Source organism: Periplaneta americana, chromosome 10 (assembly GCF_040183065.1).
Source record: "Periplaneta americana isolate PAMFEO1 chromosome 10, P.americana_PAMFEO1_priV1, whole genome shotgun sequence".
Taxonomy (NCBI): domain Eukaryota; kingdom Metazoa; phylum Arthropoda; class Insecta; order Blattodea; family Blattidae; genus Periplaneta; species Periplaneta americana.
In genome coordinates, this window is record NC_091126.1 from 183,189,399 (window position 1) to 183,311,294 (window position 121,896).

General features: G+C 35.4%; 2 protein-coding genes and 1 long non-coding RNA gene across 22 annotated transcripts in view; 1 reads left to right on the forward strand and 2 right to left on the reverse strand.

The window, feature by feature from the left end:
* Positions 1–39,760, reverse strand: part of mon2 (Mon2 homolog, regulator of endosome-to-Golgi trafficking) — a 272,572-nt gene extending 232,812 nt beyond the window's left edge. For 10 of the 17 annotated variants that reach the window (XR_011334645.1, XR_011334644.1, XR_011334643.1 and 7 more), the window contains exons 1-5: positions 39,400–39,759; positions 25,380–25,511; positions 16,020–16,202; positions 12,681–12,920; positions 939–1,064 (exon numbers count right to left, since the gene is read on the reverse strand). Coding sequence is in view for 9 of the 17 variants with exons in the window: in XM_069838580.1 (XP_069694681.1) it covers positions 939–1,064; positions 12,681–12,920; positions 16,020–16,202; positions 25,380–25,511; positions 39,400–39,519 (801 nt within the window). In the remaining 8 variants the exon portion in view is untranslated. Of the gene's footprint in view, positions 1–938; positions 1,065–12,680; positions 12,921–16,019; positions 16,203–25,379; positions 25,512–39,399 lie in introns of all 17 variants that reach the window. The other 7 variants (XR_011334650.1, XR_011334648.1, XR_011334647.1 and 4 more) reach the window with 1 other exon arrangement.
* A 14,287-nt stretch (positions 39,761–54,047) lies between these two features.
* LOC138708242 (uncharacterized) lies at positions 54,048–57,588 on the forward strand. The gene is made up of 2 exons (XR_011334651.1): positions 54,048–54,435; positions 57,464–57,588. It is a non-coding gene; the product is annotated as an uncharacterized lncRNA (long non-coding RNA).
* Positions 57,589–61,275: 3,687 nt separating this feature from the next.
* LOC138708243 (adiponectin receptor protein-like) lies at positions 61,276–121,492 on the reverse strand. 4 transcript variants are annotated; one of them, XM_069838590.1, is made up of 9 exons: positions 121,295–121,492; positions 120,830–120,927; positions 99,381–99,500; positions 93,250–93,394; positions 84,272–84,542; positions 78,278–78,458; positions 73,060–73,247; positions 65,710–65,903; positions 61,276–61,784 (listed from the first exon to the last, which is right to left on the reverse strand). In XM_069838590.1, exons 3-9 carry the CDS (start codon positions 99,473–99,475, stop codon positions 61,647–61,649), a joined length of 1,212 nt encoding a protein of 403 aa, XP_069694691.1. In that variant the 5' UTR covers positions 99,476–99,500; positions 120,830–120,927; positions 121,295–121,492; the 3' UTR covers positions 61,276–61,646. The 4 variants fall into 4 exon arrangements, with proteins under 4 accessions (XP_069694691.1, XP_069694690.1, XP_069694692.1 ...); XM_069838589.1 differs by having other exon boundaries at positions 120,830–121,199; XM_069838591.1 differs by having other exon boundaries at positions 121,291–121,492.
* Positions 121,493–121,896: the final 404 nt, after the last annotated feature.

Below are 121,896 nucleotides of genomic sequence, written 5' to 3' on the forward strand. Positions count from 1 at the left end.
AATAAAAATTATCATCATCATCATCATTATTATTATTATTATTATTATTATAGAAGATTCACCAACACTGTTAGAAGGCACATCAGTATCAACCACAATGTTTGATATACTTTGTCCAACTTTTCTTTTATCTTTAAAATATCTGAAATGCTCCTCTGACCCTTAGTTTTAAGTTTTTCTAATGGATGTATATTAGATACGTGATTTTCGAGTTTGTCACGTCTACCCTGCCATCCATAATATGCACAGTTGACACGTTGTTTGCTTCTAAGTGTTGAAATAATAAATCAGTTTCAGTTCACTAAACCACTTCGATATTCACGAATAGAAAAAACCACTTAAAATAACATCCCAGTATGATTGTTATAACTTTCTACATTACACACAGAAGTAATTGGACTAAACATGTTGCAGCATAATTGGCTTTTTCCCAGGTCAGTGTTGCAATATTCATGTTGAATAAGGAACATTTCCTCAGGATTGCTTTGATTTCCCTCAAATCTTTTTTTTAATTGGTTATTTTACGATGCTTTATCAACTGCTGTGGGTATTCAGCATCTGAGTGTGATGAAGTTGATAATGCTAGCGAGGTGAGTCCAGGGTCCAGCGCCGAAAAGTTACCCAGCATTTGCTCTTAATGGGTTGAAGGAAAACCCTGGAGAAAACCTCAACCAGGTAACTTGTCCCAACCAAGATTTGAACCCGGGCCTGCTAGTTTCACAATCAAACATGCTATCCACTACCCACAGTCGAAGACCCTCCGAAACTCGTTTGCGATTTGGACATATTTTGCACCTCTGTTCAGGACTTAATTTCGAGTAACTATTCCTAACAATATTACAAAGAGGCAACAAGAAACATAAGAAAATTTTAAATTAAAATGTGGCATAGCTAAATACACATCTTAATCTCTAGTAGAATTCATAAAGTACAATTACCTGAAAGAAAACTGATGAAAAGTTTGTAAGCACTGACTCCAATAATTCAAGACCAAATGTTCTCGTCATCTCTGTCATGCCTATCAACCAATATGGCTGATCAGCATTTACAAGTTGTACTAAGTCCTGTAGATAAATTATGCATAATATTAATTTCACGTTCATTTAAAACAAATATAAACAAGAGTACAGGGGAATTAATAACAAAATAATAAAACATAATATGGTAGTATAATACATAAGTTACACCAAATAAAATTATCCTTGACATGGGGAACTATTAATAATGAAATTCCACAAGGGTAAATTATTTTAGGTCCCTTACTTTTTCTAGTGTTCATAAACGATGTAGGTCATCACATATTATTTGCAGATGACACGAGTATAGTAATTACAGCCAGTAACTCCAACGTATTCCAATTTTCAACAGAGGCAATTATACTCAAAATACATGATTGGTTCTCAGCCAATAAATTAGTATTAAATTGTAACAAAACTAACATAGTCCAATTTAAATCTTTCCCAAATTCACTTCGCAAATTTCAAAAGCAATAATTAACAACAGATCCCTAATAGAAACAACAACAGTCAAATTTCTTGGCTCACAAATTGATAATATGAAAATTGGAAAAATCATAGTAAGGAAATTACGCCCAAACTAAATTCAGCATGGTTTGCTATTAGACTTATGCAAGAGGTAGCAAATATAAATATTCTAAAAAAACACATTTACATACTTCTGCTCGGAAATGAGTTTTGGAATAATATTCTGGGGAATTTCTACAGATAGTAACAGTATATTCCTACTACAAAAAAGAATAATTCGAAAAACAGTAGGTGTAAAATCTAGGGAATCATGTACGACCATTTAAAAAAAAATTACAAATAATACCCATGGTTTATCAATATATGTTTTCATTAATAAATTCCCTCATATGTAATCGTGAAAACTTCGTTACTAATTCAACAGTTCATAGCATAAATACTCGTCAAAAAATTACTTTCATACTCCATCGGCATATCTATTGTGCTATCAAAAAGGAATACATTATACAACAGTAAAAATTTGTAATAGCCTCCCTATAGATATAAAAAATCAAACTCAAAACATAAGATTGTTTAGGGCCAAATTAAAGTACCTAATTTCTCTTGCCTTCTATTCTGTAGGTAAATTTATGACATTCAACAACACTGCATGAATATTTGTCTTGTATTAAATATCAATACTAATCCCTTGTGTTGCACTAGTACATTGCAAAACTCTTCTATATACAGGGTGTTTCCGAGGTGGTGTTAAAAACTTTCAGGGATGATGGTGAAGGGCACATGTATCAATTTGAGATATGGAACCATGGTCCAGAAATGACTGAGTCGAAAGTTATAAGCAAAATTAATTGTGTGGAAATGGAATTGTAATTTGGCACCACATGCCCTCCTGCCTTTAACCTCTGGTACAGTCGTGGAAAGATGGTATGGGCCGGATGTCTCCTACGTGGGTACTTGGCCTGATACACTGTGAGCTTGTCTACTATTCCCATTGACTCATCCGTATTCCAAAATCAGGTCTGCTTATTCCGCTCACGTGTACTCCTCCATTTCACTAAGACTGATCGACTGGACACTGCAACCTGTACACATACACTGCTGTCTACAGACTTGCATATCAGGACCGACCATGTCAGTTACACATTACGCTATCTGCATTGCTTCGGTGTAGTTTCCTGTTCCCACCCCTAAAACAGCGCGGTGAATGGGATACTGTAAGCAGACAATGTAAACAACATCAGATGAATACAGTATGTGTAAGATCTACAGATAAATACACTTTCACAGATAAAGGTGTACACAGGAATAAAATTATTTCATTTCCACACAACTATTTTTGCTTGTAACTTTCGACTCTGTCATTTCCAGACCAGGGTTCCTGATCTCAAATTGATACATGAGCCCTTCGCCATCATCCCTGAAAGTTTGTAACACCACCTCGGAAACACCCTGTATATTTCAACTAGACTGTGACTATCATTATTAAGACTTTGTATAGTATTATTAAGATTCTTTTGACATGTTCCATATTCTAGCTGTGAAGCAATGTACAAATACCATAGAATGTAAATAAATACAATAAAATAGAATGTAACGTCAAAATTCAACTTCGAGCAACAATTGAACACTAATTTTATTGAGAGATCTCTATCGTGCCTCAAGGATTCTTTTACATACCATAAACATAAACTTTGTGACAACCACCACTTTTAGGTCTCATTTCAACACTGAGTTCACTGTTGTGCTCATTTATCGCATTTACATGTTCTCCAAGTAGTGTTTCTACCTAACAGAAAACAGGTGTGAATTTATTATCTCATAGTACTATTATTAACACGTATTTCCTGCAGAACTGATTAATTTCAGAAAAGATATTCAATTCTAATTTTCGTGTTGAACAGATAAGCGAAACTTAATGGTATATCTCTGTCTCATGCATTTATACAGTTATACCAACATTCGACATTTAGTAGAGAATTTACAAATGTACAATTATTCTTCCTCACTTGACGATATGTGTCAGAGGAAGAACAATTGTTTGTATGCATCTGAAGTCTATTGTAATATGTAGCTAGTCAGCGATGTATGCAATGGAAGGGGAAAGGAGCTGGCCACCTTACCCCATTATCTCCTGGCCTAGTTGGCTCATAAGTGGTGCCTTTTTGATATCACTTGTGAGGTTCAGACCTGTCTTCAGACAGTTGACTAAAGAACAATTATCCTTCCTCAAGATTTTTTTCAGTTCATTTTGAAGATGTCAATAAAAAAATAAAAGAATTCCAAAAAAATAAGTATAGTAATACGTTTCCAATTTAACAAAACAGGTAACACACTGTGGTACATCTCCTGTCCCGTCAACTTTTTCTAGGCATGATGTATCACCATTTATTTAACCTGGGTCCTCCCTGTCCAAATCCACAGGGTGATGATGCTTACTGACTTCTGCACACATGTCCCCGGCTGTGGGACAGAGGCTGCCTTAGTGCAGAGACTGGCTCACCTCGGATCTTAAAGTCTTAAGTCAAATTCAATACACACACTTTAGACTAACGTGCAAAAAACGTACTCGCAGGAGTTAAGAATACAATATAGATTAACAACATCATTCATGTATATTGCAAAACGAGAGTGTATATCTTCATCGCAGTAAAAATGTCCTCAAATAAGAACTGAGATTTAAATACCGATGACAGAAAAATTTAAATTCTGGCATCAAAAGTTTAAAAGTCACTGGCAGCATGGTTCATACTGTATTCATACAGACAATGCAACATAAAATGAACAGAAATTTATGTCTCCTCGTTAAAATAAGACTGTCGCAAAGTTACCCCAAAACATCAGGTAAAATTGTGACAGATTATAATTATGATTACGTCTTCTGTATAAGAGGGCAGCCGGGTAGCTCAGTTGGTAGAGCAGCTGGCTAAGGACTAGAAGGTTCGAGGTTTGATCCCGGGTGGTGACGGGATTTTCTCATTGCCAAACTTCCAGTACGGCCCTGAGGTTCACTCTCCCTCCTATAAAATTGAGTACCGGGTCTTTCCTGGTGGTAAAAAGGTGGTCAGAACGTGATGCTGACCACATCACCTCATTCTAGTGCTGAGGTCATGGAAAGCATGGGGCTTTACTTCCATGCCCCCTAAGTGCCTTCATGGAGTGTGATGGGGATACCTTTACCTTTTACCTTCTGAATAAGATCAAATTGATTATTTGTTTCACATATGAAAACAGGATATATTAGACCTTAAATAAATAAAGCAAAGAGAATCTTAAACCAAACAGTATGTCTCAGTTGCTTAGAAAATCTTAAAAATTGGCACAAAGTTGTCCCTTTTTAAGTACCGCAAATCACATATTTCCACCATAAGTGTTCAATGTTTTCTTCTTCTTTTTCTTCAAGGTAAGGTGAGAAAACTAGAATTATTTCCACTTCTCTTCGTTTCTGTTTAGAGGAAAAAATATTACACCTGTTTTTATCTGCTAAGAATTTGCAGCAAGTGTACACCTAAATATTTACAAAAATAAAAGTTATCACTGTGCAGCAAAATAAAAAACACTAATGGCCAAGTGCACCAACCTCGATTAATTTCGACCATTCTGTAAAGACTACTAAAGTTTCAATCAATCAAACTCCTGTATCTCCTCATGAGGAGCATAGGATCTTCACAAAGTGCCTCCATCGAATCCTATTTGTAGCCAACTTCTTCACTTTGCTCCATGTTTTCTCCTCCCTAGCAATTTCCTCCAAAACTGTTCTCTTCCATGTATTTTTCGGCCTTCCTCTTGTTCTACTACCCTGGGGGTTCCAATCCAAAGCCATTCTTTCTACTGCTCCATCTTCTTTCCTGATTGTGTGCCCTATCCAATTCCACTTTCGTCTTTTGATTTGTATTGTGATTTCTTTCTGATTTGTTATCTTCCATAGTTCTGAGTTTGTGATTATATCTGGCCATCTAATTTTTAAAATTCTTCGTAAACATCTATTAACAAATTTAATGTTTGCAGTTTATTTTGTATAATTTTACTCGTTTCCCATGTCTCACAGCCATATAATAAGACTGATTTCACATTACAGTTAAAGATTTTAATTTTTGTAGATCTAGATATAATATAAGATTTCCATATTGGGTACAATTGGACAAATGTACTATTTGCATTTTTTATTCGGTTCTTTACATCCTCAAAGGCTCCATCATTCTTTCAATTCTACTAAAGTTTACTGGTATTAAAACAGCTTACAGGGTGCACCAAACTTAATGATTAGGGACCTACTATGTTACTGGCATTAGCTGGCAATCGAACTTAACCTCTCAATCTACTGATTTCGCCACTGAATGTAAAACTGAATGCATCTCAGTCATTCCATCTGTCAATTGTTTGACTCGCAATACGAAAGCTTTGATACTGATTTGAAATGGAGCCAAATTTTTCGAAATATGAAGTGGAATTAAGGTTGGTTCACAATAAACTAGGAATGAAAACGACAACAGGAACAGAAATAATGTTAAAATAAATGTATTTAAATGTGAGCATTCACAATAGTTAATTGTTTCTGTTCTCATTCTCGTTGTTTCTGCTCCCAGTTTATTGTAAACGAGCTCTAAGTTGGTAGAGAGTTTATGTAAATACAAAGACGTAATTTCCCTAACAAATATTGAGTTTGATTACTTATTAAAACAATGTGGGATGGTATGCAGTGTATGATTATTTTCGTCTTCAACTTCCCTGCAGTATGTCTGCTACATAAGCCTATCTTTTGTAGAAATAAAATTCAAACTAATTGCATTTTTTCAAACACATTTAATAATACTTTAATTATCTGTAACGTAAAAATAATGTAATTGGTTACATCAAACTATTACATTAGTATTTCATTTCTGTATACATAGAAATCTCATTTTATGGAGCAGGTAGGTTATGTCATAGTCTAGTATATACAGTCACGAAGCTTAATACTTACTAAATATGCAAACGTAAACAGTTGAAATATGCATCCATAGATAGTTGCTCACCACCAGGATTGCTACTATCGCCTCATCACAGACTCTTTCCCTAGCAGACCATAAAATGTATTGTACTTTCGATATCATGTTCTTTTGAAAAAATTAACACCTTCCTTCCACTATTTAAATATGAAATACATAAGGTTTATATATTATTTTCATAAAATATATATTATATTCTATAAACTCACCTTCCTTGATCTTTCGGAAGGATAACTCTAACCTATTTTTCTTACAATTTATAGTACTACAAACGTCTCCTTGTCCCGTATTATTTTTCAAATTATTGTATTTTAGCCATTTACAGTTATTACAACCGATAACGAAATTTTCACAAAAATGCGAAATACGGCACAGTCAATGCTTTTTCGATCTAGACCAGGCCGTAATGTTTGTTCGGGTTTTCTATTTCAGTGTATGGAGCTCAGTGAAATATTATAACTTTATTGCTTATCACTGCTAAGCTTTATTTAGTGTAATGTGTTATAAGTTCCGTTTACTTCTTGTTGCATAATATGTTGCAGAAATAATTAAAAAACTGTGTTATTTTAATGTGAAGAGAATTTTACATGTTAACATAATCTGTTCGCGTCAACATTTCAAGTTTAGAATGGAAGCTATTTTGAGGTTTAATAAAAGAGAATTTATATTGGGATTTCAATTTAGCACATCTACCTTCCTTAAATTTTCATGTGAATGACAAGGCATTGGAGATCACTAAATTTAGACAGAAAGGGGCAACTGGTACAGTAAACATAACCTATAATTTCAACATATCTAAATATCTGTGCGGTGCAATTGAAAATTATTGAATCGTGCATAAATGAATGTACAAGAATTTCGCAATATTTAATCGAAATAAAGGCAGGTATTACACATACGAACAACGTAATTTTCACACCATAAATAATATTACATCTTAACTCGCAAGTAAATTATGTGTGAAGTGTCTCATAATCATTGTTTTAAATTTTATTAATGGAATTACACTACATTTTACAGAAACATATGCTACTGTTTATGTATTCCAACTAATTTATATGGTTGAAACGCCGCCCTTCGTGATCGGGTTAAGTGAGTTACATGGTCTGCCTTACAGCCAGAATTAGATCACGATGGCTGTGGTTCCTAGTACTCACAGCGCTCCAAGCGGCTAGCAACTATCGCGAGATTTGCGAAAAATCAACCCAAGCTTCGTGACTGTATATAGTAGACTGTGGTTATGTTTGCTAATCAGCTGAGGTAGTTTTTATAAGTTGTGCTCGAAGCAGGCAGCAGTAGTGACTGTGTCATGTTGTGAAGTAGGGTGTTCCAATTCAAACCTCAGCATGCTTGAAGGAAAAGTAATTCACATTCCTTTAACCAAAGATATTGAAGTGAAAATGAACAAGTATGTGCTAATAAATAGTAAGTTTAATTCAGAATAAAATATTTTATTTATGCACCAATTTGTTTATGTAGCAGACAACTTATATAGATATCAGCAGCTTAGATAATGATTGTACATGTGAAGGTGACTGGAAAATTAAACAATCATTTTTGTCTTTAAGGGCGGATTTCGGTCCAAATAAAATTTTCTAACATTATTAAAAATAAAATAATAAAAACAAGGCATAATGGAGAGACTGATATAACAATAGTAGTTGTACATTTTTTGTTCTTGTGTTTCTTTGAATGTCCTAATTTTATTTAATCACGTTGGTCTTCATTTTGATCTAGATATCTAAATACAGCATTTCAGTTTCAAAATTATCATTGCTGAATATTTCCGCCATCTTGTACTCTTTCAAAGTATTGACATATTGATTTATTGATATAGTTCACAAGTACAAAACTTAATAATATAACAAAAGATCTATAAACAAATGTAGTTCTACATACTAAATATACAATTTCCTAGACTCATTATTTTATTGCAAATCTCAATAATTTATTGGTTCAAACTTGCACTTACGTCTGGTTTTAGTGCATGTTTAAACCAATCGTGATAACCATTAAGACATTAAACCTTATTTTATCTGCTCCTTTTCACAATTTAATTGTAATTATTTAGGTCTTACTTTAATAATAACTTATTATTCCAATTAGGTGATCAGATGTCGACATATTGTAAGTCATGAACCTGAATTAGCTGACTCAATACATTCTACATGTAGGTTGTCTTTATTTCTTACAATATTTCCTTATCAGCAGAAACGTTTGCGTAACTTCAATGAAGACTACCGCATACCTGCTTAAAAACAAACTTGACAAGTTGCTTACATAATCAACCTCAATTTAGTTTCATTATTGTGTCGCATGTACTCATTATCAATTCATTACTATTATAATGCCTACTAAATTTATTATAAATGCATTATTATTGAAATTAAAACATATTAGTAAAGCAATTTATAAAGTCAAAATTATCTTCTGAACCTTTACTAAATAATATAGCTATCTGAATACATTAATAACTGCCTTAATTCTCTATTTTCAATTTTTATTATTTTAAAATCTTGACGTAATTCTATCTTATATTCAAAACCTGTCTGCTTATCTAATTTAATTAATAATAAGTGTTTCTAATTTTAGGAAAATTTAGTCTTTGCTGATGCCCATCTCTTAGTAGGTAGTTTCGTTCAGTATCTATAGTTTTGATTGAATCTACTTTATATCTGATAGAGTTTCTATTTGTCAATTTACCTCTTAATAACTGTTCGTCACCTTCTCCTACTCCATCGGTCGGTAACGCACAGTTCCTCCATATTGTAGCACTTCCTCTCGCGCACCCCGGACTACCAATGGCATGTGGCATTCTTATAAATTGATCTTCACTTTCGCTGACTTTGCCGGTTGATCCACAATCGCTTCTCCTTGTTGAGTTTTCACTTGCGTGCCTCAGCCTACCCTCACTGGTCGTTCTCTCAGTCTGTGCCTCAGTTCCCCAAACAGCATCTACACTGGTTCCAGCATCTTCTTCCATACTAGGTTTTCCTTCTTCACTCTTCTTTCTTCTAAAGGGGTCTGTGAAAACAGTGTTCTCTAGTTTACTTAGGTATGCTCTAATATCATTCACTCCCGTAAGCTCACCAATTCTTCTATTTGTTATTTCTGATTTCTTCTGCCCACTTGATGAGTTACTATTCTTATTAGTCCTCTCTACGCTTCTAGACTTCCTGTTTCGTGATGCACTTCTTCTGTTTACGTGTGGTGTAGATGATGCTCTATTTCCACAAGTCTCTATTTCCTTATTTCTGTTCTTGTTACCGCAACTGAATAAATCCTCAATGTTTTGATTATTTAAGGACTCTACGTTAACTATGTTTCCGTTTATCTTCATTTTATCTTTTACTAAAGTTGCCCTAAATCCTTTCCCTCGAGCTTCTTTTAATATTGGAATTAACTTCTTTCGTTTCTCTCCAATTTCTTTTGCAAAGTCATTTTGTATGAATATATTTGTGCCTTTGAGTTGATGCGTATTGGCAATGATGTGTTCTTTGATAAAGTAACTGTTCAATTTCACAATAATTGGTCTTTTATTTCCCTTACCTACTCTATACGCGTTATTTATCGCACTTATGTCCAAGTTTAGACTGAAATACTTAGTTAATAATTCTAACACCACGTAACCAGTATCAATTCCTTTTTCATGATTGCACTCTTCAACACCATAAATTATAATGTTATTAATTCTACTATCATCTTCCCATTTTTTAACTATAGATTTTAACATCACCTGCTCTTGAATAACCTCCTTTAACTTCTTTTCCACTTCAGTGTACCTGTTTACTAATGTATCTATATCACTTGCTACTTTGTTTAGTAGAACACTTGTCTTTAGTCTGTCTTCTCTCGTTTCTTTCATATAGTCTATCCATTCTCTTTGAAACACTTCATCACTGAAGACTCTTCCTTCTGTATCTCCAGGACCAGGGTTTAACTCTACATTTCCAATAATCAGTAGAACTGATAAAACAGCCGCGGCCACAAATGCGTTGATTCTATCCGACACTATAGCATATTCACCTTTTGAACATCTGCAACACTGCCCTGCATTGAAGCATCCGATTCGCGCCCTGTAAGAATTTAGGTCGTCGCCCATACCTTCTTCACACGCTAACCTACTTGCATATGCTGCTTACTACACAACCGTTCTCTATGACTGCACTTTGTGAACTGTCTTTCAAAGTAATTAACTATTGTTAACTAGCTTAATTGTCCATTGATCACCAATTAAAGTTTACAGCTGTTAGGCAAAATTTTAACAATCATGATCATTGGTGCACCGTACTTGTGACTTAATAGGTACTATGTCAGCAGTTAATGGTTGTTAAAACTTAAACAATGTTGATGCACCTGGCCATAAGAATCGTCAATAGATCATAAATATTCGTGTTATCTGCTAGTGTTTTATTTAATGATGCTTTTCAATAACTTGGTTATGTAGCACCAAAATTCATCTTTTTAATCAATATCGTTGTTATTTAGTCAACTGTCCGAAGACAGGTTTGAACTTCATGAGGCATCACTCATAAGGCAACTAAGCCAGGAGTTAATGGGGTAGCATGGCCAGTTTCTTTCCCTCTCCACTGCATACATCGCTGACTAGTAACATATTACATTAATCATATTTCAGATTAATCATTATTAGCTCATCTTCATCACTTTTCAACATAGTCCCCCCCATGATCAATGCACATGTGCCAACGTTTCACTAATGCCTGTATTCCACGAGAAAAAAAAATATTCTGACTGAGAGCGTAAACTCTTTCGCCTCATCCTCATTGAGAAACTACTTGCCACCTTGTGCCTCCTTGGAGGGGTCCAAACACATGGTGCTAGGTTCGGTGAATTAGCAGGATGTGGTATACATAGGACTTGTGTGATCTTGCATTATCATGCTGCAAAAGCACACTGGAAGTGAGCGAACAGCGACATTTTGACCTGATTGCTGGTTTCAAATGGTTTTGAAACAGATCACAATATGATTTACTGTTAACATTGCGACTTCTGGGCATATAATCCTTCAGGATTGGACCTTTACAGTCCCAAAAGAGCGTGAGCATCACTTTGTTGGTTGACAGAGCTATATGGAATTTCTTTGGTTTGCTTTGTCTCTGACTGGAAGTAGTGGACCCAGCCTCATAACGCAATAGCAGTGTTTTACACACATCCATACAACGTTCTTTCAATTCAGGTGCGAGTTGCTTTGGTACCCACATTGTGAATGATGTGGCGAGCAGAGCCATGACTAATGTTAAATTCCACAACCACCTCGTCAACAGCTGCCTGCCGATTTTCTCAGATCACTCGATCCACTGCAGCAATAATGTCTGGCATATTCACAATGTGCGAACTGCATCAGTCAAAGTTGAAAGTTCACTTTTAAACTTGCTGAAGGGACATACAGGAATCCCTATACTGCCTCTTCATCCTCCAGTGAATGTCTGTTGGTTTCTCACCGTCACTACCCAAAAACCGGATAACTGCCCTCTGTTCCTCCCTCGTACATGTCTCCATCTTGCTGTAATCAGCCCTGCGCATTGCTACCCTCAGCAGGAGAGTAGGCCTATATATATATAGTACAAGTGTCTATTATAAAATTCGGATTTTTATTACAGTATTAAGGTTACCTTTTGATTCAGCCTTATATAATAGATAAATATTTGTTGTGTTTGCTATTGCATTATTTAATAATGCTCTTCAACAAATTGGTTATGTAGCAACAAAATTAAAGTTTTTAATCACTATTATCCCATCGATCATAAAGTAATGATTCTCAAAATAGTAACTCACGCTGATAAAAATTCATGAAACTACCGAGTTGGTTGATTTACGAAATTTTTGGGTTCTTTTCATTGCAACTAGTTTTTCAATATTTGGAACAATGGATCTCAGTCTCATAGTGCTATCGTACTGCAGTCAAATGTATGAATCCACTTCTGACCAAGTAACAGAGTCAACACCACTCATTAGTATCTATACAGCTCAGTATATTCTACTCGCTCTAGTAATAAGGATGCAGTTACTTGGGAGCTGTAATGACTTACCTGAATGCATTTATATACTGATCGCGGAGTAGCACTTTCTATCTGTAATTTTATTAGGCGGCTGCTCTCTATTACACCCTGTTAATCTGGGGTGGCATTTTTTGTGCACCCTGGATAAATTCAAATCATTTCCGGTGTCACAGAGTGTCCATATGCATTACCTGGAACATGAGGTATGCGTCTGCAGCACATGGCCTCAGTCCTTTGGGAGCAACATTGCTAGGAACTTTAAGTTCTTCTAGATTTACTTCCCTCTTCACAGATTCTTTGGTCTTAAAATACTCATCTTCAGCAACTACACGTTCAAAGACCAAAGATACCAACTGTCTCACTGTTGCTCCAGCTGTATTTATGGTAGTGGAATCTTTTGTAAAATGTAGTCTGAAGCAAAGCACCAAATTCTGCAACAAATATAAATCTATTTGTGAAATGTGAAAATCAATGAGGCCCGTTTAAATGTTAGTCCATTTACTTGAGTGCAAACATTACAACAACTCAATTGAATTTCAGAACACACAAGCTTTTCGACACATTATCAATCATAAACATATCTCCCCAAAACTCCAACAGCAAGCAAGAAGATAGCATGTGATCTCACTACAATTCAGAAGCTGATGAACACCACATGAAAACTAGCCGATGAAGGTACAATACACAGTGACATTTAAAAATTGTTTATTTCAATAATTTAACATATGTGTACTTATTAGTGATACATCATTGTTAAAAGTGTAAGGAGAAACACTTCCACTGTTAAAATGATATTTTCATTTTTAACACTTTTACTGCTGGGGTGCACCATTAGTCGAAAAGCTAGAGCACTGGCTTTTTCACGCTGTAACCCAGGTTCCAATCTCAGTGGGTCCAAGCAGAATTTGTGGTGGACAAAGAGATTCTTGGTGGTAAGTTTTCACAGGGTACTCCTGTTTCCAACAATGTTAGAATAATCATCAGCTTCATCATGCAGTGCTACATAATTGACAACAGAGACAAAACATTCACAGACAAGGTATCAATCTTGTGCCAAAATAAAATATTTTTCAATCCTTTCTACTATTTCAGTTTCTGAACAGCATACAGCTAAACACAGACCATGTCTGTGATAGATTTTTCTTTTTTTCTTTTATAGGTATAAATTATGTAATAGAGGCTATTACTTCTGATTGAGGTTCTGGCTGATATGTATATCTATTATCAGGCAGTACATCTCACTTGACGATGTGTGTCAAAGGAAGAACAAATGTTTGTATGCATCTGAAGTCTGATTAGTGAAATATGTAGCTAATCGGCGATGTATGCATTGGAGGGGGAAAGGAACTGGCCACCCTACCCCATTATTTCCTAGCCTAGTCGCCTCATGAGTGATGCCTTATTGGTGTTACAAGGTTCAAACGTCTTCAAATAGTTGACTAAACAACAGCAGAGGTTATTTCAGGGCCATAACCAGGGGAGTTCAGGGGTAGCTGAGCAACCCATAAATTTTTTCTTAACATGCTGAGCAACCCATAAATTTTTTCTTAACATGTTACATGCGTAATTTAACGTGCAGTACTAGGAGAATCTGAAAAAAGATTCAGCGATAATCAAGAGCTTAATTCAGATATTACTGCAGCAGAAGACTTGAAGGAAGAGAGAGAAAATGATGACAGTCTAGCACAATTGGGCATAAACATGCTACCTAAAGAAGAGTTGATGGTTGCAAAACGTTGTTTGGATAAGTTTAAGGGGGAAGAAGTTGATGTTCTTAAACAGTATGAGATAAAAGCTGTTTTTCCTTTAGTTTATGATTTTCTGGCTACATGTAGAATTTTTGGTTGCAGTACAGCTGTCTACGAAAACTCCTTTTCAGTCCTTACCAGGATTAACAAACAACAATGACAGAATATGAAACGTCAATGTGAAGCAAATTTAGTGTTTTTGGGCTTCGAAAAGAATGAAACAAAGTGTTTGAATATTTCTAAGTTTTTTAAACATTTTAACAATGAGAGGAACAGAAGACTACAGCTATTTTAGGTCCATTAAATTTCACTTCAATCCTTTCAAATGTCTTTTAAAATATTTAATGTTTCAGGTTTCACTATAGTTGATCTAATAATGAATAGTAGATAAATGTTAAATTAATAATCCATTTTATTTATGGTGTTTATTCAATTATATTCAATGTCAGCTCACGACCTACTTCAATTGCACCTCTAAGATGATCAGAGCAACCCCTATTGTGTTACAGCCCTGGGCTATTTGAAGGAAAAAAAATGGTAATTGGAACCACAAATTGGCTATAATTTCACATTTTGACGTAAGTCCATTAAAAAAAAGGGAATTGATGGTGCTTATTTGTCATTGCAGATTTTATAATATTGTAAATTTGTATACTAAACAACAATCTAATTTTTATTATCTCAACAATAATTCCTTTCTACAATTCACCTTAAACGCTCTCGTCAACAATAGGATTTTCACTCAACACAGTATTCGTTATAGCACTCCACTGACGGCAATGACAATTTACTTGGACTATTACGAACAACAATGAACTGTTAATCTTAACTAATATTTACAGAGCACTATTTACAAATCAGAACTATCAGTTCTCAGTTCACAGTTCTTCTAGCTCAGTCACTCGAGTTCACAGTATCTCGAACCACAGACCATCAGAGACAGTTCACTGTACTCGAACTCAGGTCCCTCCAACTGCGGTCCACTGCACTCGAACTCAGGCCTTCGGATGCTGACACAGTTGCGGACTCACACTCGAGCCGAACTCCGGTACACAAGACTGGCTTGCTTGCTCTGGCTTACTCACTGACTGGCTGACTAATCAACTGAAAACTGCTTCGCGTTCACTTGCGCGCGTAATTTATACTCACACCACAGTTTCTGGAAAGTACGACTTCTCGATATTTCGACGCGTGTGTCCATTCTCGAATCATCTCGCACGCTGCTGCTCCCCTCCTTCACCGCGCATAGCCATGACCCAGGAGGCCGATGCGTGCGCAATCTCCCCTCGCCGTGTTGACGTAATACACCCCCCCCCCGCCCTTCAGCATGAAGATGCTCCCCGTACCAGCGTTTCGTCTGCTGCGCGCCCTGTCGGACGCGTGTTCGAACCTCATTGCAACTGTCACAATATATTTTTACACTCCTCTTCCATAACAAATGTCACAATATTTCTACTATACAGAAAATACTTCTGTCAAAAGATTTCTATGATTTTATACTTTGCCCTGCATGCTGTATTTACAAAAGCAATATAACAGCACGTACTTACAAAATTAAGTGAATGTTCAGTTCACAATTATTTCTAAATAATTTATACTTTTCAAGCATTAAATATGAGTAGCATGGAATTTCATAAAAAAATAATAATAATAATTAGCCACATTTTAAGTAACACAAAATATTAAATTTTATGCTTGAAACATCATAACTTGCAAATGAGTTGCTGTTCTTTCTTTAAAACCAGAATAAAATAGAAAAGTGAGCAAGTAATCTTTACTTACTCTAGCAAGGGTGTCTCCATGAACCACTGTGTTTGTAGTAAGAAGTAGTGTAACACTCTGCAACACCTTCACTTCCTCAGTACCAGACTCCATGAGCATCCAAAGTGTATCAGTAATATAACGGGCTCCCTTCTGATCAACTGCTTGTTGCATCATTAATTTTTGTACCATTCCTAAACATATCTGCAGGAAAAAAATCGTTTTCAGAGTAATACCATATGTAATCACGTAACATCTCGCGCTTTTTATCAAAATTAGAAGGTGAAAAATCAAGAGGGGAAATTACACAATGGATATAAAATATCGAGAATGTATTTGGTCATTAATTACTTACTTACTGGCTTTTAAGGAACCAGGAGGTTCATTGCCGCCCTCACATAAGCCCGCCATTGGTCCCTATCCTGAGCAATATTAATCCAGTCTCTACCATCATATCCCACCTCCCTCAAATCCATTTTAATATTATCCTCCCATCTACGTCTCAGCCTCCCCAAAGGTCTTTTCCCCTCTGGCCTCCCAACTAACAATTATATGCATTTCTGGATTCGCCCATACGTTCTACATGCCCTGCCCATCTCAAACGTCTGGATTTAATGTTCCTAATTATATCAGGTGAAGGATGCAATGCGTGCAGCTCTGCGTTGTGTAACTTTCTCCATTCTCCTGTAACTTCAACCCTCTTAGCCCCAAATATTTTCCTAAGAATCTTATTCTCAAAAACCCTCAATCTCTGTTCCGCTCTCAAAGTGAGAGTCCAGGTTTCACAGCCATACAGAAGAACCGGTAATATAACTGTTTTATAAATTCTGACTTCCAGATTTTTTGACAGCAGACTAGATGACAAAAGCTTCTCAACCGAATAATAACACGCATTTCCCATATTTATTCTGCGTTTAATTTCCTCCCGAGTGTCATTTATATTTGTTACTGTTGCTCCAAGATATTTGAATTTTTCCACCTCTTCGAAGGATAAATCTCCAACTTTTACAGTTCCATTTCGTACAATATTCTGATCACGCGACATAATCATATACTTAGTCTTTTCGGAATTTACTTCCAACCCTATCTCTTTACTTGCTTCAAGTAGAATTTCCGCGTTTTCCCTAATCGTTTGTGGATTTTCTCCTAACATATTCACGTCATCCACATAGACAAGAAGCTGATGTAACCCGTTCAATTCCAGACCCTCTGTGTTATCCTGAACTTTCCTAATGGCATATTCTAGAGCGAAGTTAAAAAGTAAAGGTGATAGTGCATCTCCCTGCTTTAGCCCGCAGTGAATTGGAAGAGCATCAGATAGAAACTGGCCTATACGGACTCTGCTGTAAGTTTCACTAAGACACATTTTAATTAATCGAATTAGTTTCTTGGGAATACCAAATTCAATAAGAATATTATATAAAACTTCTCTCTTAACCAAGTCATACGCCTTTTTGAAATCTATGAATAACTGATGTACTGTACCCTTATACTCCCATTTTTTCTCGAATATCTGTCGAATATAAAAAATCTGATCAATAGTCGATCTATTACACCTAAAACCACACTGATGATCCCCAATAATTTCATCTACATATGGAGTTAATCTTCTCAAAAGGATATTCGACAAAATTTTGTACGACATCAACAAAAGTGATATTCCTCGAAAGTTACTACAGTTAGTCTTGTCCCCCTTCTTAAAAATAGGTACGATCATGGACTCCTTCCATTTTATTATACCTTTGCTGTGGTTGTGCCGGAGAATCAGTCCAATTCCGAGGCTTATTGTTAGGTTTCGTAACAAGCTGTTTTTTATGGTGATGGGTTGTTAGCCCTTCGCCCAACCCCCAAGCTGGAGGACCACCCCTTATCGGCTGTCCATGACTGCTTATTCAATATATTCGCAGCTACCCTCCATACCTGGAGGCCGTCTCCTCTATCCGCAACCAGAGGACGCGCCATGCCGTGGTGATAGGGACCCACAATACATGAGTATTGGTCATTAATAGCATTAACAATTAATGTAACAATCAAATTAAGGTTTGACACACGTGCATCCACACACATATATAAATTCATACAGGATGCAACGAAAAAATAGGCAAAACTTTAGGTATGAATTCCTCTTTATGTATAGAAGGAAAAATTATTATATCAACAATTCAACATGGGTCCAGAAATGCTTGGTTTCCAAATAGGGCTTGCAAATATGATCACAGTGTACATTTGTTTTCTGGGAATATTATGATGCATTCTGTTTACATTTGAACTGTTCAAAATGCCTGAATATAAGCCGCATCTCATCATTTCATCAAGATCCAAACATGCTTCGTCTCCAAGCTCGACCATTGCACTTCTTTCTGTGGAGGCACAAAGCTGGTGCATTCGATTCCTGTGGGTAGAGCAGATTCTCCAGTCTGCCAGAATTTGGGAGCATGTTCACATTTCGATGACACAACGAGCTGCAACCTGTATACAGCCACAGTACACCAGTTATTCAGAGATTTCAAAAAGGCACATGACTCGGTTAAGAGAGGAGTTTTATATAATATTCTTACTGAATTTGATATTTCCAAGAAATTAGTTTGAATAATTAAAATGTGTCTCAGTGAAATTTACAGCAGAGTCTGTATAGGCCAGTTTCTGTCTGACGCGTTTCCAATTCACTGCGGGCCAAGCAAGGAGATGCACTATCACCTTTACTTTTTAACTTTGCTCTTGAATATGCCACTAGGAAAGTCCAGGAGAAAAGAGATGGTTTGGAATTGAACAGATTACATCAGCTGCTTGTTTATGCGGATGACATCAATATGTTAGGAGAAAATCCACAAACATTATTGAAAACACGTAAATTTTCTTTTGAAGCATGTAATGTGATAGGTTTGGACGTAAACACCGAAAAATTAAACTATATGATTATGTCTCGTGACCAGAACATAGTATGAAATGGAAATATAAAATTTGGAAATTTATCTTCTGAGAAGGTGGAAATGACACTTGAGGCGAAATTAAACGCAGAATAAATATGGGAAATGACTGTTATTATTCGGCTGGGAAACTTTTATCATCCAGTCTGTTCTTGAAAAATCTGAAAGTTGGAATTTATAAAACAGTTATATCACCGGTTCTTTTGTATGGTTCTGAAATTTGGATTCTCACTATGAGAGAGGAACAGAGGTTAAGAGTGTTCGAGAATAAGGTGTTTAGGAAAATATTTGGGTCTAAGAGAGATGAAGTTACAGGAGAATGGATGAAGTTGCACAAACAGAACTGCACACATTGTATTCTTCACCTAACATAATGAGGAACATTAAATGCTGACGTTTGAGATGGGTAGGGCATGTAGCATGTATGGATGAATCTAGATATGCATATAGTGTTAGTTGGAAGACCTGAGGGAAAAATACCTTTGGGGAGGCCGAGGCATAGATGAGAGGATAATATTAAAATTGATTTGAGGAAGGTGGGATATGTTGGTAGGGATTGGATTAATCTTGTTCAGGATAGGGACTGATGGCGGGCTTATGTGAGGGTGGCAATGAACCTTATGATGCTCATATTTTCATGGAAATAAATATTTCCAGCACACTTTAGAGCATAAAAGTGGTTTTTTGCATATCATCTGTCTATTTGCGTCAGTTTCTCATAAACATCTAGTTGATTTGGAAGTCTATCTCTAAAATTCCTTATAAGAATTTCTGATACATTTTTAAAGTCAGAGAAAGAAGACATCAATCATATTCTGAAAGAAGTGAACTGTACCATGTTGTTTTATGAGGAGAATGGCATGATGAGTATTAAATAAGAGCAGTTTCAGAACAATACTGTTACACCTGGTTCAAATGAACTGCTTAGCTGCATGAAAAAAATTTGGATTGGAAGTCATCTTTAAAAATACGTCCCCTGGAGATGATACATAAATGAATACATAGACCCTAAACCAGTAGCGTGAAAACTCCCATATTTCAACAGCTTCTAGTGTTGCCAACCATTCAGTTTTTGTACAGAATGTTCAGTTTTCTGTCTGTTGTTCAGTTTAATAATTCGTCTGGGTGCGATTTGCATATATATATATTTTTTTTTTTACAAAATATTGTATTTATGTGACTTTGCCAGTATACAAGATTTTAAAGCTCTTTAAAAGTTACTCTTTCTTCTAAAATAATAAATTTTAAGTGAAAAATACCTATTCTCTTTGTTTACCTTTCTTTCTCTTCAGTAAGATTTGGATTTGACAATTGTTAGGACACTCGTGTTCGCACAGCCACCTTGAGTCCTTGCATATCGTCAGGAGAAGTTCCTACATAAGATAATTATGTTCAGTTCTGCTAGCTTGTAGTTGTATACAGTTTCCAGCTCTCACTGATATGAGTAAGGAAAGGCAAAATACTGGAAACACAGAAGACACTGACTCAAGTTAATCACACAAAATATATTTCATTCTGCAAATTTAAAGATGAATGGCTCAACCAAACAGAGTTTAAAGACTGGTTACTGAAATTCCTGAATGGAGTCAACTGGTCTTTGTGAACTTTATAAGATTACCTTGAGTGTAAAATTTTACAGCGTTAAGGCAATAAGGAAACACATTAAACTGACGATAGAGAAGACTCAATCCTCTTTTATATCCAGATTTTTAAACAGAAAAATAGCCCAGCTGATAGAAACGCCACCTTGGTGGACCTTGTTTTAACATAGCATGAAGTTAAGCATGGTCATAAAAGACTGTGGGAACAAAATCATTAAACACATCACTCCCGATTCTAAAATAGAGTTAACAAAATTTCACTGTGGAAGGACAAAGCCTGGGCCATTGCTGAAAATGTCCTTGCCACATTCTCTTCAGAGTTGGTAAAACCAACACTAACATGAAACAATGCTAACAATACCATCCCATTGCACCTTCTCATACTCATCCTCTTTCACAATAGCCCTGCCAAGACTCTGGAATTCGCTAACTGCTAGCATCAGGGACTGTCGAAATAAAATTGAATTCAAACGCAAACTTACTAGGCACCTGGTCAGTAATTGAGACTTGATCAGACATGGTTTCTTTTAAATGTTATCTTAATCTATCACAAAATATTTCAATATCCGGTATTTTCATCATTACACAATTTTGTTATTCTAGGTTTAATTTGTAATTCAGTAAATACAAAAAAATATATATATACATATTTATTCTTTCTTCTTAACTCCTATAATAAATTGTCTAGCTTTCATTAATCAGGTAATCTTTTCGTACTTTGATTTTTATTGTAATAAAATTGCAATTGTAAAATTAATGTTAATTGTAATTTTATTCTTCAAGTTGTGCTTGTAATCCCCTGGTAGATGACGGCCTTATCTCTATCAGGTTAAATAAATAAATACTAAATAAATAAAATAGTTCGTTCAATGGCTTCAAAATAATCAATTACAAAATAAGATAGTTTCTTATTGTGCCGATAATACATGGGTCAATTTTAGAGAGCACAAATCTTTCTTTTCATTTATTTTGAACAGTACAAATCTGTATATCAAGAATTAAAATCATCCCCCAACAATGGGAATATGGTGGCATGACACTGCAATGTTCACATAATACACAACGCTGCAAAGTGTGGCCTCAGACTACTTTCTAATGACATAGAAAGCTTTGTTGTGAAAGTGCATAGTGAATTTTCATCTATTGAAAAGAATGATCCGTGATCACTCACGTTATGAGGTTCTATCTAACATTTTTATACTTTCAGCTATAAATTCTTCATTTTTAATTTTGAATTGTTGTCCATTTAAAAATGCCTAGTTAAATTATTTGGCTTTGCTGTGGTGTGTTTGTCGAGTAGACGCAATGTTTGGGAGGAGAGAAAGGAGTGTGGGAAGCAACAGGCAATGCAGCAGCAAACCTGAAAATTGTCAAAGAAACTGATAAAAACACTAAATTTTGTCTTTAAGTATTAAATAGTTCATTACTGGTTAATATTAAGAAATTGCATACAGGTTTACTTCCACGATGAATCAACCTTTCAGCGTTTGATGGACAAAGCAATGTTTGTTCGTCGACGAAAGGGAGAAAATTTTGCTCTCGGATGCCTGGTTAACACAGTTAAACACCCAATATCAGTCATGATATGGTCTGTGATATCAGGCAAAGGTTCAGGACGACTCTACATTGTTCAGGGAACAATGAAACAAGATCAATATATCCAGGTATTGGAAAACAGGCTTATCCCTCAGCTGAACGAATGGTTCCCAAATGGGGAGAAATATATTTTTATGCAAGATGGTGCACCTTGACACACTGCTAGGAGAGTCAAAACGTTTCTGGCTTCCAAAAACATTCCACATTTGCCATGGTCAGGAAACTCACCGGACTTGAATCCCATTGAGAACGTCTGGAACCTCATAACAAGAGAGATGGCAAAAGAATTTATTACTATCAGAGTTCGACTTAGTGAAAGGCTGACACACGTTTGGAATCACAATGACAGGATCCAGGAAATAATACAGAAGTGTATTGTAAGGATCCCAAAGAGAATTGAAGCCGTAATTAAAGCCAAATGAGGTCGTACGAAATATTGAAATTTCTGTAAAAATGAGGTGTGGTTGGTTATTTATCAATATTTCTAGAATTAACATTGTTATAATTGTAATTTTACTTAGTATTGTTTAAAAATTAAATATGTAATGTGAATTATGCATAAGAAAGGAAACCAGAGTTCAAATGAGGAAGTAATATGTAAAGTACAGTAAAAATGTGAGTGATTATAATAATGTGGCCAGGTACTGTATGTTGAGAAAATGAAATAGCAAAACAACTTTTGAATTTTGCGAAGTTTGAGCAAAAATATAAATTTCTGAGAAAATATGCCTTATATTCTCCCATAGTAACTAGAGAAAACAAAATAACAAAAGATTATTATGTATATTAAGGATATTCTATTACGAATGTAACGAATAAATAGCATTAAGGCAATACTGCCTTCCATTGTATTTTTTTCTTCCCCATCCAAATCTTTCCTTTCCACCAATAGGCCTATTATTTTGTGTTTGATTTTCCAGTTAAGAAAAGTTGGCAAGACTAACTGCTTCTAACGTTACTGGAATATATCATTAGCTATTAAATCAGATGCTTTTGCTCAAAATGCAAAAGTATTTTTTTATACTTATTTCATGGACTCGTATATTTTTTTTTTTTAATTTCGGTATTTGTTGATTTCCCCATTGGTTATTAACTACTGCACTTCTTTAAAAAATGTGTAAGTCTTCAATGCATTTTATTTAACACTTCTGAAAACAGAGAAAGCATTAAAAATTATCTGTAATTGGAATTCCTTTTTTATATATAATATATTTAAACAAGCAGGGCATATAAGCATATTAAATTAATACAAAGAATTGTTGGAAAATAAAATTAAAACTAAAGGAAAGAAATGTGAAAATACAAATATCTCGAACCAAGGACCTCACACATACCTCCCAGTGATGCTGACCACAGTGATTCACTGTAAAATAAGTAGGTGACGGCATTAGCTTTATTTACAACTCTCCACTTCTCAGGTATTGTACTTAGATCAAAAGAGTAGAGTCCTACACCTTCATAATAATAGAATGGAGAAAGGGCAGAATGAGAGTAACAGAAAAAAAAACTTCATCTTTCTTCATCACAATTTCACTTTGGACTTTTTAGGATTTAAACTTAATTCACAGCTAATAAAATTGTGATTTGGATGTGAACTTAACAATATTCATCTTCCTTCCATCCTTATTTTTTTAACCCATTCTCAACAACATGCCACAAGGAACAAGGGTTATCCAACTTAAAATTAATATCAATTTAATATCGCATTTCTGAACGAAATCCAGATCAGAGGACAGTAGATATAAATTGTAATAAATATACAATTACTGTATATATGCTGGAGATGATACATGTTATTTCCCCCAATTCACATATGTGCAACTGCTCTGTGCACTGATGCACCCACTCTACATCCACGAGCGGGAAAGATAAAATGTATGCACTATACTTTAAATATTTTCAATATTAAAACTTGATAAAAATAAGTCAAATAATAAAAACAAAGCATCACACTCTTCAATCATTATAACGTTCAAAATCAATATACGATAAAATATTTCATGCGAATACAAGGGCATGTTCAGTCTGTCTTACAATGTATGAAACAGTGAAATATGAATTTTGGATTTTCAAAACTCAAGGACAAATACAAATTTGGTGTTTCAAGTTCTTATAATCTTCACAAAGTGCAGTTCTTGAAATGCCCTCATTTTTGTTTTGCCTCTCACATTACATTATTTAGCAAAAGGGGCTACAATACACTAAAGCCTCCTGTTTATGTTAACAAATATGGCTGTAGCTGCAGCCCTCCCAGCATTTCGTATAGTAAATTTACAACATGGAACAAACAGCTATACGTCATTGCTCTCAGCAAGACCTGACCTCGCGAACCTCAGATCCAATGGAAACTATGCATTCATAAAGATCCTCATTCCTTTTCAGAGCAACTTACAAGTGAATGGCTATAACAAGAGCAACAATGATAATTTCACCATGTCTGCAGGTGTTGAATACCTCAAACAATGGACATATTTGTTTTCTTCTCCGTATCATTCATCATTCTATCATATCATGCACCTTAATACTTTTAAATTGTTGGATATTATATCACGTTGGTCTCACAGTGCATTCAAATGTGTGTAGCCTTATTCTTAATACAAGTAAGAGTAGTAGTAATAATAATAATAATAATAATAATAATAATAATAATAATAATAATAATAATAATCTGGCGCGGATTTTTATTATCTAAAGGCTAAAAATGGTACTGAATATATCTCCTCACCCATCAGCTATGTCTAAGAATATGTAATATCTAAGACAAGTGCTTGGTCTGCCCTAATTTTGAATTAAAGTGTTTGCTAATGCAAGGCAGACCTATTTCAAATGCAGAGGTTGTTATCTCGGTAAATCACAAGTTTTGTTACCTGTGGGGATTAGCCTATTCTGTAATCTTCGTTTTGCTTATGATCACTGTTAAAGAATTAGTGAACAGATTTCAGAGTCAATGTTTAACAGACATTAACAGAGCACTCAATACAATGAAGATTCTAGCTGAGATAGAGGAAATGTTTATTTATCTTGAACTATACTATGTTGCAATACTAACTCAATACAAAATTTTAAGTCATAAAAATCCGATCCATAATGGTGGTGGTGGTGGTGGTGGTGGTGGTGGCAGCGGCTGTGGTGGTGGTGGTGGCGGCAGCAGTGGTGGTGATTGTGATAAAGCTGCGAGCACTTGTGGGTTGCAAAATTATGCCTCATTTATTTACTTGTATAGCTTTATTATAAAGGAATGAAATCAACAGACTTACCTTGACGATCTTTGGGTCTTTAGTTTCACAACCTTGTACTAATGGATAGAGAATTTGGTTGACTATGTAGAATACTGGTGTTTGCGGGTTTGCAGTAGCATTCCTGAGCTTCACTATACCTTCCTCACAAGACTGGAATAAATGACATTTAAAAAAAATCACATTTTCAAATTCTCCATAAATATAAAATTATGCCATATCTTATAACAAGAAATTAAAGCATATATGTTGGAAAATAAATCAATAGGAGTTCTCAATCAAATATGATTTAATGATAGTCTAAGATCTTCTACAAGCAAAGGCAATGAAGAAATTTTGTTGAATATTCAGCATTAGAAGCAACAAAAGAAAGCTTAGGTTCTAAGCCAATAAAAAATATAAAATGGTTAAAACATGAATGGATAAATTAAAACAAGTTATTGAGGACAAGAAGAAAGTTTACAAAATATATTATATGAACAAACTAAGGCATACAGTAATATCGGTATATTACAAAAAAATTAAGGCCCTGGTTAGAAAGGTTACAAAGGAAACACAATGAGAAGATTGGAAAAATGTTGAGAAATGATCACTGTTACCATAACATATATTCTGCAGGACCAAAAATTAATCTTTACGTAGATTCTTCACCCAACCGTGAATATTACTGTGAAATCCCAGCCACCAAGTCACTCAATTGAGTGCGCTCCTTGTATAATGGCAGTTGACTTAATATAATGTCAACATATATATCGAACTTGGAGTCAGGCCACAAAGAGAAAAACAATAGAGGAGAGGGATTCGATCCGGTGCTGTGGATTGAACTTTGGCATAGCTCAGTGGTTAGAGCAATTGGTACATAGAACCAAGGACCCAGGTTCGATCCTCGATGCCGGAGCGAATTTTTCTCCTCTAATAATCATTAATAATCATAAATAATACAGTTTAAGAATAATGTGCAGAAACAGACCAAACAAAGCATAGTAAATAATTTCAGGCAATGTGACCTGCGGATTATGAGCCAATAATAATCTCATCTCATTCCGTAACTACTTAACCTGACTCTGTTTATGCATGTTGTCAGAAAGATATACTGGCTGTGACCAACCTAAAAGGAATGTTTTTCACTAGAAACCGCCAGCCCTAGTTATTAATTTACACAAGAAATATTTCAAAGAGGAGTGAAATTGCTTGCAATTGCATTAAAATTCTATTCAAGTACATAGAAGACAAAATTAAGCCTAAGCTATATAGTGAACAATTCTTAGACGAGAAACAATGTCCATTCAGAAAGGGGCTATGTTTAACCAATGAGACAATTGCACCACAAAAAATCTGAGAAGATATTAAAGAATGAATTTACTGAATTACTGACATTACTTTTAGAATACAAGGTAAACAGAAAAAAGCTTCAAGACGAAAATGTCCTTCAAACACTTGTAAAAGCAATTCAATACTTTTGCAGATATTCGAATGAACAACTTTCGGATTGCTGGCCGATAGGTATATCTAATACTAGGCAGTACATCTCACTTGACGATATGCATCAGAGGAAGAAAAACTGTTTGAATACACCTGAAGCAGGAGTGGCACTAGAGGGGTGCGGGGGGGGGGGGGCTTGCGCACCTCTTCTGAAATTCCCGCACCCCCTTCAGCACTCCTTCTATATAACCCATAATGTAATCTTAGTATCGGTATTATGGACTGATGATGAATTAAATGTAATTTTAAGTTTAGAAACAGATTCCACCAAAGTTTATTTATTTTTATGCATCGTTAAAAGAGTGCTATATAAATTGAATTTGGCGTAGGTATTCTACTGACATTTATAATAAGTTAAACTACTATTGTACATTATCTACTAACTTATTTAAAATGTTTCGTTAAAAATTTGATGTGCTAATTCTTGCAGGTCTCATCTAAGACCACTCTAAATAATTAAGTGTAACTTCTAATTAAACAATAGATATTCAACATAAATTATATAATTTATAAACAGAGAATGAGAGTAGTTAAATGATAAAAAAATATCTTGCATTTTGCAGACTGCTGTTTTATCAAGTTTTGTTTCAAGTCTTCAGTACGTCAGCTGAAACATTTGCATGTTATAAAAATTTGCAGTTCAGCACATTGTTGCGACAACCGTATGTACACAGACAATTCGCAACAGTGTTAGTCAATACATATCAAAATTACTTTCAAGTCTCCTCTGTGGTTTTCAGTTCTGTGTGCCCAATCATATAATCAGTCTAATAGAATTAAATGTTCAGTGCAACAAAGTGAAGTAAATTTTCGATTATATACGCTCACTCTTTAGCAATTGCTTTCCGAAAAGAGAAATAATCTAATAAGCATAATTGAAATATGGAAAATGCAGTACCCATTCCAAATTCTTTTAGAGAACTGATATTTAAAAAAGAGAATGCTTAAGTCTCCCCTTATGAATGTGCTTTACAATGATTCGAGAATGATTTGGCTTAGAGTGATGTAAAAGAGTCGAGAGTTCATGAATTAGCATTCTCTTGTGACATTGCAGCAAATATTTCAGTTGAAATCCACTCCTTATCTTAAAAGTGCTCCCCAAAAGAGAATACAGTAATGGTTTTTTCAGACAGATTGGTACAAATTTTATGCTTGGCTGGAATATAGTGTAATGAAAGATACTGCTTATTATTTTGTTTGTCGATTTTTTCAACGTCCATCAGCAAGACTTGACGATCATTGGTGAAGAAAAATGGTTACACAAACTGGAAAGAAAGCCCTTTCCGCTGACTCTGGTCTCAGAAAACATGAAAACAGCGAAGCTTATAAGAAAAACTGTTTTAGATGGAAAGAATATACTCGTTGTAGACCGAAAGAACAAGAATGTCATTTGTTAGTGAAGCCCAAGCAAACCACGAAGCAAGAGACTAGAGCTTACATTGGTCACAACATTGGTACGCCTACACAGACATGCATAAGGAATGTGAACATACTAAATTTTAGGACAGCATCGAAGAAACAAATTAATAACGTTCAATTACACAAAACAAGAATGTTTACAATTACAGTTAACAAAAAACAAACAGGGTAATGCAAAAACATTAAGACTTTTAAAGCTGTATACTATTAAACAAAGCTTAAGATCTATATTAATACTATTAAATTAAATAATTAAACTAGAAAGGACAAATAATGATGTAAACAAGAAATACAATTATAAATAATAAGACAAAGGCTGTAATTCACACATCTAGTAACTTATTAATAATAAATTTCATTAGACAAAAAATATGTTTCTCACTTAATTTTGAATTTCGATAATGTTCGGCAATCCCTGATGTCACTAGGTAGAGAATTCCAAAGAAGAGGTAATGATACCATATAGGAGGATAAGTATAATGATGTTCTGTGATAAGTGATAGAAAGAAATGATTCATTCTGATTCCATACTGTTGTGAGAAACTGAAAATGTGCTGCTAGGTATCAGTAGCAGTAACAGCAGTTGCAGCAGCAGCTGTAGCAGTAGGAGCAGCAGCAGCAGTAGTAGTAGTAGTAGTAGCAGTAGGAGCAGCAGCAGTAGTAGTAGTAGCAGTAGCAGCAGTAGTAGTGGTGGTAGTGGTATTGGTGGCAGTAGTAGTAGTAGTAGTAGCAACAGCAGTAGTAGTGGTGGTAGTGGTATTGGTGGCAGTAGTAGTAGTAGCAGTAGCAGCAGTAGTAGTGGTGGTAGTGGTATTGGTGGCAGTAGTAGTAGTAGTAGTAGTAGCAGCAGCAGGAGCAGCAGCAGCAGTAGTACTAGTAGTAGTAGTAGTAGTAGTAGTAGCAGCAGCAGGAGCAGCAGCAGTAGTAGTAGTAGTAGTAGTAGTAGCAGTAGCAGCAGTAGTAGTGGTGGTAGTGGTATTGGTGGCAGCAGTAGTAGTAGTAGTAGTAGTAGTAGTAGTAGGAGCAGCAGCAGCAGTAGTAGTGATGGTAGTGGTATTGGTGGCAGTAGTAGTAGTAGTAGTAGTAGTAGTAGTAGTAGTAGTTGTAGTAGTAGTAGTAGTAGCAGTAGGAGCAGTAGCAGCAGTAGTAGTGGTGGTAGTGGTATTGGTGGCAGTAGTAGCAGTAGTAGTAGTAGTAGTAGTAGTAGTAGGAGCAGCAGCAGTAGTAGTAGTAGTAGCAGGAGCAGCAGCAGTAGTAGTAGTAGTAGTGGCAGTAGTAGTAGCAGCAGCAGCAGTAGTAGTGGCATGGCAGTAGTAGTAGTAGTAGTAGTAGTAGTAGTAGTGGCAGTAGTACTAGCAGCAGTACTAGTGGCATGGCAGTAGTAGTAGTAGTATTTTGCCTGGCAGAGTTAAGGCCATAAGACCTTCTCTTCCACTCAACCAGGTTTCAATAATATACATGAAATACAAAATTATGTGATAGATTACAAAACAACACAAAAGAAGATACATTAGAAATTACATAAAATATAGTAGAAAATTACAAATAGTCTAGATCATTTACATAATATAAGGACAAAATAAGATAAAGTAAAAAATTACACATAATCAAAATCAGTTACATAACATATGGGGAGGGAAAAAACACGCACGCACGCACGCGCACACACACGCACACACACACACACACACCCCACACACACAGAGGGGAATGAAATAGCAGATAGACTTGCAAAGCAAGCAGCAGCAGAAGACCGGGAAATCGTTTACAATAGAGTACCGAAAGAGGTTATTATAACACAGGAAAAAGAAAAAGGAATCGAAATGTGGCAGCAACAATGGACAGACTCAAGTAATTGAGCAATAAGTAAGGCTTACTTCCCATCAGTGAAGAATAGACTACGACAGAAAATTCCCTTCTTTCCAGAATTCACAACAATAGTAACTGGCCATGGAAAGCTGAGGGCATACCTTCACAGATTTAGACTTTCAGACAACCCGATGTGTCCATGTGGAGAAGAAGAAAAAACTGCAGATCACGTCGTATTCCAATGCAAGAAATTATATACAGAAAGAAAGGAAATGAGTAAAAAAATAAGAAACATTGGCGGAGATTGGCCTACGACTCATGACAAGCTAGTTAGCAAGTATTTGCAGATATTCGTCCGTTTCATCAGCTCGATAAACTTCAATGATCTACAATAATATGCCAACTAATCATGACAGATTGCAATTAAAATATTATATTATACGATATCATAGTATGTATGAAGATTATAGCTAAACACGTGTATATTATACTACGTTAGATACTGTAAACTTATGAATTGAAATTACAAAGCATGTAGTATTACTATGTAATGGGGCATGCAGTTAATAAAAAAAACACTCTCTCTCTCTCTCTCTTTTTTTTTCTTTTTTTATAAGACCTAAAATGCTGGAGATAAATTCGACGATTAATTCACTTGAGATATAGTATACAGTTAATATACTAATAGGAAAATACATGTGGGTTACAAGACATAAAATGTTGAATAGCAAAATCGTACTAAATGGCATACAGATACAAATGATTAACATATCAAGATAATAAAAAAGGAAAAGAAAAAAAGAGAGGAGAAAAAATAACAACTTGGTCATTTAAGACTATTTAGAAACTTCCGCGAGAGTCTAGTTCTGTTCAATAAAAACATTTCTAAGTAGAGTGTACTTAAAATATTTTAGACTCTGACTGCTCCTGATTTCCTGTGACAAGGAATTCCAGGAACGGGCTGTGCATATTGTGAAGGAAGCAAAGTAGAGAGATGTTTGATGATAAGGAATTGATAGAACAAGGTTATGCTGTGAACGTGTTTCACGATTGTGGTGGGATGCTAAAAGTGTGAAGCGAGGAACTAGGTAAAGAGGTGTGGAATTATTTAAAATCTGAGTGAATGAACTGAACGTCTCTCTCGTAAACGAAGCCAAGATAATTGTAAGAAATACTCGTAGACATGATCATAGCGACAGCTGTTAAAAATGAAATGGACACAAATATTATAATACGCTCAAGCCTCAATGACAATTCAACACTAAGGTCACTACACAAAATATTGTAATAGTCAAAGTAAGGCATCACCAGGGTCTGAATCAAGATCTGTTTCAGTCTAAAAGGAAAGAAATTTTTCAGTCCTTTCAGTGAATGCAAGATTGAGAAAGTTTTCTTACAGACATATTTTACCTGTGCATTCCAGCTGAGATTCGAGTCGAAATGGAAACCTATGCTTGTAATGATAGTACTGAATGGTATTATAATATTATTTAAAATCAATGGCAAAAGTGTATTAACGCTGGTGGAAGATAGTAATCTTTGATGTCCTAGTAGAATTACTTGCGTTTTCCCGGGATTAAGGTTTAGCCCGCATTTTCTAGCCCAGCTGCTGACTAACGTAAAATCATGATTTAATTTTGATAGGCTATCATTAAGTGAGTTTGGTCGTGAATGTATATATATCTGAAGATTATATGCATAGAGATGATGCTGACAATGTTTAAGGGCAGTAGAGATGTCGTTAATGTAAATAGCAAAAAGTAGAGGCCCTAGTACAGATCCTTGAGGAATTCCTGCCTTCACATCTCACCATGAAGAAAACCGATTATTGTGAGACACACATTGATGACGATTGCTAAGGTAAACACTCCATCCACATGATTGCCGTGTCTGAAAAATGCAACATTTTCAGCTTTGCAATAAGAATATCAATGTCAATAGTCTCAAATGCTCGAAAAAAGTCCAGTAGTGATAGTACAGTCCATAGCTTCATGAGCATCTTCAGTAATGTTAAGTAGGGCAGTAGAGGTGCTATGATTTGGTCTGAAACCAGACTGGAGTGGGTCAAGGAGATTATACGAGTCCAGGTAGTCAGTGAGCTGCCTGTGGAATATACGTTCTAGTACTTTAGATAATGTCGGAGGAATACTTATTGGTCTGTAGTCGGTAGGAGTGGTAGGCTGAGTGACTTTAGGGAGAGGTCGAACAAGAACATATTTCCATTGTACAGGGTAGGAGGATGTGATAAGAGAAACTGACATATGATAGTGGCAGACACAAACATTGTGACGTAAACTTATGAATAGTGCACATGAGGTCGTAATTCATAAAACTTGCTTAGCCCAACTCTTTCACTGCCCTTAGCATTTTCTTCTGCAAACAACTGAAAGGCTTCCTTTACAATAACAACCACGCATTTCTTCTGGAGAATAATATGTCACTTGCCTGTTTTTTGGCTCTTTGACAGACTTTGCATCACTTTTCCCCAGAACCTGGTAACTAATGTCATCTCTGCAATAAAAGTTGTATCTACACGAGCTAATTTTTCTTTTCTAATAACTTTTTGGGACCCACGTTTGCTGCCTTCAGTCTTCTTACATGCAGGTTGAATTTTCGATGTTAATTTCACGAGTAAAGCTTGTTGCTTCGATGGACTTTTAAGCACTGACTTCTTCACTCTGCTGACTGCCTTTCTGAGTGACGGAATGGACTGATACAAACCTAATGGCGACATTTCTTGCTAAGGTAGTTGCTGTATGGAAGCAAGTTCTTTTTTCTTCCTGACATTTCTTCTGATGAGCATTGTCTCTCATTCGTTTATATTTTAATTTTTTAGAATCTGATAACAATTCAATAACTATCCTTCTTTCAAGTCAGAAACAGTCATTATTTTCTTTCTCCAAATTGTGACTCTTTTACAAAATTCTGTCCACTTTTTCATGGAATGGTCCATGCCCAGATTTCTTTCTTTTCTAATGTAACTTCAAGAAGTGTACACAGAAATCAATGGCAGTTCAGAAAATATTGCCCAATTTAAACAATTCTACTGAAATTCTGTTAAAACCAATGCGTTCAATTACATCACAGTCACAGACAGGAAAATCCGTGTTGTAACAACTCAAAGAGGGCCATCCAACTGCAGGCCTCACGTTCACATGTCTCAGCAGAAGTAAATGTCCAGCCAGTACAAGGACACCGCAATGTGTGATTAGGATGATTTTGCTACTGACTGTAGGTCAACAAAGTCATTGTAATTGTTGGGTGGGCACAAGTCCCAAGCACTGGCCGAAATATGAGAATATTTTTTCCCTCAATATTACATCTTAAACAAGGGTTCATTCCAGCAGTTAACTTATAGCATGGGACAGTCATAAACGGATTCAATTCATACTCCAAAAAAAGGTTATTGGGCTATAGGTGAACTTCATGAAAATATATACCCACATTGAAACTTTTGAAGTACTATGTTAAAGCTGGTAACACTAAAAAATAATGTTGCCTAGACATTGAAGCTTCCAGAAACATACGACATAGTTCTAAATTCTGAACACAATTGACAGCACTGTTGTCAGATTGGAGGAAAGTGTCATCAAACTGAAGTATTGAAGATTATACCCAGAGTAAAAGCATGTAGAACGTTTAAGAGTTATAAGTAAATATTACTTACCACAATAAGTTGAAATACAGCTATTTTTATTCACACTGAACTAAAAAGTAAGTTAGTTTTGGCAAGGAATGCATGAAATAAAGCTAATTGTTTAACTAAGGTGTAGTTGTTGTGTAAGTCACAAAAATTTGCGAATTTTCAGGTTCTATGCATAATGCTTAGAGGTAATCTCTTGTAAATTATCATGTTCTTTTATTAGTAAGAGTAGGCCTAAAGTTATAAAATATATGATTTCTAACTTTAGATACTTTGCCTTCAATATAATAATTTTTTATTAACTTGTTATGTAAGTCACACTGAATTTCACAGTTCTTGCCAGCTATGTTTAATTTATTTTCTTTCTGCAGTGAAGTGTGATACTTCATTTACATGAAAAGAAAAGACAAAAAACAAACACCAGTCCATTCATAACCTAACTTTTCCAGTGGTAAAATGTCTCAAACAGCAGCAGAACGGAAAAGAAAACAGATTGAAAGGCTGAAAAAAGAGGGGAACTATGAAGAGTTTAAAAGTAAGCAAACCAGTATGCAAAGACAGAGAAGAGAGAAAAGGAAGAGTTCAATGACCTTTGATGAGAAAGAAGAACAGAGGAAGAAACGTAGAATAGAGCAAAGAGCACATAGAGAGAAAAAGAAGATGCAAAGTCCTGCTTCGTCTTCAGCAGTCGCATCTCCATCAAAAAGCTATAAGTCACCTTCTTCGTTTGGAAACGTTGTAGCAAGGACAAAGCGTGGCCTTCCTCATAACCCTAGAAAATGTGTTGCAGTTGCAACTAAACTAGCACTGGACATTGTTCCGGCAATTGTTGCAACACTGAAGACTGCCAGATCACAATGCAGCAAGAGAGCAATTACAAAAAATGTTAAACCTGCTGTTACAGCTTTCTATAACAATAACAGCATATCCTATCAAATGCCTGGGACCAAGTATTATGTCATCATTCATTCAGAAGGTGAAAAAGAGAAGATACAAAAGCAGTACCTGTTTCTTACTGTAAGTGAAATCCACAAACAGTTTCAAAACAATTAGGCCTACCCAGAATTTAAAATTGGATTGACAAGATGTGGTGAACTTCGTCCACAACACATCTGTCTTAGGGCTGACACTCCTGAACATTTATGCCTCTGTATTTATCATGAAAACATGGCACTAGGTCATTCCATGAAAATGCGACATTTTCACGAAAAATAAAAATCTCACGAATCTCTGCTTGTTGTCTGTCATTTTTTTCGTTATGATCCGAATTTTGTTAATATGATAACACTGATTGTGTAACAACACGTATGTGGGAGAATAGGCACCAAGAAGTCTGTGGTTTAAGAGCGCGAAATTATTTATTAGAAATCACATATTTGAATGCACATTTACGGCAAATAAATCCATCTTGAATCTTGCGTACACTACTTTTAACACTTAAATACAAATGAGTGATAAAATAGCAAACTTACTAGTGTTAATTATATAAGCACGTGTGGCTTACAGCTATTTCGGTGTATACTTTACACCATCATCACTACACCCAAACCAAAGGTTTGCCCATGGGATCACCCATTTCTAGCATACTAGCGGGGATATTTTTACACAACATAGAACAAACATACACACTCAACAATGACCACAACAAATAAGTTATGCAGACAACATAATATACTGGCACAGCTCATACTATACAAAGGAAACAAACGACAAATACACAAACTACACCAATACATAAACGAAATACACCCAAAACTTCAATACACACTGGAACTTGAAAATAACAACTCCATAAATTTCCTAGACATCACAATAACAAAAGTTGACAACAAACATACTTTCAAAATATACAGAAAACCAACCACCACCGCCACCACACACATACACAACACATCCAATCACCCCATACAACACAAACATGCTGCATTCAGGACAATGGTACACAGATTACTCAACATACCCATGAGCCAACAACACTACAATGAAGAAGTGAACACAATCAAATACATAGCACAAGAAAATGGTTACAATCCAAACATAATAGACAACATAATAAGAAAGACAAAACAAAAACTTAACACAAAAACACACAAAACACAACACAAACACAAGAAATAGATCATACTAACATACGAAAACAAAAGCACACATAAGATCGCATCTTCATTCAGAAAGCAGAAATACAAGATAGCATACAGAACAGAAAACACAGTACAAAGACATCTCAACACACAAACAACACAAACAAATAAATATAACCATACAGGCATATACAAACTCAAATGTAACAGTTGCGACAAATTCTACATTGGACAGTCAGGCAGATCATTCCAAACACGCTACAAAGAACACATTAAAGCAATACATCTACATATGCCAAACACATAACTAATGCTAACCATACATACAATAACATAAATACAGACATGGAAATCCTACACATACAAACCGAAAACCAAAAACTCAAACACACTAAAACAATACGAAATATACAGACACACTAAAACACACCCTAATCAAATTCTCAACACACAGATCAATTTCAGAACACACTCACTATTTGACTCCACTTTTCAACATGCAAACACATCCCTACAACAGGCAGCAATATCTAGATGACGCCAGGATCTAATAGGCTCTGATGATGGTGTACAGTATAGACCAAAACAGCTGTAAGCCACACGTGGTTATATAATTAACACTGGTAAGTTTGCCATTTTACCAATCATTTGCAAATAAATCATTACTTCTGTATGTTTAATTCAATTAATAATGAAGTGCTGACTCTTGTTAATAATTATAATTCATAGAAACCGTAATACAATGATTATTTCGTGCTTGATTGCAATTATTACAAAGAAAGGTTGAGAGTTTGTGTCACGCTCAAATGGAATTTGTTTATATATCTTCAAAAAATGGAAAAAATTTCTTCAAATATATAAAATAATCCTAAAATAATGGAGTTAAGGATGCTCAAATGACTCTATTCCAATTCGAAAATTGTAAGAAAATATGGAATACTACATTCTATCCTGACTAAGCTGAAGTCCACACCTGTGAGTAACGGTTAGGCGTCTGGCCGCGAAACCAGGTGGCCCGGGTTCAATTCCCGGTCGGGGCAAGTTACTTGGTTGAGGTTTTTTCGGGGTTTTCCCACAACCCAATATGAGCAAATGCTGGGTAACTTTCGGAGCTGAACCTCGGACTCATTTCACCGCATTATTACCTTCATCTCATTCAGATGCTATATAACCTAAGATGTTGATAAAGCGTCGTAAAATAACCTACTAAAATAAATTTAAAAAATAAGCTGAAGGATAGAATGCCTCATCCTAAATTGACGGTCACCATAGTTGCCAAATTGTGTGCAGAAAATAAAATTCTTCTGTTTGCCTTGTTTATAAATGCTACACACATTCTACAACCTGCTGATATTGAGCTCTTAAAAACTCGATGGAAAAATGCAGTTGAGGATTTGCCATATGAGTATTAGGGATGTGCAGTATAAAAAATAAATTTTGGTCAGTGACTAGAGAGAACGTTCAATGAAAGAGCCGCTTCAGAATGGTTTCCGTAAATACAGCATCTTTCCATTTTATGCAAACGCAGTAGATTATTCTCGATGTATGAGCCTTGAGTTTGTGTGTGTTGATGGAAATGGAACTGTGAACCTCAACCAGCAAAGCTTAATGTGAAATATCAGTTGTATTTGGAATCGACTATGAAAGCTGGATGCACTGAAGAATTCAGAACTGTTGCAGCTAATGAAAAATGAACTGGAGATGACGTGGCATCTGAACTCTCCTACAATTGTTAAAATTATGGAAAAGATGCATACAACCCAATAATTCTAACACTGCTGATGGTGCCATATTGACTTGTTAAAAACAGTAAGTTAATGTTGAAGAAGCACAGCAAAATGGAGAAGAAATGCAGATTGAGGAAAAATGAGTTTACCACATGATATTACGAGTAACAGTGGCTATAACATCATTAGGATTTATATGTTAACAAAAATAAAGAACTATGGAAGGAAGAAAGAAAAAACAGTGCGAGGAAAAGACAAGAGAAAAGAAACTGAAGTAATCACGGAAGGCCTGATAGGAAAAATCATAAAAAAACCAAAGGCCTCTCAGTCAGATAGCTCTAAGTTAGAGCTAGAATTCCACACTTCATCATCGGACTCTGATGACATCCCTTTGAACATTTCTCAGGAAGATGGCAACAACCAAATCAGTGGTGATGAGAACCATGTGAAATACGGATCTTGGGGCATTGTGAAATATATAGCAAGGAAAACTTGCTATTTACTTAGTGGAAAAAGTGGTAAAGAAAGAGGAAAAAGATTTTGATGTATTTGCTCAACAGGTGTCTGGAAAAGTGTTCATGTGGCTGGCACAAGAAGATACTGATACTAGCGATATCTCAGGATACAGTGCGGTGTATTTTTTCCTGACTGCAGGAAAACTATAAAAAAAAGACACTTATGGGATTCATATTTTCAGTTACAGGTTAAAATCTTGGTTGAAGTGCATTTTTATGTAACAGAATATAAGTGTGTCTTCTCTGTTAAAATAGCTATATCTAATTTGTTTTAGTAGTGGTCAACTACTGGTCGAGAACTGGTCATTTACTGACACATTGCGGTCAACTAGTGGTATTTTTGTAAACCGCTAGTTTAAAAATAAATTTCATCATGTTACATTGCTTTAAACAAATATTGAATAGCACCATTGCTTTTGTCAACATTTCATTATTCTTTTACTGTAGAAATCTTTTCCTTGTGACTTTATCTAGCCTACAAACAAAATGGAGATTTAACAAACTAATGTTCCTTAACTGGTCAACTACTGGTGAGCTCACCCTACCAACTATCACAATAAGCTATTAATATAATATTCGGTATCCCGTATATTCAGTATTTACATATTGATGGATAACGCGTATGGTTCAATTTGCAGTTTGATAATTACGTTGTAAGCATCGGCCTGACCGTCATATTTTCACAATAGAGGTTCAGGCACATACTTTCCCATTAGAGTATAAGGAGGATGACAATATGTCAATTATAAGAATACGTTGAAAATTTTATTAAAGTATAATAGGTGTGTGTGTGTGTGTGTGTGTGTGTGTGTGTGTGTGTGTGTATGGTGATGTAATTACCTGCAGTTCAGTTTGGTACCTAGGTCAATTCGCAACTCCATAGGCCTAAACAATAATTTATATTCTAAAAGTTATTCAAAAACTTATCAAAGTAGTAATTGCAAATATAATTGTAGCAAAGTCTCTGAATCGCACACCAAATCAATGTCAGAATCTGACGATTTTTAATTTAAGACACCATAATGTTTCTCGTGATCATTTCAAATGCACAAAACTATATTTACTCATTCTAAAAATTAATTTAAACAAAAATGTGGTCCAGAAATACACAAAATAACAATACAACACCATAACATGTAACGCATACGCCTTACAATAAAACGTTGCTTCCTCTAAGCGTTCAAGCAATATTCAAGTTGTTACAATAAGAAAACTTCTAACCTAAATAAGACCATAATGCCTACTGGACGCTCTATTATTATTATTATTACTATTACTATTATTAAACAGCAACATAACCTCAATTTCTCAAGAGATTAAAATTACGCCAGATTGACATCAATGAATGACATTTCATTCACTTACTTCCTTTATTTGAGGAAACTTCTTTTTCGTTTCTATCGACAGATTTTTCAAGTCATTTTGTAGTGATTCTAGAAACTTCTGCGCTGCTTCGTTACCTGTCGTTCCACTGACACACGCCATTTTCAAATTAAACTTTAAAGAAATTTCAATTAGAAAAAACTTCTTACTAAAAATGACACACTGAGAATACAGTCACCACACACAAATGTCCACTTCTTTTAACATGTTCTATCGGCAGAAAATTAAAATTGCTTTAGATATAATTAACATTTTCTTTGCAGATGAGTTGGCAAAGCACAACACAACCATAAACATTATGGCATAGTCAGTGAGCTCACTGAGTACACTACGAACACAGGGGAGCCAAATGTTGAAAGATGCAGAGATGAATCCGTGATATATATGGCGGCGAAAACTTCCCACCTGTTATACACCATGGATCACAAATCTATACCACAGTCTAGTATCACAGTCTACAATATACACTCTCGAAGCTTGAGGTGATTTTTTGCAAATCTCGTCATAAAGCGCTCCAAGCGGTTAGCAACTAGAAACAATAGACTGTCCACGGTCGACTTTGGACTGTGTCGTATTTCCATCGAGTGCTAGCTCGTTGCTTCTTTCACATTGATGCTTGTGAAATGTTCGTTATTGGTTGTAATGAAAATGTTAATGGCTAAAATACAATAATTGGAATAATAATATTTTACAAGAGACGTAGAAAAATTAAGTTTGTTTTAATGAAATTTATTGATCACGTTTTATTTTCAATTCTGGTGGGATTATTATTGTACTTTTTTTTTTTCAAAGGATATGTTTTTAACTATAGCTGTTAATTTTGTTGTTATTTTTATTTGTTACTTTACTAGAGACGTAGAAAAAATCTGTTACAATAAAATTTATTGATCACGTTTTATTTCCAATTCTGGTGTGATTATTATTGCTTAACCTCATCCCACTTTGTTAACTACGTAAGCCCACACTACAAGTACCAGTACACGTAAGTTACTCCATTAATTCATATTTCCATTATTATTGTTGTAAAGGGAAATGCAAATTAATATTTATTGGTTTCATAGTTAATTATCGCTATAATCTTGAATGAGTGAAGCGATTATAGTAAATTTCAGTTCGTTTTGCACAAACAAAAATAATATTAACCTATTTCTTGCAGGTATCTTCGAGTTTATGGTGGAATTTAATATACTTTATTAAAATAATAAATTAACTTTAAGCATTTGATATTTCAATAATGGAAGGAAGGTGTTAATTTTTCAAAAAAGAACACGACAACGAAAGTGTAACATATTTTGTCGTATGCTAGGAGAGAGATCTGCGATGATGAGGCGATAGTAGCGATCCTACTGGTGGGCAACTACCCATGTTTGCATTTTTACTACATATTGAGCTTCGCGACTGTATATAGTAGACTGTGCTAGTATAGTCTAGTCGCGAAGCTCAATACGTAGTGAATATGCAAACATTAGGTAGTTGCTCACCACTAGGATCGCCTCATTACAGGCAATGCAAAATAGTACCGTCACAGTCTATAGTTTCTAGCGCCCTCAAAACTCAACCTTCGTGACTGTATATAGTAGACTGTGCCTGTACCCTGCAATTCTCGCAATAGTTGCTAGCCGCTTGGAGCGCTGTGAGTACTAGGAACAGTAGACTGTGTCACTGCCATCGTGATCTAATAAACTAATGGAACTGTGGAGTGGAGTGACGTCACGTCAATGTGCTATAAATTAACGTTCATATGAAGAGACGCGGAAATGCTAGTGTATAGTGAACAGTGAAAAGTGAATAGTAACAGACACGCAGAAATATTAGTAATACGAAGCCCTCTCAGGACCCCACACGAAAGGGGAAAGTATATATATATATATATACGCGTGGCTAGCGGAACACGGGCCGCCATTTTATCACTGCCTACTGGATACCATGCCAGATGCAAGCAACCAAGAAACCATGACGAAGACCAACGAATGTGAGACGAGAGACAATCAAGACACTTGTCCCATCTGCCAGCTGAGGGTAGAGGATGAATCAGTCATCACTTGCGACGGACTGTGCCAGAGATGGCACCACCTATCATGCACTGAGTTACAGCAAGGCCAATTCAATGCATTAAGATCAACCAATAAAAAGAAATCCAAGCTGATGTGGTTATGCTATAACTGTGAGCAAGACTACATGACGTACAAAACAGGAAAGAGCATGCAAAAAGAAATGGAAATCTTAAGAATGGATATGAACATGAGCTAGACGCAATGGCAGAAGCCATAAATAAGCTGAAAGACGAAAGACCACTACGTGCAACTCGTGAAGAACGGTCTTCGCAGCTCGCACGCAGCTCGGTAATCAAAAGCCCAGCAGAGAAACTTACAAATGAAAAGAAAACACGACAAGTCTAGTGAAGCAAAAGGCAGAAAGGCAGCACAACCAACAAACAGCGACCACAACGCTGCAGAAGACGAGCCAAAACACACGGAACCAGAAACCGAGAACACTAACATCGCAGCGGAAGAGGAGGAGAAACAATTCATCGAGGTGATCTATAGGAAGAGACGACGACAACAACAGCGATCGCACACAATTGGTACAGGAGACACTGAAGACAACCTGATAGAAGGTGGAGTGGCAAGAGCATGGCTTTACCTGGTGCGCCTCTCACAGCATACAACTACAGAGAAAATAAAGAGTTTCCTCAGCAGAAAAGGGATACAGCAAGACGTAGTATGTGAGGAACTAAGAACAATGGGAATGAACAAAGCATTCAAAATAGGAATACCAATGCAGAACTTAGAAGAAACTGAGAAGCCCGAATATTGGCCTAAGGGGATCCTCGTAAGGCGATTTCGCTTCTCACGCAGAACGGGCACGCAATACCCCACAGCAGAATTTGATGCGTAACAGCCACCAAAGAAGAACCAAGACAGCCGACAGGACTCGCCTGATGACAACCCGGAGCAGGGATGAATCAATACTTACATTTCTATGGAACTGCGAGGGACTAATAAATGCAACATCAATGCTTACACAAGACATATTTCAAAAATACGACGCAGGTATGTTAACAGAAACATATCTAATGTAAGAATGGCGCAATCTGAATTTCTACGCTATCCACAGCTTCGCAACACAGGGAAGCAGAGGCAGACCCAGAGGCGGGATATCGCTGCTACTAAAACCAAAGTTGACACCCTTTCAGACACTTCATAAAACGGAGAACATATTGCTTGTGAAATGTGAACCCATATGGATTATGTGTGGGTATTTCCAACCATATCTCAAGGAAAAGGAAATTATAGATGAAATTGAAGAAGCAATAGCTAAAGTGCCAAGGTACGAGCCCCTGCTTATAGTAGGCGATCTAAATTGCCGTCTGGATACCCCACTAGCTAAAACAGAAAATGTACTCTCCTATATAAATAGTGAAGGGCTCTCAGTTGTGAATAACATAACAGAGAAAACTTACTATAGCCTAAATGGCAGCAGCACCATCGATCTGGTTTTTGTAAATGAAGGAACCAAAGTAATATCTCACAAGGTTATCACTAATGTTCCTGTGAGGAAACACTCACCCGTAGAAACCATTCTACAGCTTGGAAATACCTATGGAACCTCGGATACTTCTAGAGCCAAATCCCAAGGAAATTAGATGTAGGAAAGATTCAGGAAAAGGACTTGGAAAATGTAATTAGCATCATCCAAGAAGGAGACGTGGATATCGCACTGGAGACTACCGAAAAACGCATGAAAGAAGCCATCCCTCACCATAAAAACAATACCTCTACAAGGACAGCTAAACCATGGTTCAATGCCGAATGCTATAGTCAAAGGAAAGCCAAACTCAACGCACTACACTCAGCAAGGGAGTTGAAGACAGAAGAAGCCTACAGGAATTACGCCGACAAAAGGCGAGAATATAAAGAGACTGTAAGAGAGACAAAAACAACATACCATCTGACCAAAGAAAAGAAGTTAGTAGAAGAAGCAGAATCGGATCCATACAAAGCATTACGCCAACAGAATCCCAGATTCCCGAAGACAATACCAATACAGACATGGACGCAACACCTAAGTAGCATTGTAGGGTCGAAAGATACACGCCCCAAGATTGATCCATCACCAGCTGTAGGCTTCGAACCCATTACTGAAGAGGAGGTCATACATACCATAAAAATGAGCAGACCAAATAGAGCACCAGGGCAAATCCTTGCACAGTGGAGAACAGCAATAATAAAAATGCTGTATAGAGGAAAGGGAGACCCCAAGAATCCAGACGCCTACAGAGGTATTGCCTTGGAAGATGTGCTGTTGAAAACTTTCACGAAAATAATAACAGATCGCTTGGCAGAAGTGATAGACCCGAGTATCCCCGAGGAACAATTTGGATTCAGGGAAGGAAGATCGACCATTCAAGCTGTCCGATGCCTCCAAGAAGACATACAAGATGCACTGCGACATCCAAAAGGAAAGCTGTATACAGTTTTCGTGGATTACAGCAAAGCGTATGACACCATAAACAGAAACATGATAATAAAGAAACTAGGCTCGATGATTGGAACAGGTCATTACGTCACCAGAATAGTAAACAACATACTGCACAACAACAGCTTGGTAATCGACGACAGCGTCACATTCTCAGAACCCATAGAGCAAAGTATCGGGTTGTTGCAAGGCGACCCGCTAAGCCCCACGTTATTCATTGTAGCAAGAGCTCATATTGTGAACACTGTCAAGCTAGATGGAGTCAGCATGTATATATATGCCGAAGACATGGCCCTAGCGTCCACATCACGGCAAAAGCTTCAGTCCTCCCTAGACCAGTTATCAATATGTGCCCCAGAGAACGAATTAGCCATCAATGTAGACAAAACCGTATTCATGATCTTCCGTCGCGGAGGAAGAATAGCAACTGAAGATACATTCCGTCTGGAGCACAGGGAGCTACAAAATGTAACCCAATTCAAGTACTTAGGAATCACCCTCCAAACGCATGGGGATACGTATACACAACATGTAAATGAAAGAACCATACATGCTATAAAAGCAATGCATGAAATACAGCATGTAAGCAAATTATCGCTAGAGACAGCCATGACATTATTCAAAGTCAAAATTAGCCCTATATTGCACTATGGTCTGAACATCATATGGGAAAACCTTACAAACAGCAATTTAAAACGCATAGAACGAGTGAAGGTAACATTTATTAAAAGAGCCCTATCCATATCAAAATATGCTCCATCACGACTATGCTACGAAATGTCAAGGGAACGTTTCTTTATCGAAGATTTGAGACACCAACTACTGCTCCCGTCCACTGCCCAGTACGAGAATCTCCTACAGGAATTCCGAACGAGGAGGTCACAAATATGGAGCGACTTCTATACAACAGAGGCCATGCTGTCCGACGAGTGGAAGAGACCGTACTACAAACCCAACGAGTTAGAAAGAGAAAGATATAGAGTGGTCATTGCGCCGCCATGTTTGAAGAAAATTGAACGACCGTCGGTAATGAACTTATGCGCCCAAAACAAAGTGGGCGTGGTAATAACTGACATTAGAATCGTCAGCTATCTTAATTTCGTTTGCATAACTCAGTTACACTGAAGTGGAAAAACCTAGTATTTCGTCAAATACGTGCTAGGTACTTAATCTAAACTTATGTACGCTAAATTTAAAACACTTGAGCTATTCCTAGAAGGAATGCTTAAAAGAATAACCTAAGCAAAATTGTCATGTAGTATGACAAGAAGTCCTAGCAAATACATATACTGCAGAAAATGTTAATATTCCTAGGTTCTTTTAAATGCGACCTGCAAGATTGCCTATAAAATGAACGAGTATGATTCGGATGATTTGATTAAATTGTTTTCCCACTCTCTACACGTTGCAAAACTATTTACTATACCATAAGATATAGAATGAAAGTAGGCCCTACCTGTAGTAAACAACCTTTACTCCAAGCTTGTAACGTGGGTGAAACATGACAAAACACGCTTTCAGTTTTTTTTTTGTTACAGTAAAGTATAATTATTATCGAAATGTGAACGTGAGGCCAACAGCCGGCTGGTCTGTCTGAGCCTTTCAAGGGCTGTGGCACCACAGATAATTATTAGTGTATAATTGAGCACCCACGTACAATAATGGGGTAAGTAGTTACGAAATATATTCATACTTACCCCATTATTGCACGTGGGTGCTCAATTATGTTCTTTCATGTCCTTCCAGTCAAAATACTAACAACAATACGACCTACCCCAGAGTTTTGCGTTATTTTGGATGCGAGTGTCGAAATACAATTTTAATATTTGATTGCTATTACTAGGTTTGAAACGAAATTGTAGCGGTTTTATCCGTATTTAGTTTAACTTTATTACTAGTGAACCATTTATTTGATTAATCGTTTGTCTTCGAAATAGGCCTACTTCTTATAAGCTACAGTTCATCGTCTTCTTGTATAAGCAGTAAGGACAGAAGGAGCAGAAATAAAGGATGCCGGTGTCGAAATACAGTTTTAATATTGTATTGCTATTTGTTTTTCACTCGGTCTGAAACGGAATTGTATTGGTTTTATCCGTCTTTAGTTTAAGTACATTACCAGTGAACCATTTATTTTGTTTATGCCGGGCGTTGTTACACATTTATGCATGAAAAAAAAAATACTGCTAATTAACAAAACTATGAACTTAACTTCATAAAATTTACATGAAATATGATATATCAGTTGTCTTTTTCCTTTTGACATTGCAGTTATATGCAGCACACACAACAGGCATGTTTTTTCTTCTTTTTTGTACTTCTTACGTCTGTTATACAACATTGTAAGCAGACGAATTTTTACAAAAGTGGGCGCTTAGCTCAGATCTGCCGTGTTTCGCGGTGGCACCGCAAAGAGCGCTGTACAGGACAACATGGCCACTCTATAGTCTTCTCTTTCTAACTCGTTGGTAGAAGCCAACGAGTTAGAAAGAGAAAGATATAGAGTGGTCTTTGCGCCGCCATGTTTGAAGAAAATTGAACGACCGTCGGTAATGAACTTATGCGCCCAAAACAAAGTGGGCGTGGTGATAACTGACATTAGAATCGTCAGCTGTCTTAATTTCGTTTGCATAACTCAGTTAAACTGAAGTGGAAAAACCTAGTATTTCGTCAAATACGTGCTAGGAACTTAATCTAAACTTATGTACGCTAAATTTAAAACACTTGAGCTATTCCTAGAAGGAATGCTTAAAAGAATAACCTAAGCAAAATTGTCATGTAGTATGACAAGAAGTCCTAGCAAATACATATACTGAAGAAAATGTTAATATTCCTAGGTTCTTTTAAATGCGACCTGCAAGATTGCCTATAAAATGAACTAGTATGATTCGGATGATTTTATTAAATTGTTTTCCCACTCTCTACACGTTGCAAAACTATTTACTATACCATAAGATATAGAATGAAAGTAGGCCCTGTCTGTAGTAAACAAGCTTTACCTCTAAGCTTGTAACGTGGGTGAAACATGACAAAACACACTTTCAGATTTTTTGTTACAGTAAAGTATAATTATTATCGAAATGTGAACGTGAGGCCAACAGCCGGCTGGTCTGTCTGGGCCTTTCAAGGGCTGTGGCACCACAGATAATTATTAGTGTACAATTGAGCACCCACGTACAATAATGGGGTAAGTAGTTACGAAATGAATCCTATAGATTCAAAATCCTCTATATCCACTTTCACAAATTGATGGATTTTGATAGTAACTGGTTCCAAATAGTGGGAATTTTCAACCTGACAGTGACTTTTAACAAACCTCTTGCTTTAAATTTAATGGCACTTTTAATTCAACTATATAAATCATTAGAATTCATTCTTAGCAAGCAATATGTAGGCATAACTCAATTATGAACAAAATGGTTTTTAGGGGGTTTTGAATCTAGAGGATTCAAATATATTCATACTTACCCCATTATTGCACGTGGGTGCTCAATTATGTTCTTTCATGTCCTTCCAGTCAAAATACTAACAACAATACGACCTATCCCAGAGTTTTGCGTTATTTTGGATGCGAGTGTCGAAATACAGTTTTAATATTTGATTGCTATTACTAGGTATGAAACGGAATTGTAGCGGTTTTATCCGTATTTAGTTTAACTTTATTACTAGTGAACCATTTATTTGATTAATCGTTTGTCTTCGAAATAGGCCTACTTCTTATAAGCTACAGCTCATCATCTTCTTCTATAAGCAGTAAGGACAGAAGGAGCAGAAATAAAGGATGCCTGTGTCGAAATACAGTTTTAATATTGTATTGCTATTTGTTTTTCACTGGGTCTGAAACGGAATTGTATTGGTTTTATCCGTATTTAGTTTAAGTACATTACCAGTGAACCATTTATTTTGTTTATGCCGGGCGTTGTTACACATTTATGCATGAAAAAAAAATGCTGCTAATTAACAAAACTATGGACTTAACTTCATAAAATTTACATGAAATATGATATATAAGTTGTCTTTTTCCTTTTGACATTGCAGTTATATGCAGCAAACACAACAGGCATGTTTTTTCTTCGTTTTTCTGGGCTTCTTACCTCCGTCATACAACATTGTAAGCAGACGAATTTTTACAAAGGTGGGCGCTTAGCTCAGATCTGCCGTGTTTCGCGGTGGCACCGCAAAGAGCGCTGTACAGGACAACATGGCCACTCTATAGTCTTCTTTTTCTAACTCGTTGGTAGAAGCTGTTTCTATTTCTGTGCGACATTTCCTAGGTGGGCCAGCCAAATTGACGCGACAGGACCCGAACATGGTTCGGAAAAGCAGTAGCAGACAACTTTTAATCAGCTGTTTCTCTCTTTCCGCGCGCTTTGTAGCATCATGTCAGAGTGGAACAAAAACCAAGTAATGAAGTTAATCAAGCTTTACGAGGAATTTCCATACTTTTATGACATCAGAAATAAGGACTATCACAATAGGATTTGGAGGGAAAATGCACTGGATTTTATTTGTAAAAATTTGGAGTCTCTTCGTCCCAATACTATTCCCTCCGACATCAAAACAAAAATAAAGAACATCAGGAGTCAATATGGAAGAAAAAAAATTAAACTTTCAATTCATTTTAACATAATAAATATCTATTGGACAATTTTGTTCCAGTTTGAAATCTTTACTGAGAACATGGAATAACCCTTTCTCCTGCCTTCTGGACCTCCATCTCCTTTCCCAGTCTCTTTTTTTTTTTTCTTTTTTTTTTTTTTTGGCTTCTCATTAGTGCAAGCTAACAAAACTCTTGAACCTGCAGAAGCGAAAACAGCTACTTTTTGTTGTTAAAATCCATTTTGTTCATTTAAAAGGCTCACCACATCATTCACACGTTGCTCGAGCTCAACAACTAGCCTCGAGTAGCAGACGACAAATCTGCCAAGTGTAAACGGTGATGTTACATATAGCCGACAGAAAGCGTTTGATGTTGCGCGACAAATAGCAATTGTAAATAGGGACCTAAGCTAGTGTAAATAGGGACTTTTTTTTCATTAACAAAATATGTTCATGTAACTCCATTTCCTCATCATCTGAATACTCAGATTCAATATAGCAGCGTTCGTACGTAATTTGTAAAGTATGACAATATACTTATAGGTTATATACTCGTATTTAAGTACGACAATATACGTAAATACATAACCTATAATATTTCCCGCAATGAGTGATTACTATAATCAGAAAAATGCTTTCTGCATGAAGGCAGTGCATAGATGATCATAGCAAGATGTGATCTGTGAAATCGACAACTCGCCAAGTGTGTGGAGGAGGCTCTTCGCCTCTTTCTCGCAATACATGTCTCGCTAGCGAAAACTCAAGTGTGTTACAGGCCTTACGGCCCTTATTAATAATAGGTAGAAAAGGGCAAATATGCATATTTTTGTGTGTTCGTTCCATGGATGCTTATTCACTACAGAAATTCGTTAGTGATCCGATTCTTAGTCTGCATGAGAGGGCGTCGTATCTTTCACAGGCACCTTCGCACAATTTACACACGCACTCTGCACTGGGCTCATGGTAGCCTTTCGTTTTGCAGATCTTGAAATGAAAACCATACACTGCGAAGCGTGTGATGGTGTGTCTGGTTTGTACAACGATTTAGAAGGAGAAGACTATAGAGTGGCCATGTTGTCCTGTACAGCGCTCTTTGCGGTGCCACCGCGAAACACGGCAGATCTGAGCTAAGCGCCCACCTTTGTAAAAATTCGTCTGCTTACAATGTTGTATAACGGACGTAAGAAGTACAAAAAAAGAAGAAAAAACATGCCTGTTGTGTGTGCTGCATATAACTGCAATGTCAAAAGGAAAAAGACAACTGATATATCATATTTCATGTAAATTTTATGAAGTTAAGTTCATAGTTTTGTTAATTAGCAGTATTTTTTTTTTCATGCATAAATGTGTAACAACGCCCGGCATAAACAAAATAAATGGTTCACTGGTAATGTACTTAAACTAAATACGGATAAAACCAATACAATTCCGTTTCAGACCCAGTGAAAAACAAATAGCAATACAATATTAAAACTGTATTTCGACACCGGCATCCTTTATTTCTGCTCCTTCTGTCCTTACTGCTTATACAAGAAGACGATGAGCTGTAGCTTATAAGAAGTAGGCCTATTTCGAAGACAAACGATTAATCAAATAAATGGTTCACTAGTAATAAAGTTAAACTAAATACGGATAAAACCGCTACAATTTCGTTTCAAACCTAGTAATAGCAATCAAATATTAAAATTGTATTTCGACACTCGCATCCAAAATAACGCAAAACTCTGGGGTAGGTCGTATTGTTGTTAGTATTTTGACTGGAAGGACATGAAAGAACATAATTGAGCACCCACGTGCAATAATGGGGTAAGTATGAATATATTTCGTAACTACTTACCCCATTATTGTACGTGGGTGCTCAATTATACACTAATAATTATCTGTGGTGCCACAGCCCTTGAAAGGCTCAGACAGACCAGCCGGCTGTTGGCCTCACGTTCACATTTCGATAATAATTATACTTTACTGTAACAAAAAAAAAACTGAAAGCGTGTTTTGTCATGTTTCACCCACGTTACAAGCTTGGAGGTAAAGGTTGTTTACTACAGATAGGGCCTACTTTCATTCTATATCTTATGGTATAGTAAATAGTTTTGCAACGTGTAGAGAGTGGGAAAACAATTTAATAAAATCATCCGAATCATACTCGTTCATTTTATAGGCAATCTTGCAGGTCGCATTTAAAAGAACCTAGGAATATTAACATTTTCTTCAGTATATGTATTTGCTAGGACTTCTTGTCATACTACATGACAATTTTGCTTAGGTTATTCTTTTAAGCATTCCTTCTAGGAATAGCTCAAGTGTTTTAAATTTAGCGTACATAAGTTTAGATTAAGTTCCTGGCAAGTATTTGACGAAATACTAGGTTTTTCCACTTCAGTTTAACTGAGTTATGCAAACGAAATTAAGACAGCTGATGATTCTAATGTCAGTTATCACCACGCCCACTTTGTTTTGGGCGCATTAGTTCATTACCGACGGTCGTTCAATTTTCTTCAAACATGGCGGCGCAATGACCACTCTATATCTTTCTCTTTCTAATTCGTTGGCTTCTACCCAGCAGATGTCGAAAGGAAAGGAACGAAATCCGTACTGCGCATGTGCCCGCGCTGTAAGTCGAACGACAAATAGCAAGTGTAAATAGGGACAACTAGCCTCCAGTAGCAGACGAGAAATCTGCCAAGAGGGAACCGAGCTCCTACCACGCCGTAGCGGAGAAGTGAGAAATATGTTCCAAAATTGAAGTAGCAGAAATACGCCATTTGTTTGGTAGAAAACGCGCGAGATTTCGAAACCGCTATTTAAATACGTGTATTGCGTATCCTAAAGCTAAATGTTTTTGTGTAAAGGAACAATACTTCCTTTGCGATACACCTTTAATACCGTGTTTCTGCTGTCAGCAGAGTTGCTAGGTTTTCTGCGAGGGAAATCGGAATATCAGAAGCTAACTTAAGACATTAGTCTTACCAACATTTTACCATAAAATTTATAGCAGTTTTCTGCAAGGTAGTGTTTGTGTGCTTTTTAATGTAAAAGGCCTATTCGCCTCCGTGATAAACACTAAAGTACAAAGGACACACAGTACAATGAACATTTTATTTTTTTCTTTTATTAACCACGTATATGTTTTAACCATTTGCTACTAAATTAACTTTGGGTATAATAATATCCCGGTCGTTGCGATTATGCCTAACTTTGTAACCGTTACTGCAACAGTTTCACTATCTGACGATGAATCTATGTTTAAACATAGTTTACTAAATTTTAAAACACAGCAATTGTTTACACGATATCAAAATGCTATCTTTTTTGCCACTCAACGCACTCAAAGTACAAAATATTTAATAATTGTGAGAGCAGCGACCAGGGACCGAAACGGATTAATCAACTATGCGGTAGAACTAGGAGAAGTAGGTATTATTTTGCGAGTTTAGTTGCTTTACGGCAATCAGATGGGCTACCTCACAGACTTACTAAATATCCGTGGTAACTTCTATGTTTACAATGTTACCATCTGAATCAATATATAGGCCTAAATAAAAATATGGGATAACAGGAAATACCGACATAATTTGTTTAAATAATAATCTGTAAAGTCGGGTTTTTTTGTCAATCCCGACTCGCTTTAATCGGGACTCAACCAGGAAATTGGGAGAATCCCGCCTAAATTGGGATACCCGGAAAGCCTGGCTGTCAGACTTGTATCATTTTCGTAGGAACTCTGAATGTGAATATTCATAACCACGGTTAATAAAAGAATTAATGTCAACTTTTAAATTCGATCTATAGGTTAAACTGCTGCATGAAGTCAAAAGGGATTATTATTATTATTATTATTATTATTATTATTATTATTATTATTATTATTATTATTATTATTATTATTATTATTTGTAGTAGTAGTAGCAGCAGCAGCAGCAGCAGCAGCAGCAGTAGTAGTAGTAGTAGTAGTAGTAGTAGTAGTAGCAGCAGTAGCATAAGCAAATGTTTAATTAATTCGTAACTGAGATAAGAATTACTTTCAATCAGTTATATTAAAAAAATGTTATAACTTATGCAGTTTCTGTAGCTTTAAATTCGGTGAATAATTATTCATGTATGCACTGAAAAAATAACTGTTTGAAGAAAATGAATGATATGGATTAGATGAAGGACAATAGCAATGTATATGGTGATAGCATAGTTTGAAAGGTAAAAACTATCTTCGAAATGAGTTGAACACACTGAATGATTCATTGTAGGGTAGAAAATCTCTCTGCGGATTGCACCTATCCACTTTCGGTTAAGAGAATCTTTACTCAGAGGAAACTTGAATCATAAAGAGTCACATGACAAGTACAATAATTTGTCTTCTATAACATAATATGGAGAAAAAATCGTGTCAGAACTGAGCTTTCCTGAACTTATTTCACATATAGAAACTCTGTGGAATGTTACGATCTTTTTGACAATTATTATTTGTTATTCAAATGGACCACGAAACTAAGGCCCGTAACACACTTGCAGAGTTTTCACCAGCGACAAATGTGTTGCGAGAAAATTAAAAAATTGATAACATGGATTCAAATGGACGTCCACACACTGGAAGAGATACTCGTTAGAGGCAAAAACCTCGCGCGAGTTTCTCGCTGGAATCGGTAGCTCAGCGAATTTTCTTGACACATTTATCAAAGATGTTTGACATTTATACTCTTTATGACGATTGAATGTAGAAAAAGATATCACAGGTGGCGATGAATTGTATTGTTTTTATTTGAAAATGAGGAAAGATGGCTGATAATTCCAGTCAGACACTTATCGAACTTGTACGATGTCACCCGTAGGCCTATTTATATGATGCATGGGATGAAAACTATAAAAACACGAAACTTAAAGAAGAGATCTGGAGACAAATATCAGATTATCTGAAAATAAATAGCGATATATTTTATTTTTATGAGATTTAATAGTATTAATTAAACATTCGAAATAATGTATCTATATGTCTTAACAGTTGACATAATTTTAATCAAAACATAGCAAAGAATCCTCTATCATATCATGAATGGCAAAAAAAACTGTGGTCCATTCAACCTGAAATAATGCCTAAACGTATCAACATTCAAATCGAAACCAGTGTCCAAAACTCGCCCTTATTTTCGTAAGATACAATGTGATTTTCAGACATTTCTGGCCTTTATTTTAGGCCTACTTTTTCTTTTCATGAACAAAATATGTTCATGTAACTCCATTTCCTCATCATCTGAATACTGAGATTCACCATAGCGTTCGTACGTAATTTGTAAAGTACGACAATATACTTACAGGTTATACATTTAAGTACGACAACATATGTAAATACATAACCTATCATATTTCCCCCCACGAGTGATTACTGTAATTATAAAAATGCTTTCTGCATGAAGGCAGAGCATAGTTGATTGTAGCAAGATGTGATCTGTGAAATCGAGAACTCGCCTAGTGTGTGTGGAGGAAGCTCTTCGCCTCTTTCTCGCAACACATGTCTCGCTAGCGAAAACTCTTCAAGTGTGTTACGGGCCAGACCCAAAAACGTTGTAGTTATATAGACCATGCAACTCGCTTAACCCGATCACGAAGGGCGGCGTTTCAACCATATAAATTAGTTGGAATCAACGAGTTAGAAAGAGAGGGATATAGAGTTGCCATTGCACCTCCATGTTTGAAGAAAATTAAACGACCGTCCGCCATTAACTTAAGCGCCCAAACAAAGTGGGCGTGGCGATAAGTAACATTGTAATCGCCAGCTGTCAAAATTTCGTTTGCATATATCAGTTAAACTGAAGTGGAAAAACCTAGTATTTCTTCAAATATGTGTTAGTAACTTCATCTAAAATAAAGACCTTATGTACGCTAAATTCAAAACACTTCAGCTATTCCTACAAAGAAAGCTTAAAAGAATAACCTAAGCAAATTTTTCATGTACGTATGACAAGAAGTTCTAGCAAATATACTGAAGAAAATGTTAATATTCCTAGGTTCTTTTAAATAGTGACCCGCAAGATTGCCTATAATATGTACGAGTGTGATTCGTATGATTTTATTACATTGTTTTCCTAGTCTCTACACATTGCAAAACTATTTATTATACCATATTAATCTAGAATATACTATTAGGAAAGTTCAGGATAACAGAAAGGTTTTGAAATTGAACGGGTTACATCAGCTGCTTGTCTATGCGGATGACGTGAATATGTTAGGAGAAAATCCACAAACTATTAGGGATAACATGGGAATTTTACTTGAAGCAAGTAAAGAGATAGGTTTAGAACTAAATTCCGAAAAGACAAAGTATATGGTTATGTCTCATGACCAGAACAGAATACGAAATGGAAATATAAAATTGGAAATTTATCTTTTGAAGATGTGGAAAAATTCAAATATTTTGGAGCAAAAGTAACAAATGTAAATGACACTCAAGAGGAAATTACACTCAGAATAAATATGGGAAATGCCTGTTATTATTTGGCTGAGAAGTTTTTGTCATCCAGTCTGCTGTCCAAAAAGCTGAAAATTAGAATTTATAAAACAGTTATATTACCAGTTGTTTTGTATGGTTCTAAAATTTGGACTCTCACTTCGAAAGAGGAACAGAGGTTAAGGGTGTTTGAGAATAAGGTGTTTAGTAAAATATTTAGGGCTAATAGGGATGGAGTTGCAGAAGAATGGAGAAAGTTACACAATGCAGAGTTACACACATTGTATTCTTTACCTGACATAACTAGGATCATTAAATCCAAATGTAGACATGTAGCACATATGGGAAAATTCAGATATGCATACAGGGTGTTAGTAGAGAGGCCAGAGGGCAAAAGACCTTTGGGGAGGCCGAGACATAGATGGGAGAATAATATTAACATGGATTTGAAGAAGATGAGATATGATGGTAGGAACTGGATTAATCTTGCTCAGGACAGGGACTGATGGTGGGCTTATGTGCGGGCGACAATGAACCTCCATTATTGTTATTATTATTTATTATTACTAATATTTTATTATTGTAATTATTATCATTAATACTATTAATATTAATAGTTGTATTGATGTACTTTCGATTTGGTCTAGATTAGTGCTGTTGAGCAATCAAAATATTTAATTGATTAACTATTTGAATTTAATCGATAGATTAATCGAGTTTTGATCGAGTTGAAAAAATGTTTTAATATACCGTACTGTAATACACAATTACTGTTAAATTTAACTTGTGTTCGGTGATAAGCATAAGTATTAAATGTTTTATATCTGAATATACTGTATCTTTATATTACAAAACAACTATTTTAATTACTAACATATTAATTATGAGGCTTATAATTTATAAAAAACTTAATAAGGGTTTCGCATTGTGTTTCAACTTTCAATAGAGGTAGACTAGGTCACTGTCCTCGTATCTCCATCTCTTTCTGAAGTGTTTGTGCATACCTGTTTCCTACGTTATCTGGTTTACAATTAGAATATAACAGTACTATTGTGCTTTTAAGTAAGCAATTTCCGAGAGAGAAATATTGTCGGAATTTTTAGTATGAGTTTGTATTAACAAAATAATAATAATTAATATAAACTACAACTGATTAATTTTAATCAACTCGATTATTTGATTAAATCCCACAACACTAGTATAGATACTTTAATCAGTAGTAGTTTCGTATAGGATATAGTTTCCTAAGGGACACCAGTTCACAAAATAGTGAATGACAGTGGGGTCCTCAAAACATAGACATGAATATCTCACAGTTTACAGAAACAAATAAATAAGGCTCTATGTAAAAGTTCATGAACAGAATAATTATTATATTTGTGTTATTACTTGATATTGAATAATATCTTTTGATTCGTTGCAGACAATTTACTCAGAAGTAGTTTCGTATATAATATCTGTTGTCTTTAATCAGAACTTGATAACTCCAAAATATCTGTTTTGAAATAAAAGCATTTTTATTTCCAATTTTCCTATTCAAATCATAATTCTAGTTTACATACAAATGTAAATTAAAATAACATACGACTAGATGGAGATATCACGGCTATACCAAGCGAAAGAGAACTGTTTTTATATAGGACTGAATTTTCAGCTAAAAAAAAAAAAAAAAGTCATTTTTGGAGTTATCATGTTCTGACCAAACACCACAGATATATTTTCCTGAAAAGGCACCAGTTCACAAAATAATGAATGACCCAGGAGGTCCTGGGAACAGAAACGCGAGTTTCTTCTAGTTTACACAAACAGTTGAATAAGGCCCTATGTTAAGTTCATGAGCAGAATAATTACATTTGTATTGAATTTTATTTTGATGCGTTGTAAATATTTTACTGACTTTTAATTTTGTGTTTATGTTTCTATTCTATTTGTATTTGAATCTCTGATGCTGTGGAAGAGAACACCTGACAAGCTTAACTCCCCCAATAAAATTAAATAAATATATAAACAAATAACTATATTACATATCTGACTTAATTTGTACTCCCCTAGGCGGAAGAGAACCTACGTTCATGTAGTTATCCGTTGACGTACACACAAGCAGCTAAATCTGAAATATTGTGGAGGAGGTGAATTAGATTGCCTTTACCTCCCCACCATTACATCCAGCCCTGCGGAGTATAAAGTTTATGGAATCAAAATGTAATACCAGAGAAAAGTTGTGGGGTGATATTATAAAGAACAATGTAAAATATTTTTTCTATAGCTTAAAATTTAGTGGTGCCCCAAGAGCAGCATATTTTGTAATTTTCACAAAATTTTGAGGTTCAGATTTTTTAGTGAGAGAACATTCTCCAGTGGTTTAATCTGAACCGGACACCAGGAAAATGTTAAAAGACTCTGCATATTTTTGGTCCCCTGTTATTCCACCTTGAAGTGTCACAGAAAGCTTAATTTATAAGAAAATTGGGCATAATCACAAATCTTTCAGGTAGGTGTAATTAATGGAAATTCATTCTTCTTATGTTACAGGGTACTTAAATCAGAACAATGTCTCTAATTGAGACAAGAAATCTGACCTTCTGCCCTGTATTCGGAATGTCAGAAGGGCTGAACCCATCACAATTATCTAGCTATCATGATGTAATGAAATATTATCTGTGGGTCAAAAATGAATTAAAATCTGACTTCAAATTAAAAGAACCTACTGTTGGAGGGATTTCAGAAAGAGGTGCTATCAAAACTAAGGAAATCTGGGTACAGGCATCTATTCCAACAGTCAGTCACACAAGGATATTACAACTAATTCATGCTTACCATGATCAATACAGAAACTTAATGAAGCCTCATAGTGACGACAACTACAATGACAAAATTGCAAAATTTTAAGAAGAAGCAAACAAACTATTTGATATATGCAGTTGCAAATGCAAAAAAATTGGATACTGTAATTGTGATAAAGACTGCCATGTTCCAAAACAAGAAAGCATTTTTTTTACTAGATCAAAGAATAGAAAGAAATAAAAAAGAAAGAGAGAGAATGTCCGTACTCCACTCTTTCCACATGAATCTTCTCATTCCCACGAACTCACTTCAGCTGAAAGAGATTTTAGCAGCAGAATCATCACACAACCTGTAACTAAAACTAAAGCTATTCCAGGCTCATCAAAGAACCACTGCCAATGGAAGAAGTTCTCATACCAGCAGCAAAACATCTCTCGCCTTTGCCTGTAACCGTACTGGAGTATCTGATAGATCTGCTGCAATTATAGTCTCTGTTGTACTGCAAGAGGCTAAAAGCTTTATCGTGGACAGATCAAAAGTAAGGCGTGAAAGAACCAAAATACATTCACCATTGAAACAGGAATATAAAACTATGTCACTCGAACAGAAAGGGCTGAAATACCAACGAAAGTCTGTGATTGAAGATCACTATGTATTATGGAATGTTATCAAGTACAAACGTATCAGAGTAATTAACCATAAAATCCCATTGTTCCACATAATCTAGAACAGTATCAACACACGCAAAGCTTACTGTTCAAAGTGGTAATTTAATGTGTTATATGTCTCAAACATTTTCAAACACAGTACTGTATGCCCAGTGTATTAAAAGGTTCAATCTGCAGTAAAAATAAAAAATCGCATTATCCGTGTTTTCAGTAACATGTGCGCATTTGTCTGATGATTAGCCCTGATAATCGAGACTTTGCTCTCTTATGATGGAAAGTGAAATAAAATATGTCTGTATATTTAAGAGATTCCTACCTGGAAATCTTTCTTCCTACAGTTGTCGGGCATCAAGAGAATAACAATGTTATTATTCATAAATTCATTATAATCATAGCAATCTATTTGTAGTTCGAACATTTTTGCATGCATATTTTAATTAACATCAACTACGTTCATACGAAACAAAGAAACTGCACTGGTTCGGAAATCAGGTTAACTTCCACCTCTGAACGTAAAAGCTCACTCACTGGCTGGACATCCACATAATTCTGTTTGCGTTGTATACACACACGAAATGAACTGAGGTCTGAATCACAGCATTCCATCTCAAAATAGTCATTAGAGCAAGGTTGGCAGAATTCCTGATTTCATTAAATAATTGTATAGATGTAGATTCATTTTCCGGGCTGAGAGGCCGTGGTCTATTAGTTGGTTTTATACCAGACGTTTCATCTGCAACTGCGGCAGACATCTTCAGTGGAGTGGTATCCGAGGTCGCAAGACTCTTCTCGGCGTACCTGAGGCAACTGATCCTGTGTCTGGTTGTGCGGGCGTATTTATAGTGCGGCTTGCGGGCCGAGGCCTGTTGTCGCTGCGGTCCGCGCCGCTTTGTTCGCTGCTCCCGTTCTGGGTTCCGTCCTTTTGTTGTAGTGGCTTCTTATCTGTTCTGTTTAGGACCGGGTACCAACACTTGTTTAGCTTTACGCCTTCTTCCTTGCGATTAAAGTTGTTGTTATGTTTATGTATTTCGATCGCTTCTCTATGTAGACGGGGGAAGAAGTGCGTCGTCGTGCTCAAGATGTCCGTGTCCTTGAATCTTATGTTGTGATCGCCCTCTTGATAGGCATGTGCTGCCACTGCCGATTTGTCGATCTGTCCTAGGCGGCAATTCCTATTATGTTCTGTTCGGCAGTGGCAGCACATGCCTATCAAGAGGGCGATCACAACATAAGATTCAAGGACACGGACATCTTGAGCACAACGACGCACTTCTTCCCCCGTCTACATAGAGAAGCGATCGAAATACATAAACATAACAACAACTTTAATCGCAAGGAAGAAGGCGTAAAGCTAAACAAGTGTTGGTACCCGGTCCTAAACAGAACAGATAAGAAGCCACTACAACAAAAGGACGGAACCCAGAACGGGAGCAGCGAACAAAGCGGCGCGGACCGCAGCGACAACAGGCCTCGGCCCGCGAGCCGCACTATAAATACGCCCGCACAACCAGACACAGGATCAGTTGCCTCAGGTACGCCGAGAAGAGTCTTGCGACCTCGGATACCACTCCACTGAAGATGTCTGCCGCAGTTGCAGACAAAACGTCTGGTATAAAACCAACTAATAGACCACGGCCTCTCAGCCCGGAAAATGAATCTACATCTATAGACTCCGGCCGTGAAAGCCTACACTGGAAAAATAATTGTATGTTAATATTTTTATTTAATCTGCAAGAAAGTCATCAATTTTATTGAAAAATGGCAAAAGGGATCAATTATTTCTTATCACAGCTTCTCTAATGACAAGAATAAAAATCAGAATTGTACAGATAGTACTTATAAAGTAAAGCATTCTTAACATTTAGGGAAAAATATTTATTTGGGACTAATATTTTATTAGAATATTTTGTTGTACTCTATGCAAGGAATAAGCTGTTAAAATCTGCACAGTTATATTACTAGTAGACTATATTGTAAACCTCTTCTGTATATATTTAAACTAGACTGTGACTATAAATTAAGACTGTATAATACTATCAAGATTTTTTTTTTTCGTTTGACTTGTTCCATATTCTAGCTGTGAAGCAATGTACGAATACCATGGAATGTAAATAAATACAATACTGTACAATACTTCAACCCTGAATAAATGTGTTTCATTATAGGTCAAGAATGTTGTTTCCATCTTGGATACTAAAAAATTTAACATTTTTTTCTACTGTCATTGAGTATCACAAATGAAATAAAAATATAATGGAGATATACATGTGTGATAATTACACAACACACTTTAAAACTATAAACGAATATGCCTTATAAACTAGTTACAATATTCAGGCTGTTTATGAAGAAAGCAATTTTACTTACTGGTAACATATTTAACTAGAATGTACAGATCACAGATGAAAATTTACTTATACTTTTTTTATATCTGAAGAACTCAATCTCTTTCCTTCGAGACTGATATTTTATGAATAAAAAACTGTTGGCAAAATTATTTGAAACTAGCCAAAATATTCATGTTTATGGAGAAAATATTTACATATCATGGAAAGAGGAACATACGTTTGCAAGAACATTTTTCTGGGGAAATTGTGTTTTAAAATGTTGATAATTTTCAATTAGCTTTCACATATTTCATAAGACAGCATCATCATAATTTCATTCTTTCACATGTAGAAAATTATCTCAGGAAAATTATACTTATTTTATTTATTTATTTTTTTTTTTTACAGAAAAGTCAGATTTGGCAGTATGACACAGATCAGTTATGTCCAACTGGCAAAAACATCATTCAAAAATGCGATGAATAACAACAATGCCAGATAAATTATACTCCACAATCAATCTGCGAGGTCCCTAACCAGGCCTCCAGATGAAATAAAAAATGTCTGAAAGTTGTACACATTCGTGTTTAATAAGAACTATTACAATATAGATGATACAGTATTTCTTTCTTTACAAAATCTGTATGTTGCCTGGACACTTCTAGCAAGAGTATTAGTTCATATGGAAATTTACTGTAATATATTATACACGTGCCATACTCTATTTTTATAATTATCATCTTCTTTATTATCACAATCAGGTGAAATTATGATACATATCACAACAAAACCTATGTCAAGATAATTTTAATACAGAATTCTGTTTCTCTTCCAAGAGCATTCTTTCATCACCTCTCTATTCTCACAAAACTTCAATCAAGTGATAATTTGTCTTGATAAATAATGATGTGGTGTTGCCACGCCAGCAAAATGATATCAGAAAGCCATGGCCGCAGCATTTTGTGCTGTGCATTCACCAACAGTCATTCTGTACATTGCCATTTCTGATATTCCGTGATAATGTACAAAAGCTGCCGCAATCACTAGCACGTGAAAAATCTGGTGACTCTGGAACTAGTATAGAAAAATCAGTAAATTAGAGTCCATGACATTTCATGAAAGTTGTTCACACATTCTTTACCTATAAATAAAATTCTTTAAAGAAAATAGCTCCAAATAACTTTGTGTGAAACAATCACACCATACTTCTAATACGAAACCAGTTTAATGTAACCAAGTTCACAGTGTTTTGTATGTCTGGTAGTGAATACAGTGATAAGTGCATATACAACTAAAACATGTTCTTCTGCTGGTATCACTTATAATTCATCTTGGGGTGTACATGTTTTGTTGCATCTGTATGATTTCCTCGTAATGACAGTGACATAAGAAGCAACATTGACATGCATATAATGTCCCTGAAAGTAGTAAAATTGTTGCTTAAATCTGAAATCTCTGCCTGAGAGAAATGTCCAAATTTTAACAAATGATAACAAGAGAAAATTGGAAGATATAATTTCTTCCGATTTCATCAAAGTATTTTTAAATTATGCGTGAGTGTAGTACTCCACAAGAAGGACAATAGACATCAACACTAGTTCCTTGTAGCGAGTTGCTTAGGTAGAAAGCTATCCTATTTTTCTAAAGAGGTCTATAAAATAATACTTACTGCTCATGATTCATCACTGTCCCTGTTATAAAATTGTGGTGAAATGCCTTTATTCTATCTTCCCGTATTTCTTTTATTGCAAAACTGACTGGCATTACTATATTTCTTTGTATGGAATATAACATATTGTGCATCCTGGGTAACGCAAAATTAACTACATTGGCGGAACCTCTATTTATAGTTTTTTTAAAGTGAAGAGATATACAGTATGTCAGAAAGTTTGGAATGCATAAAATATAAAAAAGGGTTAATTTTGAAGAATTCGCTTCAAGAAACAGTGAACAAAGTAACTGTTATTACAGCAAATAGTTCACTTTTCACATTCCTTCTTTTTCTAAATTGTCCCTGATGATTGTCTGCTTCTTTGGAGCATTGCGTTTCAAATAAAGCACCAATACTGTGTATGTAGAAAACATAAGCTTCAACAAAGAGTCCAGGCTCAACCAGCATCGTAATTCAATGTAAACAGTCTGTATTTGGGATAGGGTTCTTTCATGTGTTGTAAATCCCTTCCAGAGGAAACCACACTCTCACTAGCTGCATCAAGTTGCCTTCATAGTCTTTCATTTTCTTGCATACTTACTTTACAATCAATGCTCATTTCACGTCCACAGCAATATTTATGGTGACAGTTCACCACTGTGGACTATGTATTGTACTGTATCTGTAACTTCTCACCAGATCATCAATGTAAAATGGATTGCCTTTAGAACTTTACTATGATCCATCAGATACACAAGCCATTTCCATGAAGTTACAGGATACTGGTGCAGAGGACAACAGAAATGATATCTTTAATATTTTTCTTAATATGTCATTTAGATAAAAAGCAAAATTGTCTGTGTTGTGCATCCACTGAACCATCCAGTAATGCAGTATATGTGTCCAGTCATACATGGTATGTAACTGATACCATCTTAATGTTTCTGAGAAGTCATAGTTTCAGAGATCTGCCAATCTTGCTGCACAGTAACAAGACCAACATTCAGTATTCTTTACCCATAGCAAGATTCAATTCTCAATGCCAGCCTTCTTTAGGAGACAAATATAGAACAATGACGACATTACATTCAAGTTGCAGATCATACCCTTCTATTAACCCTGTGCACTGTTTAGTGCACTTCACAATTTAAATAGTTGTCATTGCTACAAATATTAAGCTTTTTTTATATAGTGGGTAAATGAATGTTAGACATTTCCATTTCTAAACACAGTTTCATATTTATTATGATTTTATATTTGTGAGAGGAATAATGAAAGCGCCGATTCCTATTCTGACGTGACATCACATATTTAATAAAATTTCGAAGTATGCTTTCCTTTCTTTTTTTTTTATGCGAATGTCATTTCTTTGAAGCTGAAGTTCTTTGTTATTGACTTGTATATGCATCGTGGCTCTGACTCTATCTTATTCGACTTCTAAGAGCTTCTGTTTACATCTCGTTTGCCTCTGAGAATTCATGGTTCCGATTTGTGCTGCCATCAGAAGTGAATTCATACTACTACCAAGACTAGGCCTGCATACAGACAAAACCAGACAACAACAGACGAGTCAGGTGACAATGACAATGAAGATGACACTGTTGATGACTTGACTCTTGCTGATGCTAAAGGGATTTTGCTTTAATGTTAGAGAAAGTGAACATTTTTCTCAGAATTGGGGAAGTATGGACAATTACACTGCCCAGCGTGAGGTTTTCTCTGACAATAATGGTCCCCAAAAAGGAGCTGAAAATATACAAGATATTGTGGACGTGTTTTTTATGTTTTTCACTAGAGACCTGATAGAGATCAATGTTGCTAAAACCAATTGTTATGCACAAAAATGTATCATCTCAAAGATCTTCCTCTCCTAGGTCTCTGGTGAAAAATTGGTTTCCTGTGATGTGACTGCAAATGGAATGTATGTTGTGATTATTTTATTTATGGTGATGGGAATAGAGAACAATCGACAATAAGATCATATTTCTCCACAAAAAGAATAATATCTACTCCAGGGTTTGGTGACATGATTTATAGGGACAGTTTCAAACTAACATGTTAATTCCTTCATTTTGCTGACAACTCTTAGAAGAACGTTACACAAGGCCTCCTAAACTATACAAAATTATGTTCGAATTAAATGGCAAGCTACTGTAGTAATTCTTCATCCCTTGTAAATAGTTTTAAATGAGCCCGGTTTCCGTCTCAATTGATAAATTAATCATTCAGTTGGAGGGCTCTTTTTACCCTCCTGCACATAAGCTGTGCAATGGACTGTTAACATTATGCACTGTCCTCATAAGGTGTGATGGATAATGGTTACCCACTTGTGTTGGAATCCTAAAATCTTGTAAAAAAATCAAGAACAAACAACCTCTTTATGGTGCATATAGCTAAGTGTAACAAGAGTTGAGAAAAAGTTGAACAGTTATACAGTACAAATTTGCACCTTTTTATCTTCCCCAAAAGGTCAGCAAAGTATAACAGTTGATTTGAAAGGTTTACATTTAAGCAAAATAAAAATACCATTTTTCCAGAATAGTAACATAAATAACTTCGTTGAGGGATATGAATATTGTTCAAAATATTAATAACAAAAAATATGTGGACTGCGTGCAAATGTTTTCGGTTTTAAGCCTTAAATACCCTGAATTCGCCCAAGTAGCTCTATAACAGTGTAGATGTTGAAAGATTTTTCAGTAAATATAATTTAATTGTGATAGGAGAACACAAACGACAAAAACTGTACAGATGTACTCTACGATTTCTTTAAACACAATTAACAATTAGTACCTTTATGTGAGTATGATTTTAAATCCACACTAATATTTTCAAAAGACATGTCCTATCTTGTATTAACTTAGAGTCCACGTTTTCCTTCAAAGCGCTAAATGACGAATATATAAATGCTACAAAAATACTAAATTCAAAAATCAAAATGCTAAATTTCTAATTTAAAATTGCTAAATATCACACATTATGTAAGTGCAACAATCCATTCACATTTATCAAATGTTTTGGAGATTCCATTATTTTTGAAGTACCGTCATTTCCCATAACTATGGTCCACGATACAACCATTCAAATTTTGTACTCCATAACGTAAGACTTCGTTTATCTTTATTTTTGCTGTACTGTAATTTGAAGTCAAGTCACTGCAGCTATCTATGAACGGTCTATGTTACTTCTACAATGTTCTTTGAATGGTTGTATCATGGACCATAATAAAGTTGTGTTCCAGGACCATAGTTATGGGAAATGACGGTACTGCATTTAAATCTCTACTCGTCTTAAGACAATATAGTATATTAACTTTGTGTTCTTATTTGATAAATATTCAATACTAACCCAAATATCACATTTTCCTGGAAAGAATCTCTCTGGTACTCTTAAAGCATAAAACATTGCTCCTAGAATGTACAGACATCCCATTAGTATAAGCCAACCAAGAGATGCTCGAGATATAGCATTGAACCATCCCTCAGAGATGGCATAATGGACAGCAGGTACAACACCACTCAGTCCAAAAACCATGAAGACTCCTGCAACAAAAACAAAGCCAAACAAATGGTTATTAATGGAGAAAAATTCGCTCAGGGCCGGGAATCGAACCCGGGTCCCCAGTTCTATGCACTGGGCGCTCTAACCACTGAGCTACGCCAAGACTCAATCCACAGCACTGGATCGAATCTTTCTCCTTTGGTATTTTCCCTTAGTGGCCTTACTCCATGTTCAATTATATAAAGTCAACTGTCATCACACAAGAAGCGCACTCATTTGAGTGACTTGGTGGCCGGGACTCTACAGTATATAGGCTATGCACTGTTGGGTGAATGCAAATGATCTACGTAAAGATTAATTTTTTGGTCCTACAGAATTATCTGCTATGGTTACATGGAGAAAATATCAAAGGAGAAAGATTCAATCTGGTGCTGTGGATTGAGCCTCAGCATAGCTGAGTGGTTAGAGCGCCCATGCATAGAACTGGGGACCCGGGTTCGATCCCCGGCACTGGAGCGGATTTTTCTCCATTAATAACCAACGGTAACCATAACAGATAATTCTGTAGGACCAAAAAAAATTAATCTTTAAGTAAAGTCAAACAAGTTACAAATCTATATTTGGGGAAACATTATACATTATATCCACGCAAAATAAGGTAAAAGAAAGTAAAAATAACTGATCACCAATGTCGTCATGAATTTAGAATTTTTTAACCCTCCAGTACTCGCGTAACATACATTTGTAATCCACTGCTGTTCATTAAGTCATCACATCTCCACTTTCAATGCTAATAGCGTGAAATTTTCAGTACCTTCCTGTTACAGTTTAGCCCTTATGTCTGGAGTATTTGGATGTAATTGAAACTTTTTTCTGTATAGCAATATATATCTGAATAAGGGGGGAGGGGAAATCAACGGTGAATTGTTCAATAGTTGAGCAGTTTGGACTTTTTCCACTGCTAGTTATCAAAATATAAACACACGTTTTAAGGAGTTGATCTCTCTTCGTCTTCAAGTGAAAAACCTACTGTGGGGATCGTTACAATCAGCTAGCCTGTCTGACTGATCGACGACCATCAGGTCAGTGCGAGATATAAAGATGGAAAACCCGATGTCATAAGCTGTTGTAACGTGAAATATATACAGAATAAAAAGAAGAATACCGTGGAAGTAACTAAACTAATTATATGGCACAATAACTCAATAAAAAGGAATAATAGACACTAATAATCAACAGTGGAAATTGTGGAATGATGTAGCAATAGGAAATAAATGAGCGGGGACTCATTAAACTACTACTGCCATCTAGTGGTGGAAGAGAGTAATAAGTGGGAACCAATTAAACTGTTATTGCCATCTAGTGGTGAAGAAGAATAATTAATAAGCAGGAATCAATTAAACTACTATTGCCTTCTAGTGGTGAAGACGAGAACCAAGGTAAACATGGCCAACAGTGGTGTCACTTGGAACATTTTTCTTAATTTTTTTTTTTTTATATCCTGTTCGACTATAGGTAGCCGTACTTCTACAAGCCGCATGATCTTGAAGTTGATGGGGGGGGGGGGGGAGTTTGTGTGTATCCAATGAAACCGGAAGCTGTACTGGCAGAGTTACTCATACCAGAGAGGTCACAGTGGAGGTACCATCCAAAATTCAACCCAAAGGGACTCCCAGCTGGAGCGTCGCTACCATGTATGGGCTCTGGTCTACTCAAGCCGAGGGCTGTAAAATAACAGTGTCGCTAACAACCTCTGCAGGGCACCAGACGAAACCCTGAAATATTTAGCCTTCCCAATACAATTGGGGCTCTGTGTTGCGTGATCTTTATTTCCCCAGTGCTTGTGGGACTCCTATTGGAAGAACTAAGACAAAGAGGGATGACGGAGACTCTTCAGTTCAGGGAAACCTATCACCTAACAAGGAAATGGGCATCACTGCCTCTTCTATAAATCAGCTTCACCGGAGCACTAAAAAGTTATCAGGGGTGACTAGAAGAAAATTGAAAAGGGCTGGGAGAACTGCGCAATCCGTTTCCCAGTAAATCACTTTAAAATTTTCTTAGACAATATCTATACATATTACCATACATTGGCAAAAAATCAAATTGAACTAACCAAGATTGCTGGAGATCTGACTATAGGCATCAACAAGTTAGGAAGAGTATTAGGTCCAAGATGGGTTGCATGCAGCGGTAGAGCTGTGAAGACAGTCTGGAAAGCCTATCCAGCTCTCTACTTTCATTTTGTGGAGAACTTCTTAGAAGATCTTGCTTAGATGATCGATGTTCTTGAAGAGTTGTCTTTGCTCTCTTTAGCTTTTCAAAATCAAGGAACAGACATACTGAAAGCTAACAGACTTATTAAAAAGTCTATAAGGACTCTGTGCATCATGAAAGGAGGCAAAGGAAAGTATGAGAATACGCTTCAAGAAACCACTTCTTCTGAGCCATATAATAATAGTGATGATTATGATATTTATTTATACACTCTACCAGGTCACAAAGTATACAAGCACTGGAATTTAACAAAAAGTTAAAGAACAGAATACTAACATATTACAAAAAATAATAGCATAACAAAATCGACACTAAACAATATGCAATAATATCATAATAGAAGAAAGAAAAATAAAATACAGATCTAAAGATTGGAATATAATAAAAGCAACTCAGTTAGTACAAATAGCTAATAGGGAAAATGTAAGGCAGAATACAACAAATGGAATGTAATAAAATAATAAAAAAGAAAAAAATACGAAATTTAAATAAAATCCACAATAAAACGACTATGATAATAAATTCATCTGGTGATCAAGAATAAAAAAAAAAGGAAAAGAAAGAAAAAGAAATATACAGTATATATTTTTTACAAAACTGTTACAGGAAAGAGGGTGTATAATTGAAGGGAATCTGAATTGAAAAAGTGCAATTTTAGTTTATTTTTGAAACTAGATATGTCCGACAGTCTCTGACATGCTGTGGTAGAGAGTTCCAGAGATGAGCTGCAAAGACGGTGAAAGATGAAGAGTAGGAGGATGTTCTGTGTTTAGGAGAGTGTGATACGGTGTTGTGAGCGAGTATCTATTTCGTGATATGAGAACAAATGTTGAAAATGAGAAGCTAAGTTGCTAGGGTTAGAGTTCTGAAGAATATTGAAGAGTAACGTGAGAGAGTGAATAGTTCTTCGCTCTTTGAGATGGACCCAAGACAGCACATTTAGTGAAGGTGAGATATGGTCAGATCTACAGACATTCGAAATAAATCGAACACATGCAGTATGAAAACACTGTAGTCTGTCATCTCAAGAACACTGTTTGGAAGAAACAACAGGTTTAAACACTTGCCAAGGAATCAACAGGTACAAAGCATTATTGAGAACATGAAGAATAGATTTCAGGCTGGAGACGAGTATAATAATGCTTTATCTTTGTTTTCATAGTTGAAACCGAATACATGGCCAGGTGATGTCATAATTTCACCCTGGCTAGAGGGAGAGATAAGCTTGGAGGCCGTAAGCAAAAAGATCAAGTACAAATTAAATGTAAATGAATTTAGAGATTTCATTGACGACAGAGATCTTATTGGAAGACAAATACCACCAACTGTGAAGAAAGCCACACGATAAAACTATTGCTGTCAGTTCTACTGAAACGAAAAGGATATTTAGTCTATTTGCACACAACGGAGAAAGAAGCTCAACATCGCACCTGATGTCAACCAAGCTCCTAGGTCTGCCTCTCAAGGAATGGGATCCAACAAAGTATGTGAAGTCGTGGCTGTGGAAAAGGGGCCATAGTGCAGATGATCTGAGGAACTAGCCTCAGAAAACGAGAAAGGAATTCAGAGTCTTATTTTAGTCTAGATGTTTTGAAGAATGTACCTCTTTTCAATTCAAGTCATAAATCACAATATAAACATTATTTTTGTCACTACCTCACTTCCAATAGATTTTTATTTACTCTATTCCTAATTCTCGTGAGAGAACCGGTTGCAAATGTGTTTGAATAGACTTTCTAATTGCATTCTTTGCATCATAATACCACTAATTATATTGCATTGACATCACCGATTTAAATATTAAATTTGAAATAGAGTTACAATGTTATATCACAAAGAGTTTAATAGATTCAGTAAAGTAATGTTACTATTATATACAGTAGCGCTCAAAAGCATTTTGTAGAAAGCATATGTCACAATTACATAAAGATAAGTATTGAATAGAAAAAAAAATGCGAGTGGATAATTGAAAAGTATGTATTTATAATCCATTTAGTACGAAAATACATTTAGTTTAAACAGAGTTATCTTGCGTAAAAAATAATTGAAAATTCTTTTGGATCAAAAGTAATTTGTAAGTCCAAGTATGTAATAATAAAACAAAAATATTCTGGACTCTGAGGAAAAATCAGTATTTCTTTGCATACCCCAAGCTTTGATCACAGCAGCACATCTGTTTGGCATTGAATCCACAAGATTTTGCAATCGCTTGTGTGGAAGTGGTGACCATTCTTCCAATAAGGTAGCAAAGAACTGATCCTTATTTGAGTAACTTCTACGACGAACACATCGATACAATTTCTCTCAGAGATGTTGAATAAGATTAAGATCTGGACTCTGGCTTGGCCAATCCAAAAGTTTGATTTTTTTACCTGCAAAGTATTTTTTTAAATGGCTGGAAGTGTGTTTTGGATCATTGTCCTGCTGAAAAATCCAATTACGTGGCATATTCTTCCTCACACGTGGAACCATATTTTTTATAAAATATCACTTACTATACATGAAACGATTCATATTCCCTTCTATTTGGACTAGAGGACCAACTCCACTTCTAGAAAAACATCCCCACACCATGACGCTTCCACCACCGTGCTTTATAGGCGGTACCTGGTATTTTTTGTTGTCTCTTTGATTTTTCGGTCGACGTACATACTGCACACCATCACAAGAAAATAAATTAAATTGACTCTCATCACTCCATAACACCTTATACCAGTCTGTAGTGTTCCATGTTTGATACATTTTTGCAAACTCTAACCTGGCCTGCCTTTTTTTTTTGGATTTATGAATGGTTTTCGTGATGTGGACATTTAAATCACCAGCTAGGCGATGTTTCACAGTAGAGACATGTAGGTTCACTCCATTGTGCTGCTCTAGATCATTCCTAATTTGTCGAGTCGATTTTTGTGAATCAGTAACCGATTGCTTATAAATCATTGTCCTCCCTCACTGTTGTTTCTCGAGGACGACCAGACCTTGGCTTATTGTCTACTGACCCTTCTTGTTTTTGTCGTCGACTCCACACACTTATGAGTTATTGTGATATACCAAAATATTTAGCAATGCTAAACTGCTATTTTTCCTTCTTCAAAGTGTTCAAAACAGCTTGTCTCACAGCCACAGAGTATTCCTTTTGTTTTGGCATGCTTGCAATGGTCTGTACAAATACCTAAACACCAATATTTAATATATACCATGCCACCAAATCAAACCACAAAATACTTATGAGCTAATGGAATATACATTTATACTGTTATTCTATGAACTTGCCTGTTTCCTAAATACGTAACCACAGCAACATGACACTATTCATAGGGCGAAATATGGGGTGGGGCATATGATTACCATGACGGCACTGGTGACCACTTATTTAGATTTATGGAGAGTAAGTTTAGAGGAGTTGAACAAATATTACAAGTGTAGAATTTCACAGTTAATTTATTAAGTGAGTGTAATATGTTCAAACACAATGATAAGTTTCATTCTTATACAACAACTGCACTTCATGAGCTCCAATGCTGTGTGCCTTGGTTGTAACTGCAACTGTTCTTACAGTATGGCCAAGGATAAAGTACCGTGTACCGAAACTAAAGAACATGAAATTTAATTCAGAAACATATTAACCAGTAATGTATACATATTTTAAAAACTGTCGAATATTTTTTAGATATGTTTGGTAATGCTCTTTGCAGATATTGGAAAGTAAATCTTGATTTTGATTCACATTTTTAAGAGTCCGAGCACAATAGAGAGACCTTGGATTTTAAATCACTTGCTTACAGGTGGTGACAAATCTGTATGCACCAAATTCATGGCTCATTTGCTGCACTAACATTCTCTGCAGATTTAATTTCTTGGCTTTCCGTCACTGACTTTTCTTTAGGAGAATACAAAATGTTTCCAAAGACCATACGAATATGTGCATTTTCTCTAGCTGTTTTATCTGTACACTTTTTTCTCTGTGTTGATACAGAACTGATCCAGTTCACCTGAATTTACTTAACTATGAAATTCTTCTTGACAAATTTCTCTTAGTGATTTCACACTAGCCCTGCCACTTTGAACAACTGCGCATAAATGAAAATAACGCTTACAAGAAAATATTTCTTCCAATTACTGAGCATCATTTCGAATCTGTGTCTCACACAACCTTCTTTAGCAACAAGTGAAGGAACAGTTAACAATGCAGACTATCTTTCTTCATTGAACTGCAAATGCAATGCAGTCAAACTAAGGTATACTTTATCTTGGATAATATTGTACAATTGTGTCATCTAAGAGTAATAATGTCATGTGGTTGTATAGTGGAGGATTTCTCCTCATATTACAAACGAGAGACATTGTGAAGTATCTTGGTAGTATAATGTAAGTACAAGGTCCGCCAAAAAGATCTGACTTTTTTTTTAGATGAAACAATACAGTTGTATCGAAAAGAGGCATTATTGCCATTTACTGATGCAAAAGAACAAAATAAGGTTTTGAAAAGTACACCCTCCAAATGACGTCCATTTTTTCTAATGCATTCCTGAAGCCTGACTCTGAAGCTCAGCACTGCTCTGCCTACCATGTCTCGGGCATACAGGCAGTACTTGACCTTCCTGCTGACTTATGTTCTGATGCTGAAGAAATCATTCTGAAATTGTATACTCATAATAAAACTGTGTTATGGCTGGGAACTCGCTCATGTTGACCCACATTGAAATGTTGTCTGAACCTATGCTGCATAAGAATTGTTGAATCATTTTTTTGGAAAACATTTCCACGGCAAATGTCCAATGTGATGTGTTCCACAGATCCATTGCAATAATGACGTTCATTCCCTGTCCTCCCACCACTGCGCTATTGTCTTAGCCAACTTAAAAACGTCAGATCTTTTTGCCAAATGCTATATGAAAAATATGCCAAAAGTTATAAATTTACCTGCTCGTAGGGGTCGGTATCTAGGCTCACTGAACCTATCCCACAAAGAAACTATGATGGCAGATATGCCAAGACATATAACAACACTGAGGTAGATGAGCTTTGGCTGGAACTGACAATAGAAACCATAATACAACCACGGAACAAATGATCCCATGATGAGCATTGCAATACCGCAATAATCCAATCTGAAAATTAAAAAAAAGTATTTTTAAATACAGAATGAGTGGAAAGTCACTGTGTAAGATTGCTAATTCTTAGCATTAATACCATTACCAATGGCTTATGTGATACTCTTCCCTTCTCACCCACTCTTCACATTGTCATTTTTTAAGTAATCAGTGCTCCCTTAACTCGGGTCTAGTGTGTGTGCAAGAAGTGCGACATGCACACATTAATCATTTTCCAGATACTCAGCCATCACATCACGAAGCACTGTGATGATAATCGATAAGTTTGCACTGCACGACTGGCTAAAGTCACAACACGTGCAAAGATCTGAGGCACTTCAAGTGTTAACAGAGGAGAAATTATTGATTTTTAGATTACATTGTGCTAAGCCCAACAAAGCCTCTTCATAAATTGGCACAAGAGCGAATGTATTACAGCAGCACACACAAAATAATGAAGCACTTACATTTACATCTCTACAATATAACCTCAATGCACGAATTGAAGAAGTGTTCAGAAGTAACAATAAGTCATAAAGATTATTACTCTCAATGGGGATCTATTTCAGATGTCATATTCTCTTCCTATGATCTGATTTAATTTATCGAGTTATTTACACTTGTATCAAGTTTTCAAAATATCAATCTTAATGACTTGCCATTCAATAAATATAAAAAACAAGTTATATTTTATAACATTTGTTTTAAATTTATTTATAGATGCAAACGTTTTCGCCCTCCTGGGGCATCATCAGGCAATACATAACAAAATCAAATATAAAATATTAACATTATTGTAGCCTACATATTATGAAAATGTGTATTATACAATTGCGAATTAAGAGTGGGTTGTTGCCCTCATACCCTCAATTATATTTTAAGAATGACTGGCCTATGTGTGATAACATTGCATTAAATTGTTAATAAACATTGATTAATTAAATTATACAGAAGATATGTGGATGATACACTGATTATGATAATGTGAAACCAGATATTTCTATAATGTAATCTTTTAAAATTATTATTATTATTACAAAATTATTTTATTGATGTTGTGAAGATGAAAAGAATTGTCATTGTATTATATTAATTATGTATTATATTGTCTTGTATTGTAGTATTGTATTGCTTTGAATTGTATTGTATTAATTATGTTATATTTATAGCATTGTAGTAATTTTCTTTCATACTGGTTGAATGGAAGAGAAGGCCGAATGGCCTTAACTCTGGCAGTTAAAATAAACCATTATTATTATTATTATTATTATTATTATTATTATTATTATTATAACCGAGTTCACTATATCCAGAGTTGACTGTATTATGTATCTGCCACTGGACTGATTACTCCACATGAATCAATGTGGTTAATTAATTTCTTTATGGCTTTAATTAAACGTATTGTCTTACAAAAGAAGTAATATGCAAAGACTAGCCTTGTGGGCCATGGGTGCCAATGAGTTGAAAGTATGGGTGTAAATACAGCCCTAAGGTTTGTAAGGTAAAATTTGACTTTAAATGAATACAATCGTGGAGTAAAAATTCATACCAACCTGAAAAGCAATGTCTACACCTCAGACAATAAAATGCCACAACAATGTACTATATTTGTTTGAGAGGTACTATAAGTATAGTAATACAAGCATTTAGTCATTGTTGAAAATGTTTTTCAATACAGTTGGGGTAAAATTTATCCCAATGTGTGTGCTGAAGGTTTAATACAATCAAGAAGATACACTTTTCTATCTTTGCATTATATGGTCGTATACAGATATAGCAAAATTTGGGCACATGGACTACACTGTGTGAATCCTGGATGAAAACGAAGACGAAAATTCGACAAAATTTAGACTGAAGAATTTTTAATTGAACAATTTGCTTACACTGTATTCTGCAAATAAATGTTACTCCTGTGATTGTAGTTCAAATTATCCATATATTATTTTAAAATGAAATGTTTTTGGTTCAAAACACCTCCCCGATTTTTTTTGTAATATTTTATTTCAATTATCTTTCTACAATGTACGAAGTACCCCTCCAAAAAAAAGAATGAGTGCATGCTTGATAGTGCATATGATGGAGTCCTGACACTGCAATCCACAAGCACGTTTTCAGTATTTCAAGAAAGTTTACATGTTAACCAGATCATTATTCGAATATGGAAGAAAGAGAAAGACAAGTTGGAGAGCTGTGTGGTTAGAGGTACAGTACTGATTGGACTCAACTGGTGACAGTTGGAGGCTGGCATAGGCTCAAATCCTCCTAACAACTTTTTTTTTTAATTGAGCTCATTCCACGTTGTTATGAGAGATGTGGACGATACCATACAAAGAGACTACAACAAACATTATGAGTATACTTTACTCATAAGTTTAATTTTTAGCTGTGGGCTCTAGAACTATACAAGAAAGAGAAGAAAAGAAAGAAAACAAGGGGAAAAAATAAATGTCAGCCTTAAGACATGATTTCCATCTCTACCCGAGACAAACAAACAAAAATTTATAAAACGTCTGTCAACCTACGACCTCTGGAAGTCGATCGGGCATAGAAGCAGCAAGTCTTCAAAGTATAGTCCGGGTCAGCTTACTTCATACCCTAAGGGTGAAACCTAACCATTTTCCCCCCATTACTACATATGCTAGTGGATTGTGGTGATTTTCTAGTTTGCAGGTTGAATTTTCTTATGCCAACTTCGTTTCGAATTTCGATACTGACAAATACTACAAATGGTAGTGATTTTGTAACTAGTATGTTGGCAGCTGAGACAAATATCGACAATATCTGTCGGTACTGGAGTTCCATGAAATTAAAATTATACTAGATTTCTGAGCCAGTTACTGGAAGCTAGTGAAATCTGAACATACTAATAATTAATTAATATCAGTATTAATATTAATACGTAATAGTTATTTTATGTGTTGCGTTGTGGTTATAATTCAAGACTATAGTCAGGTATGTTTTCGGAGTTAATACTAATAATTTCATGTGGTCAAACAAAATACATTTTTAGGTTAGGTCTCGTGAGTAAATTTTTTAGTCAAACCAATGAATTTCGTACTGCCAGACAAAATACTTGCCATGTTGATCCCTTTCCCGTATAGTTTGCCTACGAAAACGTTACAAATTAATGAATTATTTAGAATAACCTTCCAACAAAGTACGGTAAGTAAATAAGTCATTTAGTATGTACGATCGTGTGATGTCTGGTAACAGTTGGCAACACTGACAAGACGACAATATTTGCTGTTTAGGAACTGTTCTTATGTGACCATCACTATAATTCTCTTTGAGCACGAGTTTTTCTCAAAGCTTGAGTACCATCGACCAGAGCTATTCCTTAATTGTTGGTCGGTGATGGTGTTTTCGAAGAGTCTTTTTTATTATGCCCCAGACATTCTAAATGAGGTTCAGGTCAGGAGAATTCAGAGGCCAAGGTATGACTTCGATCCTTTGCTGCTGAACTGTCATTGATGTATTAACTGGAAGATTATCCTGCTGGAAGTGAATAAACTGTCCCAAGGCTTTTGGGTAATCCACCATGTCCTGGAACTTGACATTTCCAAAGTTTGGCAACTACATACAAGTTCCATCATCAGGTTAAGACCAGAGAGGTCGCCTACTCTGTTGGGCTCGTTCCGTCAGACTAATCCAGACGACTGTACGAAGGTTCTAATTGGCTATTTTTTATATAGGAAACTAATTCTTGAAGTCAAATGAGATACTTGGAAATAACATATACATATATTATAATAGAAGAGTATGTGGTGCCTTGGTATCACTTGCGAGGTTCAGATCTGACTAAACAACAATTCCTACTACTAGCAATTTCATGTTTAAATATTTCTTGTATTGGCATGGGACATTTTTGTCCCAATCATCTTTCTAGGATGTAAGCAATGTTCAGTCTCTCTAATGTTAACATATTGGTGCAGATATTAATTTTTATGGCCTCTCAAATTACGCGTTCCCAATAGCTTGATTTCCTAGCTAGGATGCTGGTCCTATCGAAAAAATCTTGCATCCATAATTGATACGATGCTCAGCTACTGTAGACTTGTCTGGCTGATATCTAATGTCTCGAGCATTCCTGATTTTTGTGTTTCAATACTACGACCTGTCTGACCTATATCAATTTCTCCACATTTATATTCCCGGAATTTTGAGTCCTATGCTGTCTTTCAAAAGTTTTATAGGAACTTGCTAATTTTCTTAGGCGGAAGCAAGACAGTCTTTATGTTGGCTTTGGCTAACTTTCTGCTAATCCGATTTGTGATGGATTCAATGTATCTAATTACTACCAAATTGTCCAATTTTTCTGTAGTTTTATTTTTTCTATCTCTTATCATGTTATTAATTTCATAGCTCGAATAACTGTTTTCATTGAAAATTCCTTTCAGAAATTGAAGTTCAGAATTAATACTGTCTTCATCACATATCATTCTTGTCCTATTTACAAGCATCGAAAGAACTGCCTGGTTATTAGATGGGTGGTGGCACTCAAATATAGGTTGGTATGTGTAGATTTCCGGTAAAAATTATTGTTTATCCATTTCTTATCATTTTATTGCTTTTTAGTTACAGTGATAAATATAGTAAATATTAAATTACAGTAGACTACTAAAACATTCTATGTTGTGCAGTGTTGCGTGTTGCCCCATTGTGCAAATAAAAATTCTTTTCACGAAATTTTGTCACTAAAATTTTCGTCTTCATTCGTTTAGGGTTCACACACCATAGTCTGTGACACAAATTTCTGTACACCTGATATACAGGCCCCTGTTCAATCTGTATATTCAGCACATAACTCCAGCAAAGCATTTTTAAATAAGACAAATTCGGAGAAGAGAAGAAAAGATATTTAGCAATTCTTATTGAGTGGCGTGGAATGAAGTGTACTAAATCCACAATACCTATTAAAGATGTGTTTCAATACGAATTTTATGTTTTCTTCCTCAAATTGATATACAAAATTAAGCAAAGAGTGGTTGTTATGTAACGTTCGAATTAATATGAAAGACTGAACCAAAGTATTTGAAGAGACTTACTTGCTGAACAGTTTGCCAACACATTCTGAATGACAATGGACTGTATGGAAGGCAAAGGACAATCCTAAACAAAGAATAGCACCAGCAAAGAATGCTGCAAAAACGAGTTTCTCTTGAAGCTGGATTTCAACACTAGGTCGTGTCAAAAAGTAAGTTGCCACCCCAATAAATGCAACACAACCTGAAACAGAATATAAAATTTACAGTGAATTAGATTTCAGATTAATATTGCCATGATCAAGTATGTCACATTTAGTAATGAAAGATAAATATTGAAGGAAAGGTCTCTTTGATAAGATAATTTTCAATACTCATATAAGAAGTAGACATTTTATTTCTCTCCTCTGCTCCCCCTCCCCCCAACACTCATACCTTCTGTACACAAAATAAATCAGTGGTTCCCAAACTATTTTGATTGCAGATCCCTTTTGACTCGAAAAAAGCTTCACGGATCCTAAAATTAATTTAAATTGATTTAATCGCTTGATTAATATAGACATAAATTTTAAAATCTCCACATTTATATTCTGTACGTATTTAACATAGACAATATGTCTACAACTACATTAATTACTAAGGAGCGGATTCCTATGCAATTAAATATTTTTCTTGCATGTGATAAAACACTATTAACAAAGTTAAAAGTTCCGAATGTCAAGTTTCAAGTTTAAAACCCGAATTTTATTTCACATAAGAACACATATTTTCACAAAAAAATTATGTAAATACATATTTTCAGGAAATCTATTATAAACACATAAATCTTGGAGTTTTTTTACTTAAATAATTTTTTTACAAGAACTTTTAAATATTTTAAAACTAAATCAATTATATCACTCAGAAGTATGTTATCTTTTTAAGAATTCTTGGTTGCTTCGTGTTTCTATGGGCTGTGTGGTGTATCCGTGATCCATTTTTGTAATAGTAGCACCTCAAGTTCTGAGAACTGCTAGGTAGCATATCAGTGTTATTATATGAGAATAAATTAACATGGACAAGAAGGCGAGATCTTGCAACACATAATTAGGAATGTTTATTGTTGCTGAAGATGATTTCATTCAGCACTTTGTTTGTGAAACACAACGGATAAGAGCTCGGGTGTAAACATTATTTAATTTAAACAAATCTCTCGCCTCTCGCTCATGCCTATGAAGTGAGGAAATACATTTTGTTGTGATTCCCCATTATCGGGCCATAAGCATAAGCTGCGTAGTGTAGACATGGTGGCGTCGCTATAGGAAGCTTTTCTCCGACATTTTCAGTCAGTAGCTAGAAACATTTTTTTACGTTAAGACGAGTGTATATTAGCCTCTTAAGTTCCCTAAAATCAAATCGAGTTTAAGATCGCGTCTACAGCAATATGTAGATGATTTTAAAAACATTTTTACTACCGACGGAAAAGTGTTATTTTGCCAACCATGTGGTAAATCAGTAAGTGCAGATCAGCGCTCTCGGGTAACCCAACATTTGTCTGGAAACAAGCACATTGCTGCTGCTTCATGTATGCATTCACGGTAAAACAGTGGATATAAAAAAATGTGTACAGTTGCTCAAGTATTGAAGGGTGTGCCTGTAGGTGAAATTGACTGTGTATGTGTTTGTGACATTCCTCTCTTTAAATATGCACGTCTGACGTCCTGTGATGTGGAAAGATCGTTTTCACAATATAAGTCATTGTTCAGAGATAATAGGCATGCATTTGTGATGGAGAATTTGGAAATGACCTTTGTTGTTCACTGCAATTCTCGGATAACTACTAGCAAATGATACTGAAGTGTGATTGGTGAGTACCTTGTAACATTTTTTTTTTTTTCAAGCTAAGTAAGGTATTTTTGTCATATTTAAAAACATATATATTTTTTTTTTATTTTTAGCAAATATTTTCGTACTTTTTAGCACATAAAAAATAAATATATTTAAATTTTTTAGCACATAAAAATCCGCTCCCTATTAATTACCATGCACAGCCATGACTTCATAAACATGCAGTAGCATTTATAAACTGCGTGAATTTTTTTCAGTAATTACATGCATAATTAAAAAATACTTTCAAATTGCTAATGTGAAGAATGGTGTTGTTTCTTCGTCTCACAAATTTTCTTTAAAGTTGGGTGAGATGGAAGAAAGTTGAATTCTCATATCTGATATGGCATCCAGGCAATGACGGAATTTTGATTTTGTTGCTGCGTACCATGAAAATCCTACGCCACACAGATATGTTGTTGGAAATGGGAGGAGTTTCGCCACTGCACATTTAGAAATTTCCGAATATTTCTGAAGTAGGCTACACCAGAATTCGGTGACAGGAAGTTCGCTAAATCTTTGTTTCATCATATTTTCGTTTCTTGGTTGATTCATCAGTTTTTAAATTAGCAGCACTGGGTGTGATACATGACAAGGCAATCGACTGGTTTCTGAATATGTATAACTGTCATTTTTATTGTCTATTATTAGCCACCAATCCATTGAGACAACACTGTATAATATGACAATTAATATTATTATGCTAATCGAAGACACGTAGTTATTAACAGACAGTTTAACACGAACACCTCACACGAGCCTGCTCGTACTGAATGAATAAAACCAGACTTCACAATAAAAGTAGCAAAGCAGAACCCATGCACAACTATGGACGAAATTCGTTTCTTTTTAAAAATACCGGTACATGTCAAATTTTATTGCGGACTAAATAACATTGCCAATAAAATTTATTTTACAATTAAGACATTGGCTGCATTCAGCCGGAACAGCACAGAGGTAGCACTGAAATAGTGACAGCATTGAATGCCTTGCTGGCCGACAGCTCTGAAATAACGGCAGCCATTTTTCATAGCAAAATTTGTTTCGCTGCAAGCCTGCTGCTAGCCGGAGAAAGTGGAGGGGGTAGGCAACAACCAATGGTATCATATATTCCGGAGTAGACGGAACAACAGCAGCATGTTTCTTTGTAAACACAGCGGACATTTTGCAATGGTTGTTCAGGAACTCAAAGCTGCTGTAACTCAGCAAAAATGAATAGCTGAATTAGCGCTGTCCCGGCTGAACGCAGCCATTAAGTCTTTGAGCACATTCACAAAACTTATCCTTACACTGTTGGTGTCTCGAGAGAAAAAACTCAAACATTCATACACACCAAGCAGATAAGAACGGACCTGCCATCCTCGCAAAACAGACAAAAATTTTCAATAGAACTGACTACCTTAACTGAAAAAATGAAAGTCGTGTTTTACAACAGCATGAAGGACAGCTTACGCAAGGGTGAGATCTGGTCATCACCCTTGCTGAAATACTAACTTTCGCAAGTACAGTCATGTACAGTACTGTACAATCTCATCGAGAAAAATGGCAGTATTATACTCGTATGTTATTTATTTAAAAATATATATTACCAACCACGGATCCCCCGACAAGTGTTGGTGGATCCCAGGGATCCATGGATCACACTTTGGGAACCACTGAAATAAATTATTGTCACTGAAAATTTACTTTTACTCCTTTTAGAAAGTGTGATGATGCACATTCGATAAACACAGAAAAATCATCTCTACTAATATAAATTGTTGCCAGGAAAGAAATCCTACGCTAAAGTTTTCCATTTATTTCGTATCAAATATACACATATTTTGTGAAAAAGACATTTACTTACTTATAAATGCCCTTTAAAGAATCCAGAGGTTCATTGCAGCTCGGTCCCTACTTTGAGCAAGATTAATCCAGGCCCTACCATCATATCCCGCCTCCCTCAAATCCATTTCAATATTATTCTCCCATATACATCTCGACCTCCACAAAAGACTTTTTCCCTCAGATCTTTCAACTAACACTCTATATGCATTTCTGGATTCACCCATATGTGCTACATGCCCTGCTCATCTCAAACATCTTAATTTAATGTTCCTAATTACGTTAGGCAAAGATTATGAAGGTGCAGTTCTGTGTTGTGTAACTTTCTCCATTGTCCTGTAACTTCATCCCTCTCAGCTCCAAATTATTATTCCAAGAACCTTATTCCCGAACACCCTTAACCACTATTCCTCTCTCAAAATGAGAATCCAAGTTTTACAACCATACAGAAAAACTGGTAACATAACTGTTTTATAAATTATAACTTTCAGATTTTTTGACAGCAGACTAGATGACAAAAGCTTCTGAACCAAATAATAACAGACATTTCCCATATTTATTCTCTGAGTATCATTTATATTTGTTATTGTTGCTCCAAGATATTTGAATTTTTCCACTTCTTCGAAGGATAAATTTCCAATTTTTATATTTCCATTTCGTACTATGTTCTGGTAGTAAGACATAATCATATACTTTGACTTTTCGGGATTTATTTCCAAACCTATCTCTTTACTTGCTTCAAGTACAATTCCCGTGTTTTCCCTAATACTTTGTAAATTTTCTCCTAACATATTCATGTCATCCACATAAACAAGCAGTTGATGTAACCCATTCAATTCCAAACCTTCCCTGTTTTCCTGGACTTTCCTAATTGCATAATCTACAGCAAAGTTAAAAAGTAATGGTGATAGTGCAACTCATTGCTTTAGCTCATAGTGAATTGGAAAAGTGTCAGACAGAAACTGGCCTATATGGACTCTGCTGTACGTTTCACTGAAACAAATTATAATTAATTGAAGTAGTTTCTTGGGAATATCAAATTCAATAAGAATACCTCTATTCGCCTGGACTGGATCCTACAAGAATTTGAATTTTGACGTTTTCCTTCTTTTTGCTACCATGGAACAATCTTCATCAAAGTACAGTTTCTTTTTCTTAGTTATATAATGATCAGAATCACAGTCTGCCTCTCTGAAGCAACGAATGTCTACTTTACTAGTATGTCTTCATTTATCTATTAAGATGTTACTTATTTGGTTATGTCAATCCATCTAGAGAAGTCCAAGTATATTTATGCATATCCTTATGCGGGAATGTTGTACTTTTGACAATTAAATTTTTTTTGATGTGGCAAAGTTGACTAACCTAACTCCATTATCATTATTAGTTACGTGTAAGCTCTCTTTTCCAATACTTATTTATAAGTATGCATAAGGGTGTAATTATTTGTCTTATTTGAGCTGTTGTATCAGTGAAGCGAGGTGAGTCAGTGAAGTTATGGTTTTACAGTGCAGTGAATAGTTCCGATCAGTGATAATTTATAGTGTCAATGAAATGTGTTCTATAGTGTCAGTGAAATGTGTTCTAAAGTGTCAGTGAAATGCGTCATAGTGCCACTACAGTGAGTGAGATGAGAGTAAAGTGAAATATTATTATCAGTACCAATGTGAAACTTACGTAGGGCCTACACATATGTAGGTTGTATTGTAAAATTAGGTTCACTTATTAATTAAGGTAATTTTATGTATTATTATTAATTGTAATTATTGTGTAAAATTGTATTGTGTATATAATTGTGTTGTGTATTGTAATTTTATTGTGTATTGTTTATATTGTGTATACCACTGCCACGAGGTGCTTGCCCACTTGCAGTGTAAATAAATACATACATACAACAATAACATAAAATACACTAACAGCGCACAACTGAAATTATATGAAACAATGGCAGTTCCTATATTCATTAATGGGTGTGAAAATTGGACCTTAAAGCATTCAAAGAAAGGAAACAGAAGCAGCAGAGATGGGATTTTCCTGTTCACTTTCAAGGTAAAATAAATAAAGACATTACCAATACGTCACACATATTTAAATTCAATGAAAAAAATCAACATTTACAATGTACACCAGAACACAGGTTTTCAAAATTAATTTAAAATTATGAGTGAATAGGACATACATCCAGAGGCTGTCCCATGTCTTGAAGTCGGAAGAGACAAAATATTCTAAACTAAAGCTTTGTAGTAGGGCCTACCTAATTAGTCTCCCTCCTGTGTTTAAAATACTGCTGCCTACAGTAATAAAATATCAAATAATCACTTAATTAAAATTGAAGCAACTTAATTACATGGAAAATGATTTACATACCAAGAAGATGTGTCCAAATGTTTCCAGTCTCAGTATGAATGCGAAAGATACTCTTGAAGCAAGCATAGAAACTTGGTAATGGAGGTCTATGTCCACCATGAAGGTAATCGTTATCTTGGAGCCAACGAGGCAAGTTGCGAAAATGACAAACTTTCCATGATGCCTCCCACACTTTGCGAACAAATTCTTCTGCTTGTTCAGCAGCATTATGTGCAAGTGCGCCCAAATCTATTTCATCTGACAGGACTCCTGCCTTCAACACCTCTGTGATCTGTATAACACAAGACACTAAAATTAAAGAGGTTCAAGCACGTATCATATGTAACACTTCTGTTCGAATAATGAATGGATCTATTTACTTACAAATGGCTTTTAAGGAACCCGCAGGTTCATTGTCGCCCTCACATAAGCCCGCCATCGGTCCCTATTATGTGCAAGATTAATCCAGTCTCTATCATCATATCCCACCTCTCTCAAATCCATTTTAATACTGTATTATCCTCCCATCTATGTCTCGGCATCCCCAAAGGTCTTTTTCCCTCAGGCTCCCAACTAACACTCTAATAGATCTATTATAGGAAAAAAAAGCAAAACCTACAATAGCACATATGAATTAAGACCACAAAATTAATTGGGGTACTGGTGACTCTATGATTATAAAAACTGTAATGGCAGTGACAGAAAAAGTATTACACTAATAATCACAATGTGTACTTCTTGTTCAGGAACCAGAGTTTATTTCTCAACAAAGAGGCCAGGATTTCATTGAATTGCTGAGATCATGTATGCATGTGACTGTTTACTTAATCATTAAACGAAATACAAAGTACAGTCTTCACTCCCAATAATTCGTATGTGGTTAATTTGATTTGTGGGTAATTTGGGATCCTCTCCTTTTTGGGCGAGTGGGCGAAGTGAGTCATTTCCATTTTTACCCGATTTACACTCTCTTCCTCCCAACTCCATCTTTCGATCAGCTTGCCAACTGTAGCATAATTATGCTGAGCATAGCCGAAATCACGTCTCATAGCATGTAGCATAACTATCGCAGTATCGCATAATGCTAAAATGTAGCATAATTTCATTCAGAATGTTCAATGTACTAGAGCCTGTAACATGATACATTTTAAAACTGCTTCAAAATGTTTTGCACTGTTTCACATTTTCACTTGATTTTGATGCGCATTTCAAAAACTACGCCTGTCAGAGTAACTTTTACTGGACTTTAAATAATAATAAAAATCTTGCGGACAATTCGCGATTTTCGGTATTTTGCGGAAGTTCGTGCATTAATAATTACAGCGAATTATTTGGAGCTAGTGTACAGATACCGTACACTGCAAAAAGAAACTAGACCTCATCACTTTAACATAAATGCAAGTTTGTAATAGCCCTGATGCCATATGTCTATCCGTCCAACCATCCACAGCAAATAATTCAATACTATTCTACGGATATTGCTCATATTCATTATCTCTGAATTATGCATGTGAATCTCAATCTTCACTACCATCATGCTCGGTCTCTTCGTTGTGTGGAGTACATTTTGATAATTCATTCTGAGTGGAGTTTGAGATAAGCACAATTATGTTAATATGCTACCTCAAAATGGCGCACAAATTTTGCCTTCCTATTTCATATGCTGCAATCAGCGACAAAGGAATCCAGATTTCCTTTTCTTCCAAAGAAAGAAATGGGGAGGGATTTCATAGCTTTTTGCTGAATTTGAATTTGAACTCAGGAACCTTAGATCCACTGGTAAGCATGACAGCTACTAGACCTCTGAAGAGGTTCATCCTGTTTAATTACGTAAGTCATTTTTCCTTGTATGTCCTTTCTGCAGAAAAATAATTGTAAGTAACTGAATAACTAGCGGACTTACTCGTGTTAATTATGTAAGTCTGTGCGGCTTACAGCTGTTTCGGTGCTTCATCACAACATCCTCAGAGCCTATTAGATCTAGGCGTCATCTCGAACTTCTCTGCCTGTTACCTGGGTGCGTTTACTTGTTGAAAGGTGTTGAATAGTGGAGTCAAATAGTGTGTGTGTACTGAAATTGATCTGTATGTTGAGAATTTGATCGGGGTGTGTTTTAGTGTGTTTGTATATTTCGTATTGTTCTAGTGTGTTGAATTTTTGGTTCTTGGGTTGTATGTGTAGGATTTCCATGTCCGCATTTATGTTATTGTATGTATGGTTAGCATTGGTTATGTGATCAGCATATGTAGATGTATTGTGTCCTCTGGTTATTGCTTTAATGTGTTCTTTGTAGCGTGTTTGGAATGATCTGTGTTTTCTGTTCTGTATGCTATGTTGTATTTCTGCTTTCTGAATGAAGATGCGATACACACTACAAAGACATCTCAACACACAAAAAACATAAACAAATAAATACGACCACACAGGTGTATACAAACTCACATGTAATAGTTGCGACAAGTTCTACATTGGATAGACAGGCAGATCATTCCAAACACGCTACAAAGAACACATTAAAGCAATAACCAGAGGACACAATACATCTACATACGCCGATCACATAACCAATGCTAACCATACATACAATAACATAAATGCGGACATGGAAATCTTACACATACAACACAAGAACCAAAAACTCAACACACTAGAACAATACGAAATATACAAACACACCCCAATCAAATTCTCAACACACAGATCAATTTCAGTACACACACACTATTTGACTCCACTATTCAACACCTTTCAACAATCAAACGCACTCACATAACAGGCAGAGAAGTTCGAGATGACGCCAAGAACTAATAGTCTCTGAGGATGGTGTGATGAAGCACCGAAACAGCTGTAAGCCGCACAGACTTACATAATTAACACGAGTAAGTCCGCTAGTTAATCAATTACTTAGATTCAAGTGTTAAAAGTAGTGTATGCAAGATTCAAAATGGAAAATAATTGTATTTTGATTTCTTCTCATGTTATCATGATTTCCTTTTTTATCCGTTATTTTCTATTCTGTAGAGCTCAGGTGCTCTTTCGAGTTAGTAAGTGCGCCTGCGAACAAGCAAAGCCAGCCATGTGCAAATCCTGGTTGTCCACATACCGGTACTTCATCTACGATCTCATAATTTGGTTTTCGGAATTTAAATTGTGTGTGAGGATTAAACCTAGACATTTAATAGAAAAAGCACAGGCGAAATTTCTAGAATTCTTACTGTATTAAACATTTGGTTGTAGAGAAACTCTATGAAAACTTAGGAAACAGCATTTTTAACTTTCAATGGAAAATTTAGTACGAGTATACTCCAGATAATGTGTAGGCCCATATCATGTGACGCAATTAAAATTATACCACAGGCTATACATTAATATCTGCAATAAAGATTAGTAATTACGTGACAACTGTTTCTCAATTCATTAAAACAAATCTTCCATACATACATACATACATACATACATACGTATGTATGTATGTATGTATGTATGTATGTATGTATGTATGTGTGTGTATGTGTATATATAAACTTTCGATTCCATGCTAATGTTTCATTTCTACACCCAAGAAAGTTTAGTAAATATAAAATGTAAATAGCATTATCACTCGGTACAGAATAGAGTATGTAGCCTCATAGTGAAGGAGTGATGACAGAGGTGCTTAAATGCTTATCCACAGCAGCCTATCTATTCCTCGAATGTCTTTGGATCCGATCTCGCAAACTGCTCATGTGCAGCGGAGAGCTCTCTTGCACAAAGAGCACGGGTTGCTGATCACTGCTGTACAAGATTAACAAACGGCTTGTCAGAAGATTCTTTTTTGTTTTTGTTTCTTTCCCCCCCCCCCAACATTCATTTTCATGAACTAATGCAGGTGTTACTACTGTAAAACCTCATAATATAAGTGTTTCAGCTATTATTCTATTTTGTAATGTACCATTTACTATTAAGAAAAGACGGAGATTATTTAATGTTGTATGTTTCGATTCTTGGACCACTTTAATTTATATTCTAAGTAATTAAACTCCTTCGCCTGTTCTATTATGTTGCTATCAAGTAAGTACTTACTTAAACATGTCTTTCTATAATAATGTGTCATATAAGTTAATTAACTTTCTGAAAAAAGAAAATGTAAAGGTCACCTTCAAAACTGGTAACAAACTTAATAATGTCATTCCTAATAATATTTGTAGTTTCGATAAATATGCTAGTGGTGGAGTATACATGCTGCATTGTAAGAATAATTGTACACAGAAATATATTGGCCAAACTAAAATAAATTTTAAAACTAGATATTCAGAACACAAAGCAGATTTTTGTCATAGACAGAATAGATCAAAATTTGCATCCCATTTAATAGAGAATAACCATGAACTCCAAAAAATGTCAGATGCTTCGCAAATTTTAAAACTTACTAATAACGGGAAAATCAATTTAGTTGCAGAAGAGTTTTATATTTCTAAATTTCTCAGTAATAACACTTCCTTACTTAATGAATAACTACCTAATCCTAATAACGCTTTATTCAAATTGGCCAATAGGAGCTCTTCTTACTGCAACACGTACCTCCCTCCACTTGCATCATGATGTGGTTCTTTCATATGCCAATGCACCAGTCAACACCACGCATCTGGCCATGAAACATCGGTTCTTCCTACAGGTTCAAAAATTTTGTAAGTTATTCTATTTATTAGTTAACCTTCCATTTTGCTCTGCATATCTTTCACTCTCTTATACGTTTTTATCGATTCTTACAGATTCCTAACACACTATCCATTTTTGCATCGTGATGACTGCTGCAATATTTTTACCCATTTTAACTCTGTTATCTTCACACTCCTACGTTGCACATATGTTCTTTTAGCTTTGTATTAAATGCATAGATTCTGTATTTTATCATTTAGACTCTACGTGAAGTTTAATCACTACAACTACTACGTCTTTAAGTGATTATTACCACATTATTCTGTGTTTGTACAGTTACTCATGTAATAATGTTTTTAATTATTTCACATCATGTAATTCTTCATATTTTATTATCTTGCCATTTGTCTTTATGCTCAAAGCATTATTATATGCTAATAGACCTGAAGATGCCATTAATTGGCGAAATATTATACTTATTTATTCATAAAAATGTTGTCACTTGTTGTATGTTGATGTTTGATGAATGATAGCAAATGAAAGACATTGTTTTGTATACAACTTTTTTTTACACTACACTTTCCACTTTTTCTAATATGTAACCGAGTAAGGGAAAATATGTGGGGCTAAGAGGGATGAAGTTACAGGAGAATATAGAAAGTTACACAACACAGAACTCCATACATTGTATTCTTCACCTGACATAATTAGGAACATAAAATCCAGACGTTTGAGATGGGCAGGGCATGTAGCACATATGGGCGAATCCAGAAATGCATATAGAGTGTTAGTTGGGAGGCCAGAGGGAAGAAGCCCTCTGGAGAGGCCAAGAAGTAGATGGGAAGATAATATTAAAATGGATTTGAGGGAGGTGGGATATGATGATAGAGACTGGATTAATCTTGCTCAGAATAAGGACCAGTGGCAGGCTTATGTGAGGGCGGCAATGAACCTCCGGGTTCCTTAAAAGCCAGTAAGTAAGTAAGTAAGTATGACCGAGTAAGGCTGATTTTCAGAAGGTACAATTTATTAATTAATATTTTCCCTATAAATCTTGCAAATAATATGTCTTGTATAAAATAATTCATTGATTTAGTAACATTATGTGTAAATGTATGGCATTAAAAATTATCACGAAATTACTGCCATATTTTTAACCATAAAGACGATATATACAAATCTCTAACATTGTTTGCTTTGTAAACACTTCTAATACAGTGCTGAATCTAACAAATGAATGTTTCCATGCAAATAAAGTAGCACTTAATGTTGATAAAACCATTGTAATCAAATTTGGTTACATAATAGTGTTCACTTTTCCTACAGTATTAGATTAAATAGAACTCAACTCAAAGAATCCATAAGCACAAAGTTTCTTTGTTTAGAGTATGATAATCACATGAACTGGTAAACACACATAGAATGTATTACTCCTAAATTCAGCTCTGCCTGTTATGCATTAAGATCTTTTGGTGATATGAACATACTTAAAATGTCATATTTTGCATATTTCCATTCTGTAATGAATATAGATTAAAATCCTGGGGCATATATAATATATATATATATATATATGAAGCTAAACACGTTTTTGTTTTATAAAAGAAAGCAAAAACAATAATGTGTGCATAAAAGGACATCATGTAAAAATATTTTCCAAAATTTAGAAATCTTGACCTTACCCTGTGAGTACATTCTTTCCCTAATGATGTTTTATATTAAAAACCGAGATACCAATTAGTACTAATCAAGACATTCATAATTTTAATACAAGACACAAATCAGATCTTTATATACACTCTCTTAGTCTAAGTCTAAGCTGTTTAAAAAAAAAAAGAGTTCACTATTCATATATTACAGTCTTCAATGCACTGCCTAATTATTTAAAGCTTTGAAGGACCAAATTTCTACATACTCATACCTTCTACACAACTGATGAATTGTTTAGGCATGTAAATTGAATTATTCTACTTGATATGAAATGTACAATTTTGTACAGCTCAACTAAAATATGCTTGTAAATTGAATTAATATGTTTACTTTTATTATATATTTTTGTATAGCTTAATTGATTAATTGTATAATATGCTGCAAATTGAACAGTAGCCTGTATAGCTCAACTGATGAATTGTTTATGCTTATAAATTGAATTATGAATTGTACACTTTTGTATAGCTTAACGAAAGTATGCTTGTAAATTGAAATAATCTGTTTACTATATATTGTATATTTTTGTATAGCTTGGCTTATGAACTGCATATGCTGTAAATTAAAGTAATCCGTATAATATATATTTTCAATTTTTCTACATCTCAACTGATTGAATGGTTTATGCTCTTAAATTGAATTAACTTACTTGCTATGTATTATATTTTATAGCTCAACTGGTGAATAATTGTTTGGGATTGGTAAATTCAATCCTATGATTGCTGTGTACTGTATATTTTTTGTAGAGCCACCAACATAGCTCAGCTGGCAGACTTACTACGCTGCTGATCTGAAGCTGTGCTCGGGCTTGGGTTAGATCCCTGTTTGGTGTGATTACCTGGTTGGGTTATTTCCGAGGTTATCCCCCAACCATAAGTCAAATTCAGGTAACCTATGGTGAATCCTTGGCTTCAACTCACTTCATCTGGCCAAAAAATTGTAATCTTGTAAAATTTTTACTTGTTCCACATCTTAAAGCATCAATGCTAATGTAGAATCTATGGAATACAATAAATGAAATGAAAAATCTCATTCAGTTTTTCCTTCAAGTAGTCTCTCTTCTTATTTCTAAGTGTACCACTTGCTTCCCGTCTATCATCGAAATAATTATCTCTATTCGTCTGACCTGGATCTGATAAGAATTTCAATTTTGCCTGTTTCCTTCTTTCTGTTACCATGGAGCAATCTTCAACAAACTATGGTTCCTTTTTCTTAGTTTCATAATAACCTATGCTCTGCTCAGCTGCAATTTTGATATTAACTCTGATATTTTACCACACACTATTACTATCTAACTCTTCTACTTCGTCAAAACTTCTTAAAGTGGCAAACGTATTTGAAATTTCGACCTGAAAATTTTGATTAGTTTCCTCATCTTTTAATTTCGAAATATTAATTCTCCTAATATTAACTTGTTGCTCTAATCGTTTGGCTACTGACAATCTTTCTCTTAATTTCCCAATTAACAGATAATGGTCAGAATCACAGTCTGCCCCTCTGAAAGATCGAATGCCTACTATACTACAATAGTATGTCTTTGTTTATCTATCAAGATGTAATCTATTTGATTGCGTGTCAATCCATCTGTAGAAGTCCAAGTATATTTATGTATGTCCTTATGTGGGAATGTTGTACTTTTACGATTAAATTATTGATGTGGCAAATTTGACTACCCCAACTCAATTATCATTACTAGTTATGTGTAAGCTCATTTTTCAAATTGTCGGTTTAAAAATATCATCCCATCTTATTTCAGCATTGAATTCCCCCAATAAAATTTTCATGTGATATCTAGATAATTGCTTAAAAGTGTTTTTCAATTTCTCGTAGAAGCTATCCTTTATATGGTCGTCTTTGTCTTCTGTAGGGGCACGAATATTTATAATTATGATATCGCACCATCTACCTTTAAGTACTATATATGGTAACCTGTTACTGATAAATTCGACCTTTTTTCCTGCCGATTTTATTATTTTATGAATATAGAATCCTGTTCCTAACGTGATCATTGTCTCCTTCCCCATAGTACAGGAAGTTATCTGCTATTGCTGATATGCCATTTCCATCTAACCTAACCTCCTTTACTCCCACAAAGTCTATTCTATATCTAAGCTAATTCTTTTGTTACAAATATTACCACTCCTATTCTATAGACTTGTGACATTCCAAGCACCTCGTTTTCACTGTATATAAGTCAAAATCAGAATCCCCATCTAATATACAGTCCCTGTGAATATGTGGTGTACAAGCGGTTCCTTGAAGAGTATCTTTTTGGCAGTTCATAATAATAATAATAATAATAATAATAATAATAATAATAATAATAATAATAATAATAATAATAATAATATTATTATTATTATTATTCAGAAAAAAAAATTTTCGCGAAGCACCCTGGTGCTATTTCATTTATGACTACACTCCTGCTACAAATTATATAAGGAACTGCCGCTAATGTATACATGAGAATATACAGCAACGAACAAATAGCCACAATTAAAATAACATTGTATAATGAATTAAGTTGTTCAGTATAAAAGTGTAAGCACTGCAACAATAATCAATTCTGATATTATTCTTATGTTGTAAAAGCCTGCAATAAACTATTCCTCAATTAATTAATGGTTCATTATATTTATCACTACTACTCCCACCTCACAGTCCAACAGGTGTTCGTCTTCAGGTGTGCTGGGAAGAGGACATCCAACGCCATCATCTTCCTCTGCCAGAACACTGGCATCATCATCCAGAAGCTCATTCACATCACGGAAAACAGGAATCTCTGATGAGAGTGATTCCCTAAGGATTTGTATGTATAAATTAATACAGATATTGCAACAGATTTAGAGAGATTACACAAAGCTATCAAATTTATCGAGACAATTTAATTTATCTATTTAAACGTCAGTAATAATGGAAATGAACAGCAGCTGCAAAAATCAACATATCTCAGAATACAGTAAGAAATTTCTACTATTCCATGGGACAATAACTAAATGATGATTTTCGAATTATTCCATATTTTAACAGTTTTTATGATATCTAACAAGCAAATAATATGAAGTGAGTAGATTTATACCCCAAACAAATAATGCTTAAGTCATATGAAATCTGAAAATAAACAACATTCCTCATTTAAGATTCTGCTTAACTCACTTGTATAAGACCATTCTGCTTGCTTAGATGAGATGAAATATAAAAATGTGAAAGAAAATCGAAAAATTGGTGCAAAGTACAATAAAATATCTGACATAGTCACTATGTACAATTTCCTGAAACAAGAGACAGACTACATGGAAATGATTGAACTAATATACTACGGTAACTACGAATTAACTCAAGTCATGTAAATGAAAAGAGATATAACTTAAAGTATCTGAAATGGACACTTTAAAAATACATAGTGTTACAGAGTTCACTTAATACAGTATGATATGGAGATTATAAAAATAAGAAAACTGACAAGTCTATGTGCTTATTAGTTGAGCCATCAACACTTCAATCCATATATAAGATGAAATTAATAACAATTTAGTTTGAGCTGAGTATTTGTAATATAAAACCTTTATTTTTTGGTAATAAAAACCTTCAAATCAGAATTGTAAGAGACAAACAGTCAAGGACACTGACGTTAACTAGTATCATCAAATGAAGTCATTACACTGAAATGTACACTACATGTTTGCAAACATCATACTGAATATTGAAATTTTGTTAACAGCTATAAAGTGATGTACAAGAAGATAAAAAGTAAGTGCTGTCAAGATATTTTGAAATCATGTCTTCAATCACATTTATAACTTCAGCATGAAACATGTAAGTGATTATTACTTATGAACTCTGAATACTGTGAAAGTTGATGAAACCTTAGTGATTCATTTGGATTGATCATATTTAGTGTCAAATTCCGTTATAAAGTTATAAGATGCAACTCTAAATTTAAAGAGAAAAATGAAATTCAACTCAACATAATTTAATACTCAATAAACAGCTATTATAACTTTTATAATATACGAGTATTATCGAGAAATAGTGAAATGCATTAATCTTAAGATGTACGGAAGATTTAGTCTGAAATCTTTCAAAGCAAAGCAATATAACTGTGCAATTACTTTGAAACTATTTCAAATATAGTTTTAGAAAATATAACATTTTAAGTCAGGTGAGCATACGTGTAGGGGTATTTCACAGTATTTTTTTGGTTAGACATGTGACATTTAAAAGTTCAGCTTACCATACATACTACCATTTAATAATGTTCATGAATCTGCAGTGTTTTCTTACGACGATTTTTCAACTGCTATGGATCTGCAGTGTTAGAAATAATTGTAACAGCTAGTATAACTATAGTAATCATTAGTAACAAAATAGAATTAATTTAAGTTCTCAAAACAAATAATACTATACATGTTAGGCATGTGACAGAGATAAGACATGGAGAAACTGCATTTTGTGAATACAAGAAATTATTCTGAAGTTTTGGGATAAATTTGATAAATGTAATATTTTATTGATAGTCTAAACTTGCTTGACATGGTAGTCAGACTTTATTTCTACATTTCCATAATTTTCTGTAATTTTTTATATATGAATGCGTTAGACATGTGATATTTTGTCCATATGTGTCATACAACTTAAATACTGATAAAATAAGTATATCACAACTGCACTAGAAAACAAGAATAAAGGATTATTTAATCGTATGGACTTGTAAAGGAGACACTTGAGGTGCTTAAATCAAAACAAATGTGTTGGGCTGATATCCACAATTCTTTGCTTGGCAAGAAGGTAACACATGTTATAGCCAGAAAACCCAACAGCAAATATCAATTCACAACTCTGCTAAGGATTGCACCTATGTTGCTATCATCAGCCAGAACATACTCATCTTTGACATCCAGCCACACAAAGGTGGAACACTGTCTGAACTTTTGTGCTTGTGAATTTGATGTGTGTGTCAGTCTCGGTGATGATGATACTTTACACTTTCCTTCTTGTGCAGAAAATGACTAGGACCCAGGCACCAATCTTTTTCCTTCTTATCATAGCATTTGACATGGCACATGAGGCATCATGAGTTTGCATGTTGTTGCATACAGTGCTTCACAAGTATGTTGCTGTCTCCTGTAAAGGGTGTATTTAGGCTAAAACACATGTGGTGTGATACTTTACTGCATTTCACATAATGCGAACTAATGTCTCTGGCACTTCCGTCACATCTTGCCATTGTTCCTCCAGGCTGACCGTAAAATGAATGATTTCTTCTGAAGGAACATACGAAAGTATGAATTTTTCATCACCCTTGAGCAACTTCCTCGCAATACACTCAGCCATACCATTCTCTTGATGTCAACAGCACCCTTTCTGTGAGATGTTTCAAAGAAGCTCTAGTCTGCTGGAAATCCAAAGTATTCTTCATGGTGCAGAAGGCTATCTAAATTGAGCTGATTTTTAAATTGTGATACTGCTCCATCAGTGCAATAATGACAGAAAGCAATCTTCAGGCCCCTCTGAAAACCAGATGAAAAGCAACAGCAGCATATTTTTCATGATTGAGCTACCCTTAGTTCTTTACAATACAATATTATCACAGCTGTGAATAATACAACAGTTTCAGTGCCCTGTGAGAGTAAGTAATTTCTTTTTGAAATTTGATCACGTATCACAAGGTATTCTGTTCAATCTTGTCGCATCTCTCTTTGCATGAAGTGATATAGCACTACTGCCTGTTTGCTGGGTGACTTTGGCAGTGCTTTGTTAGTTCTGCTGTTTGCTTTTCCCAATTCTTGAGAAGAAATTTTATGCTCTTTTGACGATAATATTTGCTTTTATCTTCCTCCTTTGCATTATAATGTTGTTCTTCTTCACTTGCTAGTTTCTTTCTCCGATTCTGTCATCTCACTTTTCCAGATGTTGAAGATATGACCACCATGATTTAAACTACTGTATGAAAGTGTAATAATGGGACAAAATAAAGTTTACAGTATGAGCATATTTATTAACAGCAAAGTAAATGCAGGCAGTAACATATATGTCATACACCTAATGAAATGTGAACCTCCCATATTTCAGGACTAAACACAGGAGATTTGAATGTTCTAGCAGACGTGCTTTATAATGGAGTTAGAGTACAGAAGATCACAATTCAGAAGGCAGTTTTTCAGTATTTCAGCACTCAAAATTTAGTCCTAAATTGTCAGACATAAGACAAGAGACACATGTACAAATAGATTGTAGGTAGCCATTCTGAAAAACTTGAGCAAGGTTGCCAAATACAATTCACAGATGCCAGCTATTATCTGTCAATGATATGGATTTTGTAAAATTCTTCGCTCTTGATCAGTGGAAAATATAATGTTTAATGTCACATGCCTAAAACAAATTTTGCAATTTTCGTGTTTACAGTGATAACATTTCTCACACATGAATTACTGGTAGTTAATTTTGATATATTTGAAAAGTACATGCCATTAGCTTTCATTTCATGTGCCACTTGTGTCAATTTCTTCAAAGTGAAAATTCACACACCATGTAACAGGCAAACGCAGAGTGAGGCAGAGGCATTAGAGTTTTATATGCTTACAAAACTGAAAAATACAATCAAAAGTTTGTGTATTTTCTCGAATATTCTGCGCACTTTTTTCCGAAATATACTAGGGTAAACTAGGTAGTTATTGACCAGTATACGGTGATTGACCGGTTCCTTTTTTCAAGTATATTGTGAATAAACCACGATCGTGATTTCACTTTTTGCTGCATATACCTCTAGTAACAACCCTTATTTGTGGTTAGTTGTCGCTGTTCATCCCACTGAGTTAGTGTCTGTTGTCTGAGAGGGCTGAAATCGATTGGAAATGCAACTGAACTTAAACAAGTGTAAGTAACTAGAGAAATTGCTAAGAATAATGCACGCAATTATTTATTTATTCTGCAAAGGATACATAAATTCTGGTGCTCGTTTTTACACTCACAGTGTGAGAAAAGGTATAAGGTTTCCGTCCACAGAATATTATTTTGTAAAAGTTTTTATATGACATAAAAATGCCCCGTGGTCAATCACTATAAAGTGTATGTCCGCAAACTACAGTGATTGGTCGTTCATAAATTATTTGTTAGAATAATGACCAATGTGCTTCAATTCTATATATGTTATCGGTTAAATGATGGGGATTTTTACAGGACTGATACTATATTATAATGCCTAAGCCAGGTAAAGTGCATTATACAGGGGAAGCTTTACGAAACGCTACAGAACCTGTCCGCAGTGGATTTGATTTAAATGAAGCTGCCAAGAAGTTTGGTGTCCTAAAAGCAACCTTAGCGTCCAGAAACAAATATCCCGTTGAAGGAAAAGTGTTCTTTGGTCCTCGTCCAGTGCTGGGTGAAGCCATTTGTAATAACATCAGAGAAATGACACACACTTGCTTCTGATAAGGCACAAAAGAGAAAAATGAAAGAAGAGGCAAGAGAAGAAAGGAAGCGAATAAGAAATGAAAGAAAAGGCAGCGAGAAGAGTTCTTTTCTTATTTTTTTTAACTTGGTTATTTAACGACACTGTATCAACTACGAGGTTATTTAGCGTCGATGGGATTGATGATAGCGAGATGGTATTTGGCGAGATGAGGCCGAGGATTCGTCATAGATTACCTGAAATTTGCCTTACGGTTGGGCAAAACCTCGGAAAAACACAACCAGGTAATCAGCCTAAGCGGGAATTGAACCCACGCCCGAACGAAACTTCGGATCGGCAGGCAAACACCTTTGCCGACAGAGCTACGCCGGTGGCGAATAGTTCTTAATGAAAAAGATCAGAAGAAGAGAAACGAAACAGACAAGAAAAAAGTGAAAATTGTGAAAATGTGTTGTTCAATCACTAATAAATGAGTATTCAATAACTGTGCAGTAGACGGTCCATCACTAATAAGCGTGTGGTCAATAACTGTGCAGTAGACAGTCAATAACTGTGCAGTAGACGGTCAATAACTGTAAAAGTGGACTTGTTGTGTTTATTTAATTTATCTTTGCATTAAAATTTTATTTTTTCTTTTGTTTATTGATTTTGATTTGTTTCTGAATCTTCACTTGACCCAATGCTTTTAAAATTCTCTCAATAAGTTACCACTGTTTTCCGCTATTTCATTGTTTTATTATTCATTAGCTTAAGTGGTCAATCACTATACAGTTTACCCTAGTAAAAAATGCGGGTGCGTGGCTTATTCAAAATGAAGTTGGCAACATTGTCTGATTTTCCTCCTGCACAACTCCTAAGGTGACATCTTCTCACGTGGCTATTTCAATTGTTAACATTGTTAAATGGTGAAAAGAATGAAAAAGTTAATAGTGATAGCAGGTATTTATTACAACAAACCAAGTAGTATCAAACAAAATAAAGGTAGTTCATCTACTGACGCGAGCTGTTAATATTTCAGAATATTGTATAAACAGCTGAGTAAGAAAGACAACTGCATGCGCACAGAGTGAGGTTGAAATGCATCCTGTTCCAGGATATTTATTGTTAACTGAAGTGTATTTGTGTTTAATTGTTCTTAGTTTGTCGTGAATACATTAGCTGAAAGTTATATATTTTTTTTTTATTTTTCTCTTTTCCATTTAAAAGTGGGGTGCTCAGCTTATTCGAGGGTATGGGGTATTCAAGAAAATATGGTATCAACTTGTCTACCTCCTAAATAAAATGTATTCACTAATCCAAACGAAAAATATCCTTTATATACATCTTTAAGGCTGTAATGTTTTATATTATTAAAATACTGGTAGGAACAATTACCTCTCTGGATCCCACAGTGGTCGGCGACGAAGACCTTCATTTAACCCCAAAGCTGAATCCTCCAATGTCTCAATTGCGTCCTCATAGTCACTCATTGCAAGGTTGTATATCTTTAGATGTCTAGAACGGAAATACAACCACTATCAGCATCTATTTAAACATCATGTTATACATATATTCAGGGGCAGCCCGTCCTTAGGGACCACTGGGGCCATGCCCCACCAATATTTCGTTCTCCAGCAATTTTCTTTTCGCATTTAAAATGCGTAAATTTTATTCAGTACAGTGTACTGGATTCATAATTGTTTCAGTAAATTTCATAACATGGCGCAATGTCAAAGATTGTACGACATTAAATATTGAGCTTGGGCCCGCATCAAAGGGCCCCACAACTTTAATCAACTGCCATGGTGTGAGGTATGCAATGTTCGCTATCGACAGAGATTCACAAAGTGTTACGAAGTTATCATCACGAGTATAATGCTTCTCATTGGGACAGAAGCGACAGTCGCAGTTATTTGTTGTACTGTGAGTCGCAGTGGGTTAATTCTAGAAGTGTCCATATGAACTTTGAATAGTGCATGCAAGTGAAGTGTGAAAACATGAATAAAGTGTATTACCTATTAAAATATCGTTTTCTTCGTTAAAATTAGAAGATAAACTTGAAGTTAAATGACTAGGCACACATCAACCAAATGACTTCAGTTTTACACAGGCAGATGGTATGAAAAGGAGAACTTTCTGCAAATCGTGGTTTACAAAGAAGACCTGGCTAACTGTAAGTGACAAAAACCAAAGTTTATTTTGTTTCTATTGTCTACTGTTTGGTGGTGAGGGGCTGTGGATGTCGCACAGTGGGGTATTTGGCCGATTTAGACAGCCAAAATTATTTTTGTACTTCAATTGAGTCTAAACGTGCTGTCTTATTAATTTATTGTATTTTAAGTGATATGAAATGCTTCTAATGAAGAAATATATTATTTCTACCATTTTAAGCCATTTAATTAGCCATTAAAATCAAAATATAAGTTTAACCTAAATATTCATGCTTATTATTACTTAAAATCTGACTCACACTGATCAGCACGATAATGATGATGATGATGAGAACCATGGTTCATCAGAAAATTTCATTTGTTACGTCAGTAGATTCTTTGACTAATCTCATTCTATCAGCGCGACAACAACATGGCAAAGAAGGAGTAGGATTCTATCAGACAAACTTGAAGTGGTTCACCTGGGTAGCATATTTAAGTCAATACCTCCGTATCTGTACTTCTAGGCAAATCTTCTTTTGCTTCTCTCACTCAACTCCTGAAATTTCTTCGTTAGCCGTCCCGGTCTATTCATTACTTTAAGAATTTCGAATATTTCTTTGATTCAATCACTGTTTTTCTTAATGAATGTATTCTATTTTTTGTGTGCTGTGATCCATCTTCATGGGATATGATGATAGAGACTGGATTAATCTTGCACAGGATAGGGACCAATGGCGGGCTTATGTGAGGGCGGCAATGAACCTTCGGATTCCTTAAAAGCCATTTGTAAGTAAGTAAGTGATCCATCTTCATTTCAATTCAGACTTATAATGTGAACATTTACTCTTTATTTCTTTTACGAGGGAGGATCGGAAAGTAATGCACAATAATTAAAAAAAAAAGTTTAATAGGTAAACAAAAATAAATAATACACAAATGAACTCACATCTTTCAAGGTACGATCACACGTCGCTACTTTTACAGCGCTGCAGTACAAAAAACTGCGCAACTCTTGTACTGCGACATGTGAACAATGGTGCAACCCGAAAAGTAGCGGCTGCCGAACCTGCTGCCCGCTACTTTTCCATGCTGCGCGCAACTTAAAAGTAGCGACGTGTGAACAGGGTTCTCAGGGTTGCAGCCGCAGCATTTTTGATATCGGTTTTGTTGAAACTTTTGCTGTGGTTGCAACCAATTTTACCACCCAAATGTGCCAATGATACTTTTATTGCTTGGATATATTTTAATGTTAAATGTGATGAAAATAAATTATTTGTAACAGTTATCAAATACACAACACAGTCTGAGCATAATTGGTGATGATATAATTCATTTTTTTAATTTTTCGTAGCGTAGTTCCAAAGAGGAGGGTTGCCAACATTGATTACGTGAATATACTGTTGGTTATCATTTAAGTATATAGGCGTTTTTGAAAGCTTTATAGTAAAAATAATGTCAATTTCTGAATACTAGATACGACAGAAAAGCAAATAATAGATAAGGAAGCTTTCGCATGAGTTTCTTAATAATGCGAACATAACCACAAAATGTATATTGAGAAGTGAATATGGAGATGGAAACCTGCAGCATGACTGCGGCTGCAAAAGTAGCGCCTTGCATGTGAACAGACTTGCAACCTCCAGTTGCAACTTTTGCAGCACTTGGGTTGTGCAGAACGAAAAGTAGCGTGGAGCGCTCTACTTTTGGCTTATGTGTGAACACGACATGCAACTTTTGCAGCTGCAGTATAAAAGTAGCGCTGCAAAAGTAGCGACGTGTGACCGTACCTTTAGTTACTTTTCTACATAGGCACCAAGTTTCTCTACACATTTCTCCCATCGTGGAACCAGTTTCAGTCTATACCCTGTTCATAGAAGTCTATTCAGTTGGAGTGTAACCATCTGCAGACAGTTGATTACACTTCTGCATCGGTCACAAAGCAATGGCTGGCCAGGAATTTATTCATGGGACCAAACAGATGAAATTCCGATGGTGCAAGGTCTGGACTGTATGGTGGAAGCTGGAGCACCTCCCAACCAAATGTGTTGATTTTCTCACGAACAGAAGCCGCAACACAGGGGCGAGCATTGTCATGAAGAAGTATGACATCTCAACATTGTTACAGCATTTGACACGAAGAGCACGACGCAACTTTACCAATGTTTCAATGTAGGCTGCAGCACTCACAATGGTCCCGTGTTTAGCAACGTCTGCCAACAATACACCATGCATATCCCAGAACACAGTTAAAAGCACTTCCTTAGCAGATTGCGTCACTTTGAATTTTTTCTTCACTGGGGAAGAAGCATGCCACTCCATAGAGGCCTGCATTGTTTTGGGCGTGTAGTGGTACATCAAGGACTCATCACCAGTGACAATTCCTTTCAGAAAGTCATCCCCTTCTGCAGCGTAACGCCTTAAGTGGTCCAAGAATGTCATCATTTGCTGGCCCTTTTGGGCGTCTGTCAGGTTCTTAGCCACCCAGTGGGCACTAACTTTATGAAATTTCAGTGTGTCATGCACGATATTGTACACCGCGCCATATGAAATGTTGAACTGCTGAGATAAGGTTCGCAGTTGGATCCGCCAGTCATTCAAAATTGCCACCTCAATGCCTGTGACATTCTGCTGGGTTACAGCTGTTACCGGCAGCCCAGAACTTGGTGAAACACAAAGTTCTCATGGCCATCTGCGAAGAATACGTACCACCTAGAGATGTTGCTATGGTCTATACAGTCTTCCCTGTACACTTAGCGGCAAAAAGAATGGGCCGACTCTTGGTCGATAGAAATGCTAATTCTATCGCGCGGTTCACTCGTGTAAACATAACATAACAGCATTGCTATGGTGTCTCTTCATTGAAAGTCGTCCATCTATAATGTAGTAAACCTTATGAGCAGTGTGTGGCCCAGTGGTAAGAAGTCTGACATCTGTACCAGAGGTTGTGAGTTCGCCTCCCGGTACGGTAAAATTATTATTTTTTTTATTTTAACTTTTACTTAATTTATTAGTTTAAATGTGAAATGGCATTTGTTAACAAACTTCGTTATGCCTGCCTTGTAAAAATATTATTGCCCATCACCTGTGGGCTATTAATAGGTGAGACCTGGCCTGTATAAACAAAAATACTTGTTTCACATCTTAAAAAACTGGACGCATATCAAACACAAATAAATAATTAAATTAAAAAAACAAACAATTTTTTAATATATTAACAAAACAAGGCCTGTGATGGGGACTAGTATCTCGTCCACACACCACCTGCGTCAACAACTGTCCTCATTCTGCGCAGCATGGAGTCCACAAGATTATGGAACAGGTCTAAATTCTTGGCCATCTCCTCCCACGCATCTAGAACTCTGTCCCACAAATCCTCAGGTGTCCGAATGGGCGGTTGTTCTGCCCAATTAGAGCGTAGGATCCTTTTGCTGCAGTCCACAAATTTTGAATCGGATTCATATCTGGTGAATTTGGAGGCCAGTCGACTGGGTCGACATAACGCCTCCTCGTAAACCATCCTGCTGGAAGAAAAGTGTTCCTTTTGGATATCATTTTCCGTTGTATTAACAGATAGCAGTATTGCTTGAAAGAGAGAGGGAGGTTTATTATTTATTAGAGTTTGGGCATATTCTAAGAGATATCGCCACATAATTATAGCTTTGCGAGACACATATGATGGCAAATTTGTAATTAAAAAAAGAAGATTGGGGGAGTTTCGAACCTTGAGCTACTACTATCAATTTGTTCAATAGACCAATGCCGTAACGACTTATGCAACTGTGACTTGTTAATATCAGTTCGGCATAATACGTGGTTTTCCTGTTCATATTCGCTCCGGTCGGTTGATTTTGTATTTATCAATTTTATTATTATTTCACTCTTCAAGGGCCCTGGTGTATCTAGAATCAACCCGCCATTCGATTTTATTACATATTTTAGACTCTTAAACAAAATACAGCAAATTTAAATGGTTTAATATGTGTTACCTAGTGAACTACGGCTTTGACGATACGAGCATGTGCAATGTTATGTCTCTGGAACTTAGAAATTGTTGGCCGGCCCATTCTTTTTGCCGATAAGTGTACATGCCACACATGTCCCTGTGAATTTTACTCGGGTTATGTCCTTTAGTCCACAGAAATCGCACAACTGCTCTTCACAAGTTGACGACAGTAACATGCGCGCCATCTTTGTTGCGTAGTTCACACTTCTCTCGCTAGAGTTGCACATGCAAAACAAATTGTGTCTGTAGTGAAAACTTCAAACTATATCTTGGTGAAATGTCAACAATACAGACGCAATACCAATGCAGAAAAAATTGTTTTACTTTCCGATCCATCCTCGTATTTGTTCGTCAGTAATTTTCATAGGCTAGTAGGAAATTTTTCACAAATTCTCTTATTTTTCGTTAATATTTGGTAAACTTTGTCGCGGCATCATATTACACAACTTTCTTCGAGTCATTGTATTGACGTCCAGTTGCCCTAAAAATTCGAATAATATAAAACAGAAATAAACATAGAGTCGAAAATTCTACATTTCTACTAACAGGTCTAGTTTACTTTTCACTAGTACCCTACTTCATACCTTCAAATCCGAATTTTCATTTTTACATAATATTTTCCCTCCCCCTTCATATTTTGACATGTGGAGCACTAAAGGTTATTTCTTGCAAAATTTAAATTTTCAAAATTTGAAAACTGATTTTAGTTTCTCCTCTGTTTATTCTTCTACACGTATATATATTTTTACAAAGTAATTTATAAATTACTATTTCAACATCCTAAAATAAAGACAGTTTTATAAAATCTGTGCACATATTGCAGAAAAAACCGAAATTTTGGTGATGTGCATAATTATGCACACAGGGTCGGAAAGGTTAATGAACCTATATCTTGGAAAATTGCGCGATACTGCAGCTGATTTATACGAAATCGTGAAGCAGAAGCCTTAACCTTCCTATTACAGTAAAAACCTTACCAGGAAATGAACTAATATACTCGAGTTTGCTAAAATTAGTTTATGAAAACAATTAAAAAAAAATTTCTTCAGAGCGCTTTGTCGTCAAAATAGCTACAATATCGAAGAAAATATTTAAAATGTATCCATACTTGCTGGCTTCATCAGAATCAGTAACTATTCACTTCAGACAATACGCCGAATAAATATTAATTGTAGAATGTAAGCTTACACAGACAATGCCAAGAAAAGAATGTCCACTAAAGAAGACGATCAAGTTTCGACTGTCATACAGCCTCAAGGTTTGCGCGAAGCGGTGGAAGTAGGGTAGTTTAGTGTTCCCTGACTATTCAGCCTTTTCATGTGGTATTTTTTTCCTACATAGAACGAGTTTTAGAAAATCGACTTTTGGCTGCCTAAATCGGCCAAATACCCCACTGTGCATCGACAGATTCCAAAGATCTAAAACATTTAAGGGAGCGCATAAAAAATCAAGAAGAAAGCGCAATACATTTAGAAAATGTTTGTAAGTTTAAACTATTTGGGACAGTAAATATCGCAGCGAAAATTGATTCCGTGGTCAAATTTTCAATCCAGAAACACAACGAACAGGTCACAAAAAACAGACATATACTAGCAAAAGTAATTGATTCTTTAGTATTTTGCGGAACTCACGAATTATAATTGAATGTTCAGAACGAAAATCACGGACAGTATGTATGGTGTATACATCGAAGATCTGAAACAGAACATTAATTCTACAGATTTTGTTGTTGTGCAGGCTGACAAAACAACAGACATAACCTGCAAAAGCCAATTTGTTATTATTTTGAGATACATAAAAGATTGTAAATTTGTGGAAAGGTTTCTTTCTTTGAAAGAGGTAAACAACTGCACGGCTGTCTGAGCAAGGTTCTAAAACAAAGTATACAACCCTTCAATTTAGAAAATAAACTCATAGCTCAAGCATATGACGGTGCTGCAGTAATGAGTGGTAGTTTTAGTTGTATTGTGCTGAACTAATTTTTAAGTAGAAACAATTAACTTAAATGAAATAGATCTTGGTGCATTATTTAACGTATACCGCAAAATTTGTGAAATATCTGGCCCCACCAACATGAGCTGCCACTGCATAATATATGTCAGTGACAATGTCATTCATACAGTGTACCAGTATACAGGGCAGACTGTAATTAATGTCATTAATTTCATGTGGTTATTCCTTGAGATATTTCAAACAAAAAAGTTCAATATAATTTTGCTCGTTTTTGTTTCCCTTTCGAGATAAAAATTGTTTCGTATGAAATATTTCATAGCATGTTGTAAGAAAGCCATTTAGTTTCCAATATGCTCCATCAATGTATTATGATAATAAGTGATTGAAAGAATTTTAGTTTCATCCTTTAAGTATATAGAATTTTGATACTAACAAATGTAATTTTTCGTTCTGAAATGGAATTTTAACATGTTACATTGTATTGTATTAAAATCTTTTGTTTGAAATATCTCAAAGAATAATCCCCTGAAATTAATGACACTTACATTTCACCCCGTATACGAAGATGTTTAAATACAAAAACCGAAAATTTAGTTCATATTTAATGTGCACCTATTTACCAACTTCATGTCTCAACAACTACTACTCTACTTTCAATTTAACCATTACAGCCATAGGAGCATTATTTCAAGAATAGATTTCTACAAGCAATGTACGAAATTCAACTAATGCAATGTAAACCACAATTTACATATCTTCAATAAAAAATAAATAATAAATAACTTTGTGCACAAAATGTAGATCTAGCATGGTTCTGCTGGACTGCTTAAGTCAGTGTATTTCCTGCATGATAATTTTCGTTATTGAAAGATAATTTCTCGAACATGAGATCAGAGCTTCAAAGGTTAAAAACAGAAATGTTATAACAGAATACTCGATCATTATTATGAACTCTTTCTCTTCCTCAGAAATTTCCCTACATATATATGCCTAACAACAATTTTGTCTCTAATTTTTATATATTATATAAAAAATAGAACTAGGCCTAAGGATAATACTAGGGAACAAAAAAAATTTTTGTCATACCTCCTGAGTGAAAATACCTGATTCTTATGGAAATCAGTATGCTGAGTCTGAAAATGTCTTTCAATTTTTCCTATAGAGCTTAGTTCATAAGATATGGAAGAAAAATTAAATAAAAATAAAATTATGCTATTTCAAATTGTCAATTTAAATGTAAATTGAAAATTTGGTATTTCTAAGAAAAACGAAAGATATTTCTTAGTCTAAATAGAAATAAAATGAATTTATATAAACTGCTTAAAATATTGGCAATAGAAATAATATAACTCGCGCTTCCATAGCTTCCTTCAGAAACCAGCAATAATCTCCCAGCAAAGTGGGATCCCAACGAACTTATAACGTTTTTCCATTGTGCCCATGTCCTGATGAAAATGCTCTCCCTGTTCATAATTTTTTAGGTAGGTTATTTTACGACGTTTTATCAACATCTTAGGTTATTTAGTGTCTGAATGAGATGAAAGTGATAATGCTGCTGAAATGAGTCCAGGGTTCAACATCGAAAGTTACCCAGCATTTGCTCATATTGGGTTGAGGGAAAACCCCGGAAAAAAACCTCAACCAGGTAACTTGCCCCGACTGGGAATCGAACGCGGGCCACCTGGTTTCGTGGCCAGATGCACTAACCATTACTCCACAGGTGTGGACTGTTCATCATTAACAGCGCCCAAATTTTCAGGGGAAAAAAGTCTAAGTGCAAATGGAAGAAAGACTCTTTCAGGACATCCCACTTCCCATTTCTTTATAACATTGTATTCATATTGTTCATCCTTCTTACTGTCAAGCACGCCAGGCTGCCAGTTCTGTATTTGTTAACTTACTTGCAGAAACCTCATCTTTCAAAAGCTTCTTTATCTGTGTGCCAAAGAAAATACCCTCTTTTAACTTTGTGTATGTTAAACTCCATGTATTGTGGGTCCCTATCACCACGGCATGGCGCGTCCTCAGGTTGCGGATAGAGGAGACGGCCTCCAGATATGGAGGGTAGCTGCGAATATGTTGAATAAGCAGTCGTGGACAGCCGATAAGGGGTGGTCCTCCAGCTTGGGGGTTGGGCGAAGGGCTAACAACCCATCACCGTAAAAAACAGCTTGTTACGTATCCCTAGAATAAGCCTCGGAATAGGACTGATTCTCTGGCACGACCACAGCAAAGGAATAAGGATTTGAGATTTGGCACTTGGAACGTAACTAGTCTTTATAGAACAGGAGGGGTAACATTAGTAGCAAAAGAACTAGCTAGATATAGAATAGACTTCGTAGGAGTACAAGAGGTTAGGTTAGATGGGAATGGCATATCACAAATAGGAGATTACTTGTTGTATTATGGGGAAGGAAACAATAATCACCAATTAGGAACAGGATTCTTTGTTCATAAAAGAATAAAATCAGCAGTAAAAAAGGTCGAATTTATCAGTGACAGGTTATCATATTTAGTACTTAAGGGTAGATGGTGCGACATCATAGTTATAAATGCTCACGCCCCTACAGAAGAGAAAGACGACCATATAAAGAATAGCTTCTATGAGGAATTGGAACATACTTTTGATCAGTTCCCTAGATATCACATGAAAATTTTATTGGGGGATTTCAATGCTAAAGTAGGACGGGAGGATATTTTTAGACCAACTATTGGAAAAGAGAGCCTACACGCAATTAGTAGTGACAATGGAGTTAGATTAGTCAACTTTGCTACATCGAAAAATTTAATTGTCTAAAGTACAACATTCCCCCATAAGGATATACATAAATATACTTGGACTTCTCCAGATGGATTGACACACAACCAAATAGATCACATCTTGATAGATAAACGGAGACATACTAGTATAGTAGATATTCGAACTTTCAGGGGTGCAGACTGTAATTCTGACCATTATTTGGTGATTGGAGAATTAAGAGAAAGATTATCAGTAGCCAAGCGAGTAGAGCAACAAGTTAATATTACTAAATTCAATATTTTGAAATTAAAGGACGAAGAAGCTAAGCAAAATTATCAGGTCGAAATTTCGAATAGGTTTGCCACTTTAGAAAGTTCCGACGAAGTTGAGAAAGAATTAGACGTTAATAGCGTGTGGGAAAATATCAGAGATAGTATCAAAATTGCAGCTGAGCAGAGCATAGGTTATTATGAAACTAAGAAAAAGAAACCGTGGTTTGATGAAGATTGTTGCATGGTAGTAGAAAGAAGGAAACACGCAAAATTGAAATTCTTACAGGATCCAGTTGAGGAGAAGAGAGATAATTATTTCAATGAAAGACGGGAAGCAAGTTGTAAACTTAGGAATAAAAAGAGAGGTTACTTGAAGGAAAAACTGAATGAGGTAGAAACAAATAGTAAGAATAAAAACATTCGAGATTTATATAAGAGTATAAAGGAATTTAAGAACGTATATCAGCCAAGGGTAAACGTGATCAAGGATGAGAATGGTGACTTGCTTGCAGACTCTCCATCAATCCTAAACAGATGGAAAAACTATTTTGCGCAACTACTAAATGTACATAGGCCAAATAGAAATGATCGGGACGAAATTGAAATACAAACTGCTGAGCCATTTATACCCGAACCCACGCTTTCAGAAGTCGAAATTGCGATAGAAAATCTGAAAAAGTACAAGGCTCCAGGTATCGATCAAATTCCAGCAGAATTAATACAAGAGGGTGGGAGTGCATTATATAGCGAAATTTATAAACTTGTACTTGCTATTTGGGAAAAGGAAATTGTACCAGAACAATGAAAGGAGTCCATAATTGTACCTATTTTTAAAAAGGGGGACAAAACCAACTGTGGTAACTTTCGAGGAATATCACTTTTGTTGACGTCGTACAAAATTTTGTCCAATATTCTTTTGAGAAGATTAACTCCGTACGTAGATGAAATTATTGGGGATCATCAGTGTGGTTTTCGGCGTAATAGATCGACTATTGATCAGATTTTTTGTATTCGACAGATAATGGAGAAAAAATGGGAGTATAAGGGTACAGTACATCAGTTATTCATAGATTTCAAAAAGGCTTATGACTCGGTTAAGAGGGAAGTATTATATGATATTCTTATTGAATTTGGTATTCCCAAGAAACTAGTTCGATTAATTAAAATGTGTCTCAGTGAAACATACAGCATAGTCCGTATAGGTCAGTTTCTATCTGATGCTTTTCCAATTCACTGCGGGCTAAAGCAGGGAGATGCACTATCACCTTTACTTTTTAACTTCGCTCTAGAATATGCCATTAGGAAAGTTCAGGATAAAAGTTCAGGATAACAGGCAGGGTTTGGAATTGAACGGGTTACATCAGCTTCTTGTCTATGCGGATGACGTGAATATGTTAGAAGAAAATACACAAACGATTAGGGAAAACACGGAAATTTTACTTGAAGCAAGTGCAGCGATCGGTTTGGAAGTAAATCCCGAAAAGACAAAGTATATGATTATGTCTCGTGACCGGAATATTGTGCGAAATGGAAGTGTAAAGGTTGGAGATTTATCCTTCGAAGAGGTGGAAAGGTTCAAGTATCTTGGAGCAACAGTAACAAATATAAATGACACTCGGGAGGAAATTAAACGCAGAATAAATATGGGAAATGCGTGTTATTATTCGGTTGAGAAGCTCTTATCATCTAGTCTGCTGCCGAAAAATCTGAAAGTTAGAATTTATAAAACAGTTATATTACCGGTTGTTCTGTATGGTTGTGAAACTTGGACTCTCACTCTGAGAGAGGAACATAGGTTCAGGGTGTTTGAGAATAAGGTGCTAAGGAAAATATTTGGGGCTAAGCGGGATGAAGTTACAGGAGAATGGAGAAAGTTACACAACACAGAACTGCACGCATTGTATTCTTCACCTGACATAATTAGGAACATTAAATCCAGACGTTTGAGATGGGCAGGGCATGTAGCACATATGGGCGAATCCAGAAATGCATATAGAGTGTTAGTTGGGAGACCGGAGGGAAAAAGACCTTTAGGGAGGCCGAGACGTAGATGGGAGGATAATATTAAAATGGATTTGAGGGAGGTGGGATATGATGATAGAGACTGGATTAATCTTGCACAGGATAGGGACCACTGGCGGGCTTATGTGAGGGCGGCAATGAACCTTCGGGTTCCTTAAAAGCCATTTGTAAGTAAGTAAGTATGTAAGTATGTTAAACTGGGAGATAATTCTTGCATGTAACAAAAACACTGCCTTCTCTATTCAATTCTTTTGACAAAATATTTCATTGATCCCAATTTTATATGCAGAGAGGGCAGGAGAACATTTTTGAATTCACAAGTGGGTTATGATTTATATTACACTGACCAGGAATGAATTATGAATTCCTGTATAGTTTCCCAATGTTTAACACTATAATGTTTTGGAGTCCACATTTTATCTTGATCACCAATTCTGCAACCGAAGTAGTGAAAGTAAGAGCACAGAACTACAATCACTGCAGCGATTAACAATAAGATATCTTGCCTCAAAGAACAACAGCACTAGACTAATTCACCAAACCAAATCTCTAAACGAAACTTTTACCCAGATCAATTCTAAAAGTAGCAATATCATGTTTATTAGTACATTCATATTTTAAGATAACACTTATTTTCAATACAAAACAATTTAGTTCTTCCATCTCAGGCAAGGGATATCTGGTAATAAAGTTCTACCTGCCTCATACATGACACACAATAAATTTAGAGACTAAGGAACCCACAAAGTACAAACATTATGACGTACAAGAATTATATTTTAAACTGCGTACAAATATTTTTTAATATTCATTCTACAAATCATAAGTAACAAAGCCTTAGGATTTACTGCACATGATATTAATTTTATCACAGTCGGGAATCGAATATAAATAAAATCGAGACCCAATAGGCTAATTTAAACATTTTTGGTTTCTGCATATAAAAATTGACAAAAAAAAACAATCATTGGGTTCCTGGAGGTAAAAATCGGTTTCCCTTGTGTAATTATAATTAGACCTTTATGTTAAGGAAGTTCTTCTCTCATACCAGCCACTACCCCAGGAGATTTAAAATAGGTTTAAAATATGATAAAATTTAAAACTTAAAAACCTTAAAACTTCATAGTGTTCAAATACTGTCAAAAAAAGGTAATGTAACTTAAATACACCATACGGCTATTTCAAAGTCATTTGCTTCATCATCAGCAGTCTTACTACTGCTTCAAGCTTGCATCTTCCAGATTACTGTCCTCTGTGGACCTGTGTCTTGTTTATTATGATATCTAAGAGTGTGTAGGAGTTAAAATTTAGTTGCATATGAAGTATATTTTGTTTGTGTAGTTTGTGTATTTGTATATTTCATACTGTTCCAGTATATTTAATTGTTGGGTTCTGGGTGAAATATGTAGTAATTCTATGTCTATAAAATAAGAAAGAATTCTCCAGGCTGAGATGCCGTGGTCTACTGGAGACGGTGGATCCCAACATTTCGTCTTCAACTACAGCAGTAGACATGGGTGAAGTGATCTCAGCATGCAAGTAGTAACTGGTGTGACTCAGTATTTATAGGAGTGGTGATTGGTGTGCTGTTTACGGTTTAGTCTGACAACTAGTAGTGAACCACGGCCTCTCAACCCAGAGAATTCTTATTTTGACCCAGGCCATGAAAGTCTACATTCTGAGATAATTCTTTCTGTTTCTATGTCATTAATACTATAATATTCGCACCTTGGGAAGAAGAGGGCCACAAGTGTAAAAATTATACTTCTGAGATATTGGCAATTAAAACTTTAAAAAAGTTTAGTAAATTTAATTTTAGCAGTTTTTTTGCACTTCTGGCCATATTGAAATAAATCTGCATAAAATACTGTAGTTATGTCCAAGTGTATTTCCCTAAAAGAAATCCACAATTTTCCATTTCAAATCATACATAATACTAAATTATAACATAAATAATACAATTTTAATTAGGACAACATTAATAACAAAATTAAGTATGAAAGTTACTTTAAATTATACAGACTTAAAAAACATCTCCCTACGAAATTTTTTCTTTCAAATATGGCCTATAATTATTCAATGTTATCCTCTACCTCGGGAGAAACTGTAACATTCTTACAGAACACATGGTACTGTGACTTGATATGATTTGCTTCACACATTGCTACAAGATCTCTTTTTTTTTTTGTGCCACTGATGTATGTGGTCCACTTATAGGCAGTTCATGTGAATCAGAATATCTACCATTTTGCCGATGCTCACCATTGATAACACTGTACTCACAATCCTGAAAACTGATTTTGTATTTAAGTAAATAAGGTGCTTCCTTTTCAACTTCAATTTCCTTCATTTCAATCCAAATTACTTCACCTTTTCGTTTGTACTGAAATTAGATCGAAAAGAGGTAGTCAAAATTATATCCTCTATATCCATTTCATTTACTTCAAATGACTGACCTGTTTTGTATCACTGTCACCCACCAAGTGGGGACGTAGATATGCCCTGCCCTCATATGCTTTCTTTTCTGTTTTTCAACGAGCGAGTTCATGTGATCTCCCTCATTCTGTGTGGCAGTTACTGAAAATCTGTGACTGAGAGAAGGAATATTATTTTATGACTTGAATGCATACACGTGACATGAAACTACAGTGCGTTCGTAGCTCGGCTGGACCATTCCGCGGCAGCCTTGGACTGGGTGAATATTGGCGCACCTGCCGCCAGAGTTACACGTAAATGACTGGCAAGTCATGGGTACGGAACACTAACTACTCTACTAACATTAGGCTTACCTGCATCACGACAGATGTTGAAAGTGATGACCTTCAACTCGAAAACATTCCCTATATCTCAAAAAACAATTCTGGTTCACTCTCAAAAGTTCATGTTGACTGATTGCCTGTATTTCTCTCGTGATGTTGTCCTTCAATTCTTGTAACGTGTGCGGAATTGATGCGTACACTTTATTCTTTAACATTCCCCATAAATAAAAATCGCATGGAGATAGGTCAGGGGAACGAGGTGGCCACAATCCTCGACTAATTATTCTGTCACCAAACACACTTCGCAATTCATGCATAGAATTCGCAGTGGTGTGCGCTGTAGCTGAATCCTGCTGAAACCAGCCACTCAGTCGTTCATTTCTTGTTAGTTGCGGAAAAAAATTATTCAAAATTGAAGTTACATAAACGTGTGACTCAACTGTTGTGTCGAAAAATATGGGACCGATAATTCTACTCACACTCACTGCACACCAAACCCCACCTTTTGCAGCATGGTGAAGAACTTCATGAATAATATGGGATTTTTGGTAGCCCAGTATCTATTGTTCTTAGTAGAAATGTGGCCGTGAAGATGAAACCATGCTTCATCAGTGAAGAAAGTTAAAAGTGGGTCCACATCGCCATTATGAATGGACTGCACAAACCAACTGCAATAATTAATCCTACTTACAAGATCTTGTGGTTGTAAAGCATGAACTACAGTTACACTGTAAGGCTTAAGTTTCAGAAGTTTCGTTGCCACAAAAGCTGACGTCTTGGAAATGTTAACCTCTTTGCTAAACGTTGCAGTGATTTGTGGGGTACTACACCAGTGCTACAGCACTATCTGGCAGCAGGCGCGCCAATCTTCACCCAGTCCAACACCGCCGCGGAACGGTCCAGCCAAGTTACAAACGCACTGTATATACTTTTATCAGGATAAAAAGTAATGGACTTTCCAAAACTGTTTTTCTTTCCAATTTCATTCGGACCACATTTGTCTTCATCTCCATGCCAAGTGAAGCATTGACCTATGACACTATCCATGTTGTAAATGGTGAAATTGTAAGTTGAGAGCCTACGTTTATAAATATCCCCAAACAGGGTATCATAGCAAGCTATAATACACTCATTCTGTTTGACTTGTGTCTATCGTAACACAGGTCTTTTTTTAGGGACAAAGAAGGTTGAACTCTGTAAGCTGTGTAGTTTTCAAACTTTAAGTTAATTTCTCTACAATCTGTAACATAATTTCTATGCAGATCTACAATTGTTTTAGAACCACTCATGTATTAGCGAGATGATTATCTTAAAAAATGAGCATTAGCATCTCCATCTGAAATGCTCCCTTCAGGTTTCTAGGTTTTGTCTGTACCACTGTTATCGAATTCGCTCTCAGAATCATAGTTATTCTGTAAAAATTATAACATTATTAGTTATTTAAATCACACATGTGTGTGTTCATACAACTGTGATATATATATTGTATGTTTCTTATTATTAGTTATGGCTTGTAATTTTAGAACAATTACAACATTTCTAAAATATCATTTTTTCTTAAGTTTCTATTTTTCAACACATTATAATATTGTTAGTGAACATTGAATAAATACATTTAAATTTATATTACCTGATTCAGCAAAGATACTGCTAAAGCTTTTATGAACTCTCTTCTTGATTTATGCAGCTACATGAAAATATTCATGAACAATCAAACACTGTTGTAATAATTATGTAAACAAGGAAAAGGTGCTAAAACAAAGGAATCATGAATGTCTGGCCAGGCGTGCCATTGTTGCGGGATAAAATGCCACGTGTTTATTCTAAAAGAGCCATAATGAAGATAGGGCCATTTAGAATTATTTCAAAGAAGGAACATCATAATACAAAGTATTTGTGGAATAGAAAAATATTCCAGTGAATAATTATATCTTGACAAGATAACATTATTTTAACTAAGTTTTCTCATCAGACGTAATTGCTAAATTACTATAACTTCGTTTAAGGGACCATTACTTGCTTTTGATCATCAGATGAATCATTTTTTATTCAGTTGTTAAAGGTTCCATTCCTATATCACACTACCATAAGGACACAATTTTGTCATGCATCTATTTTCTTGCTCGTGACTTGGGGCCTTATAAAAACAAATTTGTAATCTTTTTCTCTAACACATAGTAATCTTAATTCAATTTATGACTTTTTTACACTTGTGGCTCTCTTCCTCCCAAGATGTGAATTGTTGGTGTTAATAATATGTTCCACATAATTCGATTTATTGACTGATTACTGCTTTAAAATGATCTGCCTGTGTCGGACGAAGTGAGAACTCTTTGAAGTGTTAAGTGATAACATCGGGATCACTCATTTCTTTTGTTATTAGGCCTACAAAACTTAATTTGGAGAATTGTTCTCAAGGTGTAAAGAAATCTTTCTCCATAATTGTAGGGAATTTCATTTACTAATTTCGTAAGCGCTGGAAAAAATGTAAGAGCTATAAAGATTTTTTGTAAAAAAGTATGGCAAGTGGTTTCATGAGAATATAATTTTTTCATGTGAAGTTTTGGTATTCTTAAAAGGTAGAATATCGACGTCTACAGTAGGGAAACCCTATAAACTTTTCTCAGAATCGAGCTAAAATGTGGGCGAAATGCTGTAAAGGATTTAGTTTCCTCACACAACGAAGAAGAGTTTTCGCAGCACAGTGTTCCTTACGATTTTTGGGAAGCCATGATGCTGCCCGAATAGTCAAAAAGGTGGCTGCCACAACTCGAAGCGCAATGAAAATAGGAAAGAATATCAATTACTCACCCCTATAAAGGGATAGTTTCCCTTATCCAAAAGTAATCAACCTTCAACCTTTGTACACAAACCAAGTATGCTACATGTAACTAATTTTGTATATTTTGTGGAAATCTCTTAAATAGGAGAGAAGTTATTATTTTTGTATTCATTCACCCCTATGAAGGGGTAGGTTTCTTTATCCAAACGTAACCAGACTCCATACCAAAACAAGTATGGAACTTGTAACTGATATACTATATTTTGTGAAAATCTGCTATGTAGGAGAAAAGTTAAGTACTATTTTTTTACAGAGCATCACTATAGAGGGGTTGTGTGCCTTATCCAAAGGTACTGAGACTTCATACACAAAACAAGTGTAGCACTTTTAACTAACATACAAAGTTTCGTCGAAATCTCTTAGATAGGAAAGAAGTTACTAATTTATTTTCAGCTAGATTGCCCAGATTGGCCTATTCCACTGTGCAGAGGTGTACAAGGTAAGAAATCTGAATTTTATCCGAGACATACACAAGGCGCGGGACTCATTGCCCTGCTGTTCCTATGTTTATGACAAACAATTTGCAACTGCACAGATGGAGTTTCTGCCCAAAATATAAGGTATTATTTGATAGCCTATCTATGTACTGTAAGTTAAAAATGAGAAACAAATGTTGTGTAAAACGTGAGTAATAACAGAATTCTTCAACAATTGAAGTCAGTGTGATTTTCGAAAATGTCTGGTAACGAAAAATTCCACTTTCAACATATAACACATTTAGCCATGAGTGATATGCCTACTGCGGTGACACAGCCAAAAAAAAAAAAAATAAATAAAAATACAAACCAAAAAAAAAAAAACTAATAAAAATGACATACTTTTAGACAATATTCTGCTAATGGAAATAATAGGCATACTTCTCTACAATGAAAATGCAATAAAGACATCCAATATCCTGTTGCTTTGGATTATCATGCAACTTTTAATACATTTTTATTCAAGATTTCGTAACTGTGTGTGTATGAAGAGTAGGAAATGGAACACGTGAAGGGGGGGGGGGGGGAAAGCATCTCAGATATTGAGAAAAGTGTCTGTTAACCACAATGCTATTTCTCCACCAAAGTGCAACGAGAAAAGGCTGATTCACTATTTATGTCATATATAGTATTCCTCATGGGCGTGAACAATAAAATTATTGCAGCTTACTATTTTTCACACCTTCGATGCCTTACTTTGAACAACTTAAATAATCTAAGCAATATTATTTATTTAATACAATAAATGTAGTCGATGTGGGCGCACTGAGAATGCCGGCCAAACTTCGATATCTCCCCATATCATACACAGCACTGACAACTGATTTTTGTTTCGTTACGGCTTAGATGGGTTAAATGAGGTGATAGCTAAGTGACATGTGACAAGGTTAGTGAATTCTTTGAAGAGATATAGAAGTGATATGAAGCAGATGAATGTGAAAAATGTTTAATGATTTAAGCACGTTTTCTCTCCCATGTGTAAGTGTGGAGAGATGTTAAAATTTCAACAGAATTTCATCATGGCTATTATAAAAGGGATATTTAATTAAATACTTTTTTTTTGTCTTATATGGAGGAGGGACTACACTGCAGCCTGAGGCTTATTGTGCTTACCACTTCTATTCTGTGAATGATTGGGTAGCCAAACAGTTGCGCTTTTGTACAAGTACAGCATGCTGCACAGTGAACTTAACTCTGGCTATTGTATGGATGATGATATGTGAATTAGTGATGGCATAATGAGTATGAAGTCCAATGCCAAAAGTTACCCATCAATTCTGCTTCAATTGGTTGACAGAAAATCCCGGAAAAAACACCAACCAGGTAATTTGTCCCAACCAGGATTTAAACCCAGTCCTGCTCGTTTCACGGTCAGCTGTGCTAACCATTACTCCACAGCAGTGGACTTAATTAAATACTTAGTAGTTCATGAAAAATACGGACATATTAAAAGCATTCAGTTGTTCTCCAAATAATTAAGGCACTTGTATAATACATGTAACTGCTAAATCACAAACTAAAAAAAAATAACAGTGCCATTCACAAATAAAATATTGCAAATATGTTGTGACAAATGAACATTTCTGTCATGTTGATTACTAACTGTTTTAAATGCATTATATTACATCACTTCTTATGAAAGACTTATACATTAAGACTTATGTCTACCATTCTTATTATACAAAACAACACTTGATTACAATAAAATACACTTTCAGATTTAGAATACCCACAGCTGTTCACAACCATCTGTGGTGGTATCTTCTGTGTAATGTCATGTGACGAAAACACCAATATGTCCACTTTTTCAGCCATTTGTTGTACTTCCCTTCCTTGAACATCACAAACACTTTAAATTCTTCGCCACCACAAGCGTTTTTAACTTCCCCTGGATAATATTGATGTCATTATAGGTTACAGCACACCAATCTCCTCCTACCTTCAATTGACCTTTCGTGATACTGCAACATGCTATATTCCTTGATATGGACTGATTTGTTTCAATGAGTGATAAAACATGTCAACAATGATTTTTAGTGTTTCTAAAGACTCCTATCACAAGATGCCCCAATTCATGAATGCATTAAGAATGTTGTATTCCCCTAATTGGTACAATCTTTTGAAAAAACTTTCTGCCTTCAGTCAGATTAATGTAGTTTTTGTCTACAAAAATATACTTCACATTGATATTGGATTCTTTTATGACATTTTTTTTTTTTTTTTTGGTGTTTCAAACATTTCTTCCATTTAAGATATGTTGCGTGGCATATCTCTTGAGTGCTGCTCTATTGCTATGATAAGGTTCAAAGAAGTTCCGTGAATCATAATGGATGGCATCTGGATAGTTATTGTTCGACATGGGTGCCATCATATACCTATTCTTAAAACGTGTGGCTGCACCATCTCTTCCAGGCAGTTAGTTTCTTTATTATTCATACTGCAAAAATCATCAAATGTTGTTCAAAATTGTTTGCCTAAGTTCTTGCATGTTTCGAGACATTAGATATAGGCCTAACTGCATAAGACTAAGTGCATAGTTCATTATGTTGCCTGTTGCTTTTGTAGTAGAGTAGTCTATTGGTAACTCGAGAAGTTGGTTCAGTGATCCAGTGGGCTGATATTACCTCATTTTTTTGTGCTAACTCAAACTAAATTTAGACCTATCCAACTTAAATTCTTGAAAATACTAAAATTAAAATGTTCAGAATGTATAAATATTTATGATATCAATAGAACAAGTAACATAGATTAAAAAAAAAAGGATTATCTTTTAGAATTGCTAAATGATACCTTGGGTAAATCAATTAACGTTATTACAGTAAATAAAAAATGTTAAATCCATATCAGAAATTTAGTACCAATTTGCCTAATGTGCAAATATATACACCAATTTATTTATACAGAAGACTACTTAGTATGGCAGTTACCTACTTCTCATAAATATGTATAAGCTTGTTCTATTAGATGAAATAAATTAACATAGCCAGTTCTTGTAAGTTTTTAGTTCAAGGAATTAAAAAAAAACTAAATATTTTATACGAACTTTAGACATAAATTAAATGATTTATACTAATTTTAGGCCTACACACTATATATTTTTACAACAATTATGGAAACACATAATTTCAAGAATATTTAACCTATAATATATGTAGGCCTACATTGAAAAAGAAACGCGCACTCACGCATCAACAGTAAGTATTTGAAATCCCACTGCTAACTACTTTTAGGCGTAACGACTTTAAAAAAAAAAAAAATTGCAACTGAATTTGAGGATAAACTTTAGTTACACACGAAACTAATATATATATTTTTTTGTGTCACACTCCTTGTGTTACGTGTTTTTCTTGAGAATTTGTACGGAAATCAAAAGCTTTTCCATATAAGTTGTTATGTGATGTCTCTAACTTTTCCATTTATGAAATCTTAAAAAAATATTTTAAAATAATTGTTGCCAGTGAGGTACGCGTATACTGAAATTTTCTTGGAAATATGGCATTTTCATGGAATAACACAACAGTAATTTTACTACACCTTTAGAGTGTACCGACTGTACTGACCTTTAGAAGTACTTAAACCAGTAGAGACAGTAAACATCACCAACATTACGTTCCAAATACTTACCAAACTGTTGTAACAATCACAATAGGCTAGGAACATGAAAACTCCCAACACATAAGATGTTCTCAGTTTTGTTCACCAGATTCTGTGAATAGTAACATCTGTAAAGGAATGTACATTATTTAAGGACACACGGTTGAGAGGTTCTAAACTTTGCCCTTAACATCAAAGATTGTCATTATGCAACCATGTGCAAATAATTTTTAACCATGTCATTGATAATTATGCACTTCACCGAAAGCACTTTATAAAACAGTGTCGTTTGTTCAGATGCCATAAAAGTCAATCCTCCGTAGTTTTAATGAATGCAAGTATTGTTTATGAATTTCAGACACAACATAGCAAATCGACCTTTAACCCTTCACCAAAAATTCTGAAAATCAAGTATTATGTAATATCAGATATAAATATATATCCGCCATTAAACAGAAGAAATTATACTCGTTAAAAAAACGAATAGTTACACACACTGTTGTTAGTGGTTTATAACCTACAAAGCACTCAGACTACATTTTACACAATTTTTGTCTATTTCTTACGTCCTCTAACCGTATGAACTGTAACATCGAGTATTCGATAAGATTCGAGAATAGACAAACAAAAAAAAAATCGCCAACTATAATACACACAGGTAAACCCAATATGTAGCACAAAGTTTTGCAACCGCGAGAAAACTCTTATACTCTGCACGATGTGCGCTTTTCTCTATAATGGAGTTCGCACAATTTGCTAGAGTGCGTTCATAATTCTGTGCCAGCTTGGTGAATGATATGTTTCTATTGCTACCAACGAGGAAGTGTACGTACAAATTGGAGCGACGATATACCATAGACAAATTAATAGATTATACATATATATATATATATATATATATATATATATATATATATATATATATATATATATATATATATATATATATATACCATGGATAAATATAATAGGATGCGAAACTGCGGTCAGCACCATCTGGCATTAGGGGTCTGGAATAAGGTTATCAGCGCCCAACGTCGTAGGTGGTGAACATTAGAACTACGTGTTGGGTACATTACCCAGAGTTCTCTATTTAT

What these genes read in the sequence shown, in the direction of transcription:
- LOC138708243 (XM_069838590.1), bottom strand. Translation starts at nt 99,475, where the DNA reads ATGAGTGACTATGAGGACGCAATTGAGACATTGGAGGATTCAGCTTTG. An exon ending in CATTTGGACACATCTTCTTG is followed by an intron (nt 78,459 to 84,271) that starts GTATGTAAATCA and finishes ATTCTGTTTCAG; the next exon opens with GTTGTGTTGCATTTATTGGG. An exon ending in ATACCGACCCCTACGAGCAG is followed by an intron (nt 65,904 to 73,059) that starts GTAAATTTATAA and finishes TTTTTGTTGCAG; the next exon opens with GAGTCTTCATGGTTTTTGGA.